General features: G+C 42.1%; 1 protein-coding gene across 2 annotated transcripts; it reads right to left on the reverse strand.

Moving 5' to 3' along the window:
* Positions 1-4,585: 4,585 nt before the first annotated feature.
* Positions 4,586-108,863, reverse strand: LOC130313981 (homeobox protein EMX1). Of its 2 annotated transcripts, none has more exons than XM_056552717.1 (3): positions 108,161-108,863; positions 22,756-22,940; positions 4,586-5,145 (listed from the first exon to the last, which is right to left on the reverse strand). In XM_056552717.1, the coding sequence occupies exons 1-3, from the start codon at positions 108,384-108,386 to the stop codon at positions 4,978-4,980; spliced, it is 579 nt and encodes a 192-aa protein (XP_056408692.1). In that variant the 5' UTR covers positions 108,387-108,863; the 3' UTR covers positions 4,586-4,977. The 2 variants fall into 2 exon arrangements, with proteins under 2 accessions (XP_056408692.1, XP_056408691.1); XM_056552716.1 differs by lacking the exon at positions 108,161-108,863 and adding an exon at positions 77,036-77,644.
* Positions 108,864-144,179: the final 35,316 nt, after the last annotated feature.

The following is a 144,179-nucleotide window of genomic DNA, read 5'->3' on the forward strand; positions in this document are numbered from 1 at the left end:
TGCAAACCATAGGCCTCATGAGGAATTTAGGCAGCACTGGGCAATCATTGCTGTTCTAAAATAAAAGCAGTATGGCTGAAAACTCACGCCTGGCACATCAGCTAAAACAGGTAAGCACAAGACATGCACAAGAACCACTACTGTACGCTCTAATAATAGCCTAAGCTGCACTGTATAAGCAAAAATAAATACATAAGTAAATAAATAAGTAAATTAATGAATAAGTAAATAAATATGTAAATAAATTAAGTAAATAAATAAATAAGTAAATAAATACATAAATAAGTAAATAAATTAAGTAAATAAATAAATAAGTAAATAAATACATAAATAAGTAAATAAATTAAGTAAATAAATAAATAAGTAAATAAATAAATAAGTAAATAAATACATAAATAAGTAAATAAATTAAGTAAATAAATAAATTAATTAATACAAATTAAAAATCCCGGCGTGCTTCTTTAAAGGGGTACTCCGGTGAAAACCTTTTTTCTTTTAAATCAACTGGTGACAGAAAGTTAAACATATTTGTAAATTACTTCTATTAAAAAATCTTAATCCTTCCAGTACTTATTCGCTGCTGAATGCTACAGAGGAAATTCCTTTATTTTTGGAACACTGATGACATCACGAGCACAGTGCTCTCTGCTGACATCTCTGTCCATTTTAGCAACCGTGCATAGCAGATGTATGCTAAGGGCAGCATGGTGGCTCAGTGGTTAGCATTGCTGCCTTGCAGTGCTAGGGCCTTGGGTTCAAATCCCACTAAGAACAACAATAAATAAATAAAGACTTATTATTATTATTATAATAACTTCAGCAGAGAGCACTGTGTTCGTGATGTCATCAGAGAGCATTCCAAAAAGAAAAGAATTTCCTCTGTAGTATTCAGCAGCTAATAAGTACAGGAAGGATTAAGATTTTTTAATAGAAGTAATTTACAAATCTGTTTAAAAGAAAAAATGTTTTCACCGGAGTACCCCTTTAAGCTTTCTTAAGGTGGATGCAGGTCACATGACACTATCTAATCATTATCATTAATATAATTTTGTGCCTATACTTTTCCAAGATGGCCACCGATACATTGCCTCGGCCTTGTTCAATACATTTCCATCAGCGCGCTGCTGCTGTGACCAACTTATTCAGGGGCCAAGGAGGTTGTGACCTCTCTAATGGCTGCCATTTTTATTCGCCACCCAGCTTTCCCGGGAACGGGCATGGCTCTAACGAATGGCTTTTATCTCACGTATTATATGTTGCGAGATCTCGTTTCCATGGATATAGAGTGGTCAGTGCCAATGTTTCCGTCAGGAAGCTCTGCGCGCAAGACGTGTCACGTGTGCCTCTCTGCAGAGAGTGAAGTGTGACGGCACCTATGTAATCTGGCATCTGCCATCCCGCAGACATCACCAGGGTCTGGGCGCCGACGAGTTTTGCAGCCAACCTGGCATCGGCTTTGTTCTCGGAAATAGCATTTGTTGTTCTGGTGTAAAAAAAAAAAAACACAAATATTATTCCAATTCCTCCCAGCCTTAAGACTGACGATCAACAAACAAACAGAGAGGGGGCGACCGGCTTATCGGCGGCGGGGTAACTGCCTGGCACGGAGACGGTTAAAGTCAATATGGCTGCGCTGTAAAAATCCATGTTTTGGCTTTTTTTGTTATATTTTTAAACTTTTTGAAAAAAAAATTGCAGGAAAATTCCTAGGAACACTTGTTAACGGTTCATATGGCGATTCGGATCTTTTGTGCGCCCATTTATATAATCATACCTTAAATCGTCCTGATCCCAGGGGAGGGGCCGCCGCCAATGATGGGCCGCACAAACAATCCAATGATTAGTGATTAAACGTGATTAAACCAAGGTCACCATTGGTTATGGGGGCAGCGTTGGCCCATGGAAAAGGGCCTTAAAGGGGTACACTGGTGGAAAATATATATATATATATATATTTATTTTTTTTTAATCAACTGGTGCCAGAAAGTTAAACAGATTTGTAAATGACTTCTATTAAAAAATCTTTACCCTTCCAGTACTTTTTAGTAGCTGTATGCTACAGAGGAAATTCTTTTCTTTTTGAATTACTTTTTTGTCATGTCCATAGTGCTCTCTGCTGACACCTGATGCCTGTATCCAGGAACTGTCCAGAGCAGGAGAAAAATCCTCATACAAACCTATGCTGCTCTGGACAGTTCCTGACACGGACAGAGGTGTCAGCAGAGAGCACTGTGGACAAGACAAAAATAAAATGTCAAAAAGAAAAGAATTTCCTCTGTAGCATACAGCTGCTAAAAAGTACTGGAAGGGTAAAGATGTTTTTTTTAATAGAAGTCATTTACAAATCTGTTTAACTTTCTGGCACCAGTTGATTTAAAAAAAAAAAAAATGTTTACCCCTTTAAGACAGTCAACTTAGATTCACCTAAGCAATTTAGGATTGCCGCCCGGTTATGAAAAACTTATTCAGTATCCACAGGATAGGGGATAGGTTTATATCACAGGATGTCTGACTACTGGGACCCCTCGTGAACTTCAGAATGGGGACCGTCTCTTACCACTGAGTGCTCCAGCTCCCACTTTTTGAGACGTACTTGACTTTTTGAGACGTACTTGTCTCGGCAGTGATGGGCCACCAGCTACAGTGGTGTCCCGCCGGTCAGCCGGAGGCTGACCGGCGGGACACCACTGTAGCTGGTGCCCCATCACTGCCAAGATGAACTCTCAATGCCCAGACCAGTTGATCTGAGAAGGTGGGGGGGCTGGAGAGCTCAGTGGTAAGAGACAGGAGATCAAGGGGGTCCCAGTAGTCGGACATCCCACATTCTGCGGATAGGGAATAGGTTTTTCATAATCGGACCTTCAAAGGGGGTGGCCAGCACTAGAAAATACTCACTTATTCCCCCAAAAAAATGAGACTTACTAATCTTCCTGACCCCCTGCCTCTGCTGTTCCATTAGTGACTGGTCCCTTCGATCAGGACCTGAACAACCTGCCCGCTCAGTCAATTCACTGCTGCCCGCCCAGATCACCACTCACCGGCGGGACACCACTGTAGCTGGTGGCCCATCACTGCCAAGATGAACTCTCAATGCCAAGACCAGTTGATCTCGGAAGGTGGGGGGGCTGGAGTGCTCAGCGGTAAGAGATAGGAGATCACGGGGGTCCCAATAGTCGGACATCCCACGTTCTGCGGATAGGGAATACGTTTTTCATAATCAGACCTTCAAAGGGGGTGGCCAGCACTAGAAAGTACTCACTTATTCACAAAAAATGAGACTTACTAATCTTCCTGACCCACTGCCTCCGCTGTTCCATTAGTGACTGGTCCCTTCGATCAGGACCTGAAGAACTTGCCCGCTCAGTCAATTCACTGCTGGCCGCCCAGATCACCAACTTATTCCGAATCTACAGAATAAGGGATACATTTATGATCGCAGGGGGTCTTGCCGCAGTGACCCCACGTGATCTCCAGAACGGGGCCCGTCTCATGCCACTGAGCGCTCCAACCACCACCTTCTGAGATGTACTAGTCTTAGTAGTGATGGGCCACCAGCCGCAGTGTCCCACCGGTCAGCCGGGGAATGGCAGATTGGACTCTCACTGCCGAGACCAGTTTGTCTCAGAAGGTGGGAGCTGTAGCACTTATAGGTAAGAGACAGGAGATCACGGGGGGTCCCAGTTGAGGGACATCCCACGATCAGACACTTATTCTCTACTCTTCAGATAGGGGATACGTTTTTCATTACTTTACAAGTTCTTTTTTATAACCAGACAAAAGGGGTTGTCAGGCACTAGATACTTAGCTACTAATGTTTTTGACCCTCTGCCGCAGCTGTTCCATTAGTGACTGGTCCCTTCAATCAGGACTTTCAGGACCTGCCCACTCAGCCAATCACTTACCCGACATAGGACACCGCTGAGGCTAGAGTTTGGTTAAGCCGGCAGGTCCTGTACCAAGCACTCATCTCGGAATCAAAAAGAAGACAGAAGATCATGGGATCAGATGGAGGTGCAGTGACTGGGGTAATAGTAAGTATGATTGTTTTTTATAATGTTTTTTTATTTATTTTTAAAAGCTGGATAACTCCTTAAAGGCAGGTCAACGTTGCAGTGATTGCCTAAAAGGACATTTCCTATGTATCGAGATGAAGATCAGGAACTGCTAATCAGCAGGGACCAGGCGAGTGTCGAAACAGGAGCGGTGAGGGATCAGGCAGGTGAGCATACTTTTTTTTTTTTTTTTTTTTAAGGCAGACTGAACAATTTTAAATAATTTTAAAGCACCGAACAACCCTTTTCAGATAGCTGTCGGCCAAATGTTTAGTCGGCCAACAGCTATTCTTACCGACTCCACTTCGGAGCATGTATGATTGAGCCAAACGTCTCTGGCAGCAGCTTATTTCTCCTAAGAGGAAAAAGTTGGGACAACATGAATCCTCACATATGAAGCTGGGTACAATTTCTTAAATATGGCAACCACCGCTACATGGAGTAGAACTTGTCCTAAAACAGCATCGAACCCCTCTACAACATGTTTTCCTTGAATTGTCCCAGATGACTTCAGACAAACCCCAACTTTTTGATATTATTTTTATTAACACACATGTACACACTAAATTGGTAATAGCTACAGTTTCTTTCCTTTATCAGATAAAGAAAATAAATTAAAAAAAAATTAGGGAGCAGATAAAAGATGGCCGAAAAAAGGAGATTTTTTTTTTCTTTTTCTGTATGATTATTCCGTCCATGGTCGTGATTTGTGGTGGCTGATAAAAGTCTATGGAGAAACCATCCAATGTGTGCCCATCACCATCACTGTTTATGGATGGCACATGATGGCCGTAACCTCCTCTAGCCAACAGTCCTGAACCAAGACCCCATAATGCTCACACTGGGTGGTCACCGCTCAGTCTTATGCTGGTTCTTCCATTATGGGATGCAGTGAAAGTCTTGTGTGGCCTCGTGGACCTCGCATTTAATCATTGGACGTGACGTCAATGTCTTCTCCATTGGGCTGTTTGGTGGCCAGTCTCCATCTGTTGATGTGGTGGGAACCCTTCTTCTTCTGCTCAGAGTCTGGGCCTTCCTCCTCCAGCTTCTGTCTCTTGTATTTGGTTCTCCTGTTCTGGAACCAGACCTTCACCTGTCGAATGAGAAAAGATAAAGATTAGGAAAGGAAAGGGGAAAAATAATCATATTAAAGGGGGTACTCCACTGCCCCAGCGTTCGGAACATTTAGTTCCGAAGGCTGGACGCGGGCTTGGGAGGTCATGACATCACGAACACTCTCCTTGTGACGTCACACCACACACCCTCAATGCAAGTCTATGGGAAGGGGCATGGCAGCCACCACACCCCCTCCCATAGACTTGCATTGAGAGGTCGTGGTGTGTCGTCACGACCCCCGCACCCAGCGTTCGTAACTAGATGTTCTGAATGCTGGGGCAGTGGAGTACCCCTTTAAGCCTAAGGTTGTCCAGTTGGATTCTGTTATGGTATATATAGGTAGTCGAAGGGGAGCGGTTGAGTTGGTTGGGGTTGCTACATAGAAAATATAATTTTTTTTATCTTTTCTTAATTTTCTGGTGACAGACTCCTTCTTAAATATGAATAGCTTCATTCCCTGTTATGGATGAGAGGATCCATGATCATGGACGGGTTCCTCCTGATCTATATCTCTATAACCAGAGGATGGAGAAGAAGTGTAGTAATATAAATTTAGCTTAAAGAAGACCATTGCCCACTTCCAAAGACATCAGCCATCTTCATCCATGTGGAGCCAACCTGAGCGTCCATCTCCTCCATGAGCATTGACCGCCTCTAGTTTCATGTCTAACAGGAATGTGCACAGACATTTGGGGGGCAGGGCCTGAAGGGAAAAAAGGGTACTTGTCATAATTATTTATTTAAATGCCCACATAATGATGCCCCACTGCCCAGTGTCTAAAGGGCAGGGACTCAAGCCCCCTTTCTTGTCAATGTCTGCACATCCCTGATGTCCAATATGGTAATAGGGGCCTCGACCGTCCACTTTAACACTTGACCAAGCAGTTGAAATCCACTTGACCGTCCACTTGAAGTCTAGACTGCTATTAGCATATTGGGCAGCTCCACATGGATTACAATGGCGCTATTTTTGGAAGAGGCCTCATTTTGAAAATATTTTTTAAGTGTTATCAATGAAGGATTTGGGAATATTTTTGAGACTTTTTGAGAGTACAAATTGTCAAACTCTTTGTAGCTTTTTGACAGAATTTGACAGACTTATCTCCCATTGTACTGACTACCTTCTACCCTACTGCTAGTCACAAAGGTATCTGGCTGTACTATGGATTGGACCAAGACGATTGGGGGGAGGGGGTTAGATTAGTATATGTGTGAATTGCAAAAAAAAAAAGAAATAACATATATTTCAAACAGAATCTACTGGGTGAGAACTCAGCGTGATGGCTGCTATACACACTGACTAATTCCAAGATATTCAGTGTGAGCAGCGAGCTCTCATTTGGCCACAATCCATGGGAATGTGAAAATGCAAACTGCATATTTAATACTCCAATTTTACATGATCATCAGTCAGACTTCTAGGGACAGGGCGCACCAAGGCAACCAGGGCAACAGGTCACGTTACAGAATGGTGGTCTATAGGCAGACAGGATACTTACAGTAAAAGCCTGTGAGTCCTGCTTCCCCTGCCCACACACAGTGGTTGACAGCTTCTTCTGTATGAGTTGGTCAATCATTTTGTGTGGTCAGGGGAAGCAGGACTCACAGGCTTTCTCTATGAGTAGGTGGGGAAGTAGGACTCACAGGCTTTCTCTTTTAGTGGGTGGGAAAGCAGGACTCACAGGCTTTCTCTATGAGTGGGTGGGGAAGCAGGACTCACAGGCTTTCTCTATGAGTGGGTGGGGAATCAGGACTCACAGGCTTTCTCTATGAGTGGGTGGGGAAGCAGGACTCACAGGCTTTCTCTATGAGTGGGTGGGGAAGCAGGACTCACAGGCTTTCTCTATTAGTGGGTGGGGAAGCAGGACTCACAGGCTTTCTCTATGAGTGGGTGGGGAGGCAGGACTCACAGGCTTTCTCTATGAGTGGGTGGGGAGGCAGGACTCACAGGCTTTCTCTATTAGTGGGTGGAGAAGCAGGACTCACAGGCTTTCTCTATGAGTGGGTGGGGAGGCAGGACTCACAGGCTTTCTCTATGAGTGGGTGGGGAGGCAGGACTCACAGGCTTTCTCTATTAGTGGGTGGGGAAGCAGGACTCACAGGCTTTCTCTATGAGTGGGTGGGGAAGCAGGACTCACAGGCTTTCTCTATGAGTGGGTGGGGAAGCAGGACTCACAGGCTTTCTCTATGAGTGGGTGGGGAGGCAGGACTCACAGGCTTTCTCTATTAGTGGGTGGGGAAGCAGGACTCACAGGCTTTGTCTATGAGTGGGTGGGGAGGCAGGACTCACAGGCTTTCTCTTTTAGTGGGTGGGGAAGCAGGACTCACAGGCTTTCTCTTTTAGTGGGTGGGGAAGCAGGACTCACAGGCTTTCACTTTTAGTGGGTGGGGAGGCAGGTCTCACAGGCTTTCTCTATGAGTGGGTGGGGAAGCAGGACTCACAGGCTTTCTCTATGAGTGGGTGGGGAGGCAGGACTCACAGGCTTTCTCTATGAGTGGGTGGGGAGGCAGGACTCACAGGCTTTCTCTATGAGTGGGTGGGGAGGCAGGACTCACAGGCTTTCTCTATGAGTGGGTGGGGAGGCAGGACTCACAGGCTTTCTCTATGAGTGGGTGGGGAGGCAGGACTCACAGGCTTTCTCTATGAGTGGGTGGGGAGGCAGTCTTTCTCACTTCAGCAGTCTGATAGGCTCATGGAGCTTCTCTCTGTACCAGACCAGTATAAGACATTAGAGTGTTCTTCCTTGATGGGGTAATTTTTCATGGCTGGGACAGAAATGTTCTTGTATCCAGGGGGCACCAGGGGCTCAGTCTCTACCTTGTAAGAGTGATTTTTATTTGAATTTTGAGGTTAAATCAATTAAAGTCAAAGAAGATATTACATCATATCAACTCCGTAGAAATTTTAAAGGATTTTACAGTCTATATAAGAAATATAGAAACAGAAAAACTACGGAATCAACATATGCGTCCTAAATATTTATAACATAGTAAGGATATGCTGCATATTAAATAAGAGTCTTCTGTTTCTTCAGCTTTTCATCTATGTGTTTGTATAATGTGGTAAGAGATCAGGAAAAAGTAATTATCTATCAGGAAATGTCTATGAAATAATATTAATATCATGTATCTGAGTAAAGTCTGGGCTTTACATACAAAGGCTAATATCTATCTATCTATCTATCTATCTCCTATCTATCTCATATCTATCTATCTCCTATCTATCTATCTATCTCATATCTATCTATCTCATATCTATCTATCTATCTATCTATCTATCTCCTATCTATCTCATATCTATCTATCTATCTATCTCCTATCTATCTCATATCTATCTATCTATCTCTCTCATATCTATCTATCTATCTATCTCATATCTATCTATCTCATATCTATCTATCTATCTATCTATCTCATATCTATCTCATATATATCTATCTCATATCTATCTATCTCATATCTATCTATCTCCTATCTATCTATCTCCTATCTAGCTCATATCTATCTTATATCTATCTAAAAATATGCAAAGGAATGCTTCATTATGTCTATCATAAACACATTTCAGAGGTACAATCCTTCTTCCTCAGATGACCAGACCAAAAAATGAGCTCTAAACTGAGAACAAATGGTTACTCATATATATCTACAACACAACACAACACTCAATCAACAAATTAAAAAAAGCGACCAATAGAACAATCTAAAACCTCTATAAGCATATAGATACCTGAATAATCCAAAAGGGTAAAATGAGGTAACCAAGGGCAACTCACTCTATTTGTATGTGTAGTATGCTCAATGTTCATACCAAGAGGACACCATGTAAACCCATGGAGAGCATAGCCAGATATACAATCATCTCCGGTATGCGCATCACCTCTATACCTCTGAAACGCGTTTATGATAGACATAATGAAGCATTCCTTTGCATATTTTTGGAATCCAAGTATTCATTTGCACTTCCTGAGATACCACCAATCCTTTTTTCTCCTGTTTCAAATGTGCAGTAATTGCCCTCGCCATGTTGGTAAGGTCCTACTGGTGGGACTCGGTGCGGAGGAGTATCTATTTGTATTACTGCATCTCCCCAGAGAGGGACTGATTTCCCTACTACAGGGTTGTGGCTGCTGCACCCCACCACCAGGTGAGCAGTTTCTCTACTACAGGAGGTGCGCCCCTAGTGAGGACAATTAGGTAAAATTAATCAGGATAAGGGGAAAGATGGATCCTTACCCTTAAGTGTTGCTCTAAGAGCACAACACCTACAGTAGCGTTTAGATCGAAGGAGTGGTTGGACCGCTGCCACGAGGAACTTCCCGGGGGGACGTCAGTCCATCCGGTGGAAGCACAATGCAGAAATTTAGGAAAAGGGTTCCTCTCAACAAAGGCGCTGGTCCGCAAGTGTGTTGTAAGGATTTTATTGGAGCAACGCGTTTCGAGGAACTTCCCGGGGGGACGTCAGTCCATCCGGTGGAAGCACAATGCAGAAATTTAGGAAAAGGGTTCCTCTCAACAAAGGCGCTGGTCCGCAAGTGTGTTGTAAGGATTTTATTGGAGCAACGCGTTTCGAGGAACTTCCCGGGGGGACGTCAGTCCATCCGGTGGAAGCACAATGCAGAAATTTAGGAAAAGGGTTCCTCTCAATAAAGGCGCTGGTCCGCATGTGTGTTGTAAGGATTGTATTGGAGCAACGCGTTTCGACCAAAATTTCTGCATTGTTATGACCCTATGTGGCACTCTAACCCCCCCCCCCCCTTTATTTTTCTTTTTCTTTTTCTCTATAGGATTAATTTCTTTCGGGACTGTGAACTCACCATCCAGTGGCCATTGAGTTTTACTAGGGCGTTGTAGCGACAATCAACCTTACTCCTACATAGAACAACACCGGCAGAGACTGCGCAAACAAGATGAGTTGGTTGGTCAGTATACTCGCAAAACTGTGACACTGAACGTATTTCCAAACCCAAATAACTCAGGAGGAGAAGATATCCAGAGACGAACTTGCCAGAACTTTTTTTTGAGTTGGAAAAATTGATTACGCCACGGGGAATGTTAAATTTTGGTTGAGAACCAAAAGATCAGAACCATCTAGTGGACACCCCATCCAGGTAGACACTGATGGTGATAAAGTATCCCCCCCTAAGAGTAAGAGTAAGACTAATATCAGGAATGATATGAGGGATCCCAATATGAATCAGGGAACACCATCCTACCCTAATCCAGTAGGTGGCGCGATCCCTAAAAATAAAAACAAAAACAGTTATGAGAAGTTGGATTCCAACACCCATCAGGGAATATCTCTACATCAAAACTGGTCTGACTGATAATTTAGAGATGAGCAACCTTACTGTAAATTCGATTCGTCACGAACTTCTCGGCTCGGCAGTTGATGACTTATCCTGCGTAAATTAGTTCAGCCTTCAGGTGCTCCGGTGGACTGGAAAAGGTGGATACATTCCTAGGAAAGAGTCTCCTAGGACTGTATCCACCTTTTCCAGCCCACGGGAGCACCTGAAAGCTGAACTAATTTATGCAGGATAAGTCATCAACTGCCGAGCCGAGAAGTTCGTGACCAATCGAATTTACTGTAAGTTCGCTCATCTCTACTGATAATCACAACCATAAAATACTAGAAACACACACTAAAACACCGTTTTCTCATTCGAATAGGACAGTGCTTAAAGGGGTACTCCGCTGCTCAGCGTCTGGAACAAACTGTTCCGAACTCTGGAGCCGGCGCCTGGAGCTCGTGATGTCATAGCCATGCCCCCTCATGATATCACACCCTTCCCCCTCAATACAAGTCTATGGGAGGGGGCGTGACGGCTGTCATGCCCCCTCCCATAGACTTGCATTGAGGGTACGGGGCATGATGTTGTGAGGGGGCAGGGCTATGACGTCACAAGCTCCCGGTGCCGGTTCCAACATTTGGAACAGTTTGTTCCAAACGCTGAGCAGCAGAGTACCCCTTTAAGAATAAGTCTAATAAGACTAAAATCAATTCTGATCACACCAATCATCGGAGTAGGAACCATTCACTGCATCCCACCATGATACTGCAAGATAAGAATCTTCCATTCAGTTCTATCATGACACAACAAGACTTTTCTAGACCATCGACCACTTCCGCATCCTCGCCACAGTTCGGGTGTGAGAATGGTGGCGGTGTACATACCCACACTACTACCCAACCTGATGCCATGTGTTTATCTCCCACTCTATTGGCAGACAAATACACAGCCCACCATGAAAGTAATTCATCTGCAAATCTCGATGATTCATTAATTCCTGTATACAATGCCCCTACAGCTTTAAAGAAGTACTCCGGTGCGGTTTTTTTAACCCCATGTGCCCCGGCTGCCAAGCGAAACAAAACAAACTTTAACTCACCTTCCTACTTCCCCCGTTGCTCTGATATCGATGTACCATTCTCCGGTCCCTGACTTCTTCCGCTTCCTGTAAGTAGAAGAGTCACATGACGCTAAGCGTATCACCGGCCGCAGGGGGACACTGCGGCGTCCGGTGATACGCTGAGCGTCACGTGACTCTTCGACTTACAGGAAGCGGAAGAAGTCGGGGACCGGAGAACGGGACATCGATATCAGAGCAACAGGGGAACGTAGGAAGGTGAGTTAAAGTTTGTTTTGTTTTGCTTGGCAGCCCGGGCACAGAGGGTTTAAAAAAAAACTCACCAGAGTACTCCTTTAATAAGCACTGGTGTTAATTCATCATTCACATGTCCGAATAATTCCACGACATCACATTTTGATGCAGATGACCATCCCATCAATTTCTCTTCGGTCTCTTTTTAGATCTTCCGGTCCAATTGACTCCGACCACTACTCAGCACCACTCACTCACTCCCAATACAGTAATGCACACGAGAGAACTCAACCAAAGTAATCGGATCACAGAATATTTCCGCTCAGCCCCCATGAAACAAAGAGCCTCCAAACAAAAGAGGGCCCAATGAAAAACAGATTGTTTTTCAATTTATCCCACCATAAATTCAATGATGCGGAAACATCTGTACTTAGTAAGGGATTATCTTTTTGTCCCAGCTCCAAAATTAATGAATTTACTTTGTTCATCGACCTAAATGAATATATCAAGAAATTGACAGTAAACAGTTTTTCATGATTAAGGACAACAATGGTTCATTTAGTTATGGACTAGAACCCTAGTTTGCTATCCCGATTGAGCCATTCTACCAATCTTAAGCCCCGATCCTGTTTTTATCCATTGAGTTTGAGAAGACCATATGTTAAGACCTTCTTTAATATGGTAGCCACTGAGTTTAGAAACATTAAAAAGAGATGTGATATTCAAGATAATTTTACTAAAGCTGAGAGATCTGCACTTAAATCTCTAGCCGTCAACCCATCAAAGAAGCCTACCATATTCTTTCCAATCAAGACTACTATGAGAAAGTAGCTAATGACCTTACGCCATTATATGTCACTAAATTTTACAAACTGATTGATGACACCTTCATGGAAGGCATATTGTCTAAAAAAAAAAAAGAGTCACATTTTTTAAAGATTAAGAATCCCTTCCCATATATTATCACCTCCCTAAGGTCCATAAGGACATCGAGAATCGGCCTGGTAGCCCCATTATTGCGGGTGTGAACTCTTTGACCATAAATATTTTGCAATATATAGATATACAGATGCAAAGACATGTGATACACCTCATTTCTTATTTGAGAGACACTCCAGATTTAAGACACTCATTACAAGATATCAGATGAGCACCCTCATTTTATTGGGTCACTTTAGATGTATCTGCCCTATATAGTAATATTCCCCAGAAAAATGGCATTTCTTCTGTATATAAATTTCTAGCAACTGATTGCAGTATGCCTGAAGCTCAGAAACTTTTTATTTTAAAGGGCATCAAGTTTATATTAACACATAATATATTCAGTTTTGATTCCACCTTTTATGTACAAAAACACGGGACCGCAATGGGCACACGTTTCGCGCCTACATACGCGAATCTCTATATGGGTGACTGTGACAGTCACTTTATATATAATAACCATTTTTGGTCCCCCGTATAAAATTCTTTCGTAGATATATAGACGATCTCCTCATTATATGGGATGGAGAAGTGAGTGAGTTCCAAGATTTTGTTAAATACCTCAACTGCAACGATTGGGATCATACATTTACCAGCAATATAGTCAAAAGCAAAATTGAATATTTAGATCTATTTCTGGGGACCAAGAATAATGAAATCGTCACCCGTACATACTTTAAACCAGTAGACTGTAATAGTCTTTTGAATTTTAAGAGTGCGCATCATAAAACTTGGTGGGAAAACATCCTCTTCGGACAATTCCGAAGGTTGAGGAGGAACTGTACACATATCAAAGATTACAACAAACAAAGTGCACTGATGGCCAAGCGTTTCTGGGATAAAAGCTATCATCTCAACTTGATCAAAGGGGCACAAGAAAGGGCTAGGAACATGTCCCAGGGTGATTGTATAGCACCCAATACTAAGGAGAAAAAGGATTCCAATGATTTTAATTTCTGTCTTATTACAATGTATAATCCCTCATTTAGAGTCATATAAGATGTACTTACTCGCCATTGGCCTATACTGTGTAACGATCCCTTTCTAGGGGAGGTATTACCTGATAAACCAAAAGTAATTTATCGGAGAGCCATAAATATTAAGATCATTGTAGCCCCTAGTCGTCTCAAACTACCCCCCAATGGTCCAGTGATCTCCATTAATTTAAGTGGGGCTTTTCATTTTAATATCACAAGATGTAAGTGTTGTGAAGTTTTGAATCATGGCAAAAAATCTTTTATGAGTTTAACATCTGGTGAGGTTTTTGGCATTCGGCACTTTATGAATTGTGGATCATCATTTGTCATTTACATGATTGAATGTACCTGTCCCTTTCAATATGTGGGTCGTACCTCTATGTGTCTAAGAACTAGGATCCACAACCTCAGGTCCAATGTCACTAGAGGATACGACCTACATAGCGTGTCACTACACACCAAGTCATCTCACAAGTGTGATTTTACTAATTTTAGTGTCACTCCTATTGAGTTTATTCCTGACAGTATTCCCAATAGACATGAGGTTCTATGGTGTAGAGAGAACTATTGGATTTTTAAGCTAAATACACTTACACCTAAGGGACTAAATGATATGATAGAGAGTAATTTATGATTCATTAAGGGGTCAGGGCTATCCCCATTTTTGTATGAGTCATTTTTGTATTTATATATTGATGTATTCTAATTTTAAAAATTTTCTAAATCTATCTATCTCATATCTATCTATCTATCTATCTCATATATATCTATCTATTACTTATATATGTATAATTGTAGTATAGTAGATAAATTACATAGCACACCCAGTCGGCCGGGTAATCCCATGGTTGACAGTCCAGAACGGATCACCTATGTAAATAAACAATCAGACAAAGCAGCAGAGGAAGCCCTGTCTCTATCTGTCCATTCTTCTATCTGGAGAACAGGCTCTGCTTCTTTATTGACAGGCCTGGTCATTGTGCTGGGTGGTGGGGCTTCAGTTAATGTAACAATTGTGGATACAAAGCCTTTGAAGGTGTTTCGGGTCAGATCACTGGTGATAAAGACTTTGGTCTTCACACCTCAACCATTCTAACTTTTTAGCTTTTGTTTTTGTCGTGTACTTTTTAAATCTTGAGTTGAGCCCCAACCATTGTAACATGGTGAAGACTTTAGCCGGTCACACACAAAAGATAGCTGTAGATCGAATATTCATTTGGCTGACACCTATCTCTTCTGATCCCTCCATACATAGGCCAAGCCAAGTGTCAGGGCTGTAGCTCCCATGATGTGAGTGAGGCGCCTCAGGTGCACTGTTGAGAGGGGGCGCAAGGGGGGTCCAGCACACATTACACTGAGGCATTGATTCCCAACCGGGGTGCCAGGACACTGTGAGTCACAGGCATGCAAGCGGGAGGGAAGTCTGTGTGCAGTGCCGGGATGGGTGATGCTGCAGCCCCAATCCTTGTGTATCCTCCCTCTCCTGTGAAGAAGCTCTGAGCTCTGGATTCTCCCTGGTCCCTCAGCAGAATGATGTGGATGGAGGGAAGGAGCAGGGGCAGCGCTGACTGAGGCCTACTCAACTTCAGGTAGTGCACCCCCACCCTTCTGTCACCCCTCTAAACCCCTCTGTCACCCCTGTACACATCACGATTACCATGGACACCCCTCTGACACCCCTCTACACCCCTCTGTCACTCCTGTATGCCCCTCTGTCACCAATGTACACCCCTGTCTCTCATGTAGTCTCCTCTGTCACTGTGTGGGTTAAGGCTGGAGGCATTGTGTGTGGGTGAGGCAGGAGGCATTGTGTGTGGGGAAGGCAGGAGGCATTGTGTGTGGGGAAGGCAGGAGGCATTGTGTGCTTTGGGGGGGGGGGGGCTGGAAACATGGGAGGAGATTTATCAAAACCTGTGCAAAGGAAAAGTTGCCCAGTTGCCCATAGCAGCCAATCAGATCGCTTCTTTCATTTTTCAGAGACCTTGTTAAAAATGAAAGAATCAAGCTTATTGGTTGCTATGGGCAACTGGGCAACTTTTCCTCTACACAGGTTTTGATAAATCTCCCCCCTTGTGCATTGTGGGAAGGCTGGTGGCATTGTGTTTGGAGGAGGCTGGAGTCATTTGTGGGGAAAAGGAGAGGATAATGCTGGAAAAGTGCAGAGCCTAATACTAATATGTTTGTGTTGCAGGTTCTGCCCAAGAGTTTTGTCTGGAATAGATTATTATGGTGTCCTGGGCCAGATGGGGAAGGGAAAAAAAAGAGAAGGACTCTGATCAGTGAATATGTCATTTGTGAGTCGCTGCATAAAACCGTACTGTAATCTACATACGAAACATATTTTAAAAATTATTCGGTAAGAGTGCAATTTTCTGTTCTTGCCTCAGGAGCAAAAAGAGCTAGCTACAACTCTGCAAGTGTTCATGAGTTCTCAATGAAGAGAGAGGAGGTAACCCACTGCCAGACTCCTCTTCTGGCAGCTCATCTCCCTGTGAGCTAAGGGATCAGGCCAATGAAATTCAACATGACTTTCTCCCTGAAGGTCTTCCATAGGTGGACGACGAGAGGCCACCATACATATTAAATGGTTGACCAGGCCAACAGAGATCTAATGGGTATGGCCATCTTTAATCTCCTCATAAACTAGTCAGAAAGCTATTCCTCCGGACCTCACATCATAAGCCTCCGTCCTGGATCGCCAGTCATCTGGCATGGAGCGAAGTTCACTCCGCGCACCGGATGTCTGGGGTGTCACAGCCGAGATCGCGGGGGTCCCCAGTGGGGGGACCCCCTTGATCAGACATCTTATCCCTTATCCTTTGGATAGGGGATAAGATGTCTAGGAGCGGAGTACCACTTTAAGGGCCACCATCCTGCCCCACTATTGAGATCAACTGAGAGAAGATATGGACATTACAGAAATATGGAGATCTCTTCTAGTCTACTTTCTTTCTAAGACCCCAATAGGACTACAATGTCCCATAAATTGGTCCAACCATCTGTCACGTTGGCCTAAGCAGAAAATTCCAACTGGTGGATCCAGCTGTCAGCCATAACTGAGTCACATCCGGCTGTGACCATCATCGGCCGACAATCTGTTGAACATCTGATGGGCCTTGTGGGATTTTTCCCATGATGACATGAAGTTTATGGTAGAAATGGCTGACTGCCAATTCATCATACATGCTTTTGAGTTTTGACAATTATTCTGACTTAGAGGGGATGGTTTATATCTAGCGATGCTTTCCCCTGAGTATAATCTTTCTCCGACAACCAATCGAAACATTCCACTACGACCATCCTTATTTGTGTGTAATTTTAGGCCATTCCACCCCCATGGCTAGATTACTGATTGATTCCAATAGAGATAGACAGGGATATTCCTAATTATAAGAAAACTTTTCCCAGAAATATGGCCAATTAGATTGGTGGAGGTCCAACTCCTGGGACCACGCCAATCAGCTCATTGAAGGGACCATACTAGAATGGGATGAAACTGCTCTAAACTGTAATACCAGGTACAATGAAGAGGGTGTGTCGCACACCGGACTGCCACGGACCTCTTTAATACCTCATAAATACTATATTTATTTATAATATATTTTATTTTTTTAGGGCCCAAACTAATCCCCCTGGGGCTGAATCACAGAAAATTTCAATATTATCTCAAATTAAAACTTGACATTTAATTACTTTCGTATAAAATGAAACAGTGGTGAAAACCATAAAAAAGACAAAGCGAGTGCAAGACAATACCAGGGCCACAATATATAAGGTGGAGTAAAGAGGTCAAGCATATAAGGCCTATAAACTGAAGCCTCACCTGACTGCCAAGGCATATACATCAATTTCTGCAACATGAAACATAATTCTTACAAATTGCCCCACAAGTCCCTACGCATTTCCCCTCTAACTAAAAAAAAAAAATGTGGGGTTCATCAGGGGACCAATAAGAAGGAAAAACTTAGTATCAAAAAGATATGGATACAATCTTGATATCAACTGCCAACTAAATAGATGGCTGGTCCAATAAGGACAGCTCACTCAGGTCCAATGATCGGGAAATGATGCAGAGAGAAGGATTAGAGATGAGAGTGTCTCCTTACTGAGTGCCAACCCTCTGGGGTTGGGTGTTTGGTAGCCCAGTAGCTGGTTGTCAGCTTAGTAGCCTAATAGTGTTTTAGCTTGGTAGGTTAGTACTCTGGAAGTCTTTTAATCAAGTAGCCTGGTAGTCTTTTAGTTTTATAGTTTTCTTAGCTTTGTAGCCCCGTAGCCTTGCAGTCTTGTAGCCTAGTAGTTTTTTGTTTTTTTAGTTTGGTAGGTAAGTAGACTTGTAGTCTTGTAGCTTAGTAGCCTTGTTGTCTTTTAGCATATAAGCTAGTACTCTGGTGTTTTTAGTTTGGTAGCCCAGAAATGTAGTATTTTTTTTTTAGTTTGGTAGGTTAGTAGACTTGCAGTCTTTTAGTTTGGTAGCCCAGTAGCCTGATTGTCCATTAGCTTAGTAGCCTAACAGTCTTTTAGCTTGGTAGATTAGTAGCCTAGGAGTCATTTAGTCAGGTAGCCAAGAAGCTTAGTAGTCCAGTAGCCATATAGCCTTCTAGCTTGATATCTTAGTAGCCTGCTGCCTGACAGTCTTTTGGCTTGGCAGGTTGGTAGCCTGGAGGTATTTTAGTCAGATAGCCCTGTAGTCTTTTAGCTTGGTAGCTTAGTAGCCTGGTAATTATTATTTTTTGGGCTTGGTAGGCTGGCAACCTAGTAGTCTTTAACATGGTAGGCTAGTAGCCTGGTGGTTCTTAGCTTTGTTGCTCAGTAGCTTGCTTTTGGCTTGGTAGCACAGTAGTAGTAGTAGTATCTAATAGGTTAGTAGCTCAGTAGCCTGGTAGTTAGGTAGCCTAGAAGTCTTTTAGCTAGTGCCTAGTAGTCTTTCACCTTGGTAATCTAGTACCCTGGTGGTTCTTAGCTTTATAGCCCAGTACTATCAAGTAGTCAAGTAATCTTTTAGCTTTGTAGCCCAGTAGCCTGGTAATCTTTTAGCTTTGTAGCCCAGTAGCCTGGTAATCTATTAGCTTTATAGCCCAGTAGCCTGGTAATCTTTTAGCTTTGTAGCCCAGTAGCCTGGTAATCTTTTAGCTTTGTAGCCTAGTAGCCTGGTAATCTTTTAGCTTTGTAGCCCAGTAGCCTGGTAATCTTTTAGCTTTGTAGCCTAGTAGCCTGGTAATCTTTTAGCTTTGTAGCCCAGTAGCCTGGTAATCTTTTAGCTTTGTAGCCCAGTAGCCTGGTAATCTTTTAGCTTTGTAGCCCAGTAGCCTGGTAATCTTTTAGCTTTATAGCCCAGTAGCCTGGTAATCTTTTAGCTTTGTAGCCCAGTAGCCTTGTAATCTTTTAGCTTTGTAGCCTAGTAGCCTGGTAATCTTTTAGCTTTGTAGCCTAGTAGCCTGGTAATCTTTTAGCTTTGTAGCCTAGTAGCCTGGTAATCTTTTAGCTTTGTAGCCTAGTAGCCTGGTAATCTTTTAGCTTTGTAGCCCAGTAGCCTGGTAATCTTTTAGCTTTATAGCCCAGTAGCCTGGTAATCTTTTAGCTTTGTAGCCCAGTAGCCTGGTAATCTTTTAGCTTTTTAGCCTAGTAGCCTGGTAATCTTTTAGCTTTGTAGCCCAGTAGCCTGGTAATCTTTTAGCTTTGTAGCCCAGTAGCCTGGTAATCTTTTAGCTTTGTAGCCCAGTAGCCTGGCAATCTTTTAGCTTTGTAGCCCAGTAGCCTGGTAATCTTTTAGCTTTGTAGCCCAGTAGCCTGGTAATATTTTAGCTTTGTAGCCCGGTAGCCTGGTAATCTTTTAGCTTTGTAGCCCAGTAGCCTGGTAATCTTTTAGCTTTGTAGCCTTTTAGCCTGGTAATCTTTTAGCTTTGTAGCCCAGTAGCCTGGTAATCTTTTAGCTTTGTAGCCCAGTAGCCTGGTAATCTTTTAGCTTTGTAGCCCAGTAGCCTGGTAATCTTTTAGCTTTGTAGCCCAGTAGCCTGGTAATCTTTTAGCTTTGTAGCCTTTTAACCTGGTAATCTTTTAGCTTTGTAGCCCAGTAGCCTGGTAATCTTTTAGCTTTGTAGCCCAGTAGTCTGGTAATCTTTTAGCTTTGTAGCCCGGTAGCCTGATAATCTTTTAGCTTTGTAGCCCGGTAGCCTGGTAATCTTTTAGCTTTGTAGCCCAGTAGCCTGGTAATCTTTTAGCTTTGTAGCCCAGTAGCCTGGTAATATTTTAGCTTTGTAGCCCAGTAGCCTGGTAATCTTTTAGCTTTGTAGCCCAGTAGCTTGGTAATCTTTTAGCTTTGTAGCCCAGTAGCCTGGTAATCTTTTAGCTTTGTAGCCCAGTAGCCTGACAGTCAGGTAGCATTGTAGTCTCTTATTGTGGTATTCTAGGTGAATAATCTTCTACCTTGGGCGTTCTTATTCTGTCGAAAAATTCTAATTTATACAGACGTCGTCCCTGGAAGGCACAGATCCCGTAAAATCTCACTGCTGATTCATTTACATATCCATTAATGCCTCCACCAATGACAGGCCACCTCCTACCAGGAACGTTCTCACCCCTCCCATCTGTATGCAAATGCTTCTTTTGCGCTCTAACTGGCGGACAAAACAATGTCTTTTTTTTTGTTTGTTATATATTCCTGGCATGAGAAAGCTGCATGGAAAACACTGCGAGGTGGAGGAGAGAAGAAATATTTATAGGTGCCTGACAGCATATGGTGGAATTATCGACACATATATTACTTGTAGGTGGTGAACCGCGCTCAGTGGGTTTGATTTGCATACACTGTGAGCTACAGGTCTGCGAGAACGCGGAGAGCGCCAATGCAAATTATCGTAAGCTTCCTATCAACACGGAATACATTGAGATAAACGCTCCCCTTCTGCCGCGTTCACGCGTACGCGATCCGATGCAGCTTTGTCGCTGCGTCCGCTCCTTTAGTTGCATTGATCCTGTGAACTGCACCATTGGGCAACTAGCACTACCCATAGGGGTTTTTGGGCACCCAACCTGTTCACATGGGACAAGACAATATATATAGCAGTGGTGCCCTCCTCAAGGAGAAACATTGTAGACCCTATAAATCTCCAAACTGTGGACCACCTGATGTTGAAAAACTACAACTCCCAGCATGCACGCACAGCCAACGGCTGTGCGTGCATGCTGGGATTTGCAGTTTTGCAACACCAGGAGGTCCACAGTTTGGAGATTTATATTATCTACAATGTTTCTCCTTGAGGAGATCACCAAAAGGAGACTTCTAGACCATTCACGTTTCAATGGAGAATTTTGGGAAATTATTGAGATCATTAAAGGGGTACTCCGGTGGAGAACATTTTTTTTTTTTTTTTTTTTTTTTAAATCAACTGGTGCAAGAAAGTTAAACAGATTTGTAAATGACTTCTATTAAAAAATCTTTATCCTTCCAGTACTTCTTAGCAGCTGTATGCTACAGAGGAAATTCTTTTCCTTTTGAATTTCTTTTTTTGTCTTGTCCACAGTGCTCTCTACTGACACCTCTGTCCATATCAGGAACTGTCCAGAGCAGCATAGGTTTGCTATGGGGATTTTCTCCTGCTCTGGACAGTTCCTGATACGGGCATCAGGTGTCAGCAGAGAGCACTGTGGACAAGATAAAGAAGAAATTCAAAAAGAAAAGAATTTCCTCTGTAGCATACAGCTGCTAAAAAGTACTGGAAGGGTAAAGATTTTTTTTTAATAGAAGTCATTTACAAATCTGTTTAACTTTCTGGCACCAGTTGATTAAAAAAAAATGTTTTCCACCGGAGTACCCCTTTAAGAAAAAAAAAACAAAAACAAAACTTGACCGTAATGTCACGATGACATAATCATCTTTAATTGTTGGGCTGATGCAATAAGCCTCAATGTGATGTCATAGCTCATGCCAACTGATGAGATCATCGAGACTTGCCTAAAACTCCCAGTTTTGAGGTCATGCCGGATGATGTCACAATTCACAACAAATCATTTCTATGATGTCATTGTTTTTAGAAATCCTTAGACTTTATTTTTTTTTTCTTTCAAAGCTCCAGAAGGGACTAGTGGGGCAAAGTTTCTTCTTGAGGAGAGTACGAAAAGGACTGGAGGAGACTTATAGACCATTCATACTTAAAGGGGTATTTCAGGAAAAAACTTTTTTTTTTTATATATCAACTGGCTCCAGAAAGTTAAACAGATTTGTAAATGACTTCTATTAAAAAATCTTAATCCTTCCAATAATTATCAGCTGCTGAAGTTGAGTTGTTTTCTGTCTGGCAACAGTGCTCTCTGCTGACATCTCTGCTTGTCTCGGGAACTGCACGGAGTAGAAGAGGTTTGCTGTGGGGATTTGCTTCTAAACTGGGCGGTTCCTGAGACACATGTCATCAGAGAGCGCTTAGACAGAAAAGAACAACTCAACTTCAGCAGCTCATAAGGAGATCTATACGTTAAAGGGGTACTCCGGCCATAAGACATCTTATCCCCTATCCAAAGGATAGGGGAAAAGATGTATGACCGTTGGGGACCCCCGCAATCTTGCATTCGGCACCCACCTCTTTGAGCTGCACGCCGCGTGCCAGCTCACAAACTGCCGGGTGCCGACCACGGGGCCGGAGTAACGTGACGTCATGACTCCGTCCCGTGTGGCGTCAAACCCCCCCCCCCCCGCTATGCAAGTCTATGGGAGGGGGCGTGACGTCCGTCACGCCCCCTCCCATAGACTTGCATAGCGGGGGCGGGTGACGTGACACGGGGGCGGAGTCGTGACATCACAATACTCCGGCCCCGTGGTCGGCACCCGGCAGTTTGTGAGCTGGCAGCGCGGCGTGCAGCTCGAAGAGGTGGATGCCGAATGCAAGATTGCAGGATTTCCCAGCGGCGGGACCCTCCGCGGTCAGACATCTTATCCCCTATCCTTCGGATAGGGGATAAGATGTCTTACGGCCGGAGTACCCCTTTAAGAGTGGACTTTAGGACCATACACGTAGACATAAGACAACTACCTGGGTTTCTGATAAACTGAGGCTGCTTGCCAACTGTTTCCTCTCTGCCCCCACCACGTAATGGTTCTTCTCGAAGGCCCTCTCCAGCCGGAGCAACTGCGAAGGAGAGAACGCTGTTCGGATACGCTTGGGCTTCCTGGCGAAGGGTCCATGAAGGAGTAAACTCTCTTGAGAGACATCGCTGCCTGGAAGATGAAGAGAAAAGAGGAAAATGAGAAGATGGAGAAAGACCCATAATAATGATGGTCAAAGCTCATAGGGAAGATGTTGTGGTCTTCAGAAGACATTGAGATCATCGAATAAACTTGACGTGATGACATCATCGGCATTCCCTGTTGGGATGATGCGATAAGCCTGCTTGTGATGTCATAGCTCATTCAAATTAATGATGTCAACAGTTGCCTTAAAGGGTTACTCTGCTGGAAAATTTATCTGTATATAGACTCACCTACTATATCACTGCATTCCTGTTTGCTTAGTTAAAAGGGTACTCCTGTGGAAAACTTTTTTTTATTTTTTATCAACTGGTGCCAGAAAGTTAAACAGATTTGTAAATTACTTCTATTTAAAAATCTTAATCCTTCCAGAACTTATCAGCTGCTGTATACTACACAGGAAGTTCTTTTCTTTTTCAATTTCCTTTCAGTCTGACCACAGTGCTCTCTGCTGACACCTCTGTCCATGCCAGGAACTGTCCAGAGCAGGAGAGGTTTGCTATGGGGATTTGCTCATGCTCTGGACAGTTCCTGACATGGACAGAGGTGTCAGCAGAGAGCACTGTGGTCAGACTGAAAAGAAATTCAAAAAGAAAAGAACTTCCTCTGTAGTATACAGCAGCTGATAAGTACTGGAAGGATTAAGATTTTTAAATAGAAGTAATTTACAAATCTGTTTAACTTTCTGGCACCAGTTGATTTAATTTAAAAAAAAAATCAGGTGTCAGCAGAGAGCACTGTGGACAAGACAAAAAAGAAATTCAAAAAGAAAAGAATTTACTATGTAACATACAGCTGCTAAAAAGTACCGGAAGGGTAAAGATTTTTTAATAGAAGTCATTAAAAAATTTCTGGCACCAGTTGATTTAAAAAAAAAAATGTTTTCCACCTGGAGTACCCCTTTAAGGTTTCAAAACCAATTCATCTTAAAAAGAAAGTTCTGTATGGACACAAATAAAACGGTAAAAACGAAACTCCACTGAGGAGATGTTATGGCTTCACTAGACCTAAATGATGAACACTTTTATATACCCATTCTCAGAGACCACAGAAGGTTCTTCAGAATTGCTGGTGTCAGCCATGATGGCTGGGCTTGGACTACGGGGACTAAGCTATTGGACCATTGACTGCTAGTGGCCAACTCAAAGAATCTTCTCAGAGTTCTGGATTGTGAACCAGGAGAAGTCGGATCTCGTCCATTACAAGAACTTCTTGGAATTAGTGATCGATTCCCAGGAAATGAGGTTGTACCTATCTCCTCAGAGGAAAGCTCGGATTCCATCAGGATTCCAGTTCACTCCTCGTCGAGTCTCTCTTACTAGGCCTTCTGTCCTCTGCCACAGGAGCAGTACCTCGGGCACTCTGGTATCTGGGACCCCTACAGCTAAAGGATCAGAAATTGTGGACCCGAATCTCATTACATCGAGACTCTCTACACCCTCTATCCCTAAGCGCCAGTAGGTCCCTCGGTTGGTGGAACAATTTGAGACGGTATGGAGATGGAGGAACCAGAATGGTCAATTCTAACCACAGAGGCCTCGGGGTCAGGCTCGGGGACTCTTGTGGTCCCATGAAGAGAGTTAAAGGGGTACTCCACTCCTAGACATCTTATTCCCTATCTAAAGGATAGGGGATAAGATGTCTGATCGCTGGGGACCCCCGCAATCTCGGCTATGGCACCCCAGGCATCCGGTGCACGGAGCAATCTTCGCTCCGTGCCGGATGACTGGCGATGAAGGGCGGAGGCTTCACGCCCCGCTCGTGACGTCACAGCCACGCCCCCTCAATGCAAGTCTATGGGAGGGGGCGAGACGGCCGTCACGCCCCCTCCCATGGACTTGCATTGAGGGCGCATGGCCGTGATGTCAAGAGCGGGGCGTGACCGTGATGTCATGAGCCTCCGGCACTGCAACTGACGCTCTAAACGAACGCCGGGTGCAGCAGGGAGATCAGACATCTTATCCCCTATCCTTTGGATAGGGGATAAGATGTCTAGGGGCGGAGTACCCCTTTAACAGCCGTCAAGAGCTTTCAGGCAAAGCAGTGAAGATAGGGACAGACAACTTGGCCTGCGTTCGGTCAGTAAGCCTACTTTCATAAGTAAGAAGGATAATGCGATGGGCAGAAAGCAAGGTAACAAGGTAATCCGCTGTCCATAGGAAGGGAGTACTCATCATTTCATCCTGGTCCAAGAGGTCCTGGTTTTCCAAGCTCATGCGGAATTGTGGTGAGGGAGGCAGATGGTATTAACCCTTAGCGTTCACGATGCCAGGGCGTGGTTATCCTCTACACCACCCGAGGTATGGCCGCTAATTCCTGGGCCAGACGCGGGGTAAGTAATCACTCTGATGCAAGGTTACGGAACAACGGCAGCTTTACTGAGGCAGACAGATGTTAAAGTCTTTACAGCTCAGTTCAGGCACAAGGAGATGCCCAGTGGACTTTATGGAGCCTTTAAGCTCGCTGAGACTTGTAGTGGACTGAATATTGCAACCCATGCGGACTTGAGTAATTGACACTTGCCTATGTTGACTAGACTTCTCCCCTGTATTTGTGCCTACTAGGCTTTGACTTTCACCTGTAGGGGCTACTGGTGGTGCCTGCGTGACTAGGCCTTGGTCTCCCAAGGAAGGTGCAAGTGAACGGGTGACTTGTTGGTGTTCCATTGACCACCAACAAGTCACCTGTCCACTTGCACCTTCCTTGGTAACAGAGGTCTTAACAACAATATTTAAAGGCACAAGTACCTCAAAAGAGTAACCAGCATATAGCATAAGACATTATTAACACTTTAGAGTCTGTAGGAGGGATGTGGACCCAGGGGAACACTGAAAGGGAATCCACCACACAGGACGGACAGGTGTACAGGAGTGACAACTCCTGTACTGGGTCACTACAGAATAGTAAGGGGACTTACTGGAGGACCCCCCCCCCCCCCCCCCAAAAAAAAAAAAAAAGCTTAAATCTCTACAGACCATTTCACCAGGGCTATGTACACATCTTGGCTGTATAGAAGCTTCAATACTGACCAGGAGAAGGTCCCTCACAATGGTGGCGATGCTTGCTAGATCTCCATCATTGTGCTGCTGTTGGAGGGTAGGGTAGCATAAAATGTATTCTTGTTTCCATTAGTCCAATAGCAGCACAACACTCCCTCTGTATTATATTTTTCTATACTTCTAGCTGGAAGCGGGAACTTCTTTTGTGTTACCATTAAAAGTCCCAATGTCCAACATATGGGCAGGGGGAGAAACACTCCATAATTGTGCTGCTGTTGGGACTAAGGGACTAACTAGGGGTTAATATGACTGATAGGAAGTAACTTTATGTGTCAGACACTGCAGGCAGAAGGGGAAGACAGATAGGCTTCTGGCTACATATGTGCTTTATACTACAGTATTTATCTTCTGTTTCATTATTCATTCCTCAACCATATCTTCAAGATACAAATACTTAAATATTTGAAGATATTTTACTCCACGTTCCTCCTGCTCTACATTTATATTACACCCACTGAAGACCTGTGCCAGATCACTACTAACGTCATCTAGAAGAACTGAGACTTACAAAGTATTAAGACTGTAATACAGAACACGCTGGTATAACCTGGGTATATACTGTATATATAATTATATATGCACAGCTGGTATAAGTTATATATCTCCTGTATATAGTGATATGGACCATGCTGGTATAACCTGGGTATATACTGTATATATAATTATATATGTACAGCTGGTATAAGTTATATATCTCCTGTATATAGTGATATGGACCATGCTGGTATAACCTGGGTATATACTGTATATAATACATATGCACAGCTGGTATAAGTTATATATCTCCTGTATATAGTGATATGGACCATGCTGGTATAACCTGGGTATATACTGTATATAATATATATGCACAGCTGGTATAAGTTATATATCTCCTGTATGTAGTGATATGGACCATGCTGGTATAACCTGGGTATATACTGTATATTATATATGCACAGCTGGTATAAGTTATATATCTCCTGTATATAGTGATATGGACCATGCTTGTATAACCTGGTATCTGGGATATCATTGTAGGTTTGCGGCTCTATTTAGTAGATGATTCATGTGTCTCCTCCGCTGGGATCTGACATAATCTTCTTCTATTTTTAGTGCCTAATACTGAGCGCCGTCTATCACTTTTGCGCGGTGTGGTGACCGGCTCTGCTCTGTATGGGAATAGTCGTAGGTCAGGGTCTATGTCGGGCTCTCCTGTATTATATCATTCTGGGCTCTCTGGCATTAGTCCATGAATACTGAGGTATCAGGATACAGTAGGTGTCTATGGGTTGGTTGTTGTGTCTGGTAGACGTGCAGAATAATTACACCAATTTTTTGAACTATTACAACAGTGTCATTTCACATCCAACACAATCATTACAAGGGGGATCCTCATAGGGGGATTTATAGAAGTGAGAACCAAATTCATAGTCATTAATAAGGTTACAACTTATGCTAGCGATTTCTATTCTGGGAAATGTCATCTTTATAGCAGAATAGTGAGTACAGCTCTGGAGTATAATACAGGATATAACTCAGGATCAGTACAGGATAAGTAATGTAATGTATGTACACAGTGACCTCACCAGCAGAATAGTGAGTACAGCTCTGGAGTATAATACAGGATATAACTCAGGATCAGTACAGCAGGGCTCTGCTCTGGGTAACCAGCACACCTATTTCACTTTCTCCTTGGTTTTGCTCTAAGGGAATTGTGTTTGTTTTTGTGGACTTTGTTCACGTGTTGGTTCTAATTAGTGCACTTCATCATTATTATTGTTGCACGTTGCTGGCCTATTAATTGAATTTCTGCTTGCACCTTTTGCATCGCACCTTATGTATTATTGTTGACATTCGGTAACGCAGTATTAACTTTATTTGTTTGCCCTGGAGCCCCTGATGAACCCATTAACTTGGGGGAAACGCGTTGGGCGGGCTTCACATTTGTTCTAGTTTAGGGGCTGACCAAGGGATAGACCGGGGCAGGGGTCGTCCTTTCAAGGACGAGTGCCCCGACAGCTCCCTGAGCGAGCAGGGCTAGTGGGCACAACATCTCCCCTGGCAGGGTACACTAGGGTCCGAGTCCCACCCCACCTGGTCTCCACATTTTCCCGGTCACCCCACTTGTTATCTCTACTCAGGCCACTGAACTTTTTGACTCCAACTATCATCGCTAGTTGTGGCCTCTGGGCCTCCTTGATCTATTTCCTTGTTGTCTGTATGTCAGTGGGGATTCTGTTGTTTTATTAGCACGATTAAACGTTATGTTTTATATGTCCTTACCCCTTCTGTGAACCGATATTGTTAGCAGGGTATTGATTTTGCTTCATCTGTGAAGTACAGGATCAGTACAGGATAAGTAATGTAATGTATGTACACAGTGACCTCACCAGCAGAATAGTGAGTGCAGCTCTGGACTATAATACCGGATATAACTCAGGATCAGTTCAGGATAAGTAATGTAATGTATGGACACTGTGACCTCACCAGCAGATTAGTGAGTACAGCTCTGGAGTATAATACAGGATATAACTCAGGATCAGTACAGGATAAGTAATGTAATGTATGTACACAGTGACTGCACCAGCAGAATAGTGAGTACAGCTCTGGAGTATAATACAGGATATAACTCACGATCAGTACAGGATAAGTAATGTAATGTATGTACACAGTGATCTCACCAGCAGAATAGTGAGTACAGCTCTGGAGTATAATACAGACTATAACTCAGGATCAGTACAGGATAAGTAATGTAATGTATGTACACAGTGACCTCACCAGCAGATTAGTGAGTGCAGCTCTGGAGTATAATACAGGATTTAATTCAGGATCAGTACAGGATAAGTAATGTAATGTATGTACACAGTGACCTCACCAGCAGAATAGTGAGTACAGCTCTGGAGTATAATACAGGATATAATTCAGGATCAGTACAGGATAAGTAATGTAATGTATGTACACAGTGACCTCACCAGCAGAATAGTGAGTACAGCTCTGGAGTATAATACAGGATATAATTCAGGATCAGTACAGGATAAGTAATGTAATGTATGTACACAGTGACCTCACCAGCAGAATAGTGAGTACAGCTCTGGAGTCTGGCCACTAGAGGGAGCATCTTCCTGTTTGAGCTTCCTGTGAGCGTTTGGTGTGCTCGACCTTGAGAGTTATCCACCTCTCTCCCAGGGGCGACCTTCCTTTCCCCAGAGGGGGGGTTCGTTTCCTGGTATGAGCGAGGAGCGGAGAACCCCAACACCTGCCCCCCGAAGTAGGTCCGCGGGGGGCAGGGGGAGCCAGCGACCAGTTGCAGAGGGACCAGCATCAGGAACTGCACCAGAGGTCTCTGGGTTAAGGCGCTCTGCCAGGAGATGCAGCGATGTATCTCCAGCACCTCCTGAGCCCATGGAGACGAAGAGTAGCCGCAAGGCTGCTCCAACAAAAGGTACTACAGGTACTATGGACTGTGATACTCCTCCTGGAGCAAAGCCAAATGCCCATGGAGGTGTGGAGGAGGATTGGGCAATGCCCAGGGCCCAGGAGCCTGGAACCACCTATGGATCCCGTGTTGCAGAGATACTTCAGGGATATAAAGAAGCAAGGAGCAGCTTGTATAGGCTCCAGGAGGAGGTACAGGAGGCAAAAGCCTTAATGGAAACTGCGTCAAAACACCAGAAGGCTGAGCTGTCAGCAAGGATTAAACAGCTTAAAACCAGCATCAGCAATCTAAAGAAAAGGAAAACTTTTATTTTGGAGAACAGCGGGCCATTTAAAGAAAAGCTTCAGAATGAAGATCGCTTTGCAGAAAAGGAGAGGGAGAAGCAAAGAAAGCTGAGGGGGCTTCAGCCACGGGTGGAGGAGGAAGGAGACGTTGCGGAGGCCGATAATGTTGAGCCAAATCCACCCGGGGGTCTGCAACATCTCACCCCATACAGTGGGCTCCCTGCAGGGCAAGTGGCAATGTCATCTGGCTGCGGCCCTGGTGGTTCGGGGGATGAGAGTAGCACCAGTCACCAGGGAGGGGCGCTGATGGCCCAGATCCAGCTCCTGGAGTCCCCAGGTCGCCTCCAGGACTTCACGTTTGGACATGAGTTACCAGAGGAGGCACCTGGGGGAAGGAAAAAGAAGAAGTCAAAGAAGACCAAGCTCCAGGAGCAGGTAACATTTGTATATACCCCCCTCCCTGAGCCCCCCGGACTGGCCGCAGGGTCAGCTCACTGTGTGAACCCCATTTCTCAGCCCAGCCTGAGTTCTGCTGTGGACTCAGTGCAGGAGAGTATGGAGTCTAGTGTGGCGGTGAGCTCCATAGCTGTTTGCAGTAACAGTGGTGGAGCAGACAGTGTATCGGCTGTGAGGTCGGACAGTGATATTTGCCCAGCGATGGGCAGTAAGGGCTCTGGCACATTGGGTTGCTCCCTAACGGGAGGGGGGGGCGATTTTGTGCCAGAGTCGGCTGCGGGAGCTCCGGTGGCTCTGAGCGTTGGCACTGCTGTTCCTTTGGAGCAGCGGTGTCGTCGTGGAGGAGCTGCCGGGGCTAAGATGTCTTTGCCTCCCAGAAAGACTGGACTTAAACCCCTATTTTGTATTGGCGCCGCTGATCCAGATCAGCGGCGCCCAGGAGCAGGAAACTCCAGTACTGATGAGGCGGAGGGTACCAATAAAAACAGGGCTGGGGCCGCTAATAAGCAGGCTAGGCAGGCTTCCCGGTCCTTGTATAAGGGACCGGTGACCTGTCCTGTGGTGGTGGCTCCAGCTCTGGTACCCAGTGATGCTGATGGTACAAAATCTGCACCAGAACACACCGGTCCAGCCAGTATGAGTGAGAAAGTTAATGTAAAAGTGAATGAAGGAGTGAATGTATCTGTTAATAATTTGTCTGGGGCTTTGAATGGTGGTTTGGGCTGTAGCACGGGTGGAGGTATGGGGGGCACATCAGCTAAAACATGTGACAATGGTTTGGGTATGGATTATGTGGAGGAGGGTGGTGAAGGGGCGCAGATTAGTGGTGGGGATGTAGGGCCTGGTCCAGTTGCACCCCCAGTGGTGGCAGCACCGGTACGCAGCTACGCAAATGTCACCGCTGGGGGGAGGGGGGCACCTTCCTCGTCCTCTGGCTCTGGGGAGAGCAGTTTGCAGCAGCGTCTCCTGGGGGCCTTAAGGAGAGGGGAGAGATCGATCAATGTAGAGGGTAGGGAGGTTGATCTATCCTTCTGGATAGAGAGACATGGTCTTTCAGCCTTCCGAGAGGAAAGAGGGGGGGATAATGTGTGGTCCCTCCCTACAGCCGGGCCAGGTGGTCTCCGTAGGAATGTGGTCCGGCTGAGATGGAGAGGCAGTGATACATGTCCTCCAAGATCTAAAGTTGTTGAGCTTCTGCTGAAGTTGGGCTTTAAGGCAGCTGACATCTACGCCTTAATACATCCTTATGGTACCCCTGAGTTTGATATCAGCTTTGTTCGGCCGGAGGGGCTTGAGCTCTTCTGGTCGAATTATGAGCTGATAAAGAACGAACCCGGCTGGCGAGACTTTGCCATTCAGGCGGTGTCTCGCCAAAATAATGTCAAGAAAGTGACCGTTTTAACCCGTAACAAATCACTCTCTTGTATTGACATCATGACGTGGCTAGGTCGGTATGGAGAGGTGGTGGAGGTCCCAAAAAAGAACAGGGATGAATATGGCATCTGGTCAGGGGCCTGGACGTTTATGGTCAAACTGAGGCGTTCAGGAAACACAGTTACCCATATACCATCTGCGACCTTCCTCGGAAGAGATCGTATCCAGATCTTCTACCAGGGTCAGCCGAAGCTCTGTCACAGATGTGGTGACCCCACGCATTTTAGTGCCAATTGCACTGTGCAGAAGTGCACTCTGTGTGGGGAAATAGGTCATCTCGCTGCATCTTGTGCGGAGATTAGGTGTCACCTGTGTGGTGACTTAGGTCACCCATTCAGTCGCTGCCCTCGTTCCTTTGTCAACGCGGTTGTTGCCCCGGTGGGAGTAAGCCTTGAGGTGGATTCTGCTGTGGCGATGGCCGTCGGGGATGAAGGGGTGCAGGGGACAGGGAAGAAAAGTAAGCAGAAGACGCCTGCCCAACTGAGGCGTCTCAAGAAGCGCCAAAGGGATAGGGAGATTCAGGACTCACAGGAGCATCAACAAACTGGGGTGACTCCTGATCCTGTCCCTGCGGCCAGTCTTACTGCTGAGGCCCTGGGGGATAGTGAACTGGATGAGGAGATTGGGAGGATCCACAAAGAGGGGGATCCCGTCTCCTCACTGTCCTCCCATGGTGAGAGCGCGGATGAGGACAGTGGGGGATGGGCAGAAACAAAGCGGGGTACTCGGAGGAATAAAAAAAGAGGAGATGTAATATCTTCTCCCACCCGCCAGATGCCAAAGGAAGGCACAACTGATCTCCCTCTGATTGGTCTCTCCAACCGGTTCCGAGCCCTCCGCGACATTTCCTCTTCGGAGGGGGAGGAGGCGGGGGGTGAGGTTCCGGATGTTGCGGGGGGGCTCACAGGAGACGCTGAGTCCTCTCTCCCTGGGGAATCTTTGTCTTCAGGGGGGGAGACTGGCCCAGAGTCAGGGGACGAGGAAAATGTATATAATGGGAAAATGGACACATCCATCTCACTAAAAAGGGGTAAACCATCATCTGATGAGGAGGGTGGTGGGGTGGATGGGAAGGATGGTGGGAAAAAGAAAGCTGTCTAACTCAATCACCCTCGATGGCGGCACCCTCTCCGTTGACTCTGGCATCTATTAATGTTGCCAGCATTAAGTCAGATACAGCTCGATTTGCGGCCTATGATTTTTTTGCCCACATTAATGCTGATATTTTATTTTTGCAGGAGACCAGGCTAACAGATATGTCATCTATCTACAAGGCTAAAAGAGAGTGGAGGAATGGGCCCTCCTACTGGTCTCTTGGGGCCGAGCCGTATAGCGGAGTGGCGGTCCTTTTTACTTCAGCGGTAGAATGCCGACGGGTTATCGAGTTAGAAATGGGGAGGTGCCTGATCTTAGATGTCCTCATGAAGGGACAAGAACTTTGCCTTATTAACATCTACGGCCCACAGTCTAAGTGGGACCGGAAGTGTCTCTTTATGAGGATCAAGCCCTATCTTTTTACAAGTCGGCAGGTGGTCTTTGGAGGGGACTTCAATGCTGTCACGAGGCCCCAAGATAGGGGAGGTTCCAGAGAGAAGCTGACTTATGATAGCGTCGCCCTTAATAGCATAGCAAGTGAGGCTCGCCTGGTGGATGTCCACATCCGGTACACCCCAGGCCACGCGGGATTCACCTATCATAGGGGTAGTTGTAGGTCTAGGATAGACAGGTTTTATTTGAAGGAGGAAGCCGTCTCTTCAGCAGTATCTGTTGTTGAGGTGGAGTTCTCCGATCACTGTTTAATTTTGTTTTCTCTGAATGTCACAGAGACCCCCCGGATGGGCAGAGGCTATTGGAAGCTGAATTCGTCTCTCTTGGAAGAAGCGGAGATAAGACAGTCCTTTGAGGATTTTCTTCAGAGCCAGGTACCATTGCTGGGCCTTTGTAGCAGTAAGTCAGAGTGGTGGGAGATCTTCAAGAAAAGGGTTGCGAGATTCTTCCGCCAGCTCTCGGGCCTCAGAAGCCTAAACAAGTACCGTTTGTACCAGGGCCTGAGGAAGAAACTTGAGAACCTTGTCTCGACTGGAGGTAGCCGAGAGGATATCTCCAGAGTGAAGTCCTTGCTGATGAAGTGCCAGTACGACAGACACGCATCTTTGGTTTTTGAGAGGGATTACGGGAAGTACCGCTCGCCCGACCCTTACAGAAACTGCAAGATGTCAGTGAATAGTAAAATAGTCTCAGGACTGATTGATAGTACGGGATCCTTGAAAAGGTCCAGATCAGGGATCCTGGAGGTCGTCAGATCCTTCTACTCGCACCTCTTGGGAAGGAAGGATCTAGATCGAGATAAGGTATCAGCTTTCTTGGCTGAAACCGTCCCTGAACCAGGAGTAGACTCCTCTCTTGACGTTTTGACAGAGATGATCCGGGAAGAGGAAGTCAGGATGGCGATTGATGGGCTTGCCCTCAAGAAGTCACCCGGTCCGGATGGCTTAACATCTGAGTTCTACAAGACCTTTAAGGACACTTTGGTTCCCCTCTTGACTGCGGTTTTTAATGAGTGTCTATCCTCGGGCACTCTGCCAAAGACAATGAGGAGGTCAGCGCTGATCATCTTGTCAAAGGGTAAAGACCCGTCCCACATTGAGAATTGGCGTCCCATAGCTCTTCTCAATGCGGACAGAAAGATTCTGGCAAAAGTGCTGTTTAACCGGCTGGTGGAGTTTGCACCCCGGCTCCTTTCGGGGGCTCAGCATTGCTCTGTTCCGGGCCGCAGTACATTTAGTGCTGTGCTCGGTGTCCGGGAGGCTGTGGAGCAGGGTAGGGCTGGCCACTGGAAGGGGTACTTGCTGTCCTTGGATCAGGCAAAAGCGTTTGATCGGGTTAACCATGAGTACCTCTGGTCTGTTCTTCTGAGATATGGCCTGCCGGGGGGGTTTGTTGATTGGCTTAAGACCTTGTATGCAGGGGCAGAGAGTTTCCCGCTTGTGAATGGTTGGATTGGTCGCTCCTTTGAGGTTGGGTCTGGTGTCCGTCAGGGTTGTCCTTTAAGCCCTTTGCTGTACGTGTTTGCAATTGATCCTTTCCTTAGGAGGATTGATTGTGGACCGTTGGCGGGGGTGAGAATGGACCTGGCGGTGCCGGATTCGGCTCTGAGGGCGGTAGCATATGCTGATGATGTCACTGTGTTTGTCTCCTCACAAGAGGAGGTCAGATGGGTGATGTCAGAGGTGGACCGCTACTCGGAGGCATCCGGGTCCAAGATCAACCAGGATAAGTGTGAGAGTCTCTGGCTGGGAGGGGGAGATCCTAGTTTTGATCTCCCGGACGCCCTTCCAGAGCCCCAGGAATCTTCAAAAGTTCTCGGCATTGAATTTGGCCAAGGGGATTACCCCAAACAAAACTGGGACAGCAGGCTTAAGATTGCCGCTCAGAAGGTGGATCAGTGGAAGGGTTGGTCTTTGACCCTCCGGGAAAGGGTTAACCTGATCAAAACATTCCTGCTCCCTTTGTTGATATATCTGGGCAGTGTATGTATGTTGCCAGAACCTCTCTGGACCCGGGTCTACAGTGTGTTCTTCCAGATTTTATGGGGGAATAGACTGAACCTAGTGAAGAGGGAGGTTACTTACCGTACAAGGAGACTAGGGGGGTTGTGTATGGTCAACCCTGTGGTGTTCCTAGTGAATACCTTTCTTAAGACCAATATAGCAAACCTCTGGTCAGAGAGGGCTCCTCCGTGGGTATCCTCCTGTAGGGGATGGTTTCGGCCTTTCTTCCAGGAATGGGAGACAGGAGGGCAAGTGAAGGATCTTCGCACACCACACGGGCATCTCCCGGCTTACGCTACCCCGGTTCTGAAGGTTATTCGTCGGTGGGGTCTGGGGATGGGGGAGATTAGGACTCTGTCGAGGAAATTCCTTGACAAGAGGGTCCTGTCTTCTCATTTCCAGAGGCCATTGGCGCTCAAGGACTGCCCAAGTCGGGATCTGGAGGTGGGTTTAGAGCTTTTGAATTCTATCAGGATCCCCTTGAAGTTTTGGGACTTGACTTGGCGCTGCTTCCATGGGAAACTGTGTGTGAGGGACAATCTGAAGTGCAGGAGCTCTGATGACCGGGGATGTCCCCGCGAAGAGTGTGGAAGCATGCTGGAAAGCATGGAGCATTTTCTGCTTCATTGTCCCTTTAACACAGAGGTTTACACCAGGGTGGGCGCTTCCATTGGTTGGCCTCGGCTGGCCAGTCTCTCCTATGCGGAATGGGCCTATGGGGCATTCAGAAACCTTGGAGGCTGGGACCAGTGCACTTTATTCCTAGTCAGCTCAGTGGTCAGGTACTACACGTGGAACGCACGGTGTTTAGTGTCGACGCAGCGTAAAATCCTCCCTGTGGATGTGGTGGTTAGGAACATTCTCGGTGACCTGGTGAAGGTGCGTTCTCTGGAGTACGAGAGGCTGGGTGCTGGCAGGGCCTCTCGTCAATGGAGGGGCTCTGCCTTTAAAGTGCCTTAGCCTGTTGTCTCCCCCTGGTGGTGGGCTGATGCTGGCACATTAGTCTTTTTGTTTTGAGCAGTTGGTTTATGGTAATATAGGGCTTGCAGGCGCTGAACTTGAGCTTTAGGGGTTTGTTGTTTGGCTTATATTGTTATATGTATTTGTTATTGTATTTATTGTTGTAGTCTATTTGTATACTTATGTATTGTATATATTGTTAGTCTGTGTATATTTTATGTAATGTATATATTGTATATATTGTGTGATGCCACCTGGGGTTTGGGTTTAGTTTAGGTTGGGTGGTGGGTTAAAAAGGGGGGAGGGGGTTTGTATGGGACTTTTATATATACAGAAAATCCTGGACTGGTTCATGGACGTCTGGTAACATGTACTGGGGGCATGGGATGCGGGACCAGCTCAGGGCCAAAAAAAAAAAAAAAAAAGTGGTGTTATTTTGTTTGTGTTGGTTTTTATTATTTTGTATATATTATTATTGTTGTTGTTGTTATTCTTTTTGGTATATTACTGGTATTGGGTTTTTGGTATTGCAACTGGGCCAGGAAATTCACATTTAGTATTAGTGTATATAGTTTATTAGTATGGTATGGGTATAATGGGTATTATAGGAATATGTCTTTTGTAAATATTGTATATATTTGTTTGTGTGCAGGAATGAGTGTGGGGTGGACCGGTGTTGTATTTTATGCTATGGTGATGGTTTTATGATCGTTATATTGATTATGTTCTGTCGGATATGATATGTTTATGTTTTGTGATTTTTTTATTGTTATGTTTGAAATTTTTATAAAAGATCTACAGGATATAACTCAGGATCAGTACAGGATAAGTAATGTAATGTATGTACACAGTGACCCCACCAGCAGAATAGTGAGTACAGCTCTGGAGTATAATACAGGATATAACTCAGGATCAGTACAGGATAAGTAATGTAATGTATGTACACAGTGACCTCCCCAGCAGATTAGTGAGTGCAGCTCTGGAGTATAATACAGGATATAACTCAGGATCAGTACAGGATAAGTAATGTAATGTATGTACACAGTGATCTCACCAGCAGATTAGTGAGTGCAGCTCTGGAGTATAATACAGGATATAACTCAGGATCAGTACAAGATATAAAAAAAAAACCCTGTAAAAAGATTGTTTTACCTTTAAATACAAATATACACAGTAGCTTTGAAGTCCATGCAGTTACACCTTTACATTTTTAAACTACATCTAGCGCTGAAAATGTACCAAATAGCAGGGGGTCACCATAAAATGATACACCCTGCTGATAAAGACACAGTAGTTACTATTAAACTGCACAATGGTGCAAACTTGAGATAAATATACCGTAATTACAAATATACTGTACACTAAAGAAACAGACATTATATAATCATGTATAGTGGTAATGTACTGTATGATGTTGCATGCGGTGATAAAGATATCAGTGATAATTACGCTCTTTAGTCATTCACACTAGTGATATGGACACAATGTAATGATGCTAATTTGTCAAAATTGTACCGTATAATGATGCACACGGGAAATAAAGACAGTAGTAATAGATATGTTCTAGAGGGGCTCACAATAGACACAATATACTATACTTCTAGACTACACTATACCTATGGTGCACACCACTGATACAAACTACTGTATAAATTACTGTAGAACTATGCATAAAACTCTACAATGGTGCCCAGTAGTGATACAAACACTATTTTCACTATTTATTGACAATGAAACACTTGTACGGTATTACTTGTGAAATACACACTGTAAACAATACCTGTGATACATGCACTATTATTGTTCATAGTCGTGAATAATTCACTGGATAATACACTATACAAGTAAAAGTGGTGCACACTGTTAGTACAGACACAATTATTGTGGATAAAAGTGATCAATGAACAGTATAATGCTACACAGTGATGATACATATATTGTGTAATGGTACACTTTGTTGTTACAGACACTATAACTGAGCATGGTAGTGATTAGTGTACCGTATAATGGTGCATATCCATAATACAGACACTATAACTGAGCATGGTAGTGATTAGTGTACCGTATAATGGTGCATATCCATAATACAGACACTATAACTGAGCATGGTAGTGATTAGTGTACCGTATAATGGTGCATATCCATAATACAGACACCCTAGAATTGAGCATAGTAATAATCACTCTAAAGTAGTGCACACTAGTGACTAATGTACTGTTTAATAATGCACATTAGCGACATCTACTCTATAATAGATTGTGGTGTAGTATATAATAGTGCATTAGTGGCACATACTGTATACTACCAATTGAAGTTGCACTCACTGTACTGTATAAAGGTGCACATTTGTGATATTGTATATTTATGCACAATTGTGACCAAGGTACTCTATAATGGGGCATATTGACGACACATACTCTCTGAGTGTAGTATATAATTGTGCATTAGTGCACACATACCGTGTAAGAGTGGCATACACCAGCAATACAGAGAGTGTACAATTGTGCACAGTGATGAATATTGTACTATACTGTACTGAAGTAACACATGCCATACATAAATCCTGCATATTCATGGTACAGACCCTCTATAATAGTGCATAGTGGTGATCCATGTACTGAATAAGGATGGACACAGTTTGTACAGACATTATAATTGTGCACAGTGATAATATCCTGTATAATGGTGCACAATGCCTATAAAGACATTATAATTGTGCACAGTGATACTATCCTGTATAATGGTGCACACTGCCTATGAAGACATTATAATTGTGCACAGTTGTGATAACATCCCATGTAATGGTGCACATTGTATGTACAAACAATATAATTGTACACAGTGGTGATAATATCCTATATAATGGTGCCCACTGTTTGTACAGACAATATAAGTGTACACAGTGGTGATAACATCCTATATAATGGTGCCCACTGTTTGTACAGACAATATAATTGTGCACAGTGGTGATAACATTCTATATAGTGGTGCCCACTGTTTGTACAGACAATATAAGTGTACACAGTGGTGATAACATCCTATATAATGGTGCCCACTGTTTGTACAGACAATATATTTGTACACAGTGGTGATAATATCCTATATAATGGTGCCCACTGTTTGTACAGACAATATAATTATGTATAGTGGTGATAATATTCTATATAATGGTGCCCACTGTTTGTACAGACAATATAATTGTACACAGTGGTGATAATATTCTATATAATGGTGCCCACTGTTTGTACACACAATAGAATCATGCACAGTGGTGATAATATCCTATATAATGGTGCCCACTGTCTGTACAGACAATATAATTGTGCACAGTGGTGATAACATTCTATATAATGGTGCCCACTGTCTGTACAGACAATATAATTGTGCACAGTGGTGATAACATCCTATATAATGGTGCCCACTGTTTGTACAGACACTATAATTGTGCACAGTGGTGATAATACCCTGTATAATGGTGCCCACTGTCTGTATAGACATTATAATTGTGCACAGTGGTGATAACATCCTGTATAATGGTGCCCACTGTCTGTACAGACACTATAATTGTGCACAGTGGTGATAATACCCTGTATAATGGTGCCCACTGTCTGTATAGACATTATAATTGTGCACAGTGGTGATAACATCCTGTATAATAATGCAAATTGTTTGTAAAGAGATTATTATTGTGCACAGTGGTGATAACATCCTATATAATGGTGCCCACTGTCTGTACAGACAATATAATTGTGCACAGTGGTGATAACATCCTATATAATGGTGCCCACTGTCTGTACAGACAATATAATTGTGCACAGTGGTGATAACATCCTGTATAATGGTGCCCACTGTCTGTACAGACAATATAATTGTGCACGGTGGTGATAACATCCTATATAATGGTGCCCACTGTCTGTACAGACAATATAATTGTGCACAGTGGTGATAACATCCTGTATAATGGTGCCCACTGTCTGTACAGACACTTTAATTGTGCACAGTGGTGATAACATTCTATATAATGGTGCCCACTGTCTGTACAGACAATATAATTGTGCACAGTGGTGATAACATCCTATATAATGGTGCCCACTGTTTGTACAGACACTATAATTGTGCACAGTGGTGATAATACCCTGTATAATGGTGCCCACTGTCTGTATAGACATTATCATTGTGCACAGTGGTGATAACATCCTATATAATGGTGCCCACTGTCTGTATAGACATTATAATTGTGCACAGTGGTGATAACATCCTGTATAATAATGCAAACTGTTTGTAAAGAGATTATTATTGTGCACAGTGGTGATAACATCCTATATAATGGTGCCCACTGTCTGTACAGACAGCATAATTGTGCACAGTGGTGATAACATCCTATATAATGGTGCACACTGTCTGTACAGACAATATAATTGTGCACAGTGGTGATAACATCCTATATAATGGTGCCCACTGTCTGTACAGACAATATAAATGTGCACAGTGGTGATAACATCCTATATAATGGTTCCCACTGTCTGTACAGACAATATCATTGTGCACAGTGGTGATAATGGTGCACACTGTCTGTACAGATAATATAATTGTGCACAGTGGTGATAATGGTGCACACTGTCTGTACAGACACTTTAATTGTGCACAGTGGTGATAGTGGTGCCCACTGTCTGTACAGACAATATAATTGTGCACAGTGGTGATAATACCTGTATAATGGTGCCCACTGTTTGTACAGACAATATAATTGTGCACGGTGGTGATAACATCCTATATAATGGTGCCCACTGTTTGTACAGACACTATAATTGTGCACAGTGGGGATAACATTCTATATAATGGTGCCCACTGTCTGTACAGACAATATAATTGTGCACAGTGGGGATAACATTCTATATAATGGTGCCCACTTTTTGTTCAGACAATATAATTGTGCACAGTGGTGATAACATCCTATATAATGGTGCACAGTCTGTACAGACATTATAATTGTGCACAATGGTGATAACATCCTATATAATGGTGCCCACTGTCTGTACAGACAATATAATTGTGCACAGTGGTGATAACATCCTGTATAATGGTGCCCACTGTCTGTACAGATATTATAATTGTGCACAGTGGCGATAATGGTGCGCACTGTCTGTACAGACAATATAATTCTGCACAGTGATGATAACATCCTATATAATGGTGCCCACTGTCTGTACAGACAATATAATTGTGCACAGTGATGATAACATCCTATATAATGGTGCCCACTGTCTGTACAGACAATATAATTGTGCACAGTGATGATAACATCCTATATAATGGTGCCCACTGTCTGTACAGACAATATAATTGTGCACAGTGGTGATAACATCCTGTATAATGGTGCCCACTGTCTGTACAGACAATATAATTGTGCACAGTGGTGATAACATCCTGTATAATGCTGCGCACTGTCTGTACAGACAATATAATTGTGCACAGTGATGATAACATCCTATATAATGGTGCCCACTGTCTGTACAGACAATATAATTGTGCACAGTTGTGATAACTAACAACCAAAAGGACCTATGGATGGAGGGTAGAATTCCAACTATTATTTACAATTCATCGCTAACTATTACCCTAAATTTCCCATCCAATAATAAAATATAACTTTTATTGAGCCATGATTAAAATCCAATTCACAAGTGCTCAAGTAATAATGATTGCCTGCAACTGCATGCTAGTAACCTATGTAAGAGAACTGTGGCTGCAGTCCACAATTCTCATGTGAATTAAAGTTAAAATCAATCACACATTGCCTGTCCGCCCAACGTTTCGCCACAAGCTGTGGCTTTCTCAAGGGCTTAGAGGCACAAAAATAAATAAATAAATAAAAATTTAAAAAAATGGTGCACACTGTCTGTACAGACAATATAGTTGTGCACAGTGGTGATAATGATGCACACTGTCTCTACAGACATTATTATTGTGCACAGTGGTGATAATGGTGCACACTGTCTGTACAGATAATATAATTGTGCACAGTGGTGATAATGGTGCTCACTAGTTATACAGACAATATAATTGTTCACAGTGGTGATAATGGTGCACACTGTCTGTACAGACAATATAATTGTGCACAGTGGTGATAATGGTGACCACTGTCTGTACAGATAATATAATTATGCACAGTGGTGATAATGGTGCATACTGTCTGTACAGACATTATAATTGTGCACAGTGGTGATAATGGTGACCACTGTCTGTACAGACATTATAATTGTGCACAGTGGTGATAATGGTGCACACTGTCTGTACAGACATTATAATTGTGCACAGTGGTGATAATGGTGCACACTGTCTGTACAGACATTATAATTGTGCACAGTGGTGATATGGTACACACTGTCGTCTGTACAGACATTATAATTGTGCACAGTGGTGATAATGGTGCACACTGTCTGTACATACATTATAATTGAGCACAGTGGTGATAATGGTGCACACTGTCTGTACAGACATTATAATTGTGCACAGTGGTGATAATGGTGCACACTGTCTGTACATACATTATAATTGTGCACAGTGGTGATAATGGTGCCCACTGTCTGTACAGACAATATAATTGTGCACAGTGGTGATAATGGTGCACACTGTCTGTACAGACATTATAATTGTGCACAGTGGTGATAATGGTGCACACTGTCTGTACAGACATTATAATTGTGCACAGTGGTGATAATGGTGCACACTGTCTGTACAGACATTATAATTGTGCACAGTGGTGATAATGGTGCACACTGTCTGTACATACATTATAATTGTGCACAGTGGTGATAATGGTGCACACTGTCTGTACAGACATTATAATTGTGCACAGTGGTGATAATGGTGCACACTGTCGTCTGTACAGACATTATAATTGTGCACAGTGGTGATAATGGTGCACACTGTCTGTACAGACATTATAATTGTGCACAGTGGTGATAATGGTGCACACTAGTTGTACAGACATTCTAATTGTGCACAGTGGTGATAATAGTGCTCACTAGTTGTACAGACAATATAATTGTGCACAGTGGTGATAATAGTGCACACTAGTTGTACCATATTGCCGCACAGAAGTGAAGGAGACGCGTCTTGCGGATTTGTGCGATAAAGAAGCGGAATAATATGGAATAATAATGGAATAATAAGCAGTTACCGGGACCGATAATGATGTGCGGGTCATGTATGATACACAACCAGCTCCACCATTAACCGTGTGAGTGCTGGAGCCCCAGACAGTCCTCAGCACATTAACTATCTGAGTGCTGGAGCCCCAGACAATCCTCAGCACATTAACTATCTGAGTGCTGGAGCCCCAGACAATCCTCAGCACATTAACCATCTTAGTGCTGGAGCCCCAGACAGTCCTCAGCACATTAACTATCTGAGTGCTGGAGCCCCAGACAATCCTCAGCACATTAACCATCTTAGTGCTGGAGCCCCAGACAGTCCTCAGCTCATTAACTATCTGAGTGCTGGAGCCCCAGACAATCCTCAGCACATTAACCATCTTAGTGCTGGAGCCCCAGACAGTCCTCAGCTCATTAACTAGCTGAGTGCTGGAGCCCCAGACAATCCTCAGCACATTAACCATCTTAGTGCTGGAGCCCCAGACAGTCCTCAGCTCATTAACTATCTGAGTGCTGGAGCCCCAACCAGTCCTCAGCACATTAACTATCTGAGTGCTGGAGCCCCAGACAGTCCTCAGCACATTAACCATCTTAGTGCTGGAGCCCCAGACAGTCCTCAGCTCATTAAGTATCTGAGTGCTGGAGCCCCAACCAGCTCCACCATTAACCGTGTGAGTGCTGGAGCCCCAGACAGTCCTCAGCACATTAACTATCTGAGTGCTGGAGCCCCAGACAATCCTCAGCACATTAACCATCTTAGTGCTGGAGCCCCAGACAGTCCTCAGCTCATTAACTATCTGAGTACTGGAGCCCCAACCAGTCCTCAGCACATTAACTATCTGAGTGCTGGAGCCCCAGACAGTCCTCAGCACATTAACCATCTTAGTGCTGGAGCCCCAGACAGTCCTCAGCACATTAACTATCTGAGTGCTGGAGCCCCAGACAGTCCTCAGCACATTAACCATCTTAGTGCTGGAGCCCCAGACAATCCTCAGCACATTAACCATCTTAGTGCTGGAGCCCCAACCAGTCCTCAGCACATTAACCATCTTAGTGCTGGAACCCCAGACAGTCCTCAGAACATTAACCATCTTAGTGCTGGAACCCCAGACAGTCCTCAGAACATTAACCATCTTAGTGCTGGAACCCCAGACAATCCTCAGCACATTAACCATCTTAGTGCTGGAGCCCCAGAAAGTCCTCAGCTCATTAACTATCTGAGTTCTGGAGCCCCAACCAGTCCTCAGCACATTAACCATTTTAGTGCTGGAACCCAAGCCAGTCCTCAGCACATTAACCATCTTAGTGCTGGAACCCAAGCCAGTCCTCAGCACATTAACCATCTTAGTGCTGGAACCCCAGACAGTCCTCAGAACATTAACCATCTTAGTGCTGGAACCCCAGACAGTTCTCAACACATTAACCATTTGAGGGCTGGAACATCAAACAATCCTCATTACATTACCTAAATGCTGGGACCCCAACCAATCCTCGTGACAGTAACCATGTAAGTGCTGGAAGAACAATCAGTCCTCATCTGAGTGCTCAAACACCAAACCATCCTCAGCACATTAACCATGTGAGTGCTGAAACCACAACCAGTCCTCATCATATTAGCCGTATGAGTGCTGAAACTCAGTCCTCCTTACATTAACCATGTGATTCTCGATCCAAAGTAGATTACATTGTTATAAAAAATTAAAAAAAAACAGATGTGTACGTTTTTAGAGATTCTGGAATTTACTGCATTAACTTTTGTACTTTATTTTAGGAGCTATGTTTCAGTATTTTCTGTATTGGCACTGAACGCCCGGTGACCCCAAATCCTGAAGCAAATATTGGGGGACATACATTATGTATATGTTTTTCCCATAAAGGTTTAGATTTATATATTCTTGTTTTTATATGGATTATTATTAACATATTACTCAAAAAGAGCAGCAGGAAAATAGCCCATTGTATGAACATTGTATTTACAGGGTTTATTACTATTATCGTCCTGATTGTTATTGTTACTATAGTTTGTGTGAGATCTATCAGAATGTAATACAAGATGTAATATTATCTAACTGATTAAATAAATGAAAATAGATAAATAAATAGATAAATCAGCGATCAAATAACAATGTGATATTGATGTCACCGCCTGTACCTGTCCCTGGACTCTGCAATGAAGCAGTCACTACACATGGTTGTCTGATGATTATTTCTGTAAAGACTTTTCAATAGAAACTAGTAACATAGTTCATAAGATTGAATAAACCGGAGTCCATCAAGTTCAACCTATAATCCTAATGAGTACCTACTGAGTTGATCCAGAGGATGGCAAAAAACCCTGATACTAGAGGTAAAAATTCCTTCCCGACTCCAAATTTGGCATCAGAATAAATCCCAGGATCAACATGCTGTCCCTATAAGTCTAATATACATAACCTGTAATGTTATTATTCTCCAAAATGCATCCAGACCCATTTTGAATTCTCTTACAGAGTTCACCATGACCACCTCCTCCAGGAAAGAATTCCACAGTCTCACTGCTCTTACAGTAAAGAACCCTCGTCTGTGCTGGTGTAGAAACCTTCTTTCCTCTAGACGTAGAGGATGCCCCCTTGTTATAGATACAGTCCTGGGTATAAATAGATCATGGGAGAGATCTCTGTACTGTCCCCTGATATATTTATACATAGTTATTAGGTCGTCCCTAAGCCTTCTTTTTCTAAACTAAATAACCCTAATTCTGATAATGTTTCTGGGTACTGTAGTCCTCCCATTCCCCTTATTACTCTGGTTGCCCGTCTTTGAACCCTCTCCAGCTCCACTATATCTTTCTTGTACACTGGTGCCCAGTACTGTACACAGTATTCTATGTGTGGTCTGACCAGTACTGTACACAGTATTCTATGTGTGGTCTGACCAGTACTGTACACAGTATTCTATGTGTGGTCTGACTTGTGATTTGTACACCGGTAGAATTATTTCCTTGTCGTGGGCATCTATGCCCCTATTGATGCACCCCAGGATTTTATTAGCCTTGGCAGCAGCTTCCTGACACTGGTCACTACAGCTAAATTTACTATTAACTAAGACTCCTAAGTCCTTTTCCACGTCAGTCGTCCAAAGTGTTCTCCCATGTAATACATAATCCCAGCCCGGATTATTCTTCCCCATGTGCATTACCTTACATTTATCAGTGTTGAACCTCATATGCAATTTCCCTGCCCAAACTTCCAACCTATCCAGATCCATTTGTAACAGTGCACTGTCCTCTATTGTGTTATCTACTATACACAGTGCACTGTCCTCTATAGTGTTATCTACTACACACAGTGCACTGTCCTCTATTGTGTTTACCGCTTTACAGAGTTTAGAATCATCTGCAAAGATTGCTGCTTTACTATTCAACCCCTCTACAAAGTCATTAATAAATATATTAAATAGAACAGGACCCAAGACTGACCCTGTGGTCCCCACTAGTAACAGTCACCCAATCAGAATAAGTACCATTAATAACCACCCTCTGTTTCCTATCATTGAGCCAGTAACTTACCCACTTACACACATTCTCCCCCAGCCCCATCCTTCTCATTTTATGCACCAATCTTTTATGTGGCACCGTATCAAATGCTTTGGAAATATGACATCCAGCGATTGCCCCTGGTCCAGTCTGGAGCTCACCTCCTCATAAAAGCTGATCAGGTTAGTCTGACAGGACCGATCCCTCATAAAGCCATGCTGATATGGAGTCATACATTTATTTTTATAAAGATACTCCAAAATAGCATCTCTTAGAAAACCCTCAAACAATTTACATACAACGGAGGTTAAACTAACAGGCCTATAATTCCCAGGGTCACCTTTTGACACCTTTTTAAATATTGGCACCACATTTGCCATGCGCCAGTCCTGGGGAACAGTCCCTGTTACTATAGAGTCCCTGAATATTGAAAATAGGGGTCTGTCTATTACATTACTTAATTCCTTTAGAACACGGGGGTGAATGCCATCCAGACCTGGTGATTTGTATATTTAAAATTTTTGTAGGCAGCACTGTACTTCTTCCTGGGTTAGACAGGTGACCTGTACTTCTTCCTGGGTTAGACAGGTGACCTCTTCTTCTTCCTGGGTTAGACAGTTGACCTGTACTGGGGAGTTTACTTTATCTCGCTGTATTTCACCTGGCATTTCACTTTCCTTGGTGAACACAGTGGAGAAGAATTTGTTTAATATATATGCTTTTTCCTGATCCCCGTCTATAATTTCTTTCTCATCATTTTTTAAAGGGCCAACACTTTCATTTTTAACCTTTTTGATATTTATATAATTAAAGAACATTTTGGGGTTTGTTTTACTCTCTTTGATAATGAGTCTTTCTGTCTCTATTTTTGCAGCTTTTATCAGGGTTTTTTTTTTACATATTTTACATTTTTCTCTATAGCTTTTTAATGCTTCCTCACTGCCGTTCTCTTTTAGTAATTTAAATACTTTATTTTTGTCATTTATTGCCCCCTTAACATTTGTATTCATCCATATTGGTTTTCTTTTATTTCTGACCCTTTTATTCCCATAAGGTATATACATCTTACAGTGAGAATTTAAGATATTATTAATAGTCTCCCATTTAGTGTCAGTACTATTGTTTTTGAGGACATTATCCCATTTTATATTGTTAAGGGCTTTTCTGAGTTCATCGAACTTTGCCTTCCTAAAGTTCTATGTTTTTGTGGCCCCTCGCGAGGTTCCCTTATTGTAGAACAAGTTATAATGTATTATATTATGGTCACTATTTCCTAGGTGTCCTTCTACCTGCACATTAGTTACTCTGTCAGGTCTGTTGGTTAATATTAAGTCTAGTAGGGCGCCCCCTCTGGTCGGGCCCTGCACCATTTGGGACAGATAATTGTCTTTAGCTATAGTCAGAAACCTGTTTCCTTTATGAGATTCACAGGACTCAGTCTCCCAGTTTATATCAGGATAGTTGAAGTCGCCATTATTATCACCTCATTCTGATTTGCAGTTTATTTGCCTCAATAATTGAGCTTCTGCCTCTTCCATTATGTTTGGTGGCTTATAGCAAACCCCTATCAGAATTTTTTTAGCTTCATCTCCATATATTTCTACCCATAATGACTCCACATTATCGTTTCCCTCCCATATATTCTCCGGCAGTGCGGCCTTTAGACTCAATTTCACATACAGACAAACTCCTCCCCCTTTCCGTTTTGTCCGATCCTTCCTAAATAGACTATAACCCTGTATGTTGATCGCCAAGTCACAGCTATCGTCCAACCAAGTCTCTGTTATACCTGTGGTGTCCCGGTACCGGATTGCATCCGTTACCTTGTGGTGAGGTCCCCAAAGTCAGAGTCTCTAGGTACCGGTGGGGTCCTCATCAATAGTTAGCCCCTTGTCACCCCTTTAATAGTTAAAATTATTCAAATTCAGTGTGTAAATATGTAAATGAAGTGTACCTTGTTGTGGTGTAGCAGGACCTGCGGGTCACGTGATGCGTTCCAAAACTCTATGGTTTTATGGTTCAAGGACCATTGGAGGAAGTCAGGTGATCGCCCACCATGCATTGTAACGGTGAGTGACAGCTGACATGGACCAATCCAAAACGGCCCTGCCCATATAAGGGAGCGGCGGCCATTAATCGCTCTCTTTCCTCGTGGGCTGCTGATGAAGGAGGATCTGCGCAGCTGTCGTCAGCAGTGACTAGGCCCAAGCCTTGCGGCAACGGCCATCTTTACAAAACTGTGAGTTATCTCAATCCCTGTTAACTCAGCAAGATCACCGGACCTAAACAGACCCCTAAATCCGGACGGATCTCTGCACCAATCCTAATTCTAATAATCCTTTGGATAAGTCAATGGTCCGCGGCATCTGTCAATCACTGCCGTGCTGTATAGAGACTGTATTACTAAGACTGTTGCTGTTATTTGGATGTACCGCAAGTACCTCAGTAAAGTTCATACAAGTTCAAGTTCCTCCCTATTGTGGACCTTCATTCATTTATGCACGCACCTATCGTTTCTGGGAAGGGTGGCGATTGGCTGAAGATTTACCTCAGCGTATTAACCCTCACCCTGGCGTCACGAGTGACAGGAGTTAAATTAACCTCTCATATACCGAAGCAACACCCCAACTACATTACACCCCAAGGCAGTTACCACATACCCGCTATGTAATAATTCTCCTCAGACATTATCAACTCCAGTTCCTCTGTTTTATTGGTCAGACTTCTGGCATTAGTCAACGTGCAATTCAATGGGGTGTGTTTTTTTCTATGAAGCCTATCCCTATTAATCTTCTAACCCCTCCCTCCTCTCCACCCCCAGGTACATTATTAAGTCCCCCCCTCTCTATCTACACTATCTTTCCCCTCTATGTTATAGGTTCCCTCCCCCCCCCCCAGTCCCTAGTTTAAACACTCCTCCACCCTTCTAGCCATCTTCTCCCCAAGCACAGCTGCCCCCTCCCCATTGAGGTGCCGTCCGTCCCTATAGTAGAGCCGGTAACCGACAGAGAAGTCATCCCAGTTCTCCATGAACCCAAACCCTGTCTTCCTACACTAGCTTCTGAGCCACTTTACCCCCCTAATCTCCCGCTGCCTCTCTGGTGCGGCTCGTGGTACTGGTAATATTTCAGAAAATATTACCTTGGAGGTCCTTGCCTTAAAGGGTAGCTCCCACCATCCTGTTTTTTGTTTTTTTTTGCTAGCCCGTTCACCTTCCCCCCCCTCCCCCCCGCGACGGCACTAGCCCGTTACCTCCAACACCCCCCCGCCCCCCCCCCCCCCTGCCCCGCATACCCCTTTCCCTCATTACACTTGCAGTTACTGCAGAGTCCGGCGGGCATGCAGGGACAGCGGCGGCAACCAGGCGGCGGCGGCGATGTGCGGGAGGAGTGGCCTCCCAGCCAGTGGCCGGGGAGCCAATGCGCTCGCTCCCGCCTGTCTGATTGACAGGCAGGGAGCGAGTGCATCCTAACTGAAAAAGGACTGATTGCCACTCAAAAATCAGTCCTTTTTCAGTGGCAGGTTTTTAAATGTAAATTAAACCTTTTTAATGAAAAAAAAAAAATAATAAAAGTATATTAGAAATATGTTGTAGTACATAAGTACTACAACATATCAAAAAATAAAGTTAGTGACAGTGTCCATTTAAGCTTGCGGCCTAAGTCCCTGAAATCATTTTTTAGGACACTCCACCTACCTCTTACTTTGTCATTGGTGCCAATATGTACCATGACCACTGGATCCTCTCCAGCCCCACCCAGCAACCTGTCAACCCGATCCGCGATGTGCAGAACTCGTGCGCCAGGAATAAATAAATATATCAATAATACAAAGCAAAAAATAACAAACCTGTAAATGTTTCCCTATCGCTGCACATATTGTCACCTATATCAGAGGAATGTGAAGAAATGTTATCAGAATTATTACCCCAAAACCAAACGCTGTACAAGATTCCCCTCTGTCACATAATATCTATCTATCTATCTATCTCATATCTATCTCATATCTATCTATCTATCTCATATCTATCTCATATCTATCTATTTCATATCTATCTATCTCATATCTATCTATCTATATCTATCTCATATCTATCTATCTCATATCTATCTCATATCTATCTATCTATCTCATATCTATCTCATATCTATCTATTTCATATCTATCTATCTCATATCTATCTATCTATATCTATCTATCTATCTATCTCATATCTATCTCATATCTATCTCATATATATCTATCTCATATCTATCTATCTATCTATCTCATATCTATCTATCTATCTCATATCTATCTATCTCATATCTCATGTCTATCTATCTCATATCTATCTATCTCATATCTATCTATCTCATATCTATCTATCTATCTCATATCTATCTATCTATCTCATATCTATCTATCTCATATCTCATGTCTATCTATCTCATATCTATCTATCTCATATCTATCTATCTCATATCTATCTATCTATCTCATATCTATCTATCTCATATCTATCTATCTATCTCATATCTATCTATCTCATATCTATCTATCTATCTCATATCTATCTATCTCATATCTATCTATCTATCTATCTCATATCTATCTGATATGTTATTATTATATACAGTTATATGATTATATTCTTATATTACAGCTGATCTCCCTCTAATCTCAGTCTCTTGTCTCCTTCTTTGTTTTATTTCTCTTCTTTATTGAATATATGTAAGAAATCTTGAACTGTAAATAAGAGAAATCATTATTCTGCCCTGACCATATAGATTGTGAGGAGGAATCATCTGGATGATGATATTATATCTATGATTATTATATATGGATGATGATATTATATCTATGATTATTATATATGGATGATGATATTGTATCTATGATTATTATATATGGATGATGATATTGTATCTATGATTATTATATATGGATGATGATATTGTGTCTATGATTATTATATATGGATGATGATATTGTATCTATGATTATTATATATGGATGATGATATTATATCTATGATTATTATATATGGATGATTATATTATATCTATGATTATTATATATGGATGATGATATTGTATCTATGATTATTATATATGGATGATGATAATTTATCTATGATTATTATATATGGATGATGATATTGTATCTATGATTGTTATATATGGATGATGATATTGTATCTATGATTATTATATATGGATGATGATATTGTGTCTATGATTATTATATATGGATGATAAGATTATATCTATGATTATTATATATGGATGATGATAATTTATCTATGATTATTATATATGGATGATGATATTTTATCTATGATTATTATATATGGATGATGATATTTTATCTATGATTATTATATATGGATGATGATATTATATCTATGATTATTATATATGGATGATGATATTGTATCTATGATTATTATATATGGATGATGATATTGTATCTATGATTATTATATATGGATGATGATAATTTATCTATGATTATTATATATGGATGATGATATTATATCTATGATTATTATATACGGATGATGATATTTTATCTATGATTATTATATATGGATGGTGATAATTTATCTATGATTGTTATATATGGATGATGATATTGTATCTATGATTATTATATATGGATGATGATATTGTGTCTATGATTATTATATATGGATGATAAGATTATATCTATGATTATTATATATGGATGATGATAATTTATCTATGATTATTATATATGGATGATGATATTTTATCTATGATTATTATATATGGATGATGATATTTTATCTATGATTATTATATATGAATGATGATATTTTATCTATGATTATTATATATGGATGATAAGATTATATCTATGATTATTATATACGGATGATGATATTGTATCCATGATTATTATATATGGATGATGATATTGCATCTATGATTATTATATATGGATGATGATATTGTATCTATGATTATTATATATGGATGATGATATTGTATCTATGATTATTATATATGGATGATGATATTTTATCTATGATTATTATATATGGATGATGATATTGTATCTATGATTATTATATATGGATGATTATATTGTATCTATGATCATTATATATGGATGATGATATTTTATCTATGATTATTATATATGGATGATGATATTGTATCTATGACTATTATATATGGATGATTATATTGTATCTATGATTATTATATATGGATGATGATATTATATCTATGATTATTATATACGGATGATGATATTTTATCTATGATTATTATATACGGATGATGATATTTTATCTATGATTATTATATATGGATGATGATATTTTATCTATGAGTATTATATATGGATGATGATATTTTATCTATGATTATTATATATGGATGGTGATATTTTATCTATGATTATTATATATGGATGGTGATAATTTATCTATGATTATTATATATGGATGATGATATTGTATCTATGATTATTATATATGGATGATGATATTATATCTATGATTATTATATACGGATGATGATATTTTATCTATGATTAATATATATGGATGGTGATAATTTATCTATGATTATTATATATGGATGATGATATTGTATCTATGATTATTATATATGGATGATGATATTTTATCTATGATTATTATATATGGATGATGATATTGTATTTTTATGTTATTATGTCATATGTAACTACAGTGCCTTCTGGTGCAGCACAAACTATACAGAGGAGTCAGGGCACAGTTATGTCCATTGGTGCACTAACACTATATACAGGGGTGTCAGGACACACTTATGTCCATTGGTGCACTAACACTATATACAGAGGAGTCATGGCACACTTATGTCCATTGGTGCACTAACACTATATACAGAGGAGTCAGGGCACACTTATGTCCATTGGTGCACTAACACTATATACAGAGGAGTCAGGGCACACTTATGTCCATTGGTGCACTAACACTATATACAGAGGAGTCAGGACACACTTATGTCCATTGGTGCACTAACACTATATACAGAGGAGTCTGGGCACACTTATGTCCATTGGTTCACTAACACTATATACACAGGAGTCAGGGCACACTTATGTCCATTAGTGCACTAACACTATATACAGAGGAGTCAGGGCACACTTATGTCCATTGGTTCACTAACACTATATACACAGGAATCAGGGCACACTTATGTCCATTGGTGCACTAACACTATATACACAGGATTAAGGGCACACTTATGTCCATTGGTGCACTAACACTATATACACAGGAGTCAGGACACACTTATGTCCATTGGTGCACTAACACTATATACACAGGAGTCAGGGCACAGTTATGTCCATATGTGCACTAACACAATATACAGAGATAACAGGGCACACTTATGTCCATTGGTGCACTAACACGATATACAAAGGAGTCAGGACACACTCATGTCCATTGGTGCACTAACACTATATACACAGGAGTCAGGGCACACTTATGTCCATTGGTGCAATAACACTATATAGAGGAGTCAGGGCACACATATGTCCATTGGTGCACTAACACTGTATACAGGGGTGTCAGGGCACGCTTATGTCCATTAGTGCAATAACACTATACAGAGGTGACAGGGCACACTTATGTCCATTGGTGCACTAACACTATATACAGGGGTGTCAGGGCACAATTATGTCCATTGGTCCACTAACACTATACAGAGGTGTCAGGGCACACTTATTTCCATTGGTGCACTAACACTATATACAGGGGTGTCAGGGCACAATTATGTCCATTAGTGCAAAAACACTATACAGAGGTGTCAGGGCACACTTATGTCCATTGGTGCACTAACACTATATACAGGGGTGTCAGGGCACACTTATGTCCATTGGTGCACTAACACTATATACACAGGAGTCAGAACACACTCATGTCCATTGGTGCACTAAGACTATATACACAGTAGTCAGGGCACACTTATGTCCATTGGTGCGCTAACACTATATACAGAGATGTCAGGGCACACTTATGTCCATTGGTGCACTAACACTATATACACAGGAGTCAGGGCACACTTATGTCCATTGGTGCACTAACACTGTATACACAGGAGTCAGGGCACACTCATGTCCATTGGTGCACTAACACTATATACACAGGAGTCAGGGCACACTTATGTCCATTGGTGCACTAACACTATATACAGAGGTGTCAGGGCACACTTATGTCCATTGGTGCAATAACACTATACAGAGGAGTCAGGGCACAGATATGTCCATTGGTGCACTAACACTATATACAGGGGTGTCAGGGCACACCATTGGTGCACTAACACTATATACAGGAGTCAGGGCACACTTATGTCCATTGGTGCACTAACACTATATACAGGAGTCAGGGCACACTTATGTCCATTGGTGCACTAACACTATATACAGAGATGTCAGGACACACTTATGTCCATTGGTGCACTAACACTATATACAGAGATGTCAGGGCACAGTTTTGTCTACTGGTGCACTAACACTATATACAGGGGTATAAGGGCACAGTTATGTCCATTGGTGCACTAACACTATATACAGGGGTGTCAGGGCACACTTATGTCCATTGGTGCACTAACACTATATACAGGGGTGTCAGGGCACAGTTATGTCCATTGGTGCACTAACACTATACACAGGAGTCAGGGCACACTTATGTCCATTGGTGCACTAACACTATACACAGGATTCAGGGCACACTTATGTCCATTGGTGCACTAACACTACACAGAGGTGTCGGAGCACAGTTATGTCCATTGGTGCACTAACACTATACAGAGGTGTCGGGGCACAGTTATGTCCATTGGTGCACTAACACTATATACAGAGGTGTTAGGGCAGAGTTATGTATATTGTGCACTAACACTATACACTGGAGTCAAGGCACACTTATGTCCATTGGTACACTATATACAGGGGTGTTAGGGCACAGTTATGTCCACTGGTGAACTAACACTATATACAGGGGTGTCAGGGCACATTTATGTCCATTGGTGCACTAACACTATATACAGGGATGTCAGGGCACACTTATGCCCATTGGTGCACTAACACTATATGCACAGGAGTCAGGGCACAGTTATGTCCATTGGTGCACTAACACTATATACAGAGGTGTCAGGGCACAGTTTTGTCCATTGTTGCACTAACACTATATACACAGGAGTCAGGGCACACTTATGTCCATTGGTGCACTAACACTATATACATAGATGTCAGGACACACTTATGTCCATAGGTGCACTAACACTATATACAGAGGTGTCAGGGCACAGTTATGTCCATTGGTGCACTAACACTATATACACAGGAGTCAGGGCACACTTATGTCCATTGGTGCACTAACACTATATACATAGATGTCAGGACACACTTATGTCCATTGGTGCACTAACACTTTATACACAGGAGTCAGGACACACTCATGTCCATTGGTGCACTAACACTGTATACACAGGAGTCAGGGCACACTTATGTCCATTGGTGCACTAACACTATATACAGGGGTGCCAGGGCACAGTTATGTCCATTGGTGCACTAACACTATATACAGGGGTGTCAGGGCACAGTTATGTCCATTGGTGCACTAACACTTTATACAGGAGTCAGGGCACACTTATGTCCATTGGTGCACTAACACTATATACAGGAGTCAGGGCACACTTATGTTCATCGGTGCACTAACACTATACAGAGGAGTCAGGGCACACTTATGTCCATTGGTGCACTAACACTATATACACAGGAGTCAGGGCACACTTATGTCCATTGGTGCACTAACACTATATACAGGAGTCAGGGCGCACTTATGTCCATTGGTGCACTAACACTATACAGAGGAGTCAGGGCACACTTATGTCCATTGGTGCACTAACACTATATACACAGAAGTCAGGGCACACTTATGTCCATTGGTGCACTAACACTATACAGAGGAGTCAGGGCACACTTATGTCCATTGGTGCACTAACACTATATACATAGGAGTCAGGGCACACTTATGTCCATTGGTGCACTAACACTATATACACAGGAGTCAGGGCACACTTATGTCCATTGGTGCACTGACACTATATACAGGAGTCAGGGCACACTTATGTCCATTGGTGCACTAACACTATACAGAGGAGTCAGGGCACACTTATGTCCATTGGTGCACTAACACTATATACACAGGAGTCAGGGCACACTTATGTCCATTGGTGCACTAACACTATACACAGGAGTCAGGGCACACTTATGTCCACTGGTGCACTAACACTATATACAGGGGTGTCCGGGCACAGTTATGTCCATTGGTGCACTAACACTATATACAGCGGTGTTAGGGCACAGTTATGTCCACTGGTGAACTAACACTATATACAGGGGTGTCAGGGCACACTTATGTCCATTGGTGCACTAACACTATATACAGAGGTGTCAGGGAACAGTTATGTCCATTGGTGCACTAACACTATATACACAGGAGTCAGGGCACACTTATGTCCATCGGTGCACTAACACTATATACATAGATGTCAGGACACACTTATGTCCATTGGTGCACTAACACTATATACAGAGGTGTCAGGGCACAGTTATGTCCATTGGTGCACTAACATTATATACACAGGAGTCAGGACACACTTATGTCCATTGGTGCACTAACACTATATACAGAGGTGTCAGGGCACACTTATGTCATTTAGTGCACTAACACTATATACACAGGAGTCAGGGCACACTTATGTCCATTCGTGCACTAACACTATATACATAGGTGTCAGGACACACTTATGTCCATTGGTGCACTAACACTATATACACAGGAGTCAGGACACACTCATGCCCATTGGTGCACTAACACTATATACACGGGAGTCAGGGCACACTTATGTCCATTGATGCACTAACACTATATACAGGGGTGCCAGGGCACAGTTATGTCCATTGGTGCACTAACACTATATACAGGGGTGTCAGGGCACACTTATGTCCATTGGTGCACTAACACTATATACAGGGGTGTCAGGACACACTTATGTCCATTGGTGCACTAACATTATATACACAGGAGTCAGGGCACACTTATGTCCATTGGTGCACTAACACTATACACAGGAGTCAGGGCACACTTATGTCCACTGCTGAACTAACACTATATACAGGGGTGTCAGGGCACACTTATGTCCATTGGTGCACTAACACTATATACAGAGGTGTCAGGGAACAGTTATGTCCATTGGTGCACTAACACTATATACACAGGAGTCAGGGCACACTTATGTCCATTGGTGCACTAACACTATATACATAGATGTCAGGACACACTTATGTCCATTGGTGCACTAACACTATATACAGAGGTGTCAGGGCACAGTTATGTCCATTGGTGCACTAACATTATATACACAGGAGTCAGGACACACTTATGTCCATTGGTGCACTAACACTATATACACAGGAGTCAGGACACACTCATGTCCATTGGTACACTAACACTATATACACAGGAGTCAGGACACACTCATGTCCATTGGTGCACTAACACTATATACACAGGAGTCAGGGCACACTTATGTCCATTGGTGCACTAACACTATATACAGGGGTGCCAGGGCACAGTTATGTCCATTGGTGCACTAACACTATATACAGGGGTGTCAGGGCACACTTATGTCCATTGGTGCACTAACACTGTATACAGAGGTGTCAGGGCACACTTATGTTCATTGGTGCACTAACACTATATACACGGGTGTCAGGGCACAGTTATGTCCATTGGTGCACTAACACTATACACAGGAGTCAGGGCACACTTATGTTCATCGGTGCACTAACACTATACAGAGGAGTCAGGGCACACTTATGTCCATTGGTGCACTAACACTATATACACAGGAGTCAGGGCACACTTATGTCCATTGGTGCACTAACACTATATACAGGAGTCAGGGCACACTTATGTCCATTGGAGCACTAACACTATACAGAGGAGTCAGGGCACACTTATGTCCATTGGTGCACTAACACTATATACACAGAAGTCAGGGCACACTTATGTCCATTGGTGCACTAACACTATACAGAGGAGTCAGGGCACACTTATGTCCATTGGTGCACTAACACTATATACACAGGAGTCAGAGCACACTTATGTCCATTGGTGCGCTAACACTATACACAGGAGTCAGGGCACACTTATGTCCACTGGTGCACTAACACTATAAACAGGGGTGTCAGGACACACTTACGTCCATTGGTGCACTAACATTATATACACAGGAGTCAGGGCACACTTATGTCCATTGGTGCACTAACACTATATACACAGGAGTCAGGGCACACTTATGTCCATTGGTGCACTAACACTATACACAGGAGTCAGGACACACTTACGTCCATTGGTGCACTAACATTATATACACAGGAGTCAGGGCACACTTATGTCCATTGGTGCACTAACACTATATACACAGGAGTCAGGGCACACTTATGTCCATTGGTGCACTAACACTTTATACACAGGAGTCAGGGCACACTTATGTCCATTGGTGCACTAACACTATACACAGGAGTCAGGGCACACTTATGTCCACTGGTGCACTAACACTATATACAGGGGTGTTCGGGCACACTTATGTCCATTGGTGCACTAACACTATATACACAGGAGTCAGGGCACACTTATGTCCATTGGTGCACTAACACTATATACAGAGATGTCAGGGCACACTTATGTCCATTGGTGCACTAACACTATACAGAGGAGTCAGGACACACTTATGTCCATTGGTGCACTAGCACTATATACACAGGAGTCAGGACACACTTATGTCCATTGGTGCACTAACACTATATACACAGGAGTCAGGACACACTTATGTCCATTGGTGCACTAATACTATGCAGAGGAGTCAAGGCACACTTATGTCCATTGGTGCACTAACACTATATACACAGGAGTCAGGGCACACTTATGTCCATTGGTGCACTAACACTATACAGAGGAGTCAGGACACACTCATGTCCATTGGTGCACTAACACTATATACAGGAGTCAGGGCACACTTATGTCCATTGGTGCACTCACACTATATACAGAGGTGTCAGTGCACACTTATGTCCATTGGTGCACTAACACTATATACACAGGAGTCAGGACACAGTTATGTCCATTGGTGCACTAACACTATACAGAGGTGTCAGGACATACTTATGTCCATTGGTGCACTAACACTATATACAGATATGTCAGGACACACTAATGTCCATTGGTGCACTAACACTATATACAGGAGTCAGGGCACACTTATGTCCATTGGTGCACTAACACTATATACAGGAGTCAGGACACACTTATGTCCATTGGTGCACTAATACTATACAGAGGAGTCAAGGCACACTTACGTCCATTGGTGCACTAACATTATATACACAGGAGTCAGGGCACACTTATGTCCATTGGTGCACTAACACTATATACACAGGAGTCAGGGCACACTTATGTCCATTGGTGCACTAACACTTTATACACAGGAGTCAGGGCACACTTATGTCCATTGGTGCACTAACACTATACACAGGAGTCAGGGCACACTTATGTCCACTGGTGCACTAACACTATATACAGGGGTGTTCGGGCACACTTATGTCCATTGGTGCACTAACACTATATACACAGGAGTCAGGGCACACTTATGTCCATTGGTGCACTAACACTATATACAGAGGTGTCAGGGCACACTTATGTCCATTGGTGCACTAACACTATACAGAGGTGTCAGGACACACTTATGTCCATTGGTGCACTAACACTATATACAGAGATGTCAGGACACACTTATGTCCATTGGTGCACTAACACTATATATAGGGGTGTCAGGACACACTTATGTCCATTGGTGCACTAACACTATATACAGGAGTCAGGGCACACTTATGTCCATTGGTGCACTAACACTATATACAGAGGTGTCAGGGCACACTTATGTCCATTGGTGCACTAACACTATACAGAGGTGTCAGGACACACTTATGTCCATTGGTGCACTAACACTATATACACAGGAGTCAGGACACACTTATGTCCATTGGTGCACTAACACTATATACAGGGGTTTCAGGGCACAGTTATGTCCATTGGTGCACTAACACTATATACAGAGGTGTCAGGGCACACTTATGTCCATTGGTGCACTAACACTATACAGAGGTGTCAGGACACACTTATGTCCATTGGTGCACTAACACTATATACACAGGAGTCAGGACACACTTATGTCCATTGGTGCACTAACACTATATACAGGGCTGTCAGGGCACAGTTATGTCCATTGGTGCACTAACACTATATACAGGGGTGTCGGGACACACTTATGTCCATTGGTGCACTAACACTATATACAGAGGTGTCAGGACACAGTTATGTCCATTGGTGCACTAACACTATATACAGAGGTGTCAGGACACAGTTATGTCCATTGGTGCACTAACACTATATACAGGGGTGTCAGGACACACTTATGTCCATTGGTGCACTAACACTATATACAGAGGTGTCAGGACACAGTTATGTCCATTGGTGCACTAACACTATATACAGGGGTGTCAGGACACACTTATGTCCATTGGTGCACTAACACTATATACAGAGGTGTCAGGACACAGTTATGTCCATTGGTGCACTAACACTATATACAGAGGTGTCAGGACACAGTTATGTCCATTGGTGCACTAACACTATATACAGGGGTGTCAGGGCACAGTTATGTCCATTGGTGTTCTAACACTATATACAGAGGTGTTAGGGCACAGTTATGTCCATTTGTGCACTAACACTATATACAGGGGTGTCAGGACACACTTATGTCCATTGGTGCACTAACACTATATACAGAGGTGTCAGGACACACTTATGTCCTTTGGTGCACTAACACTATATACAGAGGTGTCAGGACACACTTATGTCCATTGGTGCACTAACACTATATACAGAGATGTCAGGACACACTTATGTCCATTGGTGCACTAACACTATATACAGAGGTGTCAGGACACACTTATGTCCATTGGTGCACTAACACTATATACAGAGATGTCAGGACACACTTATGTCCATTGGTGCACTAACACTATATACAGGGGTGTCAGGACACACTTATGTCCATTGGTGCACTAACACTATATACAGGAGTCAGGGCACACTTATGTCCATTGGTGCACTAACACTATATACAGAGGTGTCAGGGCACACTTATGTCCATTGGTGCACTAACACTATACAGAGGTGTCAGGACACACTTATGTCCATTGGTGCACTAACACTATATACACAGGAGTCAGGACACACTTATGTCCATTGGTGCACTAACACTATATACAGGGGTTTCAGGGCACAGTTATGTCCATTGGTGCACTAACACTATATACAGAGGTGTCAGGGCACACTTATGTCCATTGGTGCACTAACACTATACAGAGGTGTCAGGACACACTTATGTCCATTGGTGCACTAACACTATATACACAGGAGTCAGGACACACTTATGTCCATTGGTGCACTAACACTATATACAGGGGTGTCAGGGCACAGTTATGTCCATTGGTGCACTAACACTATATACAGTGGTGTCAGGACACACTTATGTCCATTGGTGCACTAACACTATATACAGAGGTGTCAGGACACAGTTATGTCCATTGGTGCACTAACACTATATACAGGGGTGTCAGGACACACGTATGTCCATTGGTGCACTAACACTATATACAGAGGTGTCAGGACACAGTTATGTCCATTGGTGCACTAACACTATATACAGAGGTGTCAGGACACACTTATGTCCTTTGGTGCACTAACACTATATACAGAGGTGTCAGGACACACTTATGTCCTTTGGTGCACTAACACTATATACAGGGGTGTCAGGACACAGTTATGTCCATTGGTGCACTAACACTATATACAGAGGTGTCAGGACACACTTATGTCCTTTGGTGCACTAACACTATATACAGAGGTGTTAGGGCACAGTTATGTCCATTGGTGCACTAACACTATATACAGAGGTGTTAGGGCACAGTTATGTCCATTGGTGCACTAACACTATATACAGGGGTATCAGGACACACTTAGGTCTATTGGTGCACTAACACTATATACAGAGGTGTCAGGACACACTTATGTCTATTGGTGCACTAACACTATATACAGGGGTGTCAGGACACACTTATGTCTATTGGTGCACTAACATTATATACACAGGAGTCAGGACACACTTATGTCTATTGGTGCACTAACACTATATACAGATATGTCAGGACACACTTATGTCCATTGGTGCACTAACACTATATACAGGGGTGTCAGGACACACTTATGTCCATTGGTGCACTAACACTATATACAGAGGTGTCAGGACACAGTTATGTCCATTGGTGCACTAACACTATATACAGAGGTGTCAGGACACAGTTATGTCCATTGGTGCACTAACACTATACACAGAGGTGTCAGGACACACTTGTGTCTATTGGTGCACTAACACTATATACAGAGGTGTCAGGACACACTTATGTCTATTGGTGCACTAACACTATACACAGAGGTGTCAGGACACACTTGTGTCTATTGGTGCACTAACACTATATACAGAGGTGTCAGGACACACTTATGTCTATTGGTGCACTAACACTATATACAGAGGTGTCAGGACACAGTTATGTCCATTGGTGCACTAACACTATATACAGAGGTGTCAGGACACACTGTTGACCACGGTGCAGTAATATAAAGGTGTCAGGACACATGCTCACGGGTGCAGTATCCCTCCATAGTCTGGCAGGATACACTGATATAACTGTGCTGTGTATATATTCCATGTGCAGTGGGTATATAACATGTTTTGATTTGTCTCAAGTCCAATGGATACATTACATATATATATATATTTGCTTTATGTGCTTTGTGTATGTGACTATACTGTGTCATGTGTCTTGTCAATGAGGAATAACAATATACTCAGTCCTGGGCCCAGAAAGTGCAGTGTTATATTGTGTATACCTATCTGATCCAGTCACTTTACACAGCTGCTATATATATATATATATATATATATATATATATATATATATATATATGTATATACACCTGTATACAGACTCTGGACTGTACAGACTGCACTGCAGAGGTATATAACACCAACCCAGACTGCAGCACAGGATCCTCTGTACAGAGTGTCACCATTATCAACATCACTACTACTACTACTATTATTATTATTATTACAATTATTATTGCTATTGGTATTATTATTATTATTGCAATTATTATTGCTATTGGTATTATCACTAATATTTTCAACATCAGTATTACTACTATTGGTATTATTATTATTATTATTATTATTACAATTATTATTGCTATTGGTATTATTATTATTATTATTACAATTATTATTGCTATTGGTATTATCACTAATATTTTCAACATCAGGATTACTACTATTGTTATTATTAATAATAATATGATCATTATTGTTGTTATTATTTTTATTCTTATTATGATTAATAAATAATATTATTAGTACTATTATTATCACTAATTATTATCATCATCACTATTACTATTGCAACTACTACTAATTTATTATTATTATTATGAATATTACTACTATTATTATTATTACTACTATTATTGTTATTACTACTACTATTATTATTATTATTATTACTACTATTATTATTATTACTACTATTATTATTATTACTACTATTATTATTATTACTACTACTATTATTATTATTACTACTATTATTATTATTACTACTATTATTATTACTACTATTATTATTATAACTATTATTATTATTACTACTATTATTATTATTACTACTATTATTATTATTACTACTACTATTATTATTACTATTATTATTATTATTACTACTACTATTATGATTATTACTACTATGATTATTATTACTACTACTATTATTATTATTATTACTACTACTATTATTATTATTACTACTACTATTATTATTATTACTACTATTATTATTATTACTATTATTATTATTACTACTACTACTATTATGATTATTACTACTATGATTATTATTACTACTACTATTATTATTACTATTATTATTATTACTACTACTACTATTATGATTATTACTACTATGATTATTATTACTACTACTATTATTATTATTACTATTATTATTATTACTACTACTACTATTATGATTATTACTACTATGATTATTATTACTACTACTATTATTATTATTATTACTACTATTATTACTATTATTATTATTACTACTACTACTATTATGATTATTACTACTATGATTATTATTACTACTACTATTATTATTACTATTATTATTATTACTACTACTACTATTATGATTATTACTACTATGATTATTATTACTACTACTATTATTATAATTACTACTATTATTATTACTCCTACTATTATTATCATCACTAATATTATCTTCACTATTGTCATGATTATTATTATTCTTATCATTACTATTATTATTAATATTATCCATACTTTTATATCTCAGTGGTGCAGCAGTCATTGCCCCTCTGGTCTCTTCTGGGTGATATAGTCTGAGCTGCTGATCTCCCGCTCTAGGTGCCCATGTTTTCTACCATACAATGCTATAGCACCGTTGGGCATTCAGTAAGTGTGGCCTGGCACCTCTGTGTAGTGTGGACAATAGAGTGCCAGAACAGCTTCTCTACAATGGTTTCCAATCAGCTGTGGAACTACAAGTGCCAGCAGTCACACTGGTGTAATACTGTCCCCCATAACCACCATTACATCCAGGCCATCAGGTATAGTGGGTATCAGTATTAATCTCCACATACTCTACAGAACGGGGCAGCTGTGATAATGATGGCAGAAGCCAATTCATCACCCATAAACTAATATACTAATCATCCACGGATATTGATGAATCACTCACAGACATGAACTCATCATCCATACACAGGTATCAACCAACAGGATCAATATGTACTTATCTCCCATAGACATGAACTCATCATCCATACACAGGTATCAACCAACAGGATCAATATGTACTTATCTCCCATAGACATGAACTCATCATCCATACACAGGTATCAACCAACAGGATCAATATGTACTTATCTCCCATAGACATGAACTCATCATCCATACACAGGTATCACCCAACAGGATCAATATGTACTTATCTCCCATAGACATGAACTCATCATCCATACACAGGTATCAACCAACAGGATCAATATGTACTTATCTCCCATAGACATGAACTCATCATCCATACACAGGTATCAACCAACAGCATCGATATGTACTTATCTCCCATAGACATGAACTCATCATCCATACACAGGTATCACCCAACAGCATCGATATGTACTTATCTCCTATAGACATGAACTCATCATCCATACACAGGTATCACCCAACAGCATCGATATGTACTTATCTCCCATAGACATGAAGTCATCATCCATACACAGGTATCACCCAACAGCATTGATATGTACTTATCTCCCATAGACGTGAACTCATCATCCATACACAGGTATCACCCAACAGCATCGATATGTACTTATCTCCCATAGACATGAACTCATCATCCATACACAGGTATCAACCAACAGCATCGATATGTACTTATCTCCCATAGACATGAACTCATCATCCATACACAGGTATCACCCAACAGCATTGATATGTACTTATCTCCCATAGACATGAACCCATCATCCATACACAGGTATCAATCAACAGCATCGATATGTACTTATCTCCCATAGACATGAACTCATCATCCATACACAGGTATCAACCAACAGCATTGATATGTACTTATCTCGGATAGACATGAACTCATCATCCATACACAGGTATCAACCAACAGCATCGATATGTACTTATCTCCCATAGACATGAACTCATCATCCATACACAGGTATCACCCAACAGGATCAATATGTACTTATCTCCCATAGACATGAACTCATCATCCATACACAGGTATCAACCAACAGCATTGATATGTACTTATCTCCCATAGACATGAACTCATCATCCATACACAGGTATCACCCAACAGCATCGATATGTACTTATCTCCCATAGACATGAACTCATCATCCATACACAGGTATCAACCAACAGCATCGATATGTACTTATCTCCCATAGACATGAACTCATCATCCATACACAGGTATCACCCAACAGCATTGATATGTACTTATCTCCCATAGACATGAACTCATCATCCATACACAGATATCACCCAACAGCATTGATATGTACTTATCTCCCATAGACATGAACTCATCATCCATACACAGGTATCAACCAACAGCAACTATATGTACTTATCTCCCATAGACATGAACTCATCATCCATACACAGGTATCAACCAACAGCATTGATATGTACTTATCTCCCATAGACATGAACTCATCATCCATACACAGGTATCACCCAACAGCATTGATATGTACTTATCTCCCATAGACATGAACTCATCATCCATACACAGGTATCAACCAACAGGATCAATATGTACTTATCTCCCCTAGACATGAACTCATCATCCATACACAGGTATCACCCAACAGCATTGATATGTACTTATCTCCCATAGACATGAACTCATCATCCATACACAGGTATCAACCAACAGCGTCGATATGTACTTATCTCCCATAGACATGAACCCATCATCCATACACAGGTATCACGAAACAGCATTGATATGTACTTATCTCCCATAGACATGAACTCATCATCCATACACAGGTATCAACCAACAGCATTGATATGTACTTATCTCCCATAGACATGAATTCATCATCCATACACAGGTATCACCCAACAGCATTAATATGTACTTATCTCCCATAGACATGAACTCATCATCCATACACAGATATCAACCAACAGCATTGATATGTACTTATCTCCCATAGACATGAACTCATCATCCATACACAGGTATCACCCAACAGCATTGATATGTACTTATCTCCCATAGACATGAACTCATCATCCATACACAGGTATCAACCAACAGGATCAATATGTACTTATCTCCCATAGACATGAACTCATCATCCGTACACAGGTATCACCCAACAGGATCAATATGTACTTATCTCCCATAGACATGAACTCATCATCCATACACAGGTATCAACCAATAGGATCAATATGTACTTATCTCCCCTAGACATGAACTCATCATCCATACACAGGTATCAACCAACAGGATCAATATGTACTTATCTCCCCTAGACATGAACTCATCATCCATACACAGGTATCAACCAACAGCATTGATATGTACTTATCTCCCATAGACATGAACTCATCATCCATACACAGGTATCAACCAACAGCATTGATATGTACTTATCTCCCATAGACATGAACTCATCATCCATACACAGGTATCAACCAACAGCATTGATATGTACTTATCTCCCATAGACATGTGCTCGTCAGCCATCGATATGCTCGCATAACACTTGTCATCTACAGATTCGCACTCATCACACATTAACATATCATCCATAAAATTGAACTCGACATCCATCAATGTGTATCCTCACCACACACCTTTACCTACCAGACGTAGATAAGTAGTCATCACTCATATACATATCATTCATGAACATGCTCATCATCGGTCAAGATGTACTCATCATCCAGAGGTATATAGCCACTAGCCATAGTTATGTAGTAATCACACATATACAAATCATTCATAAGCGTACTCGTAATCGATCAGTGTGTACCACACGTGTACCCATCAGCCTGTATATATGTAGTTATCACACATATACATATTATTCATAAAAGTACTCATTATCAATGTGTACTGATCACCCATAGACATATACCCACCAGCTATATATATACTCATCACACATATCACCCATGAACATACACTCATCATCCATCAATGTGTACTCATCACCCATTGACATATACCCACCAGATATATATATATATACTCATCACACATATACATATCACCCATGAACATGCACTCATCATCCATCGATGTGTTTCCATCAGCAATAGACATAAGTGACTTATACATATCACCCATTAACAATAACTCATCATCCATCGATGTGTTCTCATCAGCCATACACTATAGAGAGATGATGGATGATGGTAGCCATAGTTAAAGTTCCTTCTCTGGACTCCCCATTTTGTAACTTTGTGTATTGGGGGGAGCAGCCTGTAAGGCTCCAGTTCACACTGCTGCGGTAATGGGAGTTAGAAAGAACGGATGTATATATACAGTATATACAGTATATACAGTATATATCTAATGTAGAACTAGAGGACGGCCTTGTAAAGAAAGGTTCCAAAGGTTACAAGAAAATGACATCTGTGATGAAAAATATAATCTAAATAAATAAACAAAGATAAATATATAAAATAATAATAATAAATATATAATTTAAAGCCGCAGCGTCTGTAATGATGTGATGGTGAGGATGATGGTGGGAGTAGTCCTTCCTCTTCTGTATATAAGGATGTATTATTATCTGTCACCCCCCATGTGATCAGACACCTTGGGGCACAGGAGTTTCCTATCAGCCGGGGGTGACCCCTGAAGAAGCTGGGAATGGGGGTCGGGATGAGGCTGCCCTCCCCCAGGACAATGAGGCTTCTCCTCTGTATAGAGGGGCCGGGGATTAGCATTTATAGGACAATAATGAGGGGGGGGGGGAGATACTCTGCTCCCCCAGCATCAATTGTGGTACTAATACACATCATCATCATCATCATCGTCATCATCATCATCATCATCATCATAGTCATCATCATCATCGTCATCATCATCATCGTCATAGTCATCATCATCATCCTCATCATCATCATCATCATCATCATCATCATCCTCATCATCATCATCATCATCGTCATCATCATCATCGTCATCATCATCGTCATCATCATCATCATCATCATCATCTTCATCATCATCATCATCATCCTCATCATCATCGTCATCATCGTCATCATCGTCATCATCATCATCGTCATAGTCATCCTCATCATCCTCGTCGTCGTCATCGTCATCATCATCATCATCGTCATCGTCATAGTCATCATCCTCATCCTCATCATCATCATCATCATCATCGTCGTCATCATCGTCATCATCGTCATCATCGTCATAGTCATCATCATCATCCTCATCATCATCATCATCCTCATCATCATCGTCATCATCATCATCATCCTCATCATCATCATCATCCTCATCATCATCGTCATCCTCATCATCATCGTCATCATCATCATCATCCTCATCATCATCATCATCCTCATCATCATCGTCATCCTCATCATCATCGTCATCATCATCATCATCGTCATCATCATCATCACCACCTATACTAATATCGTCACCGTACAGGATGAGCATCACAGTGCACTAATATATCCTCATCATCAGGGTCCTATTAATTATTAATATGATTAATAATAATGATTATGATATTGCTACTACTTTTATTATTATCAGTATTATTATTCGTATAATTAATAATAATAACAACGATAATAATTATAATATAATTAATGTTTATTCCTAGTTAATACTTTATTAATATTTATCATTATTATAATTTTGCACTAGTATATTAATTATCTATTTATCTATCTATGTTTCTCATATCTATCTATCTCATATCTATCTATCTATCTCATATCTATCTATCTATCTATCTCATATCTATCTCATATCTATCTATCTATCTCATATCTATCTCATATCTATCTATCTATCTATCTCATATCTATCTCATATCTATCTACTATCTATCTATCTCATATCTATCTATCTATCTCATATCTATCTATCTATCTCATATCTATCTCATATCTATCTATCTATCTATCTCATATCTATCTCATATCTATCTATCTATCTCATATCTATCTATCTATCTATCTCATATCTATCTATCTATCTATCTATCTCATATCTATCTATCTATCTCATATCTATCTATCTATCTATCTTTCTATCTATTCTCATATCTATCTCATATGTATCTATCTATCTCATATCTGTCTATCTCATATTTATCTATCTATCTCATATCTATCTATCTATCTATTCTCATATCTATCTCATATCTATCTTTCTATCTCATATCTATCTATCTCATATCTATCTATCTCATATCTATCTATCTATCTATCTCATATCTATCTATCTATCTATTTATCTATCTCATATCTATCTATCTATCTCATATCTATCTATCTATCTCATATCTATCTATCTCATATCCATCTATCTATCTATCTATCCATCTCATATGTATCTATCTATCTATCTCATATCTATCTATCTATCTCATATCTATCTCATATCTATCTATCTCATATCTATCTATCTATCTATCTATCTCATATCTATCTATCTCATATCTATCTCATATATATATCATGTCTATCTATCTCATATCTATCTATCTATCTATTTATCTATCTCATATCTATCTATCTATCTCATATCTATCTATCTCATATCCATCTATCTATCTATCTATCCATCTCATATGTATCTATCTATCTATCTCATATCTATCTATCTATCTCATATCTATCTCATATCTATCTATCTCATATCTATCTATCTCATATCTATCTATCTATCTCATATCTATCTATCTCATATCTATCTATATCATATGTATCTATCTCATATCTATCTATCTCATATCTATCTATCTCATATCTATCTATCTATCTCATATCTATCTATCTATCTCATATCTATCTATCTCATATCTATCTATCTATCTATCTCATATCTATCTCATATCTATCTATCTCATATCTATCTCATATCTATCTATCTATCTCATATCTATCTATCTCATATCTATCTATCTATCTATCTCATATCTATCTATCTCATATCTATCTATATCATATGTATCTATCTCATATCTATCTATCTCATATCTATCTATCTCATATCTATCTATCTCATATCTATCTATCTATCTCATATCTATCTATCTATCTATCTATCTCATATCTATCTATCTCATATCTATCTATCTCATATCTATCTATCTCATATCTATCTATCTCATAATCTATCTCATATCTATCTATCTCATATCTATCTATCTATCTATCTCATATCTATCTATATCATATGTATCTATCTCATATCTATCTATCTCACATCTATCTGTCTCATATCTATCTATCTCATATCTATCTATCTCATATCTATCTATCTATCTCATATCTATCTATCTCATATCTATCTATCTATCTCATAATCTATCTCATATCTATCTATCTCATATCTATCTATCTATCTCATATCTATCTCATATCTATCTATCTCATATCTATCTCATATCTATCTATCTATCTCATATCTATCTATCTCATATCTATCTATCTATCTATCTATCTCATATCTATCTATCTCATATCTATCTATCTCATATTTATCTATCTCATATCTATCTATCTCATATATATCTATCTATCTATCTATCTATCTATCTATCTATCTATCTATCAGTTACAGTTCTCTGTATATACCTGTCTATCTATTCTATACCGCATGTATGTAGTGGGTCATGTTCACACGATGCTGCGTTTCCTGTGAATGACATCTTTATACTCCTTCTATAGACTGAGTGTGAACAGGTTGTGACCAGGGATGTGTATTGTTATATGGTCCTATAATGTACCATAAATACTCACAAACATACAGGCTATATCTATAGGAAGTCCCTGTATAAACCGCATAGTGTGTGAACTGGGGCCAAAACCTGTGTATTGGAGAGATCTATGAGAATACAGAAATATACATATATATGTATGAAAAGCAGCCTGGACAGGAGTCATATACATATAAATTGGGTCTGTAATATATATATATATATCTTGTATATAATGTGTAGTTATATATATATATATGTAACCTGTATATAACATATATCTGTATAGTAATTGTATGTTTATATGTAACCTGTATATAACATATATCTGTATAGTAATTGTATGTTTATATATAACCTGTATATAACATATATCTGTATAGTAATTGTATGTTTATATATAACCTGTATATAACATATATCTGTATAGTAATTGTATGTTTATATGTAACCTGTATATAACATATATCTGTATAGTAATTGTATGTTTATATGTAACCTGTATATAACATATATCTGTATAGTAATTGTATGTTTATGTGTAACCTGTATATAACATATATCTGTATAGTAATTGTATGTTTATGTGTAACCTGTATATAACATATATCTGTATAGTAATTATATGTTTATATTATTATTATGTGACATTATTATTATACAGCTCTGTTATGTGTGACCTGTATATAACATATATCTGTATAGTAATTATATGTTTATATTATTATTATGTGACATTATTATTATACAGCTCTGTTATGTGTGACCTGTATATAACATATATCTGTATGGTAATTATATGTTTATATTATTATTATTATGTGACATTATTATTATACAGCTCTGTTATATGTAACCTGTAGAGTGTAACTTTGTAGCGATCTGCAGTTAGTATGTAAATATATGTGTTTAGTGTGTAATTCTATGTATGTTTTACCTGTGTTTACTATATGGTTATACACAACCAACCTTTGCTAACAATGTAGGTATGAAGGTTTATATATACTGTACACCTATGGTGTATATATGGTGTGATGTGTGTTATTTGTGGTCGGATGTGTGTGTAACCTGTTTTATTGTTTTTTATTTTATTTTTTACAATGTAATTATTTTTTTATTTGTATTTAGATAATAGTTGTAGTTGAGACAATTTTACATCTATTTAGTTTGTGGTTGTGAACTTTTCACTTATCCCCTTGTATATAAGTTTACTTGTAGTGTGTAGGTAGCATGTCTGTACACTTTACTGTATACACTGTACCTGCATTTATTACTAGGTCCTGTGTGTATACAGGGTGTAACTGGGTACATTTTCAATATGTCTCATTTGTAAGTAAGTTGTGTAGATTTGTGTAACTTGTGTTTGGTTGCACTTGTGTCTATGTGTAAACGTGTGTTTAGTGTGTAGTTGTGTATATGTTTTGTTACCTAAATGTATTATATAGATAAAGTATTTAGTGTGTAGTTGTGTATATGTTTTGTTACCTAAATGTATTATATCGATAAAGTATTTAGTGTGTAGTTGTGTATATGTTTTATTACCTAAATGTATTATATAGATAAAGTATTTAGTGTGTAGTTGTGTATATGTTTTGTTACCTAAATGTATTATATCGATAAAGTATTTAGTGTGTAGTTGTGTATATGTTTAGTTACCTAAATGTATTATATCGATAAAGTATTTAGTGTGTAGTTGTGTATATGTTTTGTTACCTAAATGTATTATATTGATAAAGTATTTAGTGTGTAGTTGTGTATATGTTTTATTACCTAAATGTATTATATAGATAAAGTATTTAGTGTGTAGTTGTGTATATGTTTTATTACCTAAATGTATTATATAGATAAAGTATTTAGTGTGTAGTTGTGTATATGTTTTATTACCTAAATGTATTATATAGATAAAGTATTTAGTGTGTAGTTGTGTATATGTTTTATTACCTAAATGTATTATATTGATAAAGTATTTAGTGTGTAGTTGTGTATATGTGTAACCTGAATATTGTTGCTTTTTTATTACAGTTGTGTATGTGCCTTACCTAAATGTCTTTTATTGTTGTGTTATGTATTGTTCTTTAGTGTGTAGCTGTGTATGGCATTGTTGCATGCTTTCTATGTAGTTGTGTTGCCTATATGTTTAACCTGTATTTAATTTGTAGTTGTGAATATGTTACTATGTATCATATTGTGTGTTTGCTTCGTAGTTGTGGATATGTTTTATTTACATTTAAGTAAATTGCTTTGTACATTTGTTATATTTATTACATTTCTTATATTGTGTATTTAGTATGTTTATGTTACTGCTTCCCCTTCACCCATCACATTGATATCTTCACTATATAGTTGCGTTGTCTATTTATTGTGTAGTTGTGTAGGTTTCATCTAGATTGGATTATATTGTTGATTATTTAGTATGTACCTGTGTATATATATATATATATATATATATATATATATATATTTTACTTAGATTTGGTTATTATATCGTTGTTTAGCATGTAGACGTGTCTATATAGTGTGTAGTTGTGTATATGTTACTCCTATATTGTATCATATTGTTGTCTAGTATGCAGTTTTGTATCTTTCACCTATATATGTATCACATTGTGGTGCATTTATTATGCAGCTGTATATACATTTATTTATTATATTTCATTATATTCTTGTCTATTTATTATGTAGTTTTGTAAGTTTCACCTGTAGGTATTAATTTGTTGTGTATTTTTTATCTGGCTGTGTATATATACATATATGTTAGATGTGTACACACATTTGTACCCAGATTTTATTATATTCTTGTCTATTTAGTATGAAGTTGTCTATATGTTTAACCTATATTTTAATATACTGTTGACTATTTAGTATGTAGTTGTTTCATTCATCCACATGTATTAAGTTGTTGTCTATTTATTATGTGGCTGTGTATACATATTATTATTTACCTGTATTTTATTATACTGTTGTCTATTCTTCAACTTGATTAAGTGTTGTCTAGTTATTATGTAGTTTTGGTATATTTCACCTACTTGTAATGAGTTGTTTATTTGTTATGTAGCTGTATGTATATATATATATATATATATATATATATATATATATATATATATACATTTATATTATATACATTTACATACATTAAAATATATTGTTGTCTATATGTAGCTTTGTCTATATTTCACCTAAATATTATTTTGTTGGACTATTATATTGTCAATGTCATCTATATGTAGCTTTGTCTGTTTCACCTACATCTATTATATTATTATCTATTTACATCCTTCACCTATATCTATTATATTATTATCTATATCTATTATATTATTATCTATATCTATTATATTATTATCTATTTACATCCTTCACCTATATCTATTATATTATTATCTATATCTATTATATTATTATCTATTTACATCCTTCACCTATATCTATTATATTATTATCTATTTACATCCTTCACCTATATCTATTATATTATTATCTATATCTATTATATTATTATCTATATCTATTATATTATTATCTATTTACATCCTTCACCTACATCTATTATATTATTATCTATATCTATTATATTATTATCTATTATATTATCAATATCTATTATATTATTATCTATTATATTATCTATATCTATTATATTATTATCTATTTACATCCTTCACCTACATCTATTATATTATTATCTATATCTATTATATTATTATCTATTATATTATCTATATCTATTATATTATTATCTATTTCTATTATATTATTATCTATTTACATCCTTCACCTATATCTATTATATTATTATCTATATCTATTATATTATCTATTATATTATTATCTATATCTATTATATTATTATCTATTTCTATTATATTATCTATTTACATCCTTCTCCTATATCTATTATATTATTATCTATATCTATTATATTATTATCTATATCTATTATATTATTAACTATTTACATCCTTCTCCTATATCTATTATATTATCTATATCTATTATATTATTATCTATTTCTATTATATTATCTATTTACATCCTTCTCCTATATCTATTATATTATTATCTATATCTATTATATTATTATCTATATCTATTATATTATTATCTATTTACATCCTTCACCTATATCTATTATATTATTATCTATTTGCACCTACATTTATGACACTATTGTGTATATGTACCGTGTATTTAGTATGATCTCGTTGTTCCCGTATTTAGGATCACACCCCCCTGTAGGGTAGGTACCAGTGCCCACACAGCAGATGTCAGGATATCCCTATGACAGATAACAGTGTTGGACAATACATTACAATATAACCATCACTATATCATTCTTCTACAACAAAAGTCTCTACCACCAGCTACAAGAAGCCACCGGGGGGCAGCGATGACCACAAGTACAGAAGACATTGGGGGCAGTGGTGCCACCTGGGTTGTAGTTACCTTGGAATCTGTGTGGGAAGAACCTGTTCCTGAGCACCCATGGGTAGAAGTTCAGGGGGTCCCTGTGCTGAGCTCCATAGAAGGAGTGTGGGTGCTGGTGGAGCTGGTGGGGGTGCATAGTCAGGGGTGGGTGGGTGACAGCAGCTTCAGGGAAGACCAGTTCAGGGTTAGTGTATAGGGACCTTCCAGCAGGACTGGGGAAGCCACTGACAAAGGCTTCGGCCGTGGAGCTGGGGTAACTCAGGGCTGTGGGTCTGACAGGTTCTTCTGAGGTCAGGTGGGTGTCCTTGGCCACTAAGGACTCAATGGTAAAGCAGCGTTTCCCTGCCGGTTGGAACATGGCTCACAGTTCTGGAGGCTCCTCTCCTCCTCCTCCTCAAACAGTGTCGATCCTGCCCCCCAACCCCCCAAATCCAGGACCACTCTCCAGGCACCAGGGCTCCAGGACTCAGCTGCAGACTTCTACATCCATGCACCTTCTCCTTGAGGTAGGTGGTGATTCCAAGCTGCCCCCTACAGAAGTCTTCTTCTTCTTCCTCCTCCTGACCAGGGCTCCTGCACCTTCTCACCTGCTGCTCTGAGATGATGATCAATCTCCCCAAAATACCAGCAACTATTCTGAGAGGTGGAGGAGGCTGCAAGGGTCTGCATGACTGCTGCTCCACCCTGCTCATGAATCATGCATGAGGGGAGGGGCCTGCCCTGCATTAACCCCTTCATCTCCCCCCACTGCTTTACACGAACCTCTGCACTCCGATGCCCCTAAAGGGCTCTTCTGTGTCACTCATTAACCGGGAATGTCAGATATGGATGGTGTGAACAGGGAGCAACAATGTGCAGGGGGCTTCAGGGGTGTGTATATATATATATATATATATATATATATATATGTATATATATATATATATATATATATATATGTGTGTGTATATATATGGTCCTGGATACACATACAATTCCATCTATTATATCATCAGATCATCTGTAATGCAGGTTCCGGGGTGCTGTAAGTTGAATGGACACTGTGTATTTGCAGTACTATAGACCAGTGTTTCCCAACAAGGGTGTCTCCAGCTGTTGCAAAACTACAACTCCCAGCATGCCCGGACATGCTGGGAGTTATAGTTTTGCAACAGCTGGAGGCACCCTGGTTGGCATACTTTGCAATAGGGGGATAGAGAGGCTTACGGGATGGTGCAATGTACTTTAGCATTTTGAGTTAGACAGGGCGCAGGGTGCTTTGGGAAGTGCAGATTGGTTTTGGGGTGCAGTGTATTTTACCAGTATTTTACCAGTTGCAGTACAGTCTTTTATTGGGGAGCAGGGAATTTTAGGACTACTATGTATTAGACTGGTGCAGAGTGTTATTGGGGAGCAGGGAATTTTTAGGAACACAATGTATTAGACTGGTGAAGTGTTATTGGGGGTGCAGTGTGTTTTAGGAATACAATGTATTAGACTGGTGCAGTGTATTATCAGGTTGCAGTGTGTATATGTGTGGGGTGCAGTGTATTATCGGGGTGCAGTGTATATATGTGTGGGGTGCAGTGTATATATGTGTGGGGTGCAGTGTATTATCAGGTTGCAGTGTGTATATGTGTGGGGTGCAGTGTATTATCAGGTTGCAGTGTATATATGTGTGGGGTGCAGTGTATTATCAGGGAGCAGTGTATATAAGTGGGGTGCAGTGTATTATCAGGGTGCAGTGTATATATGTGTGGGGTGCAGTGTATTATCAGGGTGCAGTGTATATATGTGTGGGGTGCAGTGTATTATCAGGGTGCAGTGTGTATATGTGTGGGGTGCAGTGTATTATCAGGGTGCAGTGTGTATATGTGTGGGGTGCCGTGTATTATCAGGTTGCAATGTATATATGTGTGGGGTGCAGTGTATTATCAGGGTGCAGTGTGTATATGTGTGGGGTGCAGTGTATTATCAGGGTGCAGTGCATATATGTGTGGGGTGCAGTGTATTATCAGGGTGCAGTGTATTATCAGGGTGCAGTGTGTATATGTGTGGGGTGCAGTGTATTATCAGGTTGCAGTGTGTATATGTGTGGGGTGCAGTGTATTATCGGGGTGCAGTGTATATATGTGTGGGGTGCAGTGTATTATCAGGGTGCAGTGTGTATATATGTGTGGGGTGCAGTGTATTATCAGGGTGCAGTGTATATATGTGTGGGGTGCAGTGTATTATCAGGTTGCAGTGTATATATGTGTAGGGTGCAGTGTATTATCAGGGTGCAGTGTATATATGTGTGGGGTGCAGTGTATTATCAGGTTGCAGTGTGTATATGTGTGGGGTGCAGTGTATTATCAGGGTGCAGTGTATATATGTGTGGGGTGCAGTGTGTGTATATGTGTGGGGTGCAGTGTATTATCAGGTTGCAGTGTGTATATGTGTGGGGTGCAGTGTATTATCAGGTTGCAGTGTGTATATGTGTGGGGTGCAGTGTATTATCAGGGTGCAGTGTATTATCAGGTTGCAGTGTATATATGTGTGGGGTGCAGTGTATTATCAGGGTGCAGTGTATATGTGTGGGGTGCAGTGTATTATCAGGGTGCAGTGTATATATGTGTGGGGTGCAGTGTATTATCAGGGTGCAGTGTGTATATGTGTGGGGTGCAGTGTATTATCAGGGTGCAGTGTATATATGTGTGGGGTGCAGTGTAATATCAGGGTGCAGTGTATATATGTGTGGGGTGCAGTGTATTATCAGGTTGCAGTGTGTATATGTGTGGGGTGCAGTGTATTATCAGGGTGCAGTGTGTATATGTGTGGGGTGCAGTGTATTATCAGGGTGCAGTGTATATATGTGTGGGGTGCAGTGTATTATCAGGGTGCAGTGTGTATATGTGTGGGGTGCAGTGTATTATCAGGGTGCAGTGTATATGTGTGGGGTGCAGTGTATTATCAGGTTGCAGTGTATATATGTGTGGGGTGCAGTGTATTATCAGGTTGCAGTGTATATATGTGTGGGGTGCAGTGTATTATCAGGTTGCAGTGTATATATGTGTGGGGTGCAGTGTATTATCAGGGTGCAGTGTATATATGTGTGGGGTGCAGTGTATTATCAGGGTGCAGTGTATATATGTGTGGGGTGCAGTGTATTATCAGGGTGCAGTGTATATATGTGTGGGGTGCAGTGTATTATCAGGGTGCAGTGTATATATGTGTGGGGTGCAGTGTATTATCAGGGTGCAGTGTGTATATGTGTGGGGTGCAGTGTATTATCAGGGTGCAGTGTATATATGTGTGGGGTGCAGTGTATTATCAGGGTGCAGTGTATATATGTGTGGGGTGCAGTGTATTATCAGGGTGCAGTGTATATATGTGTGGGGTGCAGTGTATTATCAGGTTGCAGTGTATATATGTGTGGGGTGCAGTGTATTATCAGGGTGCAGTGTATATATGTGTGGGGTGCAGTGTATTATCAGGGTGCAGTGTATATATGTGTGGGGTGCAGTGTATTATCAGGGTGCAGTGTGTATATGTGTGGGGTGCAGTGTATTATCAGGGTGCAGTGTATATATGTGTGGGGTGCAGTGTATTATCAGGGTGCAGTGTATATATGTGTGGGGTGCAGTGTATTATCAGGGTGCAGTGTGTATATGTGTGGGGTGCAGTGTATTATCAGATTGCAGTGTGTATATGTGTGGGGAGCAGTGTATTATCAGGGTGCAGTGTGTATATGTGTGGGGTGCAGTGTATTATCAGGGAGCAGTGTGTATATGTGTGGGGTGCAGTGTATTATCAGGGTGCAGTGTGTATATGTGTGGGGTGCAGTGTATTATCAGGTTGCAGTGTATATATGTGTGGGGTGCAGTGTATTATCAGGGTGCAGTGTATATATGTGTGGGGTGCAGTGTATTATCAGGGTGCAGTGTGTATATGTGTGGGGTGCAGTGTATTATCAGGGTGCAGTGTATATATGTGTGGGGTGCAGTGTATTATCAGGTTGCAGTGTGTATATGTGTGGGGTGCAGTGTCTATATGTGTGGGGTGCAGTGTATTATCAGGTTGCAGTGTGTATATGTGTGGGGTGTGTGGGGTGCAGTGTATTATCAGGGTGCAGTGTATATATGTGTGGGGTGCAGTGTATTATCAGGGTGCAGTGTATATGTGTGGGGTGCAGTGTATTATCAGGGTGCAGTGTATATATGTGTGGGGTGCAGTGTATTATCAGGTTGCAGTGTATATATGTGTGGGGTGCAGTGTATTATCAGGTTGCAGTGTATATATGTGTGGGGTGCAGTGTATTATCAGGGTGCAGTGTATATATGTGTGGGGTGCAGTGTGTTATCAGGGTGCAGTGTATATATGTGTGGGGTGCAGTGTATTATCAGGGTGCAGTGTATATATGTGTGGGGTGCAGTGTATTATCAGGGTGCAGTGTATATATGTGTGGGGTGCAGTGTATTATCAGGGTGCAGTGTATATATGTGTGGGGTGCAGTGTATTATCAGGGTGCAGTGTGTATATGTGTGGGGTGCAGTGTATTATCAGGGTGCAGTGTATATATGTGTGGGGTGCAGTGTATTATCAGGGTGCAGTGTGTATTTGTGTGGGGTGCAGTGTATTATCAGGGTGCAGTGTATATATGTGTGGGGTGCAGTGTATTATCAGGGTGCAGTGTATTATCAGGGTGCAGTGTGTATATGTGTGGGGTGCAGTGTATTATCAGGGTGTAGTGTGTATATGTGTGGGGTGCAGTGTATTATCAGGGTGCAGTGTATATATGTGTGGGGTGCAGTGTATTATCAGGGTGCAGTGTGTATATATGTGTGGGGTGCAGTGTATTAACAGGGTGCAGTGTGTATATATATGTGTGGGGTGCAGTGTATTATCAGGGTGCAGTGTGTATATGTGTGGGGTGCAGTGTATTATCAGGGTGCAGTGTGTATATGTGTGGGGTGCAGTGTATTATCAGGGTGCGGTGTGTATATGTGTGGGGTGCAGTGTATTATCAGGGTGCAGTGTATTATCAGGGTGCAGTGTGTATATGTGTGGGGTGCAGTGTATTATAAGGGTGCAGTGTATATATGTGTGGGGTGCAGTGTATTATCAGGGTGCAGTGTATATATGTGTGGGGTGCAGTGTATTATCAGGGTGCAGTGTGTATATGTGTGGGGTGCAGTGTATTATCAGGGTGCAGTGTATATATGTGTGGTGCAGTGTATTATCAGGGTGCAGTGTGTATATGTGTGTGGTGCAGTGTTTTATCACGGTGCAGTGTATATATGTGTGGGGTGCAGTGTATTATCAGGGTGCAGTGTATATATGTGTGGGGTGCAGTGTATTATCAGGGTGCAGTGTATATATGTGTGGGGTGCAGTGTATTATCAGGGTGCAGTGTATATATGTGTGGGGTGCAGTGTATTATCAGGGTGCAGTGAATATATGTGTGGGGCACAGTGTATTATCAGGTTGCAGTGTATATATGTGTGGGGTGCAGTGTATTATCAGGTTGCAGTGTATATATGTGTGGGGTGCAGTGTATTATCAGGGTGCAGTGTGTATATGTGTGGGGTGCAGTGTATTATCTGGGTGCAGTGTGTATATATGTGTGGGGTGTAGTGTATTATCAGGGTGCAGTGTGTATATATATGTGTGGGGTGCAGTGTATTATCAGGGTGCAGTGTGTATATGTGTGGGGTGCAGTGTATTATCAGGGTGCAGTGTGTATATGTGTGGGGTGCAGTGTATTATCAGGGTGCAGTGTGTATATGTGTGGGGTGCAGTGTATTATCAGGGTGCAGTGTATATATGTGTGGGGTGCAGTGTATTATCAGGGTGCAGTGTGTATATGTGTGGGGTGCAGTGTATTATCAGGGAGCAGTGTGTATATGTGTGGGGTGCAGTGTATTATCAGGGTGCAGTGTGTATATGTGTGGGGTGCAGTGTATTATCAGGGTACAGTGTATATCTGTGTGGGGTGCAGTGTATTATCAGGGTGCAGTGTATATATGTGTGGGGTGCAGTGTATTATCAGGTTGCAGTGTATATATGTGTGGGGTGCAGTGTATTATCAGGGTGCAGTGTATATATGTGTGGGGTGCAGTGTATTATCAGGGTGCAGTGTATATATGTGTGGGGTGCAGTGTATATATGTGTGGGGTGCAGTGTATATATGTGTGGGGTGCAGTGTATTATAGAGGTGCAGTGTATTATAGGGGTGGGGTGTATTATAGAGGTGCAGTGTATTATAGGGGTGCAGTGTATTATAGGGGTGCAGTGTATTACAGGGGTGCAGTGTATTACAGAGGTGCAGTGTATTATAGGGGTGCAGTGTATTATAGGGGAGCAGTGTATTATAGGGGTGCAGTGTATTATAGGGGTGCAGTGTATTATAGGGGAGCAGTGTATTATAGGGGTGCAGTGTATTATAGAGGTGCAGTGTATTATAGGGGTGCAGTGTATTATAGAGGGGCAGTGTATTATAGGGGTTCAGTGTATTATAGGGGTGCGGTGTATTATAAAGGTGCAGTGTATTATAGAGGTGCAGTGTATATATGTGTGCAGTGTATTATAGGGGTGCAGTGTATTATAGAGGTGTAGTGTATTATAGGGGTGCAGTGTATTATAGGGGTACAGTGTATTATAGAGGTGCAGTGTATTATAGAGGTGCAGTGTATTATAGGGGTGTGGTGTATTATAGAGGTGCAGTGTATTATAGGGGTGCAGTGTATTATAGAGGTGCAGTGTATTATAGGGGTGCAGTGTATTATAGGGGTGCAGTGTAATATAGAGGTGCAGTGTATTATAGGGGTGCAGTGTATTATAGGGGTGCAGTGTATTATAGAGGTGCAGTGTATTATAGGGGTGCAGTGGATTATAGGGGTGCAGTGTATTATAGGGGTGCAGTGTATTATAGAGGTGCAGTGTATTATAGGGGTGCAGTGTATTATAGAGGTGCAGTGTATTATAGGGGTGCAGTGGATTATAGGGGTGCAGTGGATTATAGGGGTGCAGTGTATTATAGAGGTGCAGTGTATTATAGGGCTGCAGTGTATTATAGGGGAGCAGTGTATTATAGGGGTGCGGTGTATTATAGAGGTGCAGTGTATTATAGGGGAGCAGTGTATGATAGAGGTGCAGTGTATTATAGAGGTGCAGTGTATTATAGGGGAGCAGTGTATTATAGAGGTGCAGTGTATTATAGAGGTGCAGTGTATTATAGGGGAGCAGTGTATTATAGAGGTGCAGTGTATTATAGGGGTGCAGTGGATTATAGGGGTGCAGTGTATTATAGGGGTGCAGTGTATCATAGAGGTGCAGTGTATTATAGGGGTGCAGTGTATTATAGGGGTACAGTGTATTATAGAGGTGCAGTGAATTATAGAGGTGCAGTGTATTATAGCGGTGCAGTGTATTATAGAGGTACAGTGTATTATAGAGCTGCAGTGTATTATAGGGGTGCAGTGTATTATAGAGGTGCAGTGTATCATAGGGGTGCAGTGTATTATAGGGGTGCAGTGTATTATAGGGGGTACAGTGTATTATAGGGGTGCAGTGTATAATAGGGGTGCAGTTTATTATAGAGGTGCAGTATATTATTGGGGTGCAGTGTATTATAGGGGTGCAGTGTATTATAGAGGGGCAGTGTATTATAGGAGTGCAGTGTATTATAGGGGTGTAGTGTATTATAGGGGTGCAGTGTATTATAGAGATGCAATGTATTATAGGGGTGCAGTATATTATAGAGGGGCAGGGTATTATATGGGTGCAGTGTATTATAGAGGGGCAGGGTATTATAGGGGTGCAGTGTATTATAGGGGTGCAGTGTATTATAGAGGTGCAGTGTATTATAGGGGTTCAGTGTATTATAGAGGTGCAGTGTATTATAGAGGTGCAGTGTATTATAGGGGTGCAGTGTATTATAGGGGAGCAGTGTATTATAGAGGTGCAGTGTATTATAGGGGAGCAGTGTTTTATAGAGGTGCAGTGTATTATATGGGTGCAGTGTATTATAGGGGTGCAGTGTATTATAAGGGTGTAGTGTATTATAGGGGTGCAGTGTATTATAGAGGTGCAGTGTTTTATGGAGGTGCAGTGTATTATAGGGGTGCAGTGTATCATAGAGGTGCAGTGTATTATAGGGGTGCAGTGTATTATAGAGGTGCAGTGTATTATAGAGATGCAGTGTATTATATGGGTGCAGTGTATTATAGGGGTGCAGTGTATTATAGGAGTGCAGTGTATTATAGGGGTGCAGTGTATTATAGAGGTGAAGTGTATTATAGAGATGCAGTGTATTATATAGGTGCAGTGTATTGTAGGGGTGCAGTGTATTATGAGGGTGCAGTGTATTATATAGGTGCAGTGTATTGTAGGGGTGCAGTGTTTTATAAGGGTGCAGTGTATTATAAAGGTCTAGTGTATTATAGGGGTGCAGTGTATTATAGGGGTGCAGTGGATTATAGGGGTGCAGTGGATTATAGGGGTGCAGTGTATTATAGAGGTGCAGTGTATTATAGGGGTGCAGTGTATTATAGGGGAGCAGTGTATTATAGAGGTGCAGTGTATTATAGGGGAGCAGTGTCTTATAGAGGTGCACTGTATTATAGGGGTGCAGTGTATTATAGAGGTGCAGTGTATTATAGAGGTGCAGTGTTTTATGGAGGTGCAGTGTATTATAGGGGTGCAGTGTATCATAGAGGTGCAGTGTATTATAGGGGTGCAGTGTATTATAGAGGTGCAGTGTATTATAGAGATGCAGTGTATTATATGGGTGCAGTGTATTATAGGGGTGCAGTGTATTATAGGAGTGCAGTGTATTTTAGGGGTGCAGTGTATTATAGAGGTGCAGTGTATTATAGAGATGCAGTGTATTATATAGGTGCAGTGTATTGTAGGGGTGCAGTGTATTATGAGGGTGCAGTGTATTATGTAGGTGCAGTGTATTGTAGGGGTGCAGTGTTTTATAAGGGTGCAGTGTATTATAGAGGTCTAGTGTATTATAGGGGTGCAGTGTATTATAGGGGTGCAGTGTATTATAGAGGTGTAGTGTATTATAGGGGTGCAGTGTATTATAGAGGTGCAGTGTATTATAGGGGTGCAGTGTATTATAGGGGAGCAGTGTATTATAGAGGTGCAGTGTATTATAGGGGAGCAGTGTCTTATAGAGGTGCAGTGTATAATAGGGGTGCAGTGTATTATAGGGGTGCAGTGTATTATAGGGGTGTAGTGTATTATAGGGGTGCAGTGTATTATAGAGGTGCAGTGTTTTATGGAGGTGCAGTGTATTATAGGGGTGCAGTGTATCATAGAGGTGCAGTGTATTATAGGGGTGCAGTGTATTATAGAGGTGCAGTGTATTATAGGGGTGTAGTGTATTATAGAAGTGCAGTGTGTTATAGAGGTGCAGTGTATTATAGAGGTGCAGTGTATTATAGGGGTGTAGTGTATTATAGAGGTGCAGTGTATTATAGAGGTGCAGTGTATTATAGGAGTGCAGTGTATAATAGAGGTGCACTGTATTACAGAGGTGTAGTGTATTTTAGGGGTGCAGTGTATTATAGAGGTGCAGTGTATTATAGGGGTGCAGTGTATTATAGAGGTGCAGTGTATTATAGGGGTGCAGTGTATTATAGAGGTGCAGTGTATTATAGTGGTGCAGTGTATTATAGGGGTACAGTGTATTATAGAGATGCAGTGTATTATAAGGGTGCAGTGTATTATAGGGGTGCAGTGTATTATAGGGGTGCAGTGTATTATAGAGGTGCAGTGTATTATATTGGTGCAGTGTATTATAGGGGTGCAGTGTATTATAGGGGTGCAGTGTATTATAGAGGTGCAGTGTATTATAGGGGAGCAGTGTATTATAGAGGTGCAGTGTATTATAGGGGTGCAGTGTATTATAGAGGTGCAGTGTATTATAGAGGTGCAGTGTATTATAGGGGAGCAGTGTATTATAGAGGTGCAGTGTATTATAGAGGTGCAGTGTATTATAGGGGTGCAATGTGTTATAGGGGTGTAGTGTATTATAGAGGTGCAGTGTATTATAGAGGTGCAGTGTATTATAGGGGAGCAGTGTATTATAGAGGTGCAGTGTATTATAGAGGTTCAGTGTATTATAGGGGTGCAGTGTATTATAGAGGTGCAGTGTATTATAGGGGTGCAGTGTATTATAGAGGGGCAGTGTATTATAGGGGTGCAATGTATTATAGGGGTGCAGTGTATTATAGAGGTGCAGTGTATTATAGGGGTGCAGTGTATTATAGGGGTGCTGTGTATTATAGGGGTACAGTGTATTATAGAGGTGCAGTGTATTATAGAGGTTCAGTGTATTATAGAGGTGCAGTGTATTATAGGGGTGCTGTGTATTATAGGGGTACAGTGTATTATAGAGGTGCAGTGTATTATAGGGGTGCAGTGTATTATAGAGGTGCAGTGTATTATAGAGGTGCAGTGTATTATAGGGGTGCAGTGTATTATAGGGGTGCAGTGTATTATAGAGGTGCAGTGTATTATAGAGGTGCAGTGTATTATAGGGGTGCAGTGTATTATAGGGGTGTAGTGTATTATAGAGGTTCAGTGTATTATAGGGGTGCAGTGTATTATAGGGCTGCAGTGTATTACAGGGGTGCAGTTATTTTGAGGAGATGTGCTCCATTAGACAGGTTCCAGGGTGTTGTGCGGGTGCCATGTCCGGGGAGCCCGGGGCCCTGTGATCTGCAGGCCGGTGTCACACATTATTGGAGTTTGGATAGCCCCCTGTGGAGGGGGATGTTTTCTCACCTCCACTACAAAGAGTCTATTTTCCACTCCAGTGACTGCAGCCCCCCTGGTCCTGTGATGTTCTCTAATCACTGGGGAGGAGGAGGAGGAGGGGGGCAGCAGAGGGTTAATAGTGCCCCCACAACATCCATAACAACCAAACATATAGGAAGATCCTGCCCTCCCTATACTCTGTACTATATCCATCTATACACAGTATATCCCCTATATAGGTAGAGACCCTCCCTATACTCTGTGCTATATCCATCTATATACAGTATATCCTCTATATAGGTAGAGACCCTCCCTGTACTCTGTACTATGTCCATCTATACACAGTATATCCTCTATATAGGTAGAGACCCTCCCTATACTCTGTACTATATCCATCTATACACAGTATATCCCCTATATAGGTAGAGACCCTCCCTATACTCTGTACTATATCCATCTATACACAGTATATCCTCTATATAGGTAGAGGCCCTCCCTATACTCTGTACTATATCCATCTATACACAGTATATCCTCTATATAGGTAGAGGCCCTCCCTATACTCTGTACTATATTCATCTATACACAGTATATCCTCTATATAGGTAGAGACCCTCCCTATACTCTGTACTATATCCATCTATACACAGTATATCCCCTATATAGGTAGAGACCCTCCCTATACTCTGTACTATATCCATCTATACACAGTATATCCCCTATATAGGTAGAGACCCTCCCTATACTCTGTACTATATCCATCTATACACAGTATATCCTCTATATAGGTAGAGACCCTCCCTATACTCTGTACTATATTCATCTATACACAGTATATCCTCTATATAGGTAGAGACCCTCCCTATACTCTGTACTATATCCATCTATACACAGTATATCCCCTATATAGGAAGATCCTGCCCTCCCTATACTCTGTACTATATCCATCTATACACAGTATATCCCCTATATAGGTAGAGGCCCTCCCTATACTCTGTACTATATCCATCTATACACAGTATATCCTCTATATAGGTAGAGACCCTCTCTATACTCTGTACTATATCCATCTATACACAGTATATCCCCTATATAGGTAGAGACCCTCCCTATACTCTGTACTATATCCATCTATACACAGTATATCCCCTATATAGGTAGAGGCCCTCCCTATACTCTGTACTATATCCATCTATACACAGTATATCCCCTATATAGGTAGAGACCCTCCCTATACTCTGTACTATGTCCATCTATACACAGTATATCCTCTATATAGGAAGATCCTGCCCTCCCTATACTCTGTACTATATCCATCTATACACAGTATATCCCCTATATAGGTAGAGGCCCTCCCTATACTCTGTACTATATCCATCTATACACAGTATATCCCCTATATAGGTAGAGACCCTCCCTATACTCTGTACTATATCCATCTATACACAGTATATCCTCTATATAGGTAGAGGCCCTCCCTATACTCTGTACTATATCCATCTATACACAGTATATCCTCTATATAGGTAGAGACCCTCCCTGTACTCTGTACTATGTCCATCTATACACAGTATATCCTCTATATAGGTAGAGACCCTCCCTATACTCTGTACTATATCCATCTATACACAGTATATCCCCTATATAGGTAGAGACCCTCCCTATACTCTGTACTATATCCATCTATACACAGTATATCCTCTATATAGGTAGAGGCCCTCCCTATACTCTGTACTATATCCATCTATACACAGTATATCCCCTATATAGGTAGAGGCCCTCCCTATACTCTGTACTATATCCATCTATACACAGTATATCCCCTATATAGGTAGAGACCCTCCCTATACTCTGTACTATATCCATCTATACACAGTATATCCCCTATATAGGTAGAGGCCCTCCCTATACTCTGTACTATATCCATCTATACACAGTATATCCCCTATATAGGTAGAGACCCTCCCTATACTCTGTTCTATATCCATCTATACACAGTATATCCTCTATATAGGTAGAGACCCTCCCTATACTCTGTACTATATCCTTCTATACACAGTATATCCTCTATATAGGTAGAGACCCTCCCTATACTCTGTACTATATCCATCTATACACAGTATATCCCCTATATAGGTAGAGGCCCTCCCTATACTCTGTACTATATCCATCTATACACAGTATATCCCCTATATAGGTAGAGACCCTCCCTATACTCTGTACTATATCCTTCTATACACAGTATATCCTCTATATAGGTAGAGACCCTCCCTATACTCTGTACTATATCCATCTATACACAGTATATCCTCTATATAGGTAGAGGCCCTCCCTATACTCTGTACTATATCCATCTATACACAGTATATCCTCTATATAGGTAGAGGCCCTCCCTATACTCTGTTCTATATCCATCTATACACAGTATATCCTCTATATAGGTAGAGACCCTCCCTATACTCTGTACTATATCCATCTATACACAGTATATCCCCTATATAGGTAGAGACCCTCCCTATACTCTGTACTATATCCATCTATACACAGTATATCCTCTATATAGGTAGAGACCCTCCCTATACTCTGTACTATATCCATATATACACAGTATATCCCCTATATAGGTAGAGACCCTCCCTATACTCTGTACTATATCCATCTATACACAGTATATCCCCTATATAGGTAGAGACCCTCCCTATACTCTGTACTATATCCATCTATACACAGTATATCCTCTATATAGGTAGAGGCCCTCCCTATACTCTGTACTATATCCATCTATACACAGTATATCCTCTATATAGGTAGAGGCCCTCCCTATACTCTGTACTATATCCATCTATACACAGTATATCCTCTATATAGGTAGAGACCCTCCTTATACTCTGTACTATATCCATCTATACACAGTATATCCCCTATATAGGTAGAGACCCTCCCTATACTCTGTACTATATCCATCTATACACAGTATATCCTCTATATAGGTAGAGGCCCTCCCTATACTCTGTACAATATCCATCTATACACAGTATATCCTCTATATAGGTAGAGACCCTCCCTATACTCTGTACTATATCCATCTATACACAGTATATCCCCTATATAGGTAGAGACCCTCCCTATACTCTGTACTATATCCATCTATACACAGTATACCCCTATATAGGTAGAGACCCTCCCTATACTCTGTACTATATCCATCTATACACAGTATATCCCCTATATAGGTAGAGACCCTCCCTATACTCTGTACTATATCCATCAATACACAGTATATCCCCTATATAGGTAGAGACCCTCCCTATTCTCTGTACTATATCCATCAATACACAGTATATCCTCTATATAGGTAGAGGCCCTCCCTATACTCTGTACTATATCCATCTATACACAGTATATCCCCTATATAGGTAGAGACCCTCCCTATACTCTGTACTATATCCATCTATACACAGTATATCCTATATATAGGTAGAGGCCCTCCCTATACTCTGTACTATATCCATCAATACACAGTATATCCTCTATATAGGTAGAGACCCTCCCTATACTCTGTACTATATCCATTTATACACAGTATATCCTCTATATAGGTAGAGGCCCTCCCTATACTCTGTACTATATCCATCTATACACAGTATATCCCCTATATAGGTAGAGACCCTCCTTATACTCTGTACTATATCCATCTATACACAGTATATCCTCTATATAGGTAGAGACCCTCCCTATACTCTGTACTATATCCATCTATACACAGTATATCCCCTATATAGGTAGAGACCCTCCCTATACTCTGTACTATATCCATCTATACACAGTATATCCCCTATATAGGTAGAGACCCTCCCTATACTCTGTACTATATCCATCTATACACAGTATATCCCCTATATAGGTAGGGGCCCTCCCTATACTCTGTACTATATCCATCTATACACAGTATATCTTCTATATAGGTAGAGACCCTCCCTATACTCTGTACTATATCCATCTATACACAGTATATCCCCTATATAGGTAGAGGCCCTCCCTATACTCTGTACTATATCCATCTATACACAGTATATCCCCTATATAGGTAGAGACCCTCCCTATACTCTGTACTATATCCATCTATACACAGTATATCCCCTATATAGGTAGAGGCCCTCCCTATACTCTGTACTATATCCATCTATACACAGTATATCCTCTATATAGGTAGAGGCCCTCCCTATACTCTGTACTATATCCATCTATACACAGTATATCCTCTATATAGGTAGAGGCCCTCCCTATACTCTGTACTATATCCATCTATACACAGTATATCCCCTATATAGGTAGAGGCCCTCCCTATACTCTGTACTATATCCATCTATACACAGTATATCCCCTATATAGGTAGAGACCCTCCCTATACTCTGTACTATATCGATCTATACACAGTATATCCTCTATATAGGTAGAGACCCTCCCTATACTCTGTACTATATCCTTCTATACACAGTATATCCCCTATATAGGTAGAGACCCTCCCTATACTCTGTACTATATCCATCTATACACAGTATATCCTCTATATAGGTAGAGGCCCTCCCTATACTCTGTACTATATCCATCTATACACAGTATATCCTCTATATAGGTAGAGGCCCTCCCTATACTCTGTGCTATATCCATCTATACACAGTATATCCCCTATATAGGTAGAGGCCCTCCCTATACTCTGTTCTATATCCATCTATACACAGTATATCCTCTATATAGGTAGAGGCCCTCCCTATACTCTGTACTATATCCATCTATACACAGTATATCCTCTATATAGGTAGAGACCCTCCCTATACTCTGTACTATATCCATCTATACACAGTATATCCTCTATATAGGTAGAGGCCCTCCCTATACTCTGTACTATATCTATCTATACACAGTATATCCCCTATATAGGTAGAGACCCTCCCTATACTCTGTACTATATCCATCAATACACAGTATATCCTCTATATAGGTAGAGACCCTCCCTATACTCTGTACTATATCTATCTATACACAGTATATCCTCTATATAGGTAGAGACCCTCCCTATACTCTGTACTATATCCATCTATACACAGAATATCCTCTATATAGGTAGAGACCCTCCCTATACTCTGTACTATATCCATCTATACACAGTATATCCCCTATATAGGTAGAGACCCTCCCTATACTCTGTACTATATCCATCTATACACAGTATATCCCCTATATAGGTAGAGACCCTCCCTATACTCTGTACTATATCCATCTATACACAGTATATCCCCTATATAGGTAGAGACCCTCCCTATACTCTGTACTATATCCATCTATACACAGTATATCCCCTATATAGGTAGGGGCCCTCCCTATACTCTGTACTATATCCATCTATACACAGTATATCTTCTATATAGGTAGAGACCCTCCCTATACTCTGTACTATATCCATCTATACACAGTATATCCCCTATATAGGTAGAGGCCCTCCCTATACTCTGTACTATATCCATCTATACACAGTATATCCCCTATATAGGTAGAGACCCTCCCTATACTCTGTACTATATCCATCTATACACAGTATATCCCCTATATAGGTAGAGGCCCTCCCTATACTCTGTACTATATCCATCTATACACAGTATATCCTCTATATAGGTAGAGGCCCTCCCTATACTCTGTACTATATCCATCTATACACAGTATATCCTCTATATAGGTAGAGGCCCTCCCTATACTCTGTACTATATCCATCTATACACAGTATATCCCCTATATAGGTAGAGACCCTCCCTATACTCTGTACTATATCCATCTATACACAGTATATCCTCTATATAGGTAGAGGCCCTCCCTGTACTCTGTACTATATCCTTCTATACACAGTATATCCCCTATATAGGTAGAGACCCTCCCTATACTCTGTACTATATCCATCTATACACAGTATATCCTCTATATAGGTAGAGGCCCTCCCTATACTCTGTTCTATATCCATCTATACACAGTATATCCTCTATATAGGTAGAGACCCTCCCTATACTCTGTACTATATTCATCTATACACAGTATATCCTCTATATAGGTAGAGACCCTCCCTATACTCTGTACTATATCCATCTATACACAGTATATCCTCTATATAGGTAGAGACCCTCCCTATACTCTGTACTATATCCATCTATACACAGTATATCCTCTATATAGGTAGAGACCCTCCCTATACTCTGTACTATATCCATCAATACACAGTATATCCCCTATATAGGTAGAGACCCTCCCTATTCTCTGTACTATATCCATCTATACACAGTATATCCTCTATATAGGTAGAGACCCTCCCTATACTCTGTACTATATCCTTCTATACACAGTATATCCCCTATATAGGTAGAGACCCTCCCTATACTCTGTACTATATCCATCAATACACAGTATATCCCCTATATAGGTAGAGACCCTCCCTATTCTCTGTACTATATCCATCTATACACAGTATATCCTCTATATAGGTAGAGACCCTCCCTATACTCTGTACTATATTCATCTATACACAGTATATCCTCTATATAGGTAGAGACCCTCCCTATACTCTGTACTATATCCATCTATACACAGTATATCCTCTATATAGGTAGAGGCCCTCCCTATACTCTGTACTATATCCATCTATACACAGTATATCCTCTATATAGGTAGAGACCCTCCCTATACTCTGTACTATATCCATCTATACACAGTATATCCTCTATATAGGTAGAGACCCTCCCTGTACTCTGTACTATATCCTTCTATACACAGTATATCCCCTATATAGGTAGAGACCCTCCCTATACTCTGTACTATATCCATCAATACACAGTATATCCCCTATATAGGTAGAGGCCCTCCCTATACTCTGTACTATATCCATCTATACACAGTATATCCTCTATATAGGTAGAGACCCTCCCTATACTCTGTACTATATCCATCTATACACAGTATATCCTCTATATAGGTAGAGACCCTCCCTATACTCTGTACTATATCCATCTATACACAGTATATCCCCTATATAGGTAGAGACCCTCCCTGTTCTCTGTACTATATCCATCTATACACAGTATATCCCCTATATAGGTAGAGACCCTCCCTATACTCTGTACTATATCCATCTATACACAGTATATCCCCTATATAGGTAGAGACCCTCCCTATTCTCTGTACTATATCCATCTATACACAGTATATCCTCTATATAGGTAGAGACCCTCCCTATACTCTGTACTATATCCATCTATACACAGTATATCCCCTATATAGGTAGAGGCCCTCCCTATACTCTGTACTATATCTATCTATACACAGTATATCCCCTATATAGGTAGAGGCCCTCCCTATACTCTGTACTATATCCATCTATACACAGTATATCCCCTATATAGGTAGAGACCCTCCCTATACTCTGTACTATATCCATCTATACACAGTATATCCTCTATATAGGTAGAGACCCTCCCTATACTCTGTACTATATCCATCTATACACAGTATATCCTCTATATAGGTAGAGACCCTCTCTATACTCTGTACTATATCCATCTATACACAGTATATCCTCTATATAGGTAGAGACCCTCCCTATACTCTGTACTATATCCATCTATACACAGTATATCCTCTATATAGGTAGAGGCCCTCCCTATACTCTGTACTATATCCATCTATACACAGTATATCCCCTATATATGTAGAGGCCCTCCCTATACTCTGTACTATGTCCATCTATACACAGTATATCCTCTATATAGGTAGAGGCCCTCCCTATACTCTGTACTATATCCATCTATACACAGTATATCCTCTATATAGGTAGAGACCCTCCCTATACTCTGTACTATATCCATCTATACACAGTATATCCCCTATATAGGTAGAGGCCCTCCCTATACTCTGTACTATATCCATCTATACACAGTATATCCCCTATATAGGTAGAGACCCTCCCTATACTCGGTGCTGTGCACATTGTAGACTATATAGGTAGAGGCCCTCCCTATACTCGGTGCTGTGCACATTGTACACTGTATAGATAGAGGCCCTCCCTATACTCGGTGCTGTACACATTGTACACTGTGTAGATAGAGGCCCTCCCTATACTCGGCGCTGTACACATTGTACACTATATAGGTAGAGGCCCTCCCTATACTCGGTGCTGTACACATTGTACACTGTGTAGATAGAGGCCCTCCCTATACTCGGCGCTGTACACATTGTACACTATATAGATAGAGGCCCTCCCTATACTCGGTGCTGTGCACATTGTACACTATATAGATAGAGGCCCTCCCTATACTCGGTGCTGTGCACATTGTACACTATATAGGTAGAGGCCCTCCCTATACTCGGTGCTGTGCACATTGTACACTATATAGTTAGAGGCCCTCCCTATACTCGGTGCTGTACACATTGTACACTATATAGATAGAGGCCCTCCCTATACTCGGTGCTGTACACATTGTACACTATATAGATAGAGGCCCTCCCTATTTTCCCTGCTGTGCACATTGTACACTATATAGGTAGAGGCTCTCCCTATACTCGGTGCTTTGCACATTGTACACTATATAGATAGAGGCCCTCCCTATACTCGGTGCTGTACACATTGTACACTATATAGGTAGAGGCCCTCCCTATACTCGGTGCTTTGCACATTGTACACTATATAGGTAGAGGCCCTCCCTATACTCGGTGCTGTACACATTGTACACTATATAGATAGAGGCCCTCCCTATACTCGGTGCTGTACACATTGTACACTGTATAGATAGAGGCCCTCCCTATACTCGGTGCTGTACACATTGTACACTGTATAGATAGAGGCCCTCCCTATACTCGGTGCTGTACACATTGTACACTAAATAGGTAGAGGCCCTCCCTATACTCAGTGCTGTACACATTGTACACTATATAGGTAGAGGCCCTCCCTATACTCTGTGCTGTACACATTGTACACTATATAGATAGAGGCCCTCCCTATACTCTGTGCTGTACACATTGTACACTATATAGGTAGAGGCCCTCCCTATACTCGGTGCTGTTCACATTGTACACTGTATAGATAGAGGCCCTCCCTATACTCGGTGCTGTGCACATTGTACACTATATAGATAGAGGCCCTCCCTATACTCGGTGCTGTACACATTGTACACTATATAGATAGAGGCTCTCCCTATACTCAGTGCTGTGCACATTGTACACTATATAGATAGAGGCCCTCCCTATACTCAGTGCTGTGCACATTGTACACTGTATAGATAGAGGCCCTCCCTATACTCGGTGCTGTGCACATTGTACACTATATAGATAGAGGCCCTCCCTATACTCGGTGCTGTGCACATTGTACACTATATAGATAGAGGCCCTCCCTATACTCAGTGCTGTGCACATTGTACACTGTATAGATAGAGGCCCTCCCTATACTCGGTGCTGTGCACATTGTACACTATATAGATAGAGGCCCTCCCTATACTCGGTGCTGTACACATTGTACACTATATAGGTAGAGGCCCTCCCTATACTCGGTGCTGTGCACATTGTACACTGTATAGATAGAGGCCCTCCCTATACTCGGTGCTGTGCACATTGTACACTGTATAGATAGAGGCCCTCCCTATACTCGTTGCTGTACACATTGTACACTATATAGATAGAGGACCTCCCTATACTCGGTGCTGTACACATTGTACACTATATAGGTAGAGGCCCTCCCTATACTCGGTGCTGTGCACATTGTACACTATATAGGTAGAGGCCCTCCCTATACTCGGTGCTGTGCACATTGTACACTGTATAGTTAGAGGCCCTCCCTATACTCGGTGCTGTGCACATTGTACACTATATAGTTAGAGGCCCTCCCTATACTCGGTGCTGTACACATTGTACACTATATAGATAGAGGCCCTCCCTATACTCGGTGCTGTACACATTGTACACTATATAGATAGAGGCCCTCCCTATACTCTGTGCTGTACACATTGTACACTATATAGATAGAGGACCTCCCTATACTCGGTGCTGTACACATTGTACACTATATAGGTAGAGGCCCTCCCTATACTCGGTGCTGTACACATTGTACACTATATAGGTGGACGCCCTCCCTATACTCGGTGCTGTACACATTGTACACTATATAGATAGAGGACCTCCCTATACTCGGTGCTGTACACATTGTACACTATATAGATAGAGGCCCTCCCTATACTCGGTGCTGTACACATTGTACACTATATAGATAGAGGCCCTCCCTATACTCGGTGCTGTACACATTGTACACTATATAGATAGAGGCCCTCCCTATACTCGGTGCTGTACACATTGTACACTATATAGGTAGAGGCCCTCCCTATACTCGGTGCTGTGCACATTGTACACTATATAGATAGAGGCCCTCCCTATACTCGGTGCTGTACACATTGTACACTATATAGTTAGAGGCCCTCCCTATAATCGGTGCTGTACACATTGTACACTATATAGATAGAGGCCCTCCCTATACTCGGTGCTGTACACATTGTACACTATATAGATAGAGGCCCTCCCTATACTCGGTGCTGTGCACATTGTACACTATATAGATAGAGGCCCTCCCTATACTCGGTGCTGTACACATTGTACACTGTATAGATAGAGGCCCTCACTATACTCGGTGCTGTGCACATTGTACACTATATAGGTAGAGGCCCTCCCTATACTCGGTGCTGTACACATTGTACACTATATAGATAGAGGACCTCCCTATACTCGGTGCTGTACACATTGTACACTATATAGATAGAGGCCCTCCCTATACTCGGTGCTGTACACATTGTACACTATATAGGTAGAGGCCCTCCCTATACTCGGTGCTGTACACATTGTACACTGTATAGATAGAGGCCCTCCCTATACTCGGTGCTGTACACATTGTACACTATATAGGTAGAGGCCCTCCCTATACTCGGTGCTGTACACATTGTACACTATATAGATAGAGGCCCTCCCTATACTCGGTGCTGTACACATTGTACACTATATAGATAGAGGCCCTCCCTATACTCGGTGCTGTACACATTGTACACTATATAGGTAGAGGCCCTCCCTATACTCGGTGCTGTGCACATTGTACACTATATAGTTAGAGGCCCTCCCTATACTCGGTGCTGTGCACATTGTACACTATATAGTTATAGGCCCTCCCTATACTCGGTGCTGTACACATTGTACACTATATAGATAGAGGCCCTCCCTATACTCGGTGCTGTACACATTGTACACTGTATAGATAGAGGCCCTCCTTATACTCGGTGCTGTACACATTGTACACTATAAAGATAGAGGCCCTCCCTATACTCGGTGCTGTGCACATTGTACACTATATAGATAGAGGCCCTCCCTATACTCGGTGCTGTACACATTGTACACTATATAGATATAGGCCCTCCCTATACTCGGTGCTGTACACATTGTACACTATATAGATAGAGGCCCTCCCTATACTCGGTGCTGTACACATTGTACACTATATAGATAGAGGACCTCCCTATACTCGGTGCTGTGCACATTGTACACTATATAGTTAGAGGCCCTCCCTATACTCGGTGCTGTACACATTGTACACTATATAGGTAGAGGCCCTCCCTATACTCGGTGCTGTGCACATTGTACACTATATAGATAGAGGCCCTCCCTATACTCGGTGCTGTACACATTGTACACTATATAGTTAGAGGCCCTCCCTATACTCGGTGCTGTACACATTGTACACTATATAGATAGAGGCCCTCCCTATACTCGGTGCTGTACACATTGTACACTATATAGATAGAGGCCCTCCCTATACTCGGTGCTGTGCACATTGTACACTATATAGATAGAGGCCCTCCCTATACTCGGTGCTGTACACATTGTACACTGTATAGATAGAGGCCCTCACTATACTCGGTGCTGTGCACATTGTACACTATATAGGTAGAGGCCCTCCCTATACTCGGTGCTGTACACATTGTACACTATATAGGTAGAGGCCCTCCCTATACTCGGTGCTGTACACATTGTACACTCTATAGATAGAGGCCCTCCCTATACTCGGTGCTGTACACATTGTACACTATATAGGTAGAGGCCCTCCCTATACTCGGTGCTGTACACATTGTACACTATATAGATAGAGGCCCTCCCTATACTCGGTGCTGTACACATTGTACACTATATAGGTAGAGGCCCTCCCTATACTCGGTGCTGTGCACATTGTACACTATATAGTTAGAGGCCCTCCCTATACTCGGTGCTGTGCACAATGTACACTATATAGTTAGAGGCCCTCCCTATACTCGGTGCTGTACACATTGTACACTATATAGATAGAGGCCCTCCCTATACTCGGTGCTGTACACATTGTACACTGTATAGATAGAGGCCCTCCCTATACTCTGTGCTGTACACATTGTACACTGTATAGATAGAGGCCCTCCCTATACTCGGTGCTGTGCACATTGTACACTATATAGATAGAGGCCCTCCCTATACTCTGTGCTGTACACATTGTACACTGTATAGATAGAGGCCCTCCCTATACTCGGTGCTGTGCACATTGTACACTATATAGATAGAGGCCCTCCCTATACTCGGTGCTGTACACATTGTACACTGTATAGATAGAGGCCCTCCTTATACTCGGTGCTGTACACATTGTACACTGTATAGATAGAGGCCCTCCTTATACTCGGTGCTGTACACATTGTACACTATATAGATAGAGGACCTCCCTATACTCGGTGCTGTACACATTGTACACTATATAGGTAGAGGCCCTCCCTATACTCGGTGCTGTACACATTGTTCACTATATAGATAGAGGCCCTCCCTATACTCGGTGCTGTACACATTGTACACTATATAGATAGAGGCCCTCCCTATACTCTGTGCTGTACACATTGTACACTATATAGATAGAGGCCCTCCCTATACTCTGTGCTGTACACATTGTACACTATATAGATAGAGGCCCTCCCTATACTCGGTGCTGTACACATTGTACACTATATAGGTAGAGGCCCTCCCTATACTCGGTGCTGTGCACATTGTACACTATATAGTTAGAGGCCCTCCTTATACTCGGTGCTGTGCACATTGTACACTTTATAAGTAGAGGCCCTCCCTATACTCGGTGCTGTGCACATTGTACACTATATAGATAGAGGCCCTCCCTATACTCGGTGCTGTGCACATTGTACACTATATAGATAGAGGCCCTCCCTATACTCGGTGCTGTACACATTGTACACTATATAGATAGAGGCCCTCCCTATACTCGGTGCTGTACACATTGTACACTATATAGATAGAGGCCCTCCCTATACTCGGTGCTGTACACATTGTACACTATATAGGTAGAGGCCCTCCCTATACTCGGTGCTGTGCACATTGTACACTATATAGTTAGAGGCCCTCCCTATACTCGGTGCTGTGCACATTGTACACTATATAGTTAGAGGCCCTCCCTATACTCGGTGCTGTACACATTGTACACTATATAGATAGAGGCCCTCCCTATACTCGGTGCTGTACACATTGTACACTGTATAGATAGAGGCCCTCCCTATACTCTGTGCTGTACACATTGTACACTGTATAAATAGAGGCCCTCCCTATACTCGGTGCTGTGCACATTGTACACTATATAGATAGAGGCCCTCCCTATACTCGGTGCTATACACATTGTACACTGTATAGATAGAGGCCCTCCCTATACTCGGTGCTGTACACATTGTACACTGTATAGATAGAGGCCCTCCCTATACTCGGTGCTGTGCACATTGTACACTATATAGATAGAGGCCCTCCCTATACTCGGTGCTGTACACATTGTACACTATATAGATAGAGGCCCTCCCTATACTCTGTGCTGTACACATTGTACACTGTATAGATAGAGGCCCTCCCTATACTCGGTGCTGTGCACATTGTACACTATATAGATAGAGGACCTCCCTATACTCGGTGCTGTACACATTGTACACTATATAGGTAGAGGCCCTCCCTATACTCGGTGCTGTACACATTGTACACTATATAGATAGAGGCCCTCCCTATACTCGGTGCTGTACACATTGTACACTATATAGATAGAGGACCTCCCTATACTCGGTGCTGTACACATTGTACACTATATAGGTAGAGGCCCTCCCTATACTCAGTGCTGTGCACATTGTACACTATATAGATAGAGGCCCTCCCTATACTCGGTGCTGTACACATTGTACACTATATAGATAGAGGCCCTCCCTATACTCGGTGCTGTGCACATTGTACACTATATAGTTAGAGGCCCTCCCTATACTCGGTGCTGTGCACATTGTACACTATATAGTTAGAGGCCCTCCCTATACTCGGTGCTGTACACATTGTACACTATATAGGTAGAGGCCCTCCCTATACTCAGTGCTGTGCACATTGTACACTATATAGGTAGAGGCCCTCCCTATACTCGGTGCTGTGCACATTGTACACTATATAGATAGAGGCCCTCCCTATACTCGGTGCTGTGCACATTGTACACTATATAGTTAGAGGCCCTCCTTATACTCGATGCTGTACACATTGTACACTATATCGGTAGAGGCCCTCCCTATACTCGGTGCTGTACACATTGTACACTATATAGATAGAGGCCCTCCCTATACTCGGTGCTGTACACATTGTACACTATATAGATAGAGGACCTCCCTATACTCGGTGCTGTACACATTGTACACTATATAGATAGAGGCCCTCCCTATACTCGGTGCTGTACACATTGTACACTATATAGATAGAGGACCTCCCTATACTCGGTGCTGTGCACATTGTACACTATATAGTTAGAGGCCCTCCCTATACTCAGTGCTGTACACATTGTACACTGTATAGATAGAGGCCCTCCCTATACTCGGTGCTGTACACATTGTACACTGTCTCCAGTGCTCCCAGTGTTTGATGTGTGTGATGGGACAGGAAGAACAGGACCTGACTTGCTTGGACACTTACACTCATTTACTTGTTAAATAAATACCTCAACAAGTACTTATCACCGGCCATAAATCCACAGATAGACATCTGCGCACATCCAGCCCTGCAGATCATTACACCCTAATGCCTGCTAGAGAGGCCAATGAGGCTAATGGGACATACAGCCTGCAGCCTGTCACTACACACAACCCACCTGGAATCATTCTTCTTTATTGTTACCTAATATATGGATATCTCTTATGTCTAATTAACCAGGACACCCGTAATGCTAATCATTACTAAATAGCAGGGTGTACGGCAAGCATGTCAAACCCCAAAAAAACAAGGTTTAAGTTTATGTGGGCCGCATAAAAATAAAAAAAGCCATGCCCTCCCTGCACAACATCTCATGCCCCCCTGCACATGACCCCATGCCCCTTTTGTACAACACTCCATGCCCCCTTTGCACAAGACCCTGCCCCCCTGCACAGGACTGTGCAGTACAGTTCCCCCCACATTAGGTGTAGTATAGTTCCCCCACATTCGGTGCAGTATAGTTCCCCCACATTAGGTGCAGTACAGTTCCCCCACATTAGGTGCAGTATAGTTCCCCCACATTAGGTGCAGTACAGTTCCCCCCACATTAGGTGCAGTACAGTTCCCCCCACATTAGATGCAGTACAGTTCCCCACATTAGGTGCAGTATAGTTCCCCACATTAGGTGCAGTATAGTTCCCCCACATTAGATGCAGTACAGTTCCCCACATTAGGGGCAGTATAGTTCCCCCACATTAGGTGCAGTATAGTTTCCCCACATTAGGTGCAGTACAGTCCCCCACATGAGGTGCAGTATAGTCCCCACACATTAGGTGCAGTATAATCCCCACATGAGGTGCAGTATAGTCCCCCACATTAGGTGCAGTATAGTCCCCACATTAGGTGCAGTATAGTTTCCCCACATTAGGTGCAGTACAGTTTCCCCACATTAGGTGCAGTATAGTTCCCCCACATTAGGTGCTGTATAGTTTCCCCACATTAGGTGCAGTATAGTTCCCCACATTAGGTGCAGTATAGTTCCCCACATTAGGTGCAGTACAGATTCCCCACATTAGATGCAGTACAGTTTCCCCACATTAGGTGCAGTACAGTCCCCCACATGAGGTGCAGTACAGTCCCCCACATTAGGTGCAGTATAGTCCCCACATTAGGTGCAGTACAGTTCCCCACATTAGGTGCAGTATAGTTCCCCCACATTAGGTGCAGTATAGTTTCCCCTCATTAGGTGCAGTATAGTTTCCCCACATTAGGTGCAGTACAGTCCCCCACATTAGGTGCAGTATAGTCCCCACATTAGGTGCAGTACAGTTCCCCACATTAGGTGCAGTATAGTTCCCCCACATTAGGTGCAGTACAGTTCCCCCACATTAGATGCAGTACAGTTTCCCCACATTAGGTGCAGTATAGTTTCCCCACATTAGGTGCAGTATAGTTTCCCCCACATTAGGTGCAGTATAGTTTCCCCACATTAGGTGCAGTACAGTCCCCCACATGAGGTGCAGTATAGTCCCCCACATTAGGTGCAGTATAGTCCCCCACACTAGGTGCAGTATAGTTTCCCCACATTAGGTGCAGTATAGTTCCCCACATTAGGTGCAGTATAGTTTCCCCACATTAGGTGCAGTACAGTTTCCCCACATTAGGTGCAGCATAGTTCACCCACATTAGGTGCAGTATAGTTCCCCCACATTAGGTGCAGTATAGTCCCCCACATTAGGTTGGCAGTATAGTTCCCCCACATTAGGTTGGCAGTATAGTTCCCCCACATTAGGTTGGCAGTATAGTTCCCCCACATTAGGTTGGCAGTATAGTTCCCCCACATTAGGTGCGGTATAGTCCCGCACATTAGATGCAGTATAGTGCCCCCACATTAGGTGCAGTATAGTTCCCCCACATTAGGTGCAGTATATTTCCCCCACATTAGGTGCAGTATAGTTCCCCCACATTAGGTGCAGTATAGTTCCTCCACATTAGTTGCAGTATAGTTCCTCCACATTAGGTGCAGTATAGTTCCCTCACATTAGGTGCAGTATAGTTCCCCCACATTAGGTGCAGTATAGTGCCCCCACATTAGGTGCAGTATAGTTCCCCCACATTAGGTGCAGTATAGTTCCCCCACATTAGGTGCAGTATAGTTCCCCCACATTAGGTGCAGTATAGTTCCCCCACATTAGGTGCAGTACAGTGCCCCCATTATGTGCAGTTTAGTTCCCCCACATTAGGTGCAGTATAGTTCCTCCACATTAGGTGCAGTATAGTTCCTCCACATTAGGTGCAGTATAGTTCCCCACATTAGGGGCAGTATAGTTCCCCACATTAGGTGCAGTATAGTTCCCCACATTAGGTTGGCAGTATAAGTCCCACCACATTAGGTGCAGTATAGTTCCCCACATTAGGTTGGCAGTATAGTTCCCCACATTAGGTTGGCAGTATAGTTCCCCCACATTAGGTGCAGTATAGTTCCCCCACATTAGGTGCAATACAGTTCCCCCACATTAGGTGCAGTATAGTTCCCCCACATTAGGTGCAGTATAGTTCCCCCAAATTAGGTGCAGTATAGTTCCCTACATTAGGTGCAGTACAGTTTCCCACATTAGGTGCAGTATAGTTCCCCCAAATTAGGTGCAGTATAGTTCCCCCACATTAGGTGCAGTATAGTTCCCCCACATTAGGTGCAGTATAGTTCCCCCACATTAGGTGCAATACAGTTCCCCCACATTAGGTGCAGTATAGTTCCCCCACATTAGGTGCAGTATAGTTCCCCCACATTAGGTGCAGTATAGTTCCCCAAATTAGGTGCAGTATAGTTCCCTACATTAGGTGCAGTACAGTTTCCCACATTAGGTGCAGTATAGTTCCCCCAAATTAGGTGCAGTATAGTTGCCTACATTAGGTGCAGTACAGTTTCCCACATTAGGTGCAGTATAGTTCCCCCAAATTAGGTGCAGTACAGTTCAACTATCTATCTCATATCTATCTGTCTATCTCATATCTACTATCACAGAAAATTGGATACACTTAGTGTCAACTAAAATTACTAATCCAAATATGAAACACTAAAATTTAACTTTTATTATACCTAAATTAAAGCAAATGAAAATAAGATCCTCTCAAACCAACAAATGTTAAAATCAAAGGCCCTGATATATATTCATATTGGCATGGTGAAAGTCATAATTGAATTATCAGAAAACCAATTGCTCCCACCAATCAGGAGACTTACCGTTAATGGTCCGTTATATGGTTACTGAGGAAAGGATGGGGGGTTGGGGTAAAGTGGAGGGGGGAAAGGGCCTAGAGATAAATTGGCCTATGGATGGCGGCCACTACCTACTTGCCCTTTCTACTAGGTCCCTTCACTACCCCTAAACCTAGACGGAGTGATCGCCCTAGAAAGGGCGGCCCCGTACTGGAACCTACCCCTGTTGTACTAGCCTAGCCCTGTACTATAGACCATAGAGAGGCTCTCTGTCTCACTTGTGAAGGCTATCTATCTCTTTGGATGGGAGAAGGATAGAAATGACCTATTGTCACCACTGTCATAAGGGTACCATCTAAGATGGATCTTATTATAAGGGAAATGACAACAATGGTCCGTCGTCACCCCTATCATAAAGTGTCGCTGGTACTATAAATCTATATATGCGGTTATAGTACAGTTGGGGTTTTGTATTATCTCACCCAGCTAGTTGGTATCACATAGATATAGCATACATACAATGAAAAAGGATCATAGCAGTATAGATAGACTGTAATATATATTTAAGCGACAGTAGGATCATACACAAGCACATATTGTGGAGACAGAGCAATTGGTGTAACCATGTAACTTATCTGGACCAAACGTGAAGAAATTGATGGTGGGGTAAAACCCCAGCTGTGTCCCGACGCGTTTCTTGCCCTAATCGTCAGGGGACAATAAAGGGTGTAAGATGAAATTAGGACCATGGTTGTCCAGCATGATGGTCAGTTGGGGATAGGGATAAGATGACCAGTGTTGGCAGCGGGAATATAGATTTACTTAGTAGGATCTATAGTACCAGCGACACTTTATGATAGGGGTGACGACGGACCATTGTTGTCATTTCCCTTATAATAAGATCCATCTTAGATGGTACCCTTATGACAGTGGTGACAATAGGTCATTTCTATCCTTCTCCCATCCAAAGAGATAGATAGCCTTCACAAGTGAGACAGAGAGCCTCCCTATGGTCTATAGTACAGGGCTAGGCTAGTACAACAGGGGTAGGTTCCAGTATGGGGCCGCCCTTTCTAGGGCGATCACTCCGTCTAGGTTTAGGGGTAGTGAAGGGACCTAGTAGAAAGGGCAAGTAGGTAGTGGCCGCCATCCATAGGCCAATTTATCCCTAGGCCCTTTCCCCCCTCCACTTTACCCCAACCCCCCATCCTTTCCTCAGTAACCATATAACGGACCATTAACGGTAAGTCTCCTGATTGGTGGGAGCAATTGGTTTTCTGATAATTCAATTATGACTTTCACCATGCCAATATGAATATATATCAGGGCCTTTGATTTTAACATATGTTGGTTTTTAGAGGATCTTATTTTCATTTGCTTTAATTTAGGTATAATAAAAGTTAAATTTTAGTGTTTCATATTTGGATTACTATCTCATATCTATCTATCTGTCTATCTCATATCTATCTATCTCATATCTATCTATCTCATATCTATCTATCTATCTCCTATCTATCTATCTCATATCTATCTCATATCTATCTATTATCTATCTATCTATCTCATATATATCTATCTCATATCTATCTGTCTATCTCATATCTATCTATCTCATATCTATCTCATATCTATCTATCTATCTCCTATCTATCTATCTCATATCTATCTCATATCTATCTATTATCTATCTATCTATCTCATATATATCTATCTCATATCTATCTGTCTATCTCATATCTATCTATCTCATATCTATCTATCTATTATCTATCTATCTATCTATCTCATATATATCTATCTCATATCTATCTGTCTATCTCATATCTATCTATCTCATATCTATCTATTTATCTCATATCTATCTTTCTCCTATCTATCTATCTCATATCTATCTATCTCATATCTATCTTATATCTATCTCATATCTATCTATCTATCTATCTATCTCATATATACCTATCTCATATCTATCTATATATCCATCTCATATCTATCTATCTCATATCTATCTATCTCATATCTATCTATCTCATATATATCTATCTGTGGTGTCCCGGTACAGCATCCTATGCGGTCCCTTTGTGTATGGGTCCGCAAGATGGTATAAGTGTATATAAATAGTTAATTACCTGTGTGTATGGCGGAACAGGACCTGCGGATCTTGTGACCGAGTGAACTCCATGGTTTTGTGCTTGAGGACCTGTGGAGGTCCTTGTGACGTTTATCTCCCATCACTCCTTGTAACTGTGAGTGACAGTTGATTGGACCAATCCAAAATGGCCCTGCCCCTGCCCATATAAGGGGATGGCGGCCATTAATCGCTCTCTTGTTCCTGCGCAGCCAAGCTGTAAGCATCTCTCTTTGGTTCCTGGCTGTTGACTGAGAAGGATCTGCGCTGCTGTCATCAGTGAGTCTAGGCCTTAGCCTTGCGGCGACGGACGATAACTTCTAATTTCTGAGTGTACCAATCCCTAAACACTCTGCAAGATCACCGGACCTTATCTATCCCCTAAATCCGGACGGATCTGCAAATATTCCCTAATTCAGAGACTTTCATAAGAAGTCAAGGTCCGCAACATCTGTTAGTCATTGAACTGTACAGAGACTGTATGTCTGAGACTGTTACTGTTCATTGGATTCCAAGTTCAAGTACCTTGTGGACCTTCAGTCTTTTTATGCATGCACCTATCGTTACTGGGAAGGGCGGCGATAGGCCGGAGAATTACCTCAGCATACTAGCCCTCAGCCTGGCGTCACGAACTATAGGGTTAACATTAACCCCTCATATACCGATACAACATCCCCACTACTATACACCCCCCAAAGGCATACAACATATCTATCTCATATCTATCTCATATCTATCTATCTCATATCTATCTATCTCATATCTATCTATCTCATATCTATCTATCTATCTCATATCTATCTATCTCATATCTATCTATCTATCTATCTATCTCATATATATATATATATATATATATATATATCATATCTATCTATCTCATATATATCTATCTATCTCATATCTATCTATTAGAGATGAGCGAACTTACAGTAAATTTGATTCGTCAAGAACTTCTCGGCTCGGCTTTTCCTGCATGAATTAGTTCAGCTTTCCGGTGCTCCGGTGGGCTGGAAAAGGTGGATACAGTCCTAGGAGACTCTTTCCTAGGACTGTATCCACCTTTTCCAGCCCACCGGAGCACCTGAAGGCTGAACTAATTAATGGAGGAAAAGTCATCAACTGCTGAGCCGAGAAGTTTGTGACGAATCAAATTTACTGTAAGTTCGCTCATCTCTACTATCTATCTATCTGTCTATCTCATATCTATATATCTCATATCTATCTATCTATCTCATATCTATCTATCTCATATCTATCTATCTATCTATCTCATATCTATCTATCTATCTCATATCTATATATCTCATATCTATCTATCTATCTCATATCTATCTATCTCATATCTATATATCTCATATCTATATATATATATCTCATATCTATCTCATATCTATGTATCTATCTATCTATCTATCTCATATCTATCTATCTCATATCTATCTATCTATTTCATATCTATCTATCTCATATATATCTATCTATCTCATATCTATCTTTCTCATATCTATCTATCTATCTCATATCTATCTATCTCATATCTATCTATCTCATATCTATCTCTCTATCTATCTATCTAGCACAAGGGCCTTTAGGCTAAGTTTCTACTTTTTTTTTTTTTTCCCAATAAAACGCCAAAACGGCCTCCATGGGCCAGATGTTAGCTGTAAATAAATGAGAAATCGCAGAAATCGTTTTTCAGTTTGGCGTTTTTTTCACTCTTTTTTTTAGCTCCTTGGCGGTTTTGTAAAGTTGCAGCATGTTGAGCCTATGGCGTTTTTATCCCATAGAAGTCTAAGGGTGTAAAAAAAAATGCCAAGAAAAACGCCTTGTGGTTTTTAACGTTTTTGCAGGCTGTTTTTATTCTTTTTTGGAATTTAGTGATGGAGATACCTTTTTTAATAAAATTTCGTAGGTTACCATTAAAAAAAAAAAAAAAAGATACTGTAGTGATGGAAAAAATTGTATCTAACGAAATTAATCTTTTTTATATTGACATTTTTATACATTTTTAAAACAGGGATCAATTTATGTGTGTGGGCAGGGACCTAAAAATGTAGCCAACAATAATAAAAATGTAGAGTGTGTGTGTTTTTCACAGTTCTTTTTCTTTATTTTTTAATTATTTTTAGGTTGTACTACTACTCCTAGCATGGAACACACTGTCCCATGATGGGAGTAGTAGTACCTGTAATTCTGACACCTGTTGCGATCGTCCTGTATAATGTATAGATGCGGCCGCTCTTCTATGGTCCCCTGCACTGCCGTATATATACACCTACTCATATTTCCCGCAGAGAGCTGTGATTGGTCAGATGGTTCCAGCCAATCACAGCTCTGCGGGAAATATGAATAAGTGTATATATACGTCAGTGCAGGGGACCATAGAAGAACGACCGCTGCATCTATACATTATACAGGAGGATCACAGCGGGTGTCAGGAATGACATCTGCTGTGATCTGTCCTTAGCTGCAGGTACTACTGCTCCCAACATGGAATAGAGTGTGCCCCATGTTGGGAGTAGTAGTACCTGCAGTTAAGGACAGATCCCAGCAGATGTCACTCCTGACACTCACTGCGATCATCCTTCATCCCTGAGATGCGGAGCGGCTTTCTCCTGCACTCGCATCTCTGCTCTGAACTCCGGCCACTCATTCATATTTCCCTCAGAGAGCTGTGATTGGCTGCCACCATCCGACCAATCCCCACTCTGGGTGGAAAATATGTGTGATGTTCTATTCACATCACTGGCCGGAGTACAGAGCAGAGATGTAAGCGCTGTATAGAGCCGCTCCGCATCTCTGCTATATTATGGACGATCATATGGGGGTGTCAGGAGTGACACCCGGGGCGATATGTCTATTAGTACAGGAACTACTACTCCCATCATGGAACAGTGTGTTCCATGCTGGGAGAAGTAGTACTACCTAAAAAAAATTAAAAAATGTAAAAAAAAAAGTGAAAAACACACACACTACATTTGTATTCTTGTCAGCTACATTTTTAGTGCCCTGCCTGCTCACATAAATTGATCCCTGTTTAAAAATTAATAAAAATGTTGTTATAAAAAAATATGAATTTCGTTAAACACATATTTTTCCATCACTACTGCATCCTTTTCTTTTTTTTTTCTTTTTTTGGTACCCAACATATTTTGAAAAAAAAGTCAAAGGGGCCAAAAATGCCATTTCCACTCAAAGGCACAAAATGCCAGAAAAAACGCAAAAAAATAAAATAAATAAAAATTTAAAAAAAATACGCCAAACATAAGAAAATACTATGGCGTTTTTCTCTGGCGTTTTTTTTTTTGGGCCACGAAAAAACCAAGTCGAAACTTAGCCTGATCGCGGGGGTCCCGCCGCTGGGGACCCCCATGATCTTCCACACCGCACCCCGTTAGAATGAGCCCCCGGTGCGTGCTTGCTCCGGGTCTGATTACTAGCGATCACGGCGACGGAGCATAGTGATGTCACGGCTCCGCCCCCGTGTGACATCACGCTCCACCCCCTCAATGCAAGCCTATGGAGGGGGCGTGACAGCATAGTGACACATAGTGACGTCACGGCTCCGCCCCGTGTGATGTCACGCTCCACCCCCTCAATGCAAGCCTATGGAGGGGGCGTGACAGCATAGTGACACATAGTGACATCACGGCTCTGCCCCCGTGTGACGTCACGCTCCGCCCTCTCAATGCAAGCCTATGGAGGGGGCGTGACAGCTGTCACGCCCCCTCCATAGGCTTGCATTGAGGGGGGCGGAGTGTGATGGCACACGGGGGCGGAGCCGTGATGTCACTATGCTCCGTCCCCGTGAACGCTAGTAATCAGACCCGGAGTGATTCTAACGGGGTGTGGCGTGGAAGATCACGGGGGTCCCCATTGGCGGGACCCCCGCGATCAGGCATCTTCTCCCCTATCCTTTGGATAGGGGATAAGATGTCTTAGCGCCGGAGTACCCCTTTACATTTAGAAGTGTACCTACACCCCTTAATAGGACACGTACAAAAGTATTAGATGCCGGAGCACAAAGCTTAAACCTATCTCTATAATTGCGCAAAATTTATCAAGTCCTGGGCGCCTTTTTGGTTAATTTTGAGCAACTGTGCAAACAATACACCAAACAAACGGGGTAAAATCTCTACTACCTTAAACCAACAACGATAAATGTCCCTCTCTAAGGGGGAGATTTATCAAAACCTGTCCAGAGGAAAAGTTGCCCAGTTGCCCATAGCAACCAATCAGATCACTTCTTTTATTATGTAGAGGCCTTTTCAAAAATGAAAGCAGCGATCTGATTGGTTGCTATGGGCAACTCAGCAACTTTTCCTCTGGACAGGTTTTGATAAATCTCCCCCTAAGTGTATATGGTCGTTCTGAGTGTATATGGACTTCCTAGCCCAGATTTATCAAACTGTGTGAGAGAAAACATGGAGAGTTGTAATGGGTTCTGGTAAAGTGAAAGCCGAACTGTGATTGGTCGCTGTGGAAAATCCCGCCATTATTTCTCTCACACAGTTTGATAAATCTGGGCCTCTCATTGTATATAGATGTTCTTGATGTGTGTGTGTATATATATATATATATATATATATACAGTGGTCCCTCAACATACGATGGTAATCCGTTCCAAATGAACCATCGTTTGTTGAAACCATCGTATGTTGAGGGATCCGTGCAATGTAAAGTATAGGACAGTGGTCTACAACCTGCGGACCTCCAGATGTGGCAAAACTACAACACCCAGCATGCCCGGACAGCCGTTGGCTGTCCGGGCATGCTGGGTGTTGTAGTTTTGCCACATCTGGAGGTCCGCAGGTTGTAGACCACTGTTAGAGGATGTTGTACTCACCTGTCCCTGCCGCTCCGGACCATCACCGCTGCCCTGGATGTCGCCGTCCATCGCTGTCGCCGCGTCCCCGAGTTGTCCTCGACGCTCCGGCAAGGCCTCTGCTTCCCCGGCATCCTCGTTCCCCGTCGCGGCCATCACGTCGCTACGCACGCCGCTCCTATTGGATGACGGGACGGCGTGCGCAGCGACGTGATGACGACGATGGAGAGCGCCGACGATGCAGGGGATCCCGAAGAGGACGCGCCGGAGCCCCGAGGACAGGTAAGTGATCGTCGGTGGACCACACGGGGCACCGTAAACGGCTATCCGGGGGCAGCTGAAGCAGTCTGCGCTGCCGGATAGCCGTTTATGCGATGGCCCCGACATACAAAAGCATCGTATGTTGATGCTGCTTCTGAGAGACCATCGTATGTTGAAATGATCGTATGTCGGGGCCATCGTAGGTCGAGGGGTCACTGTATATATATATATATATATATATATATATATATATTCTGGATGTATGTGGACTTTATGCTAAGGCTACGTTCACACAGCAGAATTTCTGCATGGAATTTTGCATGAAAATTCTGCATTAATTTACAGCCAATACACTTCAATGGGATCCCGCTGTCCCATTTAGGCTAGGTTCACACTACGGAATCTCTGGGCAGAATTTCTGTTGGAGAATTAGCAGGCGGCACTAAGACGGCATGGACTGCATTGCCGTCCTCATAGACGGCAATGCATTTCTGGGTGGATCTTTTGGGAGATCTGCTCAGAAATGCATTGACATCTATGGGGATGGCAATGCAGTCTGCGCGGTCCTAGTTCTGCCGGCTTGATCTCCCTCCGAAATTCTGCCCAGAAATTCCACAGTGTGAACCTAGCCTTAGGCTGCATTCACACCACGTTTTTGCAATACAGTTCCCGTATCAGGTTTTTGATGAAAAGCTGATTCCTCAAAACCTGACTGGGTTCACATCACGTTTTTGCCATACTGTTTTCAATCCGTTTTTCTAAAGAAACCGTATGGCAAAAAAACGGATGGAACAGTATGGGGAAAAAGTAAACCGTATGCGTTTTTAAACAGTATACTGTTTTTAAAAGTGCATACAGTTCCGTCAGTTTTTATAGAAAAAAAACCCCATACGTTTTTGAAAATTTTGTCCATTTTTAATGGGAGGGGTCTTGGGTGGGGACTTTAGGATTGCAAATGCGCGTGTGCAAAGTAAAAACGTATACGTTTTTCCCGTATGGAACCGTATACATGTGCATTTCCCATTGACGTCCATGTTTAAAAAAACGTACGCGGCTGCAGTACGGTTTTTAAACCGGAGTCAAAACCATGGTTGACCACGATTTTGTCTCCGGTTTAAAAACCGTACTGCAAACACATACGTTTTTTTTTTAACATGGACGTCAATGGGAAACGCACATGTATACGGTTCCGTACGGGAAAAAACTATACGTTTTTACTTTGCACATGTGCATTTGAATCCTAAAGTCCCCACCCAAGACCCCTCCCATTAAAAATGGACAAAATTTTATGGTTTTTTTTTTCTATAAAAACTGACGGAACTGTAAGCACTTTAAAAAACAGTATACTGTTTAAAAACGCATACGGTTTACTTTTTTCCATACTGTTCCATCCGTTTTTTGCCATACGGTTTTCTTTAGAAAAACGGATTGAAAACAGTATGGCAAAAACATAGTGTGAACCCAGCCTAAACTGTATAAAAACGTGTGTACAAATTTTCTAAAAAACGCATACGGTTTGAAAAATAATGTCTGGTTGCATCCATTTTTTTTTTATGTTTTTAACTTTTCATTCCATTTTAAATAAAGTTTCATTTCTTTGATTGAAATTCCAAGAAAAAAACTGCAAAGTCAAAAACCATATGGTGAAACCCGTATGGAACCGTACGCACATACCGTTCTGTACGGTTCCCATTGACTCCCAAAAAATAAAAACGTATACGGTTTAATACGGTTTTTCACCCAGACCAAAAAAGGTGGTAGACTACGGTTTTGGGTACGGGTAAAAACCGTATACGGGAACTGTATAGCAAAAACGTGGTGTGCATGCACGCTTATGAAGCAGAATTTGCGCTGTAGGAATTCCATTGAAGTGTATTGGCTATAAATTTATACAGAATTTTCATGCAAAATTACATGCAGAAAATCTGCAGTATGAACCTATAAAGGATTGAAGGAACTCTGCCGTAAGGGGAATCGGCTTCACGTTTCCGTCTTTTCTATAATAGGATGATGTCGCCATCTAGAGGAAGCACAGAGCACTCTCAGCCTTTTATCCTTTAATAATCCCAAGTTCTCCAGACTGCGGGCCTCCAGCTGTTGCAAAACTACAACTCCCAGCTGTCCAAGCATGCTGGGAGTTGTAGTTTTGTAACATCTGAAGTACTACAGTTTGGAGACCATTGATGTAGTCTTGTTTAAAGGGGTACTCCGGCGGAAAACTTTTTTTTTTAAATCAACTGGTGCCAGAAAGTTAAACAGATTTGTAAATTACTTCTATTAAAAAATCTTAATCCTTCCAGTACTTATCAGCTGCTGAATACTACAGAGGAAATTATTTTCTTTTTGGAACACAGAGCTCTCTGCTGACATCATGAGCACAGTGACATCTCTGTCCATTTTAGGAGCTGTCCAGAGGAGCATATGTTTTCTATGGGGATTTTCTCCTACTCTGGACAGTTCTTAAAATGGACAGAGATGTCAGCAGAGAGCACTGTGCTCGTGATGTCAGCAGAAAGCTCTGGGTTCCAAAAAGAAAAGAATTTCCTCTGTAGTATTCAGCAGCTAATAAGTACAGGAAGGATTAAGATTTTTTAATAGAAGTAATTTACAAATCTGTTTAACCTTCTGGCACCAGTCGATTTTTTAAAATAAAGTTTTCCACCGGAGTACCCCTTTAAAGCCATGGGGTGAAAAAATCCTCTAGAGACCTAAGGGACTATTCACACGACGGAATTTCCACCTTAAATTAAAGCCCATAAACTTCTATGGGATTTCGCACTCCCATTCAACCTTCTGAAATTCCGCTTGCGGAATTTCAGAAGGTTGAATGGGAGTGCGGAATCCCATAGAAGTCTATGGGCTTTAATTTAAGGCGGAAATTCCTAAGACTTCTCATGGCAGAGGGTTTGTTACAATTGTATCCTTGTCTATACAATCCTCTGTAAGGTAAACAGCCTGGACCCCAGAGTAATACTCTTTACCTGCACCGATACATTGCAACAAATCAGGATAGGGGAGAGAGAGAGGGAATTGCGCTAAAGATATACCGTATATACTCGAGTATAAGCCGAGTTTTTCAGCACGATTTTTCGTGCTGAAAACACCCCCTCGGCTTATACTCGAGTGAACTCTCCACCCGCAGTGTTCTTCAACCTGCGGACCTCCAGAGGTTTCAAAACTACAACTCCCAGCAAGCCCGGGCAGCTGGGAGTTGTAGTTTTGAAACCTCTGGAGGTCCGCAGGTTGAAGACCACTGAGGGCGGATGATGAGAAGAGGATGATGAAGGGGGGGTGTGGGATGATGACAAGAGGATGATGAAGGGGGGGTGTGGGATGATGACAAGAGGATGATGAAGGGGGGGGGTGGGATGATGAATGGGGTGGGGATGATGACAAGGGGATGATGAAGGGGGGTGGGGATGATGACAAGGGGATGATGAAGGGGGGGTGTGGGATGATGACAAGGGGATGATGAAGGGGGTGTGTGGAATGATGACAGGTGATGATGATGAGGGTCTGGATGATGACAGGCGGTGATGATGATGAGGAAGTTAATGACGGGGGTCTGGATGATGACAGGGGGGGATGATGTATTTCCCACCCTAGGCTTATACTCGAGTCAATAACTTTTCCTGGGATTTTGGGTTGAAATTAGGGGCCTCGGCTTATACTCGGGTCGGCTTATACTCGAGTATATATGGTATTCAAGTCTACACTAGATTCAATTGTAACAAATCCTCTCCTGTGTTTCTTTAGTAAAATTTAATTGACCAAAAATAACAACACCAAAATCTGCTAGTTCCCGCCATACCTAGTACTGTGATTAGAAAAATTTGAAAACTAGGATTTTACTCGCTGTTTTTTTTATTATAAATAAATAAATAAAAATTTGCCATACTCGTGGTATCACGTTTTTTGGGCCACAAATGCTGCAGCCAGATGTTACCTGGGAGTCAATGGGGGGGGGGGGGGGGGGGACTGGGAAGTCAGTTTTCCAAAAATCGCAGCATGCTTTGGTTGTGGTGTTTTTGTTTTTTTTTGTGTTTTTTTTTCCCCATAAAGTCTTCTTCCTCTAGACTTCTATGGAGGAAAAAAAGAAATAAAAAAAACACGCCTGAAAAAAATCGCAACGTGTGGGCATTTTTTCTTTGGCGCTTTACTTCCCCCCCCCCCTTATTTTTTTACTTGAGAAAAACAGCTGGGGGTTTGTTGCAATTGTATCCAGTGTAGATCTGAACATATCAGTTGCGTAATCCCGTTTTTTTTTTTTCTTTCATTACAAGTCATGTAAATCTTTTATCATGTGAATCTTTTTTTTTCTTTTCTTTTTTTGTTGTTTGTGCAAATATCGCTGTTTTTTTTTCTTTTTTCTTTTTTTGTTGTTTGTGCAAATATCGCAGTTTTTTGTTGTTGTTGTTTGTGCAAATATCGCAGTTTTTTTTTCTTTTTTTTTTGTTGTTTGTGCAAATAACGCTGTTTTTCTTTTTTTCAGGCATGTTTTTTTTTCTTCCCCATAGCGATATTTGCACAAACAACAACAACAACAACAAAAAAAACATATTTGCACAAACAACAAAAAATAAATAAAAATAAAAAGATTCACATGATAAAAGATTTACATGACTTGTAATGAAAGAAAAAAAAAAGAAAGAAAAAACGGGATTACGCAACTGATATGTTCAGATCTACACTGGATACAATTGCAACAAACCCCCAGCTGTTTTTCTCAAGTATAAAAATAAAGGGGGGGGGGGGGGAAATAAAGCGCCAAAGAAAAAATGCCTATTCTATAACACTATTTTTTTTTTGGGGGGGGGGGGGGGGGGGGGACAAACAAAAGCCAAAAACTTGCATCATGGGAGTGCAAAATGAGGGATCAGTTTTTGTGACCTTCTTTCTGGCCAAAAAAAAACCAAAAAAAAAAAACACACCAAGAATCATTCATGTGGAAATGTAGTCATAGGCCACGTTCACACGGCGGAATTTCCGTACGGAATCAGGCAGAAAAATTGAGCTCGGACATTCCGTTGCAGCAGAGTCCTATTGTTTTCAATGGGATCGTGCCGCTCCGTGCACACGGTGGAATATCCGCGGCAGAAACATCTGACATGGAAATCCCCCTTCTGGCCTCCGCAGAAAGAATTGGCATGTCAATTCTTTCTGCACAATCCACCCGAATAAAAGTACTAAACATTAAAAAACACTAAACGTTAAAAAAATAATAATAATTGGGGAGATTTATGAAAACCTATGTAGAGGAAGAGCGGTGCAGTTGCCCATAGCAACCAATCAGATTGCTTCTTTCCGTTTTAAAATGAAAATGAAAGTAGAGATCTGTTTGGTTGCTGTGGGCGACTGCACCGCTCTTCCTTTACACTGTTTTTTGGTAAATCTCCCCTCATGTGAGTATGAAGTTTCATATTTCGCCATTGCAGTGTTTTCCAAACAGTGTGACTCCAGCTGTTGCAAAACTACAACTCCCAGCATGCCTGGACAGCTGAAGCATGCTGGGAGTTGTAGTTTTGCAACAGCTGGAGTCACACTGTTTGGAAAACACTGCAATGGTGAAATATGAAACTTCATACTCACATGAGGGGAGATTTACCAAAAAAAACAGTGTAAAGGAAGAGCGGTGCAGTCGCCCATAGCAACCAAACAGATCTCTACTTTCATTTTCATTTTAAAACGGAAAGAAGCAATCTGATTTGTTGCTATGGGCAACTGCACCGCTCTTCCTCCACACAGGTTTTCATAAATCTTCAGTGGTGTTTTTTTTTTTTTGTTTTTTTTTTTATGGGAGGGGGTTTCAGTATTTTTAGACCCAGCGGCAGTTTTCCAAAATGGCCACCTGCTTTGGGTATAGCGTTTTTTTCATGAAATCTTGGCATTTTTCCTCCCATAGACTTTTACGTGAATTTCCCCCAAATTCTTCCAGTCACAGGACGATCCGTTTTTCCTTTTCCCATGCAGAACCCCCACTTACTTTGGCGTATTTTCAACGTGTGTTCCAATTGTGAACTACAGACGGTATTATCATCAAACACGATAGCCCATTTTTCCGTGCGCTACCTGCGTCGCAGTCAGCAGAACCTCATAGGAACAAGGCCAAAAGTCCTGAAAATGTTATGAACATTTCAGATACTTTTAGAATATTTAGAATATTTTTTTTTTCATTTTTTTGGAATTTTATTTTTCTTTTTAGTTCAATTTTTTCCTTTTTTCCCCTTTTTTTTATTTTTATAATATTTTTTCATTTTTCTTTCAGTTTTTTAATAATAATAATAATAATAATAATAATATAATGATATTAAGAATATTATTACTGTATGATTGCATGAACATTTCAGATACTTTTAGAATATAATGTATTTTTCTTTTTTTTTTCTTTTTTTTTCTTCTTTTTAGTTCAATTTTTCATATTTTTTTTCACTTTTTTATTTTTGGAATATTTTTTCATTTTTCTTTCAGTTTTTTATTAATAATAATAATAATAATATTATTATTACTGTATGATTGTATGAACATTTCAGAAACTTTCATAATATTTTAAATCCTTTTTTTCTTCCTTTTTTTGGAATATTTTTGTCTTTTTAGTAAAAAATTATTAATTTTTTTAATATTTTTTAAAATTTTTGTAATATTTAATCATTTTTTTTTGAATATTTATTTCTTTTTAGTTCAATTTTTTACATTTTTTTATTTTTTTATTTATTTTTGTAATATTTCATTTTTCTTTTTAATATTATTATTGTATGAACATTTCAGGAAGTATTTGAATATTTTCCTTTTTTTTTCAATTTCAATTTTTTATGAATATTTTTATTTCTTTTTAGTTCAATTTATTTTATTTTTTTAAATATTTTTTACATTTTTTTTAAATATTTTTTTCATTTCTCTTTAATTATTATTATTTAAAATTGTGCTTTACTTTTATTTATTTTTTTCTTTCAATATATTTCCGGCGGGGGGATGGGAAGGGAAAAGAATGTGTGAATTTATTTTCATTTATTTTTAGAGGAAATCTTATTTGTACTTTTACTTTCGCGCTGGGGTTGAGTGGTCCCAGAGATCAGAGCTGGTAATTGATCCTGGTCTACCATGCCGGCCGCTGTTGCTATCTCCTCCACCTGAGGGCGGCCATTTTGCCCCGGGGGTGGGGGAGTCTATGTGTAGCACTGTGTAATCCTGGAGTTGTTAATACATTATCCATTGGTCTCCATCAAAGGCAAAAAAAAAAAGTAAAAAGTAAAAAAAAAAATTCCAATTCTTCACCTGAGGCCGGAGGACGCCTCAAATTGGTCATGGCGAAGCGTCACATCAAAGCGAAACGCGTTTCCGTCTGACAGGTTCCATTATTTGTCCAGGTTATTGCCTTTAATTTACAAGAATTTAATCTCAGCTCCTTATCTGCAGTTACCGGGCCCTGAGCACAGATCCCTATCTAATACACAGGCGGTTTAACCCTGCGTATAACCTGTTTGAGGCCTGGTGTATGGCAGTGTTTCCTAAGCAGGGGGCCTCTAGCGGTGGCAAAACTACAACTCCCAGCATGCCCGGACAGCCAAAGGCTGTCCGGGCATGCTGGGAGTTGTAGTTTTACAACCGCTGGAGGCCCCCTGCACTGGTATATGCTTTATGGGGGGAAAAAAGTATGCAAATTAAGTACAAAAAGTATCTATTTAGCCCCTTTGGTTGTCTTGTGGCAGGAAGAGCGACGCCCCCTATCAAGTGATTTAGCGCCCTGTTAGCCAAATTTATTTTTCTCAAAAAGGGGCGTGTTTAGGCTTTTTGTGCTATTAGCACCTTATTTTCAAAGGTTTAGCACCCCTTTCTGGCGCACAAAGTGTTGCACCTAATAGCAAGTATACCTGGTGTTAAATGATTTGCTATTCGTGCTATTTGCGCCAAATTTTCAAAAGACCAAACACCCTTCTGTAAATGAGGCGCAGTTAAAGGATTATTCCAGTAAAAAAAAAAAAAAAAAAAAGCAGAACATTATTTTTCATATCAATTGCCTCCAAAAAGTTAAGCAGATTTGTAAATTACTTCCATTAAAAAAAAATCTTAATCCTTCCAGTACTTATCAGATGCTGAAGCTGAGTCGTCTAACCACAGTGTTCTCTGCTGACACCTCTGCCTGTCTCAGGAACTGTCCAGAGCAGGAGAGGTTTGCTATGGGGATTTGCTCCTACTCTGGACAGTTCCTGAGACAGACAGAGGTGTCAGCAGAGAGAACTGTGGTCAGACAGAAAAGAACAACTCAACTTCAGCAGCTAATAAGTACTGGAAGGATGTAAAAATCTGTTTAACTTTCTGGAGCCAGTTGATATGAAAAAGAATTGTTTTTCACTGGAGTACCCCTTTTGAGGCACAAAATAAAGAGCCCTAATAACTCAAGTATTTAAATTCCCCCCCCCCCCCTACGGTATTAATTTGAATTCCACAAGTGCACTTTTTGTGTAACACGTTTGCTCTCTCTTATTAGCCTTCAAGCTATTCCTGAACATCTCAAGCTCTTCCTAATCTTTTCAGGTACATTTTAGTCCTTTCCTCTCCCTCGGTGCTCCGGATCCAAGTGTGAACCACAGTCGGACCCCATAACATGGTGACCCATTCTGAAGTGACCCTCATTAGAGTTCAGAACATAGAAAAGTTATGTTTTTTCCCATCATTGTTCTACCTCGTGGTCTCCTCCTCCCAGGCCTGGTGCAAGGATTTTTGCCACCCTAGGCGAAAGCTCATTTTGCCGCCCCTTGACCTCGCCCATTGGCTCTGCCCCGCCTTACTACTGGGGTGACACACTGTAACAAACCTTCTCATGTAATCTCCTTACTACTGGGGTGATACACTGTAACAAACCTCCTCCTCACATAATCTCCTTACTACTGGGGTGACACACTGTAACAAACCTCCTCCTCACATAATCTCCTTACTACTGGGGTGACACACTGTAACAAACCTCCTCCTCACATAATCTCCTTACTACTGGGGTGACACACTGTAACAAACCTCCTCCTCACATAATCTCCTTACTACTGGGGTGACACACTGTAACAAACCTCCTCCTCACATAATCTCCTTACTACTGGGGTGACACACTGTAACAAACCTCCTCCTCAAGTAATCTCCTTACTACTGGGGTGGCACACTGTAACAAACCTCCTCCTCATGTAATCACCTTACTACTGGGGTGACACACTGTAACAAACCTCCTCCTCATGTAATCTCCTTACTACTGGGGTGACACACTGTAACAAACCTCCTCCTCATGTAATCTCCTTACATCTGGGGTGACACACTGTAACAAACCTCCTCCTCATGTAATCTCCTTACTACTGGGGTGACACACTGTAACAAACCTCCTCCTCATGTAATCTCCTTACTACTGGGGTGACACACTGTAACAAACCTCCTCCTCATGTAATCTCCTTACTACTGGGGTGACACACTGTAACAAACCTCCTCCTCATGTAATCTCCTTACTCTTGAGGCCGTCCATGGACAGATTACCCAGCGTTCCCACACAGATCCGCTTAATGATTACTAAATCTGGAATTATCTGAAGGGAAAACACAAAGAGAAGAAGAAACGGGAAGTGTCTGGATCGGTGGTGATGCGGCAGGGTGGAATGTGTTGTTGTGCTTAGTTGCTAAACAACATGGAAGTAGCAGAATGTTGTGTCTCTTCTCAATTATCCTATCAATATCCAATTATGTTCCTGGGCCTGTCAGTCTGGGGACAGGAGGAGGGGAGGGGTAAGCCTTGACCTGATTAATAATTTAGTCTCAGGAAACGTTTGTCTCGTTAAAGACTTAATGCGCTGAATCGGTCTCCACTTTGTAGCCGCTGACAATTACAGGGGATCATCCTCAAGAACGTCTTCTGCTTCCTGTAAGGAGGATTATATCTAAGAGTTGAACTACAATACTGTAGATGAGAACAATGTAAAGTATGACAGCTCTCCTAGTGTGTTAATTTGACCACTAGGGGCGCTTTTGGGTATGGTCTTGGCCATTCGGTTCTGAGGGGTAGTCTTTGACACAATTCATGACATGACAGGCCCCCTCAATGCAAGTCTATGGGAGGGGGTGTGACGTTCGTCACGCCCCCTCCCATAGACTTGCATTGAGGGGTTGTGACCATGGCGTCACTAGCGGGGCGTGACTGTGATGTCACAAGCCCCCCGACGCTCCGGATGCACCGGATGTCTGGAGTGCCGCAGCCAAGATCGTGCGGTCCCCAGGGGTGGGACCACCGCGATCAGACATCTTATCCCCTATCCTTTGCATAGGGGATAAGATGTCTAGGGGCGGAGTACCCCTTTAAGTACTCTGAAAAGCAACACACAAGAAGGGTATAGATACATAGGCAGACAGTATCACATGATAGATACACCATCTCAGTAGGCAGCATCAAATTGGCTTAGATACACAGGTTCTGTATAATCACTTATTGGCCATTCGGTTCCCAGGGGTGGTCTGTGCCACAATTCATGACATGACTATGAAGATTTGTTAACCAGGCCTTGTCGGGCTCACGGGGTGATCGTGTTTCACATGCCGGGCAGCAATGATCGTGTTTCATATGCCAGGCAGCAGCGATCGTGTTTCACATGCTGGGCAGCAGTGATCGTGTTTCACATGCTGGGCAGCAGTGATCGTGTTTCACATGCTGGGCAGCAGTGATCGTGTTTCATATGCTGGGCAGCAGTGATCGTGTTTCACATGCCGGGCAGCAGTGATCGTGTTTCACATGCTGGGCAGCAGTGATCGTGTTTCACATGCTGGGCAGCAGTGATAGTGTTTCCCATGCTTGGCAGCAGTGATCATGTTTCCCATGCTGGACAGCAGTGATCGTGTTTCGCATGCTGGGCAGCAGTGATCGTGTTTCGCATGCTGGGCAGCAGTGATCGTGTCTCGCATGCTGGGCAGCAGTGATCGTGTCTCGCATGCTGGGCAGCAGTGATCGTGTTTCGGATGCTGGGCAGCAGTGATCGTGTTTCGGATGCTGGGCAGCAGTGATCGTGTTTCCCATGCTGGGCAGCAGTGATCGTGTTTCACACGCTGGGCAGCAGTGATCGTGTTTCACACGCTGGGCAGCAGTGATCGTGTTTCACACGCTGGGCAGCAGTGATCGTGTTTCACACGCTGGGCAGCAGTGATCGTGTTTCACACGCTGGGCAGCAGTGATCGTGTTTCACACGCTGGGCAGCAGTGATCGTGTTTCACACGCTGGGCAGCAGTGATCGTGTTTCACACGCTGGGCAGCAGTGATCGTGTTTCACACGCTGGGCAGCAGTGATCGTGTTTCACATGCTAGGCAGCAGTGATCGTGTTTCACATGCTGCGCTGTAAGCAGCAGATCTGTATTGTGTGTACTGGACTTTGCAAAGGTTGGACATGTCCCAGATAGGGAGTGGATAGTGAGCAGATGGTATCCTACAAAAAAGAATTAAAGGGGTACTCTTCCCCTAGGCATCTTATCCCCAATACAAAGAATAGGTGATAAGATGATGTCGCCCCCCCCCCTCCGCTATCTTCCTGCTGCACCCGTCGTTCGTTTAGAGCGTCGGGTGCAGCGCTGGAGGCTCGTGACCTCACATCCGCGCACCGCTCGTGACGTCACGGCCACGCCCCCCTCAATGCAAGTCTATAGGAAGGGGCGTGACGGCGTTATGCCCCCTCCCATAGACTTGCATTGAGGGGTCGTGACCGTGACGTCACAAGCGGGGAGTGACTGTGAGGTCACAAGCCCCCCGGCGCTGCGTCCAATGCTCTAAACGAATGCCGGGTGCAGCAGGGAGATCGCGGGGGTCCACCCCACATCGCCAGTCATTCAGCACGGAGCAAAGTTCGCTTCCCGGATCGGATATCTGGGATCCCGCAGCCGAGAGTGCGGGGGTCCCCAGCGGCAGGACCACCGCGATCAGACATCTTATCCCCTATGCTTTGCATAAGATGTCTAGTGGCGGAGTACCCCTTTAAGTACTCTGAAAAGCAACACACACCAAGGGGCAGACCGTATCACGTGATAGATACACCATCTCAGTAGGCAGTATCAAATAGGCTTAGATACACAGGTTGGGAATCACTTATTGCTGATAGCTGACACTGGGACTAAATAGCTAGTAATGTGAGCGATTAACCGGAGGTCAGGGTGGAAACGCAGAGCCTGTAATGAGTAACGTGGGGCAGTGACACACATCAGTACCTCCATGTGACGTGTCCGTGGACGGGGATTGTCCTCCCCCTCACACTACATGAGCTGCAACGATTCCCATCACTGCAACATCTACCGCAGAGAATCCCAAGGCGGAGAGGCCTACATGGAGTCATGTCCTTACTGTGCGGGGAAGAGTTTGCCCCACATGACATGTTCTCAGGTAAAAGATACGTAAATATTATAACTGGAGCATTTACCTCCAAGGGGCGAGAAAAACCATCAGAGGTAAATCAACTGGTGCCAGAAAGTTATACAGATTTGTAAATTACTTCAATTAAAAAATCTTAATCCTTCCAGTACTTATCAGCTGCTGTATACTACAGAGAAAGTTCTCTTCTTTTTGAATTTCTTTTCTGTCTGACCACAGTGCTCTCTGCTGACATCTCTGTCCGTTTCAGTAACTGTCCAGAGTAGAAGCAAATCCCCATAGCAAACCTCTCCTGCTCTGGACAATCCCGGACATGGACAGAGGTGTCAGCAGAAAGCACTGTGGTAAGGTAGAAAGGAAATTCAAAAAGAAAAGAACTTCCTATGGATCATAACAGCATCTGATAAGTGCTGGAAGGATTAGGATGTTTTAATAGAAGGAATGTACAAATCTGTTCAACTTTCTGGCACCAGTTGATTAAAATAATAATAATAATGTTTTCCAGGGGAGTACCCCTTTAAGCCTCTTGGCCATGGAGGTCATCAGATCTTCACAGGTTGTCCCTGGAGTCCTCTTTCCTCCTCCATGATGACATCACGGAAACGGTGATACCGTATTTTTCGCCGTATAAGACGCACTTTTTCTTCCCCAAAACTGGGGGGTAAAAGTCGGTGCGTCTTATACGTCGAATACACCCCTATCGCGGCGGTCCCTGCGGCCATCAACAACCGGGACCCGCGGCTAATACAGGACATCACCGATCGCGGTGATGCCCTGTATTAACCCTTCAGACGCGGCGATCAAAGCTGACCGCCGCATCTGAAGGGAAAGTGACACTAACCCGGCTGTTCAGTCAGGCTGTTCGGGACGCCATGGTGAAATTGCGGCGTCCCGAACAGCTTACAGGACACCGGGAGGGACCTTACCTGCCTCCTCGGTGTCTGCTCCGTGCCAAGATCCCCTGCATGGCCGGCGCTCTCCTTCGACGTCATCACATCGTCGCGCACACAGTCCCGTCATCCAGTAGGAGCGGCGCCCGTAACGACGTGATGATGGCGACGGAGAGCGCGGATCCCCGAGAAGAAGACATCCGGAGCGTCGGGGACACCACGGGGACGCGGAGACAGCGATGGAGCGACATCCAGGGCAGCGGTGACGGGTCCGGAGCGGTAGGGACACGTGAGTATTACCTCCAATACCAGTGGTCTTCAACCTGCGGACCTCCGCAGGTTGAAGATCACTGTTGGGTGCAGAATCTTTTTTTTCTAGATTTTGCATCTTTAAAATTGGGTGCGTCTTATATGCCGATGCGTCCTATAGGGCGAAAAATACGGTAAGTTTATCTTGGTCTCCTCGGACCACAGGACATGGTTCCAGTAACCAATGTCCTTAGTCTTCTTGTTTTCAGGTGCGGTCTTCCTTGTGCATCATCTTTAGAAGAGGCTTCCTTCTGGGACGAGAGCCTTGCAGATGGATGGGATGCAGTGTGCGGCGTACTGTCTTAGCACTGACAGGCTGACCCCTACCCCTTCAACCTCTGCAACAATGCTGACAGCACTCATATTTCCCAAAGGATTTGTTGCTGAGCATGTGCACTCAACTTCTTGGTCGACCATGACGAGACCCGTTCTGAGTGGACTCTGTCCTGATCAACAGTTGTATGGTCTTGCTCACCGGGCTGCATCTCAGTTTAAGGGTCTTGTCAATCTTCTTATAGCCTAGGCCATCTTTATGTAGAACAACAATTCTTTTTTTTCATATCCTCAGAGAGTTCTTTGCCATGAGATGCCAGGTTGATCGTCCAGTGACCAGTATTAGAGAGTGTGAGAGCGATAACACTGAACCTAAGACACCTTCGTCCCATTCACAACTGAGAGCTTGTAAAAATAATGAGTCACATGACATTGGGGAGGGAAAATAGCTATCTGGGTTCAGTTTGGACATTTCCACATAGTGGTGCGTTCACTTGTTGGAGACACTGTAGATATATATATATATATATATATATATATATATATATATACAGTCATGGTCATAAATGTTGGCACCCCTGAAATTTTTATACAAAATTAAGTATTTCTCACAGAAAAGGATTGCAGTAACAAATGTTTGCAAAACATCATTGACCTCCACCATATATCACTGTAGGTACTGTGTTCTTTTCTTTGTAGGCCTCATTCCGTTTTCGGTAAACAGTAGAATGATGGGCTTTACCAAAAAGCTCTATCTTGGTCTCATCTGTCCACAAGATGTTTTCCCAGAAGGATTTTCACTTACTCAAGTTCATTTTGGCAAAATGTAGTCTTGCTTTTTGATGTCTCTGTGTCAGCAGCGGGGTCCTCCTGGGTCTCCTCCATAGTGGGGTCCTCCTGTGTCTCCTCCATAGTGGGGTCCTCCTGGGTCTCCTCCATAGTGGGGTCCTCCTGGGTCTCCTGCCATAGCGTTTCATTTCATTTAAACGTCGACAGATAGTTCGCGCTGGCACTGATGCTCCCTGAGCCTGCAGGACAGCTTGAATATCTTTGGAACTTGTTTGGGGCTGCTTATCCGCCATCCGGACTATCCTGTGTTGACACTAGAGATGAGCGAACTTACAGTTAATTTGATTTGTCACGAACTTCTCGGCACGGCAGTTGATGCCTTTTCCTGCATAAATTAGTTCAGCTTTCAGGTGCTCCTGTGGGCTGGAAAAGGTGGATACAGTCCTAGGAGACTCTTTCCTAGGACTGTATCCACCTTTTCCAGCCCACCGGAGCACCGGAAAGCTGAACTAATTTATGCAGGAAAAGTCAGCAACTGCCGAGCCGAGAAGTTCGTGACGAATCTAATTTACTGTAAGTTCGCTCATCTCTAGTTGACACCTTTCATCAATTTTTCTCTTCCGTCCACGCCCATGGGTTGCAAACTTCTCCATAATGTTGCGCATTGTGGACAAAGGCAAATCTAGATCTCTGGAGATGGACTTGTAACCTTGAGATTATTGATATTTTTCCACACTTTTGGTTCTCCAGTCCTCAGACAGTTCTCTTCTCCTCTTTCTGTTGTCCATGCTTAGTGTAGCAATGACAGACACACAATGCAAAGACTAAGTGAACTTCTCTCCTTTTTATCTGCTTTAAGTTGTGATTTTTATATTGCCCACACCTGTTACTTGCCCCAGATGAGTATAAAGGAGCATCACATGCTTGAAACAATCTTATTTATCCACAATTTTGAAAGGGTGCCAATAATTTTGTCCAGCACTGTAACGCCGAGTACTCCGAGTCCCGCTGCTTCCCCGGAGCACTCGCGGCGTTACTCTGCTTGCAGAGCTCCGGTCGGCTCTGCGGACCGAGAGCGCTGCAACCCTGTCACCAGAGGGGATGCGATCCGCGGGACGGGACGTGCCCACTCACGGATCGCATCCCATGTCTATGCTCACCTGCTCCGTCTTTCCTCTGTCCCAGCCAGGCGTGCGCGCGCCGGCTCTCTGAAATTTAAAGGGCCAGTGCACCACTAATTGGTGCCTGGCCCAATCTAGTCCAATCACTGTTTTCCTATAAAACATCACTTCCCCTTCCTGTCCCTGCCGGATCTTGTTGCCTAGTGCCTAGTGAAAGCGTTCCAGTGTGTCCTTGCCTGTGTTTCCAGAATCTCTGCTGTTGCCCCTGACTACGAACCTTGCCGCCTGCCCTGACCTTTCTGCTACGTCTGACCTTGCCTTGCCTTGTCCTTTTGTACCGCGCCATCTCAGCCGCCAGAGAGGTTGAGTCGCTACCGGGCGGAACGACCTGGCGGTTACCTGCCGCAGCAAGTCCATCCCGCTTTGCGGCGGGCTCTGGTGAATACCAGTAACCCCTTAGACTCCGTTCCCCTGGTATGGCCCACGCCATCACCTCTCTGGTACAGAGGATCCACTTCCAGTGTCCTCACCCTCCGCCAACCCGGATCCTGACAAGCACATTTTTGGAGTTTGGTGACATTTTGTCCAATTTGCTTTTTTTCCTCCTTTTTTTGGTTTAGTTCCAATAAACACAAAGGGAATAAACCTGTGTATAGCAAAACATGTGTTACTGCAATCCTTTCCTGTGAGCAGGGTGGACTCCCTTGTGGGAGATATGGCATATATATATATAATATCCTTGTGTAGATGAGTCCGGTGGCTCAGCCCTCTCATGGGGTCATTACAATTTTCCGCTCATTGAGATCTCAGGTTGGAGCGTCCCTGTCTGGACACAGCTGGGCGCACATCCCAATGTGACCTATAATTCCTCCTCAGCCCTCCATTAACTTCCAAAGTGTCCTAAATAATTACCCATTAAAGTCGGAGGCCACGGAGGACAGGACAGTTTACCACTGACTGATGGCTCATCCGTAATAATCCGGGTTAATCAGTCATCGCTGCTCATTGTAATGGGAAATCTCATGTTAAATATTACAGAGCGCCCGACTATGTGAAGGGTTGTGTGATGACTGTGCTCCACTACATAGACGGATGTACATAGCTCCTCCATCCCAATGGAAAACCTGGACCAGCGCCACCAGGTGGAAATGGACATTTTGGGTACTGTCATGTACTAGGGAACCGTAATTGTTCGCCTATACCCCTGCCTCCATAAGGTTTCTCCCTCTATATATACAGTATATACAGCTGCCGCTTCTCTGGGCTCTATCGAATGATCAGTGGGGATCTGAACGTTCAAACACCGACCAATTTAAACTATTGACACTTTAAAAGGGGTACTCCGGTGGAAAACTTATTATTATTATTATTATTTTTTTTTTATCAACTGGTGCCAGGAAGTTAAACAGATTTGTAAAATACTTCTAATAAAAAAATCTTAATCCTTCCAGTACTTATTAGCTGCTGAATACTACAGAGGAAATTATTTTCTTTTTGGAACACAGAGCTCTCTGCTGACATCATGACCACAGTGCTCTCTGCTGACATCTCTGTCCATTTTAAGAACTGTCCAGAGTAGAAGAAAATCCCCATAGAAAACATATGCTGCTCTGGACAGTTCCTAAAATGGACAGAGATGTCAGCAGAGAGCACTGTCCTCGTGATTCAGCAGAGAGCACTGTGTTCCAAAAAAGAAAATAATTTCCTCTGTAGTATTCAGCAGCTAATAGGTACAGGAAGGATTAAGATTTTTTTAATAGAAGTAATTTACAAATCTGTTTAACTTAATTTACCAGTTGATTTAAAAATAAAAAAGTTTTCTACCCGAAAACCCCTTTAAAGGGATTATCCCAAGACTACAACTCATTGCCTATCCTCAGTATAGTTGATAACTAGCTGACCGGTGGAGGTCCAACTACAGGGATCATGTGAGCGGGGGTCCCTCATCCCCTCAGTGGAGGGGCAGCATGTACGACAAGTCTTTACCCATTGAATGGAGCTGTAATGGAGCATGTGCGCTGTGGGGGACATTTAGCCTTCTCTTTTGTTAACGGTGGGGGTCCCAACAATCAGACCCGCACTGATCAGTTAGTTATTCCCTATACAATAGATAACTTTTAATTTTGGGATAACCCCCTTTAAAGGGGTACTGCGCTGCTCAACGTTTGGAACAAACTGCTCCGAATGGCCCCGCCCCCTCAATGCAAGTCTATGGGAGGGGGCGTGACGGCCGTCACGCCCCCTCCCATAGACTTGCATTGAGGGGGTGCGGGCGTGAAGTCATAAAAGGGCGGGGCTATGATGTCACAAGCTCCCGGCGCACTCTCCAGCGTCCGGAACAGTTTGTTCCAAACGCTGAGCAGCGGAGTACCCCTTTAAGATGCCAATACACGCTAGGCAAATGATACAGTACCTGCTGATCTTAGCAGCATTTGCCATACATCGGATGTTTATGGGGGTCACAAGACTATTTTTTATCAGCAGATTTTGGGGGAATAAATGATTGGTGGGGCGGGGGGGGGGGGGGGGAGTTGGACCCTTTTTTCCTGTAAAGGGATTAGTAGGTGCCCAAAACCTCTTTTTCCTACTCCCCATTGGGAGCACATGTACACTCAGCTGCACCAAGTGTGCATTGGTGATCAGGAAGGATGACCTGTTGGGCAGCTGCTTTAGGGTACGGTCCCATGTAGCGCAACGTATTTCACAATAGCATACACAAAGGGATACCCGGCAGCAGCCATGCATGTTCAGTGAGTTTTGGGGGCTGGGCCGCGTGCCGGCATGACACCCAACCCGCAGCGTGCAGACAGTTCAATTCCTATGAAAGAAAGTAGCCTGTTCAGTATAGCACATGCTACAAGCAAGTCCCTGTCCCAATCCTGTCCATGCTGTGAGGATACAGTGCTTCAGGTCTTCATCTCCAATAGGGAGTTTTGCCTTAGTCAGAGGAGAATTACACTGAACAAGGGCTCCTCTGCGTACATTAATCTTTACAGTTTCTTTTGGTATTCTTTCTACTCTTGAACACTTTTATCTGTGAAAAAGCTGCCAAAAAGCTCTAAAAAAAAGCTCTTTCCTCAAGAACAACAACAACACAAACAAACAAAATGCCGAAACACAGAAAAAAAAGCGTTGGAAGTTTTTTGGGTATTTTCTCAGGAAAAAAAGACCCACTAGAAATAAGTTGTGTGGAAATGTAGTCTTAGTCTGGGGCCGCACTTGACGTCATTGTCAAATAACAGCCCCAAAATAACGCCATACTCGCTGCATAGTTGGCCAAAAATGCTGCGGCCACATGTAAGTTGGGAGTCAATAGGGTCAGGGGTAGTTTTTCAAAATCGCAGCAAACTGTGGCTATGGAGATTAAAAAAAAAAAAAATTTTTAAAAAATTCTGACGATTTTCCTCCCAAAGACTTCTATAGGAGGAAAAAAAAAAAACTGCAGGGTGCATTAGTGTTCACCCAATTCTTCAATAGAAATTGTTGAGTCACATGATTAAAGAATCACATGACTTGTAATGAGAAAATGAAAGGAAAAAAGCCAAAGATATAAATGCCGACATTAGAAATTTTTTTTTAAAAATCATAAAAAAGTGTATCCTGGAATTTGAAAATTAGGAGGCCTTTTTTTTCTTTTTAGTGGTGTCTTTTTCTAGCCAAAAAGGGCCAAATTAAAGTTGTGTGTAATTTCAGCCTAAAATGGCAACTGTAAATATGCAATGTTTGTAGTGTATGTTATATTTCACTATAAATGCAGGGTTTTTTATAAGTTTTTTTTTTTGGGGGGGGGGGGGGATGGTCACGGATTGAAAAACAACACACACACACACAAAAATGAAAATCACCGTGTGTAAAAAAAAAAGCTCAAAAAGAGTATAAAGAAACATTTATATGTGGCGCTGGAATCGCTTTCGGAAACTTCACTTTGTAAGCGGTGGACGATCTCTTTATGGTGATTGCTGAGCAGACAGTGCCACCTGCAGGACAATATGTGCACTGCAGGAAAATCATGTACCAACTGGAGCTCACCCATCATTATCGTTATACAAAAGCCTTCGGGTATGTTCACACTACGGATTATGAACGGAATTTCCGCTCGCAGAATTCCGCGAGCGGAGATTCCATTATGGCGGCTTCGGCGGTAGGACCGCGTGGCACTGCGCCGTCACCATTGACGACTATGCAGTGTTCACGGACTTCCGCGCAAAGAATCAACATGTTCTTTCTTTGCGCGGAACAATTTCAGCGGCGGAATTGTCCGCCGCTGAAATTCCGCAGTGTGAACGGGTCTCGCAGAAGACCCATTCACACTGAGGTTTATGTTCACAGCGCGTAATTCTGTTCGCGGAATTCCGCGGGAATTACGTACTGTGAATATACCCTTACAGTGATCCCTCAACTTACAATGGCCTCAACATACAATCGATTCAACATACAATTGTCTTTTCTGGACCATTGGAACTTGAAACCAGACTCAACATACAATGTAGAAACAGTCCAGATCTGTATACTGTTGCTGCTATCTCTATGGGATAAGGATATATAGTAGTTATACACCTCCCCTCCAGCCCTATCTGTATACTGTTGCTGCTATCTCTATGGGATCAGAATATATAGTAGTTATACACCTCTCCTCCAGCTCTATCTGTATACTGCTGCTATCTCTATGGGATAAGGATATATAGTAGTTATACACCTCCCCTCCAGCCCTATCTGTATACTGTTGCTGCTATCTCTATGGGATCAGAATATATAGTAGTTATACACCTCTCCTCCAGCTCTATCGGTATACTGCTGCTATCTCTACGGAATCAAGATATATAGTAGTTATACACCTCTCCTCCAGCTCTATCGGTATACTGCTGCTATCTCTACGGAATCAAGATATATAGTAGTTATACACCTCTCCTCCAGCTCTATCTGTATACTGCTGCTGCTCCTATCTCTATGGGATAAGGATATATAGTAGTTACATACCTGTCTTCCAGATCTATCTGTATACTGCTGCTGCTCCTATCTCTATGGGATCAGAATATATAGTAGTTATACACCTCTCTTCCAGATCTATCTGTATACTGCTGCTGCTATCTCTATGGTATCAGGATATATATATATTAGTTATAAACTCCTCTCCTACAGCTCTATCTGTATACTGCTGCTGCTATCTCTATGGGATAAGGATATATAGTAGTTATATACCTGTCTTCCAGATCTATCTGTATACTGCTTCTCTCTCTATGTGATTAGGATATATATAGTAGCTATACACCTCTCATCCTGCTGCTATCTCTATGTGATAAGGACATATAGTGTGGTAGGCCGCAGGGGTAGGGGTAGTGTAGTTGGGGTGTTGCTTTGGTATATAAGGGGTTAAGGTTAACCCTGTCACTCGTGACGCCAGGCTGAGAGCTAGTATGCTGAGGTAGAACTCCGGCCTATCGCCGCCCTTCCCAGTAACGATAGGTGCATGCAAATAATGACTGAAGGTCCACAAGGTAGTTGAACTTGAACTTGAATAAACTTTACTTATGAACTTGCGGTACATCCAATGAACAGTAACAGTCTTTAGCAATACAGTCTTTACACACTCCGGTGACTGACAGTTGTTGCGGACCTTGACTTTGCATAAAAGTCTTAGAATTAGGGTAATTTGCAGAGATCCGTCCGGATTTATGGGTTATAATAGGTCCGGTGATCTTGCAGAGTGCATAGGGATCGATTACACTCACGGTTTGTTAAGTTCAGCCGTTGCCGCAAGGCTTGGGCCTAGTCTCACTGATGACAGCTGCACAGAGAGGCTGCTTGCTTGACAGCGCAGGAACAAGAGGGCGAATAATGGCCGCCGCGCCCTTATATGGGCAGGAGCGGGGCCGTTTTAGATTGGTCCGTTGTCAGCTGTCACTCACTGTTACAAGGAATCGTGGGTGAACACCTGACTTCCTCCAAAGGTCCTCAAGCACATACCATAGAGTCTTTGAACGCATCACGTGACCCACAGGTCCTGCAACGCTACACTAGGCAAGTGTACATTTATTTACTTATTTACACATTGAATTTAAATAATTTTAGTTATAAAAGGGGTGACAAGGGGCTAACTTTAGATGAGGAGCCCAGCCCTACACCTAGGGACTCTGTCTTTGGGGACCTCACCACAAGCAACGGATACAATCCGGTGCCAGGACACCACAAACTCCCTTACTTAAAACAAGTCGACCCCGACGCCAGTCCCCTAAGGCAGAGGGACTAGGTCAGGCTAAAGCAGGACTTTTAAACCTACTAGACATTTTCTAGGCATTTTAAACATTTTTCTTAGACTAGTAATCCTACTAGACATTTTAGAAGGCTTCCTTAACATTCATGAAGCTATCTCCAGGTGTCCCTGCGCTCTCCGCTGGATGTGTCTCTGGCCAATCGTCATCATCATCAGGCAGTAGGGGAAGATTGCAGGCACCCTCTTTGTCTAATGACAACAGCTGCAGACGGTCAGCAAGTTCTTGGAAAAGTCGGGCTGCGACTGCCACGACTTTCCGTTGTTCCGGCACCATTTTGCCATCTTCACCACGTGTGATGCTGCTCTCCGCCATGTCTGTACTCTCTGTCTCCCTGTGCAGACTGAAGAGGTCGCTGTGCGTGGTGTCTTTTATAGTGGGCTTCCCCAAAATGGCGGCCAGCAGGAAGGACGTCTTCGGTGCAGCCCCGACTTCCAGTCCCTCCAGAGACGACTCCTGTATCTCCAAGTTCCCTTTTGGCTGCGACACAGCAACTTGGCAGCCACGCCCAGGGGCGGGGCGTGCAGCAGCTCGGGCCTTCTTCGCGTGCTTTTCCGGCAGCAGTTCAGCTCCGTCTGTGCTGACCGGACCAGAGGATCGCAGCATAAATTCATTGCGCAGTTTACACATCTTAGTTGCAGACAAATTTTCGCCTCCCCCCTTACTTTTCTCATGGCCCCCCTTGCATGGTGCACCACGGACATCGCTCCCGTACACAACAACACGGTTTACAGCACATGAATAAAGTTTGTTTTCTGGGGGGCGGGGGGGAGTACATTTTCATTAGTGGCAACAGCAGCAGGCACACACCCGTATCCTGTTCGTCAGACGCCAAAAAGGCTTTGTGGTAGGCCGAAGGGGTAGAGGTAGTGTAGTTGGGGTGTTGCTTTAGTATATAAGGGGTTAAGGTTAACCCTGTCACTCGTGACGCCAGGCTGAGGGCTAGTATGCTGAGGTAATTCTCCGGCCTATCGCCGCCCTTCCCAGTAACGATAGGTGCATGCATAAGAACTTGCGGTACATCCAATGAACAGTAACAGTCTTTAGCAATACAGTCTTTACACACTCCGGTGACTGACAGTTGTTGCGGACCTTGACTTTGCATAAAAGTCTTAAAATTAGGGTAATTTGCAGAGATCCGTCTTATATGGGCAGGGGCGGGGCCGTTTTAGATTGGTCCGTTGTCAGCTGTCACTCACTGTTACAAGGAATCGTGGGTGAACACCTGACTTCCTCCAAAGGTCCTCAAGCACATACCATAGAGTCTTGGAACGCATCACGTGACCCGCAGGTCCTGCGACACTACACTAGGTAAGTGTACATTTATTTACATATTTACACAAGGAATTTAAATAATTTTAGTTATAAAAGGGGTGACAAGGGGCTAACTTTAGATGAGGACCCCAGTCCTACCTAGGGACTCTGTCTTTGGGGACCTTACCACAAGGAACGGATACAATACGTTGCCGGGACACCACATAGTAGTTATATACTTCTCCTCCAGATCTCTGTATACTGCTGCTATCTCTATGGAATCAGGATATATAGTAGTTATACACCTCTTCTCCAGCTCTATCTGTATACTGCTGCTGCTATCTTAATGGGATCAGGATATATAGCAGTTTTATACATCTCCTCCAGCTCTATCTGTTTACTGCTGCTCTCTCTATGGGATTAGGATATATAGTAACTATACACCTTTCCTCCAGCTCTGTGTATACTGCTGCTATCTCTATGGGATCAGGATATATAGTAGCTATACACTTTTCCTCTGGCTCTATGTGTATACTGCTACTGCTATATCTATAGGATAAGTCTACATAGTAGCTATATATTTCCCCTCCAGCTCTATCTGTATACTGCTGCTCTCTCTATGGGATCAGGATATGTAGTAGTTATACTCCTATCCCCCAGCTCTATCTGTATACTGCTGCTATCTCTATGTGAACACATCCTAAAGACTTTGATTCCTTATAAATCCCTTTCTCCCCATTTCTCAATATTTCTCTAAAATGCACTTTGACTAAGAAAACGCATCAAAACAGTACATAATCTGAACTGACCCCAACCCACTTATGAGTCTAATCAGTTCCCCTGGGTGAGCGCCAGCACCAGGAGCCTAATTAGATGACCAGGCGGAGTGATCAAACTCCACCCCCTCTCTCTGTACAGCCAGAGGATTCATGGGAATGTAGGCAGCATTAGGAATCACTATCAGTGATGTTATTGCATCTAGTATGGCTAAAAACCCATGCCTGCCACATCAGCTAAAAAAAGGTAAGCACAAGGCATACACAAGGACCTCCTCACTATCCTCTAATAATTATTTAAAATAAAATCCTGGAATCAGGGGTCAAGTCCTAGAAAAAAGAAAAGTGTGGGAACTCTTCAACATAAGGGCTGGTCCTGAAGGACACCTGCTAATGGGAATGGTGTCCCTGCTGTTGAAAAAGTGCAGGTACTCGCCTCCCACGCGTTCCTGCAGGACTTGAGCCCTGCCTGGAATTCTTCTCCACTTCTAGTATATTGTCACTATTAAAAGGGGTACTACTTTTTTTTTTTTTTTTTTAAATCAACTGGTGCCAGAAAGTAAAACAGATTTGTAAATTACTTTTATTAAAAAATTCTTAATCCTTCCAGTACTTTTTAGGGGCTGTATACTGAAGAGAAATCCAAAAATGAAATACATTTCCTCTGATGTCATGACCACAGTGCTCTCTGTTGACCTCCGCTGTCCATTTTAGGAACTGTCCAGAGCAGCATATGTTTGCTATGGGGATTTTTTTTATTCCTGCTCTGGACACTTCATGAAATGGACAGCAGAGGTCAGCAGAGAGCACTGTGGTCAGGACATCACAGGAAATGCATTTTTTTTTATTTCTCTTTAGTATACAGCCCCTAAAAAGTACTGGAAGGATTAAGATTTTTTTTTTTTTTTTTTTTTTTAATAGAAGTAATTTACAAATCTGTTTAACTTTCTGGCACCAGTTGATTAAAAAAAAATAAAAAAAAAAAAATTTTTTTTTTTTCCACCGGAGAACCCCTTTAAGGAGCACAGCTCTGAATTGTGCAGATATCAAGTAGGTACAAATCAGCAATTATTGTGTCACCCGGAGATGTAACCCCCCCCCCCCCCCCCCCACCCATACAAATATTCCAAATCCCTATTAAGAATTTATTGAGGTATTTGAACGGAGGCCAAAACAATCGGGAAAACAATTTAAGGGCCCATTGTGGCGTCTGATGGCTGATCTATGATGAGATGATGGGAGTTTAGTATGGACTAATCCCAGGGGTGTGGATTACCGTGTGAATCACTTCCTATCAATTCCTGGCGGATTAGATCCATCAGGCTGATGTGTGATGTCTTGATCAGGTAATTGTGTCTATGAGCAGCTCATCCGGACGGCTACAGTGAACTTACAGTAAATTCGATTCGTCACGAACTTCTCGGCTCGGCGGTTGATGACTTTTCCTGCGTCAAATCAATTCAGCTTTCCGGTGCTCCGGTGGGCTGGAAAAGGTGGATACAGTCCTAGGAAAGAGTCTCCTAGGACTGTATCCACCTTTTCCAGCCCACCGGAGCACCGGAAAGCTGAACTAATTTATGCAGGGAAAAAAAGTCATCAACTGCCGAGCCGAGAAGTTTGTGACGAATCGAATTTACTGTAAGTTCGCTCATCTCTAATTGTGTGTGTTGCAAAGAGTGTGGGCGGAGGGGGACAATTTCTGTCTGAGCCGCCTTTTTATCAACCAGTGTACCTCCAGCTGTTGCAAAACTACAACTCCCAGCATGCCCAGACAGCCTTCGGCTGTCCGGGCATGCTGGGAGTTGCAGTTTTGCAACAGCTGGAGGCACACTAGTTGGGAAGCACAACGTAACAGCCAATGACTCTTCTAATGCAGCTTAAATTTCCCATGATGCCTCTGGCTATACAGAGACAGAGGGAGTGAGAGGAAAGTCTCATCACTACATTTGCCAGTCTGTCCCCCCCCCCCCTCAATCTATAGTCTTAGTGTATTCCTATAACATTTAGGGTTTCTCCCTGCTATCTCTTGCAAGCAGGAGCTTAGGGTCAGGCTGCATCTCATAGGGAACAATAGGGATCTGCACACAGAACAGACAGGCAGGGGAGATGTAGAACAACTGCAGATTATCTGTATATAGACTCACCTACTACATCACTGCACTCCTGTTCGCTTACTTAACCGCTTAAAGGACAACTGCAGTGGTAAATATTTATATATCCCCGGGCCTCAAAAATAAACAAAATAAATTTATACATACCTGCCTACGAGCCCCCGTTGGTCCGGCACAGGCCTCACGATCCGGCAGTGCCGACCTCATTCCACTTCCTGGGGACGGGGACGCCGCAGAGCCGTATCACCGGCCGCGGCGATGTCCCGCCCAGGCCTGTGATAGGCTGAGCCCACTGTCATGTAAAGGAGCTCTGGCCGGCTTCTTACATGACAGTGGGCTCAGCCTATCACAGGCCGGGGCGGGACATCGCCGCGGCCGGTGCTACGCCGACGGCTCCACGGCGTCCCCGTCCCCAGGAAGTGGAATGAGGTCGGCACTGCCGGATCGTGAGGCCTGTGCCGGACCAACGGGGGCTCGTAGGCAGGTATGTATAAGTTTATTTTGTTTATTTTTGAGGCCCGGGCATATATAAATGTTTACCACTGCAGTTGTCCTTTAACCCCTTAAGGACCGGAGGTTTTTCCGTTTTTGCATTTTCGTTTTTTGCTCCTTGCCTTTAAAAAATCATAACTCTTTCAAATTTACACCTAAAAATCCATATGATGGCTTATTTTTTGCGCCACCAATTCTACTTTGTAATGACGTCAGTCATTTTGCCCAAAAATCTATGGTGAAGCGGGAAAAAAAATCATTGTGCGACAAAATTTAAAAAAAAACGCTGTTTTGTAACTTTTGGGGGCTTCCGTTTCTACGTAGTACATTTTTCGGTAAAAATGACACCTGATATGTATTCTGTAGGTCCATACGATTAAAATGATACCCTACTTATATAGGTTTGATTTTGTCGGACTTCTGGAAAAAATCATAACTACATGCAGGAAAATTAATACGTTTAAAATTGTCATCTTCTGACCCCTATAACTTTTTTATTTTTCCGTGTATGGGGCGGTATGAGGGCTCATTTTTTGCGCCGTGATCTGAAGTTTTTAACGGTACCATTTTTGCATTGATAGGACTTATTGATCGCTTTTTATTCATTTTTTCATGATATAAAAAGTGACCAAAAATGCACTATTTTGGACTTTGGAATTTTTTTGCGCGCACGCCATTGACCGTGCGGTTTAATTAACGATATATTTTTATAATTCGGACATTTCCGCACGCGGCGATACCATTTATGTTTATTTTTATTTTTATTTACACTGTGTTTTTTCTTTTATGGGAAAAGGGGGGTGATTCAAACTTTTAATAGGGAAGGGGTTAAATGATGTTTATTCACTTTTTTTTTGCACTTTTTTTTTGCAGTGTTATAGGTCCCATAGGGACCTATAACACTGCACACACTGATCTTTTACATTGATCACTGGTTTCTCATAAGAAACCAGTGATCGATGATTCTGCCGCATGACTGCTCATGCCTGGATCTCAGGCACTGAGCTGTCATTCGGCGATCGGACAGCGAGGAGGCAGGTAGGGGCCCTCCCGCTGTCCTGTCAGCTGTTCGGGATGCCGCGATTTCACCGCGGCTATCCCGAACAGCCCACTGAGCTAGCCGGCATGCTTTCGGTTTCACTTTAGACGCGGCGTTCAACTTTGAACGCCGCGTCTAAAGGGTTAATAGCGCGCGGCACAGCGATCAATGCCGCGCGCTATTAGCCACGGGTCCCGGCCGTTGTTAGAGGCCGGGCCCGACCCGCTATGACGCGGGGCCACGCCGTGGCCCCGCGTTATAGATCGGGTGTGGACACATGACGTTCCAGTACGTCATGTGTCCTTAAGGGGTTAAGGATTCAGCGTTTTTTCAGTTTTTGCATTTTCATTTTTTCCTCATCACCTTCTAAAAATCATAACGCTTTAAATTTTCCACCTAAAAATCAATATTATGGCTTATTTTTTGTGCCACCAATTCAACTTTGCAGTGACACCAGTCATTTTAGCCAAAAATCCACGGCGAAACGGAAAAAAAAAATAAAAAATCATTGTGCGACAAAATTGAAGAAAAACTTTTCATTTTGTAATTTTTGGGGGCTTCCGTTTCTACGCAGTGCATTTTTTGGTCAAAATGACACCTTATCTTTTTTTCTGTAGGTCCATACGGTTAAAATGATCCCCTACTTATATAGGTTTGATTTTGTCGCACTTCTGAAGAAATCATAACAACATGCAGGAAAATTTATACGCTTAAAATTGTCATCTTCTGACCCCCGTCACTTTTTTATTTTTCTGCATACGGGCCGGTATGAGGGCTCATTTTTTGCGCTGTGTTCTGAAGTTTTTATCGGTACCATATTTGTGTTGATCGGACTTTTTGATCGCTTTTATTCATTTTTTTATGATATAAAAAGTGACCAAAAATACGCTATTTTGGACTTTGGAATTTTTTTGCGCGTACGCCATTGACCGTGCGGTTTAATTAATGATATAATTTTATAGTTCGGACATTTACGCACGCGGCGATACCATATATGTTATTTTTATTTACACAGTTTTTTTTTTTTTTTATGGGAAAAGGGGGTGATTCAAACTTTTATTAGGGAAGGGGTTAAATGACCTTTGCTAACTTTTTTTCCACTTTTTTTTTTTTGCAGTGTTATAGCTCCCATAGGGACCTATAACACTGCACACGCTGATCTCTTATGCTGATCCCTGCAAAGCCATAGCTTTGCACGGATCAGTGAGATAGGGGCTCGATTGCTCAAGCCTGTAGCACAGGATTGGAGCAATCAAACCCTGATCGGTCGCTGCGGAGAGGGGCAAGGAGACCTCTGCCTGCGTCCCAGCTGATCGGAACATCGCGATTTTATCGCGATGTCCCGATCAGCCCGACTTAGCTGCCGGGAAGCGTTTACTTTAGTTTTCAGACTTTTGATCGCCGTGTCTGAAGGGTTAACAGCGTGCAGCACAACGATCGGTGCCGCACTCTGTTAGCCCAGGGTCACGGCTATAGTTAGCAGCCGGGACCGACCCGGTGTGATGCGGGGTCACGGCGTGACCCAGTTTTTCACACTGGGACCGGGCTCAGGGCGTACAGGTACGCCCTGAGTCCTTAAGAGGTTAAAAGGGGTACTTCGGTGGAAAACTTTATTTATTTTTTATAGATTTGTAAATTACTTCTATTAAAAAATCTTAATCCTTCCAGTACTTATTAGCTGCTGAATACTACAGAGGAAACTCTTTTCTTTTTGGAACACAGAGCTCTCTGCTGACATCACAAGCACAGTGCTCTCTGCTGACATCTCTGTCCACTTTAGGAACTGTCCAGAGCAGGATATGTTTGCTATGGGGATTTTCTCCTACTCTGGATAGTTCTTAAAATGGACAGAGATGTCAGCAGAGAGCACTGTGCTCGTGATGTCAGCAGAGAGCTCTGTGTTCCAAAAAGAAAATTTCCTCTGTAGTATTCAGCAGCTAATAAGTACTGGAAGGATTAAGATTTTTTTAGTCATTTACAAATCTGTTTAACTTTCTGGCACCAGTTGATAAAAAAAAAAAAAATAACGTTTTCCACCGGAGTACCCCTTTAAGGCAGAAATGATTGTTTCAGCAGTACTGTATACTAGGAGGGCCATAATCGGTGTATGGACTCCCCTACTATATCACAGCACTTTTGTTCCCTTAGATGAGGAAGAAATTATTTCTTCAGCAGCACTGTATACAAGAAGGACCATAATCAGCGTATGAACTAGCCTACTATATCACTGAACTCCTGTTTTCTTAGATAAGCCATAAATTAGTTCTCCAGGAGCATTTAATACAAGGAGGGCCACAATCAGTGTATAGTCTTACCTACTATATAACTGCACTTTTGTTACCATAGATAACTGCACTATATAACTGCACTTTTGTTACTATAGATGATTTCTTCAGCAGCACTGTCTACAAGGAGGACCATAACCAGTGTATGAACTCACCTACTATATCACTGCACTCCTGTTTCCTTGAAGAAGATATCCAGCCATAAGTGGTAAAAAAAATAAATAAACTACACACGCTGGGCTTTTTTTTTTTATGTGTCAGCTGCAGGGAGGGGGTGCTGTAAGAGTGAGCAGCTAGGAGTGCGTTTCCCTCCAGCCAATCAGGGACACGCAAACACGGCACACTGAAGCGGTCAGTTCTCTGGGCTGAGGAGAAGGGAGTGTGAAGTGTCTTGTACAGTAGACGCTAGTCATCAGTGTGATAAGATCTCCTGGACTTCTTGCCTGGAGAAAAACAGGGCGTGTGTTCAGCAAAGATTACACTTCACATTGCAAAGTTATATAAAACTTTTTTCTTTTAAGTCGTTTTATTGAAGAGTAAATAGGCATACATATAATATAATAGGCATACAACAGCGTAAACACAGACCATGAAAGCATATGACAGAAGAACATTCAGCACATCAACCTAAACCGCAAACCTATAACTGAAGCAAATAGCACCTCCTGAGCCACAGGAGACAGAGAAGGATGCCAGATTGTGCTTAAAATAATTCTCTCCCACAGGCAGAGGGATCCACCACCTCACGTACCAGACAGGAAGATGATGAAGGAGGAGTAGGAAAGAAAATGGGAGAAAGAAAGGGTTAAAAGAGGGAGCCAAGAGCACCCGAGGACAGCAAAGGTAAAAGCCGAGGGTGAGTACCGAGTTAAGGGAGAGCTAAACCAGACCCCCCAAACCTTATAGAATTTATCAAGGCATTTTCTATTCTTAAAGATCAGCTGCTGAAAAAG

This window comes from Hyla sarda, chromosome 1 (assembly GCF_029499605.1).
Source record: "Hyla sarda isolate aHylSar1 chromosome 1, aHylSar1.hap1, whole genome shotgun sequence".
NCBI classification, from domain to species: domain Eukaryota; kingdom Metazoa; phylum Chordata; class Amphibia; order Anura; family Hylidae; genus Hyla; species Hyla sarda.

Excerpts from the sequence above, each read along its gene's own strand:
- LOC130313981 (XM_056552716.1), bottom strand. The coding sequence starts at position 77,375 with ATGTTCCAACCGGCAGGGAAACGCTGCTTTACCATTGAGTCCTTAGTG. Across the intron at positions 22,941-77,035 it reads CTTCCCACACAGATTCCAAG|GCAGCGATGTCTCTCAAGAG; the intron begins GTAACTACAACC and ends TTCATCTTCCAG. Across the intron at positions 5,146-22,755 it reads TCAGTTTATCAGAAACCCAG|GTGAAGGTCTGGTTCCAGAA; the intron begins GTAGTTGTCTTA and ends CTCATTCGACAG.